General features: G+C 36.0%; 2 protein-coding genes across 2 annotated transcripts in view; one reads left to right on the top strand and one right to left on the bottom strand.

Annotated features, from left to right (window-relative positions):
- Positions 1-36,655: 36,655 nt before the first annotated feature.
- On the top strand, positions 36,656-85,916 carry LOC117342752 (orcokinin peptides type A-like). Its single transcript, XM_033904990.1, has 2 exons — positions 36,656-36,786; positions 84,667-85,916. The coding sequence occupies exons 1-2, from the start codon at positions 36,722-36,724 to the stop codon at positions 85,565-85,567; spliced, it is 966 nt and encodes a 321-aa protein (XP_033760881.1). The 5' UTR covers positions 36,656-36,721; the 3' UTR covers positions 85,568-85,916.
- Positions 85,917-129,304: 43,388 nt separating this feature from the next.
- LOC117342763 (sodium/hydrogen exchanger 1-like) overlaps positions 129,305-144,179 on the bottom strand; it is a 41,279-nt gene continuing 26,404 nt past the window's right edge. Inside the window, exons 17-22 of the mRNA XM_033905005.1 lie at positions 144,060-144,125; positions 140,935-141,047; positions 140,512-140,574; positions 139,253-139,359; positions 131,685-131,785; positions 129,305-130,701 (exon numbers count right to left, since the gene is read on the bottom strand). Coding sequence (XP_033760896.1) covers positions 130,174-130,701; positions 131,685-131,785; positions 139,253-139,359; positions 140,512-140,574; positions 140,935-141,047; positions 144,060-144,125 — 978 coding nt within the window. The 3' untranslated portion in view covers positions 129,305-130,173. The remainder of the gene's footprint in view (positions 130,702-131,684; positions 131,786-139,252; positions 139,360-140,511; positions 140,575-140,934; positions 141,048-144,059; positions 144,126-144,179) is intronic.

Raw genomic sequence — 144,179 nt, forward strand, 5'->3', positions numbered from 1 at the left:
TTCCCCAAATCACCTGCTGTTTGATTTCTCTGAAGTTTTTCTTAACATTGGTATCGGACTGAGCTTTATACCATGCAATAAGTAGATCCAAATAAAAATCTGTAATTCCATGGTGTTTTGGCAGAAGTTTTATAGTACCAGTGTTCATTTTGAATAAAAGATAATCATCTCCAAACTTTTCAAAGTATAAACTTGGAATTAGTTTCCAATTAGCTTCCTGTTTGTCTAACAGACGTTTTATCCATGATATGCGTAATACATTAACATGGCAATCAATGTCCCTAACGTTTAGCCCACCTTTTGCATAATCGCCAATCATTATACTCCGCTTTATCTTGTCGGGTTTTCCATCCCATATAAATTGGTATGTCATCTTTTCTAAAACTGCTATAGTCTTGCTATCAATTCCGATGGTGTTTACAAGAAATGTTATCATTGGTATGATCAGACTTTGTATTATAATAGACTTTCCGAGTAAAGTAAGTTTTCTTTTCTTCCAGTTCTTTAGTAGAAGGTCTATGCTTGTTATTTTTTTTTTCTAACAAAGGTTTGAGCATGTTTTACTGTTTCAGCCAAAGTAAACCCCAAGCGATTTAACCATAGTGACCCATTTGATACCTGCATGACTTTCATCTTTATTTTTATTTCTTCCGACAAAAATCCCTTCTGTTTTATCCTTGTTCAACTTTAAGCCAGATACTTCACCAAACTCCTCCACTAACTTCAACGCCATTTCAATGTCATTATATTTCATGAACAACGTCGTATCATCAGCTAGTTGAGATAACTTTATAACTTTTTTTTCGTACTTTGACGCCATGTAACTCTCTTTCATTACGCAATGTACAAGCTAAAAGTTCTGCTGCTATTACAAACAATAAACAAGACAAAGGACAGCCTTGCCTTATACCACGTGATATCTTATAACTTGTTACAATATACGATGGTAAAAATGTTCAATTACAAAGCATTTATGTTGGGTTTTTTTGGGGGTTTTTTTTGTTTTTTTTATAGGAACTAGTGTTAAAAAGTATGGTTCCATTTTCAATGGTACCACATGTACAGGAGCAATCACCCATAGGATCAATAAGGTTATCACAAACTAAATCACTGGTGTTATTTCGTAGCGGACAAAAAAATATTTCTAGGACTACCTCGATAGATGAGAGTTAGTTTTAGTTTCGTAGAGATATTGAAAATCATTTCTACGAGTAGTTAGATTGTTTTTTGTTGTTGTTTTTTTGTTTTTTGTTTTTTGTTTTTTTTTATACATATCACCACCATAATGTGTTAGTTTACCTTATCTGTAAATATTTGAATGAAAGTTAATTTGTAATCAGTGTTAGTAATTTCAAGATTCAGATGAGTTTCCTGTAATACATATATTATATCATATTCACAGAGTTCAGAGGAGATAGTGACCATTTTGTTCCTAAATTATCTAATATTCAAATTAAGTATACACACAAATCCTCAAAATAGTTTCTGTTGTTGATTTCTGCTGATGATGGGTCTGGTGAGTAGCTGTCTTATAGGAGTTTAAGTATCAATTGGTCCTTAAGTAAATTCTAGTAAGGAATTTACATCGATATTCAAACACACTATCAACCGATTCAGACTTTGGAGACTCTTTAACTTGGTGGAATAAAAATCACAGAAAATATCGTGGTGATGTAAGAAAAAGTGTCAATTAAATCAAAGTTATTGTACATAATTGAGTATAATCGAGTTCAGCATTTTACTATGTGGTTTGACATGCTGTAGATATAGTATTATCTGAAATGAGGTGGTGGATATAATCAAGTCAACTGGTCTGATTCGCTTTGTACATTTTCCGAAGTAACCATGGTAATCTATTGTGTTGGGTAACGAAAGTTCATCTCTTATTGTGTTGTGTAACGATAGTGAATATCTTATTGTGTTGGGTAACGATAGTGAATATCTTATTGTGTTGGGTAACGATAGTGAATATCTTATTGTGTTGGGTAACGATAGTGAATATCTGATTGTGTTGGGAAACGATAGTGAATATCTAAATGTGTTGGGTAACGATAGTGGATATCTTATTGTGTTGGGTAACGATAGTAAATATTTTATTGTGTTGTGTAACGATAGTAAATATCTTATTGTGTTGGGTAACGATAGTGAAACTCTTATTGTGTTGGGTAACGATAGTGAATCTCTTATTGTGTTGGGTAACGATAGTGGATCTCTCATTGTGTTGGGTAACGATAGTGAATATCTTATTGTGTTGGGTAACGATAGTGGATATCTTATTGTGTTGGGTAACGATAGTGAATATCTCATTGTGATGGGTAACGATAGTGAATATCTTATTGTGTTGGGTAACGATAGTGGATCTCTTATTGTGTTGGGTAACGATAGTGAATATCTTATTGTGTTGGGTAACGATAGTGAAACTCTTATTGTGTTGGGTAACGATAGTGAATCTCTCATTGTGCTGGTAACGATAGTGAATCTCTTATTGTGTTTGGTAACGATAGTAAATATCTTATTGTGTTGGGTAACGATAGTGAATCTCTTATTGTGTTGGGTAACGATAGTGAATATCTCATTGTGTTGGGTAACGATAGTGAATATCCTATTGTGTTGGGTAACTATAGTGAATATCTCATTGTGTTGGGTAACGATAGTGAATATCTTATTGTGTTGGGTAACGATAGTGGATTTCTTGTGTTGGGTAACGATAGTGGATATCTTATTGTGTTGGGTAACGATAGTGAAACTCTTATTGTGTTGGGTAACGATAGTGAATATCTTATTGTGTTGGGTAACGATAGTGAATATCTCATTGTGTTGGGTAACGATAGTGAATATCTTATTGTGTTGGGTAACGATAGTGAATCTCTTGTGTTGGGTAACGATAGTGGATCTCTTGTGTTGGGTAACGATAGTGAATCTCTCATTGTGTTTGGTAACGATAGTGGATATCTCATTGTGTTGGGTAACGATAGTGAATCTCTCATTGTGTTTGGTAACGATAGTGAGACTCCTGTTGTGTTTGGTAACGATAGTGAATATCTTATTGTGTTGGGTAACGATAGTGAATCTCTCATTGTGTTTGGTAACGATAGTGAGACTCCTGTTGTGTTTGGTAACGATAGTGAATATCTTATTGTGTTGGGTAACGATAGTGAATCTCTCATTGTGTTGGGTAACGATAGTGAAACTCCTATTGTGTTTGGTAACGATAGTGAATATCTTATTGTGTTGGGTAACGATAGTGGATATCTTAGTGTGTTGGGTAACGATAGTGAATCTCTCATTGTGTTTGGTAACGATAGTGAGACTCCTGTTGTGTTTGGTAACGATAGTGAATATCTTATTGTGTTGGGTAACGATAGTGAATCTCTCATTGTGTTGGGTAACGATAGTGAAACTCCTATTGTGTTTGGTAACGATAGTGGATATCTCATTGTGTTGGGTAACGATAGTGAATCTCTCATTGTGTTTGGTAACGATAGTGAGACTCCTGTTGTGTTTGGTAACGATAGTGAATATCTTATTGTGTTGGGTAACGATAGTGAATCTCTCATTGTGTTGGGTAACGATAGTGAAACTCCTATTGTGTTTGGTAACGATAGTGAATATCTTATTGTGTTGGGTAACGATAGTGGATATCTTAGTGTGTTGGGTAACGATAGTGAATCTCTCATTGTGTTTGGTAACGATAGTGAGACTCCTGTTGTGTTTGGTAACGATAGTGAATATCTTATTGTGTTGGGTAACGATAGTGAATCTCTCATTGTGTTGGGTAACGATAGTGAAACTCCTATTGTGTTGGGTAACGATCGTGAATATCTTATTGTGTTGGGTAACGATAGTGAATATCTTATTGTGTTGGGTAACGATAGTGAATATCTTATTGTGTAGGGTAATAATAATGGATCAGCTATTGTGTAGGGTAAATGTAGTGAATCTCCTTTTATGACGGGAAACGATATTGAATCTCCCAGTGTGCTGGGTACCAATAGTGGATCTCGTATTGTGTTTGTATCGGCGAGTGACGTCTTTGAAACTGAAGACGCTTAATCTTCTGGACCACTTGGTCGTAACCTTCCTATTCTTTTGAGTTTTCTCAATGTAAATGTAAACTATGTTCATTCCTTTTATCTCGTTTTTAGATTTTGCGTTTGAATTATAGTTTCGTTTTTGTAGGCATTCTTTATTAATTGTTTCTGGTTCTGGATATATACCTTTACTATTTAGTTTCATTCTATTCATGTTTTAAATCGTTAAAATACAGTCTGCTCTTACTCAATCTATAATTTGATTAATCCTTGGCTAAGGGTTTTCTTTCCTTTCTTTATGTATTCCCATACATTATGGTATCAATGACGAGTTCTGCAAGGGAAAAAGAAACAATTCTGTGATACAACTCGGCAGTAACGGTATATTTTGCTAAACTGATATTTATAACCGTTACCTCTGTACCATCCTTTACTTCATATTAAGCCATCACTGAATTTCGACACACTTAAACTACGTGAAAGATGAATAAAATCTAGTATAACCAGCTAAACGAGATATATCGGTAAATATGTATTAACATATATTTACCGTTTGATAAATACAACGCTCTTCGTTTGATTTACTTTACCTGCTGACATATCCCACCTGATGACAGGTTCAACGAACAAACAAGCGATTAGAGAAGAATGTGGCTTTGTTTCATTCAGACTGCAAACCAGAGTCGTTTATCATGATTTAAACTAAAATCACTCTCAATAAACCACATAGCAAATATAAAGACTGAAGCCTCTGAAGAAGTGGTGTTTTTGAGAATGTGTTCAGCTAGTCACTCATTGCAACTAGATTAGTGACATTGTTTCTAAAATCGACGTTGATTTGTTACAGCTAACTCAAATAGTTTGAAATTGATATCGCGTCCCCGTCCGAAATGAAATATTGCTGTGCTGATTGTACGCAGCAAATTAGATATAGCGGAGAGGCATTAGTATATATTTCCATTATCGAAACACGTTGAGGTCATATAAGCCGATGGATACTGTTTTATTGTCTGGTAATACCGTACAGCAAGTTGATGCAATACACCTTTTCAATGAGAAATTCGTCTTCGCCGACTGAACAATCCCAAGAGAACACTGCTATTCTTATCAAGTCTTATCAATATAGAAATAAATTTCTCTGCTATTGTTAATTGTTTTGATGTGAACTTCCTCCTCCACTATAGCCATTGCGTTAGCGCCTTTCGAGTATGCCCTGTACTAGGTCATCAAATGAAGCAAGATGTATGCTCGTTCAAGTACCTATATACAGCGGTGTGTATATTTCACATATGTTAATCCTTCTTAATCAATAAAATTCACCAATTATCCTTTCAGATATCAGAAGAATCACTGCAATGTGTCCGAGACTTGAACAAAATGAGTGCATATTTTATAAGTTCATGTTTCGAAGTAGGTTTAATAATAAGCCATTTTGAACTAATTTGATTCGGCTTCTTTATATAATATACTGGAATCAATCGCTTTCTCTTACAAAATGAATACCAAACGGAAGTATTTCGTTTAAATCAATGTTATGATATTGCTAACAACATGCACAAGATACTATATCAGCACCTTTCAATAAAAGATACAAAATAGCTAAGATGAATTACGTCATACAATTGGTTCGGTCTCCCTTATCTGTAAACACTTTATTTCAGCTTCTGATGAGAACAATGCTTGTTTTTTAAATGTAGGACACATTTCTATGAAATCAATGAAATTATTCTTCACTTCACAAGGCATCAAAGAAAATCATCATGGCCAGTTTCTAATGCCTAGCGTGGCTAGTCCCTCTTTCGTGGTCACCGCCCTATTCTCAGTTTGAGAGAGTAACGTTATCTGGACTTGATTTGTATGGCGGGAGCAGCCGATAAGGGGTATTACACTTGTACATCAGGTACAGTTCTTCTTTTTATCCATATATCTTCTGATGATATCTGTGCCAATATATATTTTTGATATTTTGTCCATGTCTTCAGTCATCAGTCAGATATATAGTGTCGTTTTTCATTATTGCTCTACTGTCCTAAGCCTGCAATAACGATGACGCATCACATTCTACGTTATTTCCGATCTCAATATGAACAACAGGCATGACTTACCCCTACTTCGTAATCTGCCCGACCACATGGGTTTTCCCTGGGTACTCGGTTTCCTCCCACAGTAAGATCCCCCGTGCCCTGCCATCCGGCCAACAAGATGATTAATGTAAGTTGATATAACCTGTTACGCAATTGTTGTACAATAAGTAAATTTACATTTTTTACTTACATTTACTGTGTAATAAGCCTGTGGTGATCCTATCTGCCGGTGAATAGACTGTACGTCTAACTATTTTGGCAAGGTTTTACAGTTGGCTTCGGTTTACACCATTCAGTAGGTGTGCTCAGCAAAATGTGAGATTTATTTGTCTATTTTTTTCTCTATACACCGTAAGCGGAGGCGCCGAGTCGATTAGGAAAACTCTGGAGAGATCACCAATGAAGGCGCGCGCTTACCCTAAATATTAGAAGGTATCGAAACACTAAAATTGCAGTAACGTTTTGATTTACTGTGATCTTAAACCTCGATCCATGCTAAATTTTGTATTTTTTTACAGTCAGATGTAAATTAATTCCTGTAAAATTAGCGATATTCGCTATATTTGCGGTCATGAATATAGCGCGGAAATATGTGCACAGCAAATATCTATATACACACGCAAGGTTGAAATGTTTAGTACATAATGTTTACGAGGTTTGTTCCGCGAAATTTAATAACCGCGAACATGGTCTGACATGGACAACCAAAATATTAACCCTGTAAAATTAAACAAATATTTATAAACAACCACTTTCCGACCAACCCGGAGATCTTTTAATGTCATGTTTGATTATATTATATGTGCGTTCTGGAAAGGGTGTAGATGCCAAACTTTACACCTAAAAAATACAGCATTTAGAATCAAGATTTAGCTGATGGTAAGTAAGTAGCTGTTGTTCTAATATTTAAGTTAATTCAATTACCAATACATTATCAATAACGTTCCTCTACATCGGAAAAAATATAGAACATAGATTATAGCTAAATAAGTTGTTTGAGAAACCAGTTTCATTCCTACAGAATTTCTTATTATAATTATTTAAATGTGTTGTTTTCGCCCGACGCCTTCTCAGACTAGTTTTGAAGAAATAATTAACTGTTGCCGGCGATGTTATTTCCTCTGGCAAATTGATTCATATTTTGCCTCCACATAGCAAAAAAAAAAAGTTTTTTCCAGGATGTCCAGCTTACTATGCGGTGAAAACAGTTTTTTTGAATGGTCCCTTGTCCTTGTTTTAGGGAATTGATGCTCCACAGATTCAGAAAACCCATAGCCTAACCAGAAAATTGTTTTAAATTATGAAGGCCTCAATCATGTCACCTATGATATAAGTTATTTAAGCTTGATTGCATAGTAAATGTCTTTAATCCGGGCAATTGCTTGGTGCCATCCACTGTGTAGCCTCGATCATATCAATATGACTAATTTTGTACTGATGCTATACAGGATTCGCGTACTCGAGATGTACTCTAACTAGCGTTTTTACAGTAACGAAAAGTTGATTCTATTGAGGAAATGAAAAGTTCGCCGTATTGGTACAAACTTAGACTTTTGCCTTTTTAACTTGAGTACTTATGTATTCATCAAAAGCTAGAGACTGAACTAAACAACTGACAGTATTGGATCTCTCTAAAGCATTTAGTTGTTTACCTAATGAAATTATTCTAGAATTTTTAGAAATACCAGGCTTTAGTGTTTTGGAAATTTTAGTCAAATTAGAAGATAATAATATCGCCAACAGCACACAACTTATATCTAAAATTCAAAACATTTTAAGCAGCTGGAACAATATCATAAAAGACGTACCCTAATGGCCAATGCTCGACCCACTTCTGTTCAACATATGAATAACTGACTCTTTCTTCGCTATAACTTTAACTTTATAATTAGGCCGACGAGATTACTCTGTCATACTCAGCAACAAAGCATAGAACACTTAACATACCCACTAGAACCAGACACTTAGTATCCTATACACTGGTTTAACACAAATAGAATCACAAAAAAATTTCAACCATTTCCTTCTATCTCAGTTATCATCACGGAATTGAACCGTTTTTAGATGGGCTTTTTATATATGTACGCTACCTTGAAACTATTACCTACACATACTTGTACTTGTTTTACTGATATATACACTAGTTTTTAAGTTTTATCTGAAGTATTTAATGTGTAAAATGTTTGTATCGTTGTACTTTAAATACCATATAATGTATGTGTATGACATTAACTTAGCTGTGTCCGTCAAAAGCTCTCTAGACCTTATCGTTTTAGTTTTTGCCCACCGACTTTGAATCAATGATATATTGGGATATAGACATGATATACAATGTACATGTATATGCTCAAGAAATATGAATTCATCACACGATCTAGATTCGAATTAGTCCCATTTGGAATACAACATGATTTTCAACTTTAACTAAAATTTCGAGCATATGGCAGCGCAGGACAAAATTGAACGGAAGAGGTCGCAATCTGTAAGATAATCCTCAAAGATTGGGGTATCTGTGCAAAACCGCTATCTGGTCAACACAATCGAAAAGCTTCTTCAACGCTGGTCAATACAGTCGAAAAACTGCTCCAAGCTTGGTCAATACAGTCAAAAAACCGCTTTTATGTCAGGACAAAACTGTCACACAGTCAGTCCGAGCTTGATCAATAGGATGTTTATAAACAACTAGCACGTTAGAAACAGTTTACCTGTTTATTACATGCGTAGGTATCCATGGAAATGAATTGGAAGAAAGTAAGATACTCTTAAGCGATTCAAGAGTAGGATAGGGAAGACTCTGGAGCGATTCAAGAGAGGAAATGACTCTTAAGCGATTTAAGAGTAGGCTGCCGAGAGATGTTGACTCTTAGGCGATGAAAGCGTATGCTAAAAGAGACTCTTGAGCGATCCAGGAGACATTAATTGATGATGACAACAAAACTCTTTGGCGATTCTGGAAGGAAAGATAGTAATTATTTCACATACTACAGACTATATTCTAACCATATTGACAAAATATTTATACAACTAAAGTATTTCGGGTAAAATTCGCAAAGGACTAAGCCCAAATTTGAGTGAGGAATGATTACTGTAAGTGTAATGACTTAATTACTGTGAGAGGGAGCCCTGAATACTTATTTTAAGTAAAATTATAAGGCCGACATAATATATGCAAAAAGATGAGGAGCTTAAGTAGGTACATGCAAACAGGAACAAGAAGGCATATAATTTTGAGGACGGGAAATAGCAGCCGAGGTTACAGTCCCAATGCGAAAGGAATGTCCATTAAAGGCTTCGCTATCAAAACCTATGCATGTGTCTTTAAGATAGGAAGCAAGGTATGGTTCATCAAAGGTGTTACGCAGTAGCCCCTTGTGAATAACGAATGTACAAATACTCGTGTATAGTCGACACTGGAGTTAGAATATTGTTTTTTTTTTTGTTTTTTTTTTTTTAAATGACTTCTCTCCCGAATGGGTCTGTTATTGAAGAACGTAAGCTCAGATGGATACTAAAATGGTCTGGTGATATAATAACGTGTTCGACACGAATCTAGTTGGTTTCACCTACAGTTTTACAGTGAACTCACCGCATCGCAATAACCATAGAAAGAAGTTTTGAACACACACTGGAGCACGACGTCAGTAAAAGGGGTAAACATACAACGGTTGCCTTTCAAAGCGACACACATTTTGTAAAACACGTCAACAATAATAGGAAGGCGTTTTGATGAAAGAAACACATGATATTTCTTTATAGCACGCAAAATATGAGACAATCGCAAAGTACCAACTAAGGGATCTCCAAATTGTGTCGAATGTAGTGAAAGCGTACACCAGAAAGGTATAAATCAATAGTATCGATTTTCATACTAACTCTTTTTTATAATACGTAACATGGTGGTGTATTCTCGCACAGTGGTAGACAATGAGATTAAATGGTTTGACATATTGACTTACTAAGTTCATGTGACCCAGTAAAGAGTTCTTTTTTGTATACGACTTCCGGTTTAAAAAAAATATCCAAAATCTGAGAAATCCGCTCAATTTTCTCTAAAAGTAACCGAGCTTTACGATAAGAAAAGTCTAAGTACACCCCTAAATATTCCAGCATAAAACAAGGCCCAACATCTTTTATGGGCTATAAAGGAACGCGGAGATTGGCGAAAGAAAACGTTCCATTGTAGCCATAGGATTGACTTCAGCTGGTTATATAACTAAAAAGTCAATTAGAAGGTGTAAACTAATAGAGATGTTGTAGTTTGTCCTTGCAATACAGCAGGCAGCTCGTGGTAGGTTATCAAATAATTATAATTGTGGACTTAACGATATCCAAAAATAAGTCTGGTGAAAAAGTTAATTTATTATCCCGCTGAATGGCATGCTATGACATAATACTGGTTTGATGGGCAATAACTAAACATCATCGGTTATGTCTGTTTTCATTAACCATGCATCCTTTCGACATAGTGTGATCAGATGGAAAACATCGTCAATAGTAACATACTTCAAGGAGCAGGTGACTTGTCAATGAGACTGTTTAGGCTAGGATTTGAAGCATCTTGGTAAAGAGCGCATGAGTCAACAATCACACGGTTCTTCTTGGCATTCTTGTGCTCAGCTAAGGCGATAGGGTATGGAGTCAAACGGAACAGGCAGATAGCAAGATAGCCTTTCTGTAATTCTTACGAAAATTAAATCAGTCACACAACCTGGGTCATCATTAGCAGACTTAAGTTTTTACAAATGTTAGAGGTGACAGGCAAGTCATGAAGACCTGTGCCGAAGCCGTATTTTAATCCATCAAGTCAAAATTTAACGAAATCACGGTCAGGATGATTTCGAAATTCAAGTTGAAGAGCTTCAACGTTGATAGGTGTAATACGTGTAGCTGTATGTGGCTGGTTGGAAGTTGAGACTACCTCTTCTTCGCAGGAGGCTTTGTTCTAAATGGCATGCCGATTTAGGGTGACCTCTCTAGAACAAGAAGGCAGGCTGTATCCGTTAAAACCATTGAAAAAATAAAAATTTCACGACCCTCCTGAAAGATTATCAGGCGAACTTTCGATGTACGCGGGGCTCCCGCCTTGTTGATATTTTGGGTATATTCCAAGCTAATTGTCGTCTACCGCGCACAGATTGGCAAAATCCTGTTGTATGCATAGTGCTCTCCCAAGATAGAGGCTTGTGATTGGAGAAAATGTTACAAAACAGTATATTGTTACATACAAACCAGTCAATGGGTATGTTGTTGTACCGCCGATTAGCTACTTACATGTATGATGGTAGACATAAAATCCTGTCCAATAACGGAAACCAACATCAACTTAGTCACGCTCGTATAAGTTTATCTTAATCCTTCTAGAAGGGTATGCTGAACACATAACCTGCTTGTAGACACCGAAAGCTAGAATACATTCGCTCAAAGTCAGATTTCTGTGAAGTCGAGTATCAGGCTTCTCCGACTGGCGCTTTGGCCATTGGAATATAGTATTTAAAGAGCCGCCAGGTTGACGTCCCTACCAGAAATGATTTGATGCCGTAATGCTGGTGATACAGTCTCCACTATAGCGGCATAGATTCAGAGGAGAACCCAAAACGAGTGCGTTAAAAAAAAAACAACTTAAAACCTATTTCGTCACTGAACCTCCTATATGCAGTCTCCAAAGTAAAGTCTTTTTCTGGTAGTAAAGATAGTGTCGTAGACGAGAAATGTGATATGCTATCAATAATTGTTTGAGATAACAGCTGACTCTCACTTTCAGCAGCTGCCGAAGGTGTGTTACGACAAGAATATGACTTATCGCGCAGTGCATCGGACTCAAAGTTCTTTGAGGGTCAAGAAGTGAATTACATGCTTCAGTTACACTAGGGGTCACTATATGCTGCTCCAAATGCAAATAGCTTTCTTATAAGGTTGACAAGCTTTCCGTTAGGATAGATACTAATTCCACTAGGCGATCAGTATCATCAACTACATAGGCACCGCCATCTTGTTCCGGGGAATCGTTTGATCGCACACCGGTTTTGTGTACACGACCCTCAAAATTTCTAGGTCTAGATAAAATGTCTTGCAATTTCTTTTTCTTAAAAAATCCTTGTCACTAGATGTGAACGAAGCTCCCAAAGTCGTAAGTTCCTCGCGCAGACGATTAATAGTCCAGTTTTCTACTAGTTCCGGGTTTAGGCCAAATGCTAATAAATGAACTTGAGTCCGAGGTAGGGAGAAGCACAATGCATACAAATGTCAACAAAACATGTTCCACATGAATGAATTCAGCTGTGTACGCATGTACTAGAAGTGAGTCAGAAACGTAGAAGTACGTACGAGGTTTGATAACAAATACATGATGAAGAACAACGTTGTAACCATATCCTCCTGGCTATGAGCAATTACGCACGTGAGCGTCGCAATAGTATCGCATGCAGAACAGTAACATGATGATTGTACACACAAAGCAGTCCATGGAATAACTTCAAAGGCTAGGACACGGATCAATCCTGTTACCTAAGTTAATGTTACGTAAATGAAATATATTCCTCAGCAGTTTTTAGTTTGAAAAGCAAAATAAATACTGTGCTCACTTAAGATTTAGAAAGAATGATGTGAAAACAAAGTGCACATACACCCGTATGAAATCGCAGAATGGAGGGGCCATAGATAATAGATATACCCCTCTAGGGGGAATTGCTGAACTACAAAATAAAATGTCTTTTAAAATCTTGAACAAACTTGAAATTAAATTGCAAATCTAATCAATTGCAAAATTAACACATGTTAAAAGAAGATGAATTTGTTGTATATAAACTATAATTTAACACTAAAATGTCAAATTATCATGTAAAGCTATTCCATGCAAATGTAAAGTAGTTTCAAGTCTAGTTAGTACTGTCGTAAACCACTTCAACCAATGCCAAAAGAGCCGTAAAACCACTTCAAGCCTTCTTAATGCAGTAAAAATGACGCTTTAAGCATTCAAAAGTTTTGAGAAAAAGTATATTTTTGATAAAGAACTTAATCTTGTGTTGACTTATCGCAATTATTATAGATCATTAATTTGTTTATAGAGGAATATTTTATGTAACCTTTCTATTGACGTGAAGTCACCATATATGTAAAGACTGATTAATTTGTCTATACAGGAAATGTTAAAACACATCAAATAACATCCCCTTCAACCTTTAGCAATTATTTCCGAAACACAAATAGAATTCGTGAAACACAATAAATTGAGCCATCATTTGATTTTATGGCTATTTTAAACCTGCCAGTAAGACTAGGTCGGACATTGAACTTCCTTTTCCCCGATAACACATGTTCCAGAAATCACTGCACTCAAACCTTCAACATGAAATACGGCATGTCCGTATTAACAGACAACGTGACTATATATTGAACATTACCGTAAACCAAAATGCAGTCAGTCTTCTTACACTGACGTAAAAGAAACGTTTCATCAAAAATGTATATACAGCAGCGATACTATTTGCCTCCCAAGAGCAGGTCAGGTTGAATGGAATGAGCTAAAATTGGACTTGTATCATCAGGTTGTGGTCAGGATGATGTCCAATCACGGTTTGATGTATTCTGGGGCCTAGGATACGGCCCGATGTGATGTCTATTTCATCAGAATACTATGGCATGTAAGAGTGTTAAATCCATTCAAAATGAAAGTACTGATACAGTTTTCCCCTGGGATGAGTACAGATCAGGCGAGGCCAACTGTGAGATGAAATATTTAAGAAAAACTCGAGGCTTAACGAGCGCTTTAGCGATATTTCGTCTCCAGGATTTTCATTTGTGATCGATTCTGGAGAATACCGGCAATTGGACATCATCGGGCCTTTAACAATTATCCGAGGAGTTTCGAATTGATAGGAAAACGCCTACGTCATAATCGTAACATTTTGGACTGTTGCACGTACAAAAGTGATTATGCCAATATTACGTAAAGATATTGTTTCAAAGGTGCGCTTAAGGCTATTCAAACGTTAGGTACCTCGTCCAGCGCGATATGCCATAAAATATTTTTTAAACCTCTGAAATGCTTATACAAGCTAAATCCTATGCCTAGCTTTCTTTAATATGTAAACAAAAGTTTAAATTTGACACTTTCGGTGTCATTCCAGCCAAGTTCAACGAAGTGATAATCCAACATTTTTACGCCATCAAAGTAACACGAGTACATAAGCAAATCCTTCATACTCATATCGTACAAATGAAAATTGACATTTAAAAAAAAATAAAATCATGATATGACAGCAAAACAAGATTCCAACTACGAAAATGATGACTTCTCGACCATTCTCTCCAGAAAACACCTTACAATGCAATGTAGCGTAACTTTGGGAGTATCCAGTTAGATATATAATAAAAGGCAAGGTATCTCGTCTATATCAAAACAACAAACACGTGGTTTTAACTAGTCTGCCTAATGGCGTCCATCGACTTCATCATGTGTGTAACAAAAATGCCATATACAAATGTACAAATTACAGATATGAAGGATGGTTTAACGTAATATAAACAATATTACATCGTATGTAACAAGATGTCACAAACAAATTACAGATATGATAAATGATGTGATGTAATATAAACAATATTACATCGTATGTAACAAGATGTCACAAACAAATTACAGATATGATAAATGATGTGATGTAATATAAACAATATTACATCGTATGTAATAAGATGTCACAAACAAATTACAGATATGATAAATGATGTGATGTAGTATAAACAATATTACATCGTATGTAATAAGATGTCACAAACAAATTACAGATATGATAAATGATGTGATGTAATATAAACAATATTACATCGTATGTAATAAGATGTCACAAACAAATTACAGATATGATAAATGATGTGATGTAGTATAAACAATATTACATCGTATGTAATAAGATGTCACAAACAAATTACAGATATGATAAATGATGTGATGTAGTATAAACAATATTACATCGTATGTAATAAGATGTCACAAACAAATTACAGATATGATAAATGATGTGATGTAATATAAACAATATTGCATCGTATGTAACGATATGTCACATACTAATCACAGATATGATACATGGCCTAACAGGACGAGCGATAGCTATCGTCCCAGCTGTTTCTACAGACAATTTCATAGTCGTGAAACGGATTTACACATCTTTATGATAAGTATTTAGATAGATTGAATATTTTTTGTTCAAACAACATTCAGAGCTCGTTATCTCGAACTGTGGTAGCTTGAAAATCCTGTTTAACTCGAAGTCAAAATTCAGTTTAGACTTTGTTATTTTATGTAAAATAAACTTGGTTACCGCCATTGCTTTGGATATGTCGAAGCTTGATGCCGACAGAACACTTACTATAGTTGGTGAGACGAAACCTAGTCATGCAGACGGTCAAACAATAACTTTGTAACAAATCTCGATAAAGGAATTCCAGATCTCATTTAACCAAGCTGTTTATATAGATCCTTTTGTCTTGTCTTCACAAATCGCCTTAATCCTTTGATAATAAACAGAAATCTTGGTAAATCTAGTGAGATTCAAATCTTTTATTTTCATAAACAAAAATATATACAGTACTGAATAATGGTAAATAACATTGCAGGGTTGTTATAGCAGTGACGTCACATTGTAACGCATGTAGTTAGTTTGCTTATTGTCTCAGAATCATCTCTGACCCTTTCTGGTAAAACTGTTATATTTTATTGTGAAAATTGAATAAAAAAAACAGAAACGGAAAAAAACATACTTACGTATTTATCCTGAAAAAACTCGTACATTTATATCCATTGATTACAAAAACTGACTTCTATTGGAGTCATTTCTTAACATGATGACGTCTTGTTCAATTCCGCGGAACGATCTGTCGTGTTTTTACCACGATGTATTATGTACATGTATTATAAGATATATCTATGATGCATATTTATTCATCTTATTCAATAATACTTTAAAAGATATAATGTGTTCTTTATGCAATAAGTGTCTTTTAATCATTAGGTATATGGCAGTACGATATATATATATATTATTGTAACAGTTCCTTTTTAGAATATCAACATTTCATATGTTATCATGGTTAAGATGATTTGTCCCCGATATTGTTTTATAATTTGTAACTATATACTTGTGCAATGCAATTGTGATATATTACACTTAAATAAACAAAATTGATTGATTGATAGATATATTGATTGATTGCAATATTATGTTCATCATAGCTATGTCAAGCGGGTATTGAATACATGACCTAGATATGAGAATGACAAACATATTCCTATCTTAAGTATTGTATATAGCAGTGGTTTTTTTTAAGATTCGCAATCATTTTTAAAGCAAAATGCACTATATATCTGTCTAGCTGACATGAAGATGACCCGAGGGGTTGGAAACCAGCCAGTGTTAGCATCGCCTCCTTCGTCAGCTGTCGTCATTAGAGTCGTATTGTAAAAACCGTAAACAACAAATAACACAGCAACCACTCTTGTTTGCTATCAAACTCGGCAAATGGAGTAAAGAGGCACAGATTTGTTCGTCAGGGTTTCGTTGCCTTAAGTCAGCGATGCGAACGAAAACCATCGCTAGAACAAAACAAGTTAAATGACGGAAAATATTGATAGTGCATGTGACGTGAAAATGTGTCAATATTTTTTCTTAATTGCTATTGGAGTTTATTAATGATACTGGATCGTGACCTTAACAAAACCTTCATTTTGAGAAAATATTCCATCGGCATAAAAACCTAAGGCGAATCTTAACGATGGTCTATTACAGGTATCTGGATTCAAAGTCTGGTCATATCAATCATGGCCAGCGACTTTTTATATCTATCAAATGTCTGTGCTATATTCATCATTATGTACGTCAATCGAGATGTTCCAATCTAGTTACAGGAGGACATATCTGTACTGGAACGCTTCCTTATACAAACTACTCCTTACAATTATCCGTCCTGTTTCCATCCTTTGTTCTGATGTAGTTTAACAACTAAAGCGTCTAAAAGTTCATATTGAGGGCCAATCACACAATTAATGTATGTAGATCTCGATATGCAATTAACATACATAATGTACTTAATTGCAACTTTGAGTGGTCTTTTATACATGTTAGAATCCTATCCTCATTAAATGTTATAATCGGTGGCGAACTTGCAAAACTGTTATATTACTATGTTCTTGATAACCGGAAGTCTAATAGTGTAATAGCATTATTTCGAAACTAACACCTCTACATGCTAGATGCCAACAGCGATATCTCATCTTTGTTAACAATATATAACTACGGATTTAATCCAGCACATTGCAGACCAAATATGTCGTTGCATTGTACAATGAAATAAATTAAACAAATTTTGAATCCGTTTTCCTCTTTTACCATAACTGAGATAGTTTACCATCAGCCACATACATGCCCCTGTATCTTTTTAACACACACACACACAAAACAAAAACAACGACATGTTCCTATATCTTTTTACAGGAACATGTCGATTGTTGATTGTATTCGAAAGATCCGGAATACGTCGTTGGTTGATTGTGTTATAAAAAGATAAAGCAACGCGTCGTTGGTTGATTGTGTTATAAAAAGATTAAGCAACACGTCGTTGGTTGATTGTGTTCAAAAGATATAGGGACATGTAGTTGGTTGATTGTGCTATAAAATATATAGGGACATAGTGTTTGTTGATTGTGTTCAAAAGATCAGAAACACGTCCTTGGTTTATTGTGTTCAACATATTTAGGAACACGTCGTTAGTTGATTGTGTTATAAAAGATATAGGGACAAGTCGTTAGTTGGTTGTGTTATAAAAGATATAGGGAGATGTCATTGGTTGATTGTGTTCAAAAGATCAGGAACACATCGTTGGTCGATTGTGTTCAGAATATTTAGGAACACATCGTTGGTCGATTGTGTTCAGAATATTTAGGAACACATCGTTGGTCGATTGTGTTCATAATATTTAGGAACACATCGTTGGTTGATTGTGTTCAGAATATTTAGGAACACATCGTTGGTTGATTGTGTTCAGAATATTTAGGAACACATCGTTGGTTGATTGTGTTCAGAATATTTAGGGACACGTCGTTATTCGTACTTAGTATTAATGTAGTGTCAGATTACGCCATTTTCGTGCTAGATTAATATTGCATACGGGTTGAAAATTAGCCTCAGGACGAAACTATACACATGTTATGAATGTATGCATTTATACTTCAGATCATGCTGATTTGATGTAGGTGGTGTTATTGTGTTTGCTGTTAAATTGTTTTCCATGCTCAAATTCTAAATCATTCATCATCATTATGTATTTAATCAAGCATTATTAAGTCACCCATCCAGACATTTTATATAAGCCTGCCTGTTATAAATCTATTTGACTGTAACATCTTCGAATGGCAATAAAACTTGTTGAAATTTGATTTTCAAGGCCTTGCAAAAGTGATGACACTTATTAGTTTTAGCTGCCAGGAATATTTGATGTGCGTTGGCTATATGTTTGAACATCAGACAAAGTCTGTTCGGTACTTTTGATATGAAGAAAATTTTGTCTTCTTTAAATAAGATAGGGGTCGGGTGCCACAGTAGTAACACACTTGCCTTTCACCTCCGCGGCCGGGGTTCGATTCCCCGATCGGACGTAAGGTGGTATTGGGAAACTTCGCTGTGACATTTCACCAATCACTCAGTAACGATATACAGATTCAAGAATAGACTACCACCTAGCAGCGAAATAACGTTCAAACATTCATCATTTTCTTCTTTATTTCATCGATTTCTGTGGTTTGACCTAGAGGCGTGTGTCGCCAATGTGGTCACATATACTCTCTGAAACACTCGGTGTTATTGTTGTGTTATATGGCTGATACCATACAATAATCTCTAGTCTTTTTAAAATGGTGTTTCCTACTAGCTTTGATATGTGTTGTAGTCAGTGATTGGTTTAATCAATGTGGAGCGTGGTCAATTGTGCATTTTTTTCAGATGAGGGGAAATACATGCAGATGATATGACCAACACAGAAGCTGAGCCCTTTGTCACAATTGACCAGGCTACCAGGAAGTTAGATATTATTACGAGATACTTTTTATATCTTTATTTTTGGAACTATGTGTATTACTTAATTATTATACATGCTTAATTATTTTACAATTGTAATGTTCTTGTATATAATGTACATTTTTATATAACTTGATCATTATTATATATTAGTGTTTCTTTTTAACTGTGTAATGTATGAGGAACTTCGTTATTCTTTTTACTTTCCAGTGATATGCCTAAATATCATAATATTATGTTTGTCGCAATAATTGTTCTTTGTTTATATGTATGCGACGTTTTATGCGAAGTTTCTTGCATCTTGTATTATCTTTGTATTTTTTAAAGGGTCTCTAATCTAGAATTTTTGTTCAAATACTTTGCCCACGTTTTATAGATTTTGAACCAGATTTCGGTTTTGATATCATGTTTTTTTCTCACCTTTTGTATACATGTAAGTACCAATTACAAATTATTTTTAATCCTAATTTTAGCTTAAATTACAGAATTTGCTTGAAATATAATGATAATGATTAATTTGGAATATTTGTGACGAGTAACCCTACCTTGTCAATGTGAGTGGTTTAATCCTTCAATCCCAGATGAAGACGTCTGATAAACCAGACATGAACAGAAAATGCCTAGGGAGGAAGACGGCTACTGACAGTCACGTATCCAACTGTTATCTCCTTGACAAACACATCTACACGTAACAGTACTAGCAATTTGAAAAAATAGCTGAGCCAATTCCTTTGTTACTTGTTACACACTTTTATACAGTCTTGATTTAAGTCATTCCGTAACACAAACAATGTGCGTATTCAATACTTAATCAAATTTATTTACTGTAGTAATAAACACGGTATATTTGTTGACTGCCGTGTAATTCCGGAACCAGTTTGTGTATCCTAACCCCTGTGTCCATATACATGCTCGTACTGACGAATCATTTTAACATTCGATAATTTGGTATTATATAAAATGTGGATCAGTCAACAGCGTGTATAATGTTAACATGGACAAGTTAAGCTGTTATGAGATTCAATCTCTGCTGCTTCATAAAAATTAACAAAAACCAACTTGTCCTCGTCCTTAAATAAGAGGAACGTATCTGGTACACATTAAGCAAGGATCTGTACCTATTGTAAGATTACATTTGTCTACAATAGTGTAGAATACAATAGAGCATACATAACGGTCTATCTAGGTAATTCCACATGATATCTCTATGAAAATATAATGAATCAGCAATATGTTTATGAGGCTTGTTAAATATTCGTATTCTCCTTATACTTTTCCAATGGTCGCCATCTAATATAGATTTTGAGTTAGAATACCGGGTTCGATAACATGGTGGTATTCTCTGTTATTTCAGCGACTTCACCTTTAATCTATATTGAATTTATCGATTACATCTCGTCCTTGAAAAAGAATTGTAAGAACTGCTCCATTACGATTCCAGTAACCTTACTACTGCTCTTCAATTAATTTAAACGCCACCCAAATTCTAAACTCTGACATTTGACCAGATAGTGTATTTACCTCAATATTGGTTGCAATACCACCAATACCAATTGGGGACCTCTACCACCTCATCCAACCCTCGTAATGATATAACACTCCCCACAGTTACATATTCATTCTTTCGTACTTCCTATTCCGACTTATAACCTTTGAACATGTTTCTTCTTCATTAACTGTTTTTATACAACAGAAGCCTCATTCCATCCTCAAAAATGTTGCCCACTGAAACATTCACGTTTTTATCACACATTAAAATACATTTGATTTTACATATAATCATACCTACATTTCCGCCTGGTATCAACAGGGGACCACCGTACAGTTATCAGGCTTAATAGAAAACGAGCAATGACTACATCACATTACTCATAACATTTGGGTCGTTCATAGGTGATATGTTGTTTGTTTATGTTGTCAACAGATATTTTAAATAGAACAATTAAACACCTTCCTTGACCCCTCCCTTGAGCTTTAGACGAGTGTCTGTTTGGAAGGTTTCTATCCCAAGGCTGTTGTACAATGTACTGATCTCGATGTGTCTGTTTTGTGTTCGTGGCAGAAACGAATATATGAGGAAATGTAAGTGGCCCTTTATGGTGTAAAGTTAATTATCGAAGACTTTTTGTGAAAAAATAACTATCCCTAAAAGGGGAAATAAATATAAAATGGTACAAATGTTCGTCACTCAAAAAACCCGCAGGGAAATTATTTTTGCCTCCCATACAGCTTATTTTTATGGGTTTTCCTCAACCTTGAAGTCTCGAAAGCTAAGGTATTTAAGTGAGAAACACTTGTAAGGTTATCTTAGAAAGATGACAACATGCTTGTTGCCTATGGTATCATATTTGCGCGAAATGGTCCTAATAGAATCAATTAGCAATGTTCAAGGCGTTTTCCCTCCATCAAATACACTAACATAATGACAGAGTTTGTAAGACTTTGAACTGGGCAGATGCTAGCATCAGATACATTGTTTATGGTACAGTAGAGAGGGACATTCACCTGTGGCTTCGTTGATTTTACCTTGTAACATTTCCTTTCATGTCTTCGTGAGCCTTACGTATTACCAACACTGTTGATAATTGAAATTGTACAAAAATGTAATAAACTGCAATGAAGTGCGAAAAGCGAGATGAATTGGTCACAGCCCCTGTTGTAACATCCCTTCCCTCTAACAATACTAGTAAATACTGATTAGCGTAAACATTATCCCTGTTGTGGTTATATAGGATATGTTCGTTACTTAAATCATTTTTTTTTTAAATAATGTCATTAATCCTATTTTAATATTGTATTTTGTTTATAGGTTCTGCAGCTTAGTTAGGAATGCATATAATACTGTTTTAATACAGTAGACTGTTATTCGAATATACCAAAACTATCAGATACTTTTTTTTAACTTAACCAGGTTGAGGTTGTATATTTAAACTACATGTAACATATAAGAATTGGCTTGAAAAAAAAACCATGATAAAATTGTGTCATCAGGTACATAAAAGAGCTATGGTATTCATCGAAACAAGTCAATGTGAACCGTTCAAAGTTACCATGACAACTATATAGTTTCCATATAGTTTTATGCACAATTTAATAACATGATAATCATTTGAGAGCCTCTTATACAAAGGTGCTGTAATACCCTCAACCCCACTGTAAGCTGCTGGGGTTTTCAGAGTCGGCCACTTATATGACAGTATGGAGACGAGAGATTGACATAAAATATTGATGCTTTGGCTCTCAAAGCTACTGATGCAGTACGGCTGTACAAGGAATAGTTACTCATAGGCTTCCCAGTGACCTGGGGCAAGTCTTCAGAGACATCTCATGGGACTCTAAGTGAAAACGAGTTATTATTTTTAAATGAGACCATTGGATTGCCAAATACAATGCGTTCGTTTTATAGAGAAAAAGTAGGTTAATAATGGTTTTAATGTAGAATCTGGCGTCGTGCTATTTTCCAGAGTTTTTTTCATTCCATAGCTCTATGTGTATATATACAATTTTATATATGTGCTTGCGAAAACAAATTGTTACCTCGAATCGCCATTGTCTTCTAAAAGTTTCACAATGTTGGTTAGACCAGAATGGACAATAACTATCTTTGTTACCTTTCGGAATAATATGAATATAATAATATTTCATGGAAATGACGTTTGGTGTCAATACTTTTGTATATTAAAACACGTTTATTCATATTATTCTTCCTAACGTCTCCCTTGATACCGTCTCACTTTTGGACTCTAGTTTAGCGTTCGCCCCTGTGTGGAAAGTTTTGGGCATGTTCCGTCGTTAGGACATATCATAGTCTCTAAAAATGGTAGATCTGTTAAACTCTCGGCTTTTTGGGAATGGGACGATTAATTCACCTGTTGTCAGTATAATGTGACAGGATGGGTTGCCCTGTTGGATGTCTTCAGCAGTACACTTCAGCGAGGTACTCGTATTACTCTAAAGTTGTCATCAGTTCCACGCTAACACAAGAAGATATTACAGCCTCCCAATACAAAAATTCGCCACACGCATACAGGTCAGACACATGATAGACAGTTCTAAAGTAACCGTAGCTGCTAATAGGGCATTAAACAATGCAAAACAAAACCATTTTTATTAAAAATTATGTCAAACAGCGCGATAAGCCTGTTTACCTTGTAAGTCAATGATGTTGCATTTTATTGGTGCATGAATTCACGTCATTTGAATTCACTACTTATGGTATGTCCAACCAAACCAAGTTAGTACAAACCTTAGTGATGTTCCCACTGTCCATTTCTAAAGAGTGTAACCTCATTACTTCATTCACCAACGACTGCTTCCGAGTATCACAATTTCTGTTTTGGATATGGACTGCTGACCGACATACTTGATGAAGGTTAATTAGAGCTATTGAAATACCTCATGGTTTCAATTATCTTATTGAATAAAATAATCCCTTACGCGACATGAAGTTCGACTCTGTTTATTGATAACCATCAGCGTACCATTTGGCCTCGTTTTCAGTACTCAGGTTATCACATTTGAGGACGTCAAACTAATTTAATTTGCCTTAGATGAATTCAATAGTTCTACATATATATTTGAACCAAACACAAACGGTACAATTCTATCAGTGAATGCATTAAATAATGCATATTTATACATGACCACTTCGTGACACAATTTGACGCAATTTTAAATTGCAACCAGTGTTTCGTGTAAAAAAAGGTCAATGTCTGTACAGGATCAGGCTTTAGACTTCGCCTCATGGTCATCTCTGCCATCATAACTGTTTACTTTATCGGCTTAGCAAATGTCCACATTGGTTAACACTACAAAGCATGACAAGCATAATCATCTCAGTTTTTACAACAAGAAAACCCCAGTTTGCTCTTTTGTTTCTTGTGGATGCTCTAATGGAAGCTCAGTGCATGACTCAGTCAACGAATTAAAAATTAAACAATATAATACAATACAAAAACGTTTTTTTTTTTTTTTATTATTTACATTTTGTATATAGATGTCACCACTGAAAATGTTAGAGGACAAAGAAAGAGAAAAACAATGTCGCGATTCCGGAAAAAAAAAAAATCACTTTCGACAGTAATTCCGAGGGGTACTATTTTATATTAGATGTTAGGCGTTATCCGTGCTCATTCCAAACAATTTGTCTATCTGTATGCCTACATATACAGGAATGATATGTAGCCGGAAGCCATATGTCACAAGTAGCGACGGTTACGTACACATGTATAGCTGACGAGGTATTTTAACACTTCATTAAATCAAGAATTCTGAAACATTTTCCTTCAACCACAGGAAGAGACAGTAGAAAACGACAAATTAATGTCATAATGTATTAAATGTAAACAAAAAAAACAGACACAAATCATCTATTCCACGGGGGACTCACATTTGGTCATCTCTTACGACAGTCAGATCGGGATGTACTCAATCATTCCCTACTCTCAGTTACTTTCGTGTTAAGAAGGATGATGATAGCAATGGTGCATATGAACTGCAGTTATTGTTGATAAAAAGCAAAAATGATATTTTTATTCTCCATTATAGCAGTGTTAGAATCAATATATACTGCACAATGTTATAGCAGGTTTTTATTCGACATACCTGATATTTGGGATTGTCATTTAAAACCAGACCCATCTTGTCCAGTACCTGGTATAAATGTTCATTTACGTAAATTTGTATACCTGAAAACTAATTACTATCTAAGTAAGTATTTTGTGAGCATGCCTAGTTAGCCTTGTGAAGTGTTAAGTGTGATAGAACAAGATCGTGTAATCATATACTCAAGACCTTACAGGGGTACAATTTGAAGTGGGCTTAAGTTTCCAGGCGTCAAGAACCAAACGATTACAGTAGTTAGAATGTAACATCCGACAGCATAGCGTGTGAGACGGAAGGGGTCAGGGTAGGAACGTCAGTCTTGACACTTCGGAGAAGCTATAGCGGAGAGAAGATTCGCCGTCAAATGCCTGTTCCTAATCGAAGGAGAGGGAGAGAGCATCGCCCTCCTGATAGGATGACCAAGTGAGATAGTATGCAATGTCACAGCATCATCAACTGAATCAAAGACCGTCAGGACAAAAATCTCAGTAACAACGACGTCATTCTCTGATTATATATATATAAGTCGGAGGGTAATTTAACAGAGGTTCCTGCTTTGTTTATTATTTAGGCGCCATTGTAACAGAGTCGGTACGTGGCTTATATGGCTTTATTTAACAAGAAACTGCAACACAAAGCTATGGAATACATCTAAAGTAAGCTGAGTAATCAATTTCATGGAAAATATCAACAAAATCCTCGCTTATATCGGCTATACACGAATTAACTGTTTTAGATAGCTTAAACCACTGATGAATTTCGTATCCAACCTACAGATGTTCTACCAATATCTCATGCAATTACAAGGGATACTATTATCACATGGCGTACAGTCAGTCAGGAGATATCTTGGATACAGAGCAGTGGTAATGTTAGTCCTCACAACACTCAAGTCGTTCTGTATTTGGACTTCCGTATAGTAGAAACGTAAAGTATAATTTACCCGTGTACATAGCTTGCATATGATGTTTCACGAACATAGTAAAACATCGTAGATTATTTATCAAGCAAACATTTACTATTCTGACCTTGACGCACATATTTAGTAAGAACAATAATCCTTGTAATACCGTTTTTACAACTCAGTGTAAACTATAACACAAAACTGAACTGTCGACGAAAACTCTCATGTTACGCTGGGCAATGTAAGCTGTTTTGATTTGGTTCGGTGTTTATATATGACTTGACAACGTTAATGTTTTTGTGTGTTCATTAATGGTAAAATTTCACCATTAATGAACACACAAAACATTAACATGAAGCAGCATGGGAATCGTCACAAGGATTTGCAGGAAGAAGCAATAGAGACGTGCTTTAGTTGACAGATAGTGTCACTTCGTCGGTAATTAATGTATATAATTTACGCTGTGAAAGAGCACCAACATGCTACAGGACGTCTGATCCTAGCTCTAGGTGTCTAGTATGACCAGACAGCATAATCAATGGTGTTTATAGAAAAGTCGACAGTCTGTCAAGTATTAAGCATCAACCTAAATTATTTTATTGCAGTTTCGATAAGGTTTAAAAAGGAAGCGTTTTACTTGTAGCAAAGATCAGGAACAGCAGTCGAGAGTTCATGTCCCCATAGCTATCACTACAGGTACATTATTGTATGTGTTCTCTGATGGCTTTTTATATATCCTTATACTATATATAGTGCACAATTTTGCTGACCATTTGAACATGAGTACATAGCAATTGGAAAATCAACATTGTTGTATCTTTGGAATGTGGAGTTTCCTGTAGTCCTTGTTTCCTACTTTCTCATCAAAGATGAAAGTCGCTCAACTCTTGTTGGGTGATGTGTTATGTTCCGAGCCAGACGACCATGGTATTTCTTTAAACAACTCTTCACACTGTAGTCATTTAGATTTCCGCCGGAGTCCGTCAACTGTGTGTGTGATGATATTGCTACAATAATGGCTTGTGGCTACAGTCAGAACAACCTTCATTCTTCTCCATAAACCCAAGGCCGTTTTCTTACGGTTTGATTGGACGAAGCACACATTTGATATTAAATCCGAAGTGATGTGACTGTCCTTTTGCCATAGTGTTCCCAAAAAATATCTTTTGGAAATCATCATACTATGATTATTTAAGATGAAACCTTTTGATCCAGGAACTCACTTTCCATGATAAGCCTAGTTTTCACGCCATCATTATAAACTATTCCACCCAATTACGTCATGTCCACGTTTCCACGTTTCACATAAATACGCGTTCCCATGAAAACATTTAACTGAAAACTTGCAAAAAAAAAAAAAAAAAATGGAAAAAGGCTACATCACAATTGTAAATACCGATAGTGCATCAAGTGTCATGAAACCTATGATTGACGAAAAAACCGAGTACCTGTCATTCCTTTAAATAGTGCAATGCTGATTGACAAGATGAGTGTGACCAGCCGAATCGTTCCGCGGTCGCTTATTTAACTATTTGCAGAAGTGCAGCTATACCTTGTGTGTTTTTGGTTACATACATGTTCATTAACGGGTTAACGTTTCCTAGCCCGCGCTAGTTAGAGATCATTATCTGTTCTACTATCTAGATCTATACAGAAGGTTCGCTATATCGCTTTAACAGGAAATTCGTCCATCGCTCTAGTAAATGACCTACGACTTTCCCATCACGCAATTAGGCAATTGTTTAGAGAGTGAAATCCTTAGAGACTGCAGGTGGCAGACATGGGATGTTTGTTTGCCGTAATATTGTACTTAACGTTCATTTGAAATACAATATTGAAAGCTTTACAATTATATCAATTAAGGGTCTTTTGCACTTCCGCATGTAAAGTTTGATAATATTTTTGTTCCTCCCCATTAAAGCTGGTCAACGCTGAAGCAAATTACAATTTTCTTATTAAATTGAACAAAGTACAAATTAAAGATCCGTTATTAGATTTCGAATAACGCTGGGTCCGAGAAGTATATAATTACATGCATATAGATGGACATCTCTGGCCCCTAACTTAATCGAAGAGAGGATGTGATAACAGCAGATAAGGCCACAATATAAGGCCACAATACCAGGCCCCACAATACAGATATTCTGATGTTAACAAAAATGGTTGAACGAAAACAGTAACAAAGTCGGCCACAAAAAATAGAAACAACGAATTTGACACAAATTGTATCCCTTTGGAAGGAAATGTAGATTATAGGAACGTCATCAAACAAGAATCGGAGAAGCCTCAATCATATTTGATAGCGTACATTGTTAGTAAGTGTGGGAGAAAGTCTTATATGATTTTTTTTATCTCAATAACGGCTAAATCAAAGAAATAAAACTTTCTACAAAACATGACTTAAGCATTCAAATTACAGTACTGTAGTTCTTGTCGAAATGAAAATAAAGTACACAGTCCGGGTACTGGAAATCAAATCATGCCCGATACCGACGTATCCTTCTCAAAAATACAGCTGCTACTTGGGCTATTTAAAGGAAATGTTTACTTTGTAAAGCTGGACTCTGGACACTCCAATGAAGGCAATACAAGATGAAATGGACAACTGGAGGGAAAATGGTATTTATGTATGAAAGTCGATCTTTTCCCGATACAAATCATTACATAATTGAATGGGTCTACCGGGGAAATGTTTTAGATTCTGCTGGTTATAGTTTGTATGCCTGACCAGTTCTTTTCACATAGCATTGTTTGGTCCGTGTAGTTTTATCTATTTTCAGGAATGAACACCTGTCATTTGTAGTGAAAGGTAATTCACTGTCTGTATGTCCGTTCATTACTGTCTGTATTGTGTAGGTATGTGACCGGTCGTCTGTCTGTATGTCTGTACGTTACTGTGTGTATTGTGTATGTATATGACCGGTCGTCTGTCTGTATGTCCGTTCATTACTGTGTGTATTGTGTATGTATGTGACCAGTCGTCTGTCTGTATGTCCGTACCTTACTGTGTGTATTGTGTATGTATGTGACCGGTCGTCTGTCTGACTGTACGTACCTTACTGTGTGTATTGTGTATGTATGTGACCGGTCGCCTGTCTGTATGTCCGTACCTTACTGTGTGTATAGTGTATGTATGTGACCGGTCGCCTGTCTGACTGTCTGTACCTTACTGTGTGTATTGTGTATATATGTCACCGGTCGTCTGTCTATATGTCCGTACCTTTCTGTGTATTGTATTGTTGTTGTTGTTGTTGTTGTTGTTGTTGTTGTTGGTGTTGTTGTTGACTAATAAATCGCTCTCAACATATAATCTAGTTACAGTATACACAACTTTCCATGGTATATTCAAAATTCAAGTTCGAACTTCATTAGCTCTATTATAATTTCTAGTGTAATCTGGTGGTTAGATAGGAACAACAAGGACATGGCAAGAAAATGTATACATAACACTGAATCAAACTGGAGGCAGGTCTGTCTTCTTCGGATCTAATGACTATTAAATAAATAAATAGGTCTGAAGTATGATCTTGATATTGGATGGAATGACGATTGTAAAATTTGTGTGATCACAATTTGTGTTAAAAATGTTCGCAATCTAGAGTTAGAGGTTGGAGCATACCAAATGGTTAACGGGGCAATGAAAAAAAGAAATACAGTTCATCATAGAGTGAATTACGGGATGTACATAGACTTGACCTTATGGAATATGTTTTAATGTACCTTAATCTATGTTTCAAGGTCATGTTCACATAATCTAAACTTAGTGAGGAGTAGTTTTATGATTACAATCAGGGAGATTAAGGTCAGCTTATCTTTTGTAGTCTTCTTAAGTAGGAATGTATTAAATTAGTGTATTACTCTCCTCTAGGAAACTTAGCTTGTCGGCAAGTAATTGGATATGTTTATTCCTGCCTTCATCTTTTATATTTCATTTTAACGCATTACATTTAGAAATAGAGGACTATTTAATTCTTAATCCTGCATGTTTCCGACGCATTGCTTACAAAGGTATAAAGTAAACACCATTGTTATGTGAATCCTTGTTCACAGCATGTATCCTTTATATCCAGCGAACTTACACATGTATCATTAATCGTAATTATAGTTAGTGTTAGAAATTGCAAGTTATTTCTATGTTGATATCTTTCTATCCATACATTGATTCATCATCTTACTGTGATACAAATATCAATGACTTCAAAGTTCGAGAATTCGTGAAGGTAAATGGAAATACACTGGTTGCATGTGATTGCAGGTGGTCGACACTGCTGACGGTGTTTTGTCTCCGAAGTTGATCGTAACATGTTTCAATAATGACAGTGTTCAGACTTAACAATTAAATTTAAGGTCCTTTTGAAATCCAATATTTGAAGTATATTTTCGAGATTTCTTTTCAGATTTTGACATAGTTTTACCTATTTCGAGTTATTTGTATCGCCTCCTTTGATTACCTGAGGTCCTTTTCATCACTGACGAGTCTTTAAAATGTGTTTGCTTTGACTCTACAGTATCCAATCGAATCCTTTATACAAACCCTTAAACAGTCCCTTATAAAATCCCTTATTCAGTCAAATGAATAATCCCTTATACCATCCCTTATACAATCCCTTGTACAATCCCATGAACGATTCCTCGTACAGTCCGTGTACAATCCTTTGTACAAACCCTTTTACAATCCCTTGTACAATCACTTATACAATACCCAATACAATCCCTGATACAATCACTTACAATTTCCTTATACAATATTTTGTGAAATCCCTTAAACGATTCCTTGCACAATCCCTTGTAAGGTCCGTTGATAATATTGATTTAGTTGTTCCCATGTGATTATGTTAATATCGAAGCAGAAATTAACATTACTGAGTAATGAACACTAAACAGGGCAAGGTAAGCTATTTGAAGGCTCTAAGTCATCAACTAGGCGTTGGGTAACTCGGTAAAGCAAAAGGTAGCCTTCCATGATGTTATTTATTCGGCCAAGGCACAAGGAAACTCCTAGACGTGGTACATTGGTCCATATGGCATGCTGTCCTTGTCGAAGCATTGGCTACACTGGTATAATTTACTCTGGTTCCATCGACGCTTGTCATTCTCTGTGTATCCGAGTCAGTGCAGCTGGTTGAATTACTACTACGATAATACTCGAAGCCACCAAGGTCTATTTAGGAACATTATCATTATTTAGGCTTCTTTATCGCCCACTTCAGATCGCTGTCATAATATCATAACAACAATATCCCCAGGCTCTCTTTTTGTCTCTATTCAGACTTCCTCTCAACCTCCCACCGTTCCACTTAATTCCGCTTATCAAATAGCCACACATTAACGAATTCAAATTAATTTTATCTTTAATGCTAATGTCTTCATAGATACATGCATATATAAGAATAATTTGGAGTGACGAGTGGGAGAAAGAATTTCCAAATTAATTTTCCAGCTAATTATGAAATTAATATGTAACAATTAATCATTGAATTGTGGTAAAGGAACAGGTGATCTGAATTTTATTGTATAAGTAGATAACAATTTAGCGCATTCATCAACAAATGAATATGTGTGGCAAATGGCAGAGAACATGTTTTATCTTCCAAAAGGTCCATCTAGCTGTTAATATCACTAGAGCTAAAACAATAGTGCATTGACCAAAATTAACGACGATAAAATGCATAGTAATGATAACACTTGGATCTTTGCACAACCAGCCAATTACCAACTTGACTGTCCAGATTTACTACAGACCTATTTATATGTTTATATGTGACAACTACAATCAAGCATTCAACATTACATATGCAAACATAATCATTTGACGGAAATACTTAACAAGTCGTCACCCAATTGGTGACCCAAACACGCCGCTACGACCCGAATACTCAAACAATTTTCACTCCATTATTGACCAAACATGTCACACAAGTTTGTGATCCATATTCAATTTGACATATGTTAATAAATGAAAAACATAACATTGATAAATAGCAATACCCTATAGACGCCAAAGGTGCTGTAGGTCAGGCCTTGAGAACAATATGAAAAGGAACATTTCGTTCCCTTACTAACTCAAATGGGTAATATACGGAAACAATTCATGATACCACTTGAATATCTCGGGGTATTCAACGATAATACCCTGCAAACTGTCCGTTGACGCGTTACCCCCCTTGTAACCCTCCTACGCACCAATTCAAATGCCTTATGATTTCTCTCTCCAGAAATTTCTGGGGAAATGTTTGACCATACTATCTGAGTATAAAGTCAAATCTCATGAAGTTTCTGTAAATCCCGAATATTTGTATTAAGCAAACACCTGCAGAGCCGGAACCATTATCATTCTCGCCACAGTGCATTACCAGGACGTTTGGGCGACCCTCCATGGTTATCAGATGACACATTTTGGGCTTTACTCTCTTCCAAGTCGTGCAACTGTAGCCCTGCCGCCATACTGTTATGCCGAATCGTCTCAAATCCAAATCTGACTCATCTTGAAAATCACTTCCTCGTGTATATAGTAACATCACTTGACGAGGATGCTATTACCCACAATTCGCTAGATGAACCTGAAAACTTCAGGCTTACTTATCCCTATATTACACCATAAAATGAACAAAACAATAGATCGCCATAAACATGATATTAACTCCAATACTCCTATTGGAAACAGAATACACATACGGAATGCGTTTAATGTTCAACGACCATAAGGATTGAGCTCTACATCTGTAGCTGAATTCCTATAATCTATGGTGGCTCCCCCAACTCTGAAGGAATGGGAGTTGTACAGCAGAATCTATACCTGTGTAAGATATAGCTTATGCACAACTGGTACCTGGTAAGAGACTTTCCATCTGGTATAATAAATACCACTGCACTCTAGGTCTTTTGTAATTAAATTGATCATAACACCTAACAGGACAGGTTCTCCTTTGATCATAACACCTAACAGGACAGGTTCTCCTTTGATCATAACACCTAACAGGACAGGTTCTCCTTTGATCATAACACCTAACAGGACAGGTTCTCCTTTGATCATAACACCTAACAGGACAGGTTCTCCTTTGATCATAACACCTAATCGGACAGGTTCTCCTTAACCTAACGGACAGGTTCTCCTTTGATCATAAACACCTAACAGGACAGGGTTCTCCTTTGATCATAACACCTAACAGGACAGGTTCTCCTTTGATCATAACACCTAACAGGACAGGTTCTCCTTTGATCATAACACCTAACAGGACAGGTTCTCCTTTGATCATAACACCTAACAGGACAGGTTCTCCTTTGATCATAACACCTAACAGGACAGGTTCTCCTTTGATCATAACACCTAACAGGACAGGTTCTCCTTTGATCATAACACCTAACAGGACAGGTTCTCCTTTGATCATAACACCTAACAGGACAGGTTCTCCTTTGATCATAACACCTAACAGGACAGGTTCTCCTTTGATCATAACACCTAACAGGACAGGTTCTCCTTTGATCATAACACCTAACAGGACAGGTTCTCCTTTGATCATAACACCTAACAGGACAGGTTCTCCTTTGATCATAACACCTAACAGGACAGGTTCTCCTTTGATCATAACACCTAACAGGACAGGTTCTCCTTTGATCATAACACCTAACAGGACAGGTTCTCCTTTCAGTAGCTTTCACAGTAACACCTACCCCAGTCACATTCCGATGAGTTTTAGATGACCCCAGACCAAACGAAAGTGTTTTGCCTAAAGCTGTAATCAATAATTGCACATTGCAATCTGTGTTCTAAAGGAGTTGACGATAATTCTCCAACTCTAAAAGAACATCAAGGGCCGTTTAAATAAGTATGTCTCATAATAGTTTTACATAACACTGTCAAATTTGCAATTACCTTACTCAAAATGCGAGAAGTAATGGGTAACCGAACATCAACGGAACACTTCGAACAATTGAGACCTTGTTATTACTGCCTTACCTTAGAATTAATGTGTTGGATCAAGAACACATACAATCTTGTATTTATAGACAGCCTCAGACACCTATGCACGAAACAAACAGCAAAGCCACGAACATATATGACACAGAAATTACCACATCAGACATCTCTGGTGGCCCACCTGTCCAACACCTTATCCTACCTAGACAGACTTAAACATCTGCACCCCAGTATCACACAACTTCCTTGTGCTAGCTGACAGAACACTGTCAAGCAGTATCAAACTTTCATTTCGCAAATCAACCTCTGAAATGGCTCTGGGACCTGGGTGGATTGTCGTCTGCTCCTGGCCCCAACTGACGAAAACGGACCTTATGTTGACGAGAAACACTGTTTGCTGTACCATTCTCTACATCCACTGTGGTTGCCTTTAATCTTATATTGTTCAGCACTGCATACAAAACCAAAGGGCGCACTAAATTAATGATTCTGTGTGACTTTAGTTATTACAACCTGCAACTAATTCATATAAAACAATTCGTTTATCCCTCAACAGCCCTGTCCCTGTCCATAGATAAATGGCCGAACTAGGGGTGCCAACTCTATGAATGTAGTATCCCTCATTATATCTGAGTCTAACAAGGCAAGGTCAGGTTCTGAGTTACATTGGGTTGGCCCACCTGGCCTGATTTAACAGAATGTGGTCACTGTTGCCCGGATTTACAACTCGATTAGCTCCTGGACCTCCGAACCTAAAATAAGAATTGTAGCACCAGATTTTAAGAGTACTTAAACATGCAATGTAGATATGAACAAATGTATTGTTGTATTCAAAACATTTAGAAATTTAAAGAAGTACATGTAGTCTTATTTGAATTAACCCCTGTGATCTTACCCTTACTATCATACATGTATATAATGACAACAACTACTCGCCCTTTACACCTCAATCTACATTTTAATTCAATGCCTTCTATAATCTAAACTACATGTAATGGTCTTACCATAAATTCACGTGCCGGTCTGCGCTGCAGGAGTATATACCATAGAAAGGGTTGATCCTCTTCAGTATTCCTTTGATTGGAAACCCTAACTCTCACACGGCCTCCGATTCTCCTTGCTTAGGCATGGTTGGGGCTCCAAGGATAAAACTTTCGAATATCTTTTAGAAACAAAAACCTGCCGCCTAAGGATGTTCTTGAAAAAGTAAGTTCTTTTACATCTTCACATCAATTACTCGGAAGCTATTATCTGACTGTAATATCCGGATCAGCACTAAAAACAAATACTCATATTTATTCTTGGCATTGTGATAGATTGTTTGGAAATGCAACTTTAAACTTTTCAAATATGTACGTACCTAATCATCAGTATCACAACACTCATTTAAGATGTGTCGATAGCAAAAGGTTAAAAAAAAACGTTTTGAGCGGCAGCTATTAGTTTCATTTAGACGTTGCATGAGGGAATATATATACATATATATTAATAGTTTTACTGTGGCCTCAGTGTCATTGACATATCCATTCAACATTTTCTTTTGTTAATGTTTAGCTTTGATTTTTGTGTAAGTGCTCTTCCACCTGTATTTGTTTATGCACCGAAAAATAGATAAAATCAATGAACATGTACTATGATATATCACAGGGAAGAGGCTTTGAGTGGGAGTAACAATACATCACATTATAAACTTGTCCGGAAAAAATGTCTCTATACATGCATATTTACATCATATTTTGTTTATGTGTAAATCGAAATAGATTATTCGTTTCCCTTTCAGGAGACTTGTGCAATTGGTCAATAACATTTTAATTTGATATTGAAAATGTTGTATAGATTCGCTTCAATGACAAACTGTTTAATACGTCTTACATGAAACATTGGAATAGTGAATTATGTACGATTAATTCAAACCAATATATATTGGGCTATGAATTTTGAATACATTTGAATATAAAATATATATATGTGAGAATTTTTCAGATGTTATTCCAAACTACATTCAATATTTTAATGTATTGCAAATAACTAAAGTCAGTGGTATTTACGGGAAGAATGCTTGTTCCACTGGTGTGATTACCATTGGTTAGAGATTATTGATAAAGACCATGCACCAGTGATGAATTGTGTTAGATATGTTAGCCAGAATTTGAGGAATTGGTAGGTTCTTTACAATGTGTCAAGGACTACCTGAGTTCAAAGGTCAAGGGTTCGAATACCAGCAGTTGGTGCCAGATTATTCCAGGGCGAACGATACATTGCAATAAAAAAAATCAGAAACTTATTGTAGTGATTATCATAGTGGTATATAATGGGATGTTTAAACCTGCACCTGTTTTTAACTCAACACCCCATCAGGTCATTGAATGTGGCTATGACATTATGCTCTGTTTGCTGTGTTGAATTAAGGTAGACTTGGACTGAGTTGATTTCTACCAAATAACTCTAAGTGATACCCCAGAAGGTGAAATAAAGATGTAAGTATTCTTAGCGACAGAGCGACTAATTTCTATCACATATCCTTTCGATTTCGGCATAGCCCCGTATCCGACCGAGTACAATTGTGCTATATATGTGACAACAATAGAACATATACTCTACCACAGAGCCTCTCCCATTGACAACACTATCACTGATAGCCATCAAACACATTTGAACCAGAATAATAACTGGTATAGAATAATGTTGTCTAAGGATGTAAACATGATTAAATCCTAATGTTTTCTTTCCCAGACCACATATTTACTTCCCTTGTAGGTACTTATATTTAATAATCCATTCCGGTTATGAGTATTAGGATTTAAGTTGCTGTACCATACCGGAGTATAAGGTAGGATTCCCAGTTCGATCATTAAGCAGCACTTGTAATTACCACACAGAGTCTAGCAGCACTTACGTACCTAGCAGTGTATAAAATCCGCCCACAGCAGCTTTGGCCGGTCAGTCTTATTTCTTGAAAGGCGTGGCTTCCATGGTCACATGACGCTAATTGGCCGTGATTGACAAATGATGCTGACAAGGATTGAGCGGGTATATTAAGGTGATGGTTCCCTTTTCCAGTATTGTGGAACTTTCGAGGTAGCGAGTGACATTTTATTCGCGCGCTCAACATGAAACAACTAGCTAGTATTATTGTGATGTTAGCAGCAGTTCGTCTGGCATGGTGCCAACACAGGTAAGAGTTTTGTATATACATAAACAATTTCGTTTTATTGTAGTTGGCTTTTTATACATAATTTAAACATTAATACTTTCTTCTGTAAATATCCACTTTAAAAGTAAACAGTTATCGCTTTACGAATTCGTATGACCAATACTAATCGGTACAATGGCATTAGGAAATATATAGTTCAAGTATTGAGTGCAATTTGTCAAGACGACTAAGAGTGTTATTTGTCCTGTTGAGTTGGTGGCGACAGCCAAGGTTTGTCGCAGTACAATGTTTGTGGTATTTTACGTTGGGGAATGATGGTCCCGTGACTTACGTTTCCCGATTATAAAGTTCCTGATCTACGTTTGCCTCGATGCAGTCTAATCCCCGAGTAAGATGACCGAACTTTCAGTACAATATTTCAAGAATCGCACATTTCGTTGAATATAAATTTCTTGTAGCTTACAGTCATTTAAAATTCGTGAACGTTTTTTCTGAGAACAAAGTTTATTAAGGTCACGCAACTTTATGTTATGTCTCAGCACCATGTTCCTGGAAGCATTGAAGACCATGTTTGGGTATACCCCTCTAGGGAACACACTTTATATTAATACTTAATATTTTTTGAAAAGATAGTTTGTATCTGTTTATGCAAGTACAACAGTACCAATAACCAACGTTAGTCTCAGTCGAAAGGTACATTTTTCGTGTTTTCCTCATGATATAGTATTGTATATTATGAGTATATGATCACCCATATCAGTGTATACTAATATAGTAATGATCACCCAAATAATAGTGTATAATAATATAGCAATGATCACCAAAATAATATTATATTATGATAGAGTATATCATCACCCCAATGATAGTATATTATAATATAGTATTGTTCACCCCAATAATAGTATATTATAATATAGTAATGATCACCCCAATAATAGTATATTATAATATAGTAATGATCACCCCAATAATAGTATATTATAATATAGTAATGATCACCCCAATAATAGTATATTATAATATAGTATTGTTCACCCCAATAATAGTATATTATAATATAGTATTGTTCACCCCAATAATAGTATATTATAATATAGTATTGTTCACCCCAATAATAGTATATTATAATATAGTATATGCTCACCGCAATGATAGTATATTATGATATATAATATCATCACCCAATGATAGTGTTTTCGATGAAATAACCAAATTGTCTTTTTAACATACAGTATAAGATATTGGTAGCAAGATAAATATAGTTAATATCTTAGATCTTATCTACCTTTATTGTAAGAGGACAAAGAAAAATGAAATGCTCAAATTTTCTTATTTCCTTTGAAGAGTTTTATGGTCGACGTAATGATTTCATTTACAAATATTATATTTCCTTATGTGATATGATGTCAGACATGCTCGATGCTTGTTGATGTATCTAAGGGTTCCTTTGTCACCACCCTAGATCTCATTTGGCGAATGTGAGTTAATCGTGATTTAATCTAGATTTATATGACGGGCGTTGTAGAAGGAGAAGACGCCTATTCTGTTGGAGCACCTGGTCGTTATCCCCTTATATTTTGTCTATGGCCTCTATCCAAATCTAAAAAAAATTTCTAGGTTTTGCCGCCATCTGCGTAATGTCTAACACGGAACTTATTTCCATGGACACATCAATCTCGTTTAAGAAATGTAATGTTGAATTCTAATCTATTTTGTTTAATATACTTATCGCTAAATAAGTATCCATATCAGCCTAAGAAAATGATGTGGAAACAACACATGGTAAAGTCTAGCATTAATCAGTGGCTGTAAGCTCGGGGACGGATTTCTGTGATAAGAATCTTTGTAATGGACAGTTATCTGCTTACACAAGCTAACACTGAGTATTTATATTGTATTGTGGTTCTTTCAAAAATGTCGATTTCCAAGTATAAGTGGTTTATAGCTGGCTTAATCGTTTTCTAGTACTCCATGTAGATAGTTGATGGTAGTAAGCTTGTTAACGTCTAACGACATATTACAGAATCTGAGAGACCAGACCCTATATTGTCACCTATACAAACTGATATGATAGGGGTCAGATGAACTTTATAGATCATACGGCAGCTGCCGAACAACATTGACAGCTATTGTAATAACGAAGCATGAATGTGTTTGCCTAAAATCCCGAAAATTATACATATGAGGATATAATTTCCGGAATATATTATAAAGCAGACCGAACGGATGACAAAATATCTAATGTAAATAAAGAGTCATTTATGCTAAACCTAAGAATATGTTGCCTATTTAACTTCCGCTTCCGCGATAGTTCAGTCGGTTAATGCGCCGGCCACGTAACCTCAGGTGAAGATCAGAGGTGTATAGTTCGACGCTCCATAGCCGTGGCGGTTTGTGTTTCTGGATAGCATGCGAAGAGCCTCTCGTATATTGCTCAGTGTGGTAGTTACCAACTGTTACAAGGATCCTCTGGCTGTTCACGGGGCGATAAAACCTTATCCAGCGAACAAACCTTCTGCTTAGAAATCTGAAATCACCATTACTAAACGAACCTTAAAGGGTCGTTTGCTATTTCGATCTTACATTGTCATACCTTTACCAAATCATTGCGATGGTTGGTCATTGACTGAGGTTAGCTGCCTACCTTTAGTGTCACAGTGTAGTTTTAGGCTAATATAATCTCTATGACCCATTTAAAAGCGACAGTTGTGCCGTGTCAAAAAGAATTTCGATATATAAGAGAGTAATTAGGCACCTCGTAATCAGATAGATTAATTTATCGGTATGACCTTAACTGAAAGCTGCAACACAACTTTATGAATAATCATATATAAGGGAGGGGGGGGGGGGGGGGGGGGGGTACTATAACGGCGTTTTTCAAGGCTTACGCATTTTGCCAAGTGAAAAAAGTTCAAATTCAAATACGAAAATTTGTTTATGTTTATGTTTTCAAGACAGCCATCAAAAACCTATACAAAACACTGAACGTTATGACAACTGAACGTAATTAGTTTTCAACACTGTGTACAGTAAAGCAGGGAAATTAAATAACGAAAAATAAAGTTTAGGGAAATGTTTTATCACTAAAATGTTGATATTAATGTATACTTTTGTTTTTGTTTTTTATATAAAAGGCTTCCGAGGCACTGATTATTAGCATAGGATATTTATCAAGAATGACAGAAACCGATTAGGAAATCTTACACCGATATTATTGTATAAGTATATTGAACTGAAGGTAGCATATAGATATCTCAATACTGTCACCAGTACATATTTTTTAAATAATGATGTAGTATTTGAATCGAGAATACTACTTTTTTCTAGGCTTACTACCTGTATTTTCAGCATCATACAACTTTAAGCAGAAAAGTGCTGATTTGGCGTGAACTTGCATTAGGTAATCTGTCCATGATTAAACTCATTCCGTAGGACCATCAAACGTGTCGATTACAATTTAATTATAGATATCCATTGTTAAGTCCGGAAACAATTGTGTAGCTAAAACAGGAGATTAACATTTCTGGTTGCGACAACTTGTAAATGACTACAACCTTTTTGTGTTATGTCGAAGTGACTCATTGATACAGCTCTGTGGAGACGACTGTTATGTCGAAGTGACTCATTGATACAGCTCTGTGGAGACGACTGTTATGTCGAAGTGACTCATTGATACAGCTCTGTGGAGACGACTGTTATGTCGAAGTGACTCATTGATACAGCTCTGTGGAGACGACTGTTATGTCGAAGTGACTCATTGATACAGCTCTGTGGAGACGACTGTTATGTCGAAGTGACTCATTGATACAGCTCTGTGGAGACGACTGTTATGTCGAAGTGACTCATTGATACAGCTCTGTGGAGACGACTGTTATGTCGAAGTGACTCATTGATACAGCTCTGTGGAGACGACTGTTATGTCGAAGTGACTCATTGATACAGCTCTGTGGAGACGACTGTTATGTCGAAGTGACTCATTGATACAGCTCTGTGGAGACGACTGTTATGTCGAAGTGACTCATTGATACAGCTCTGTGGAGACGACTGTTATGTCGAAGTGACTCATTGATACAGCTCTGTGGAGACGACTGTTATGTCGAAGTGACTCATTGATACAGCTCTGTGGAGACGACTGTTATGTCGAAGTGACTCATTGATACAGCTCTGTGGAGACGACTGTTATGTCGAAGTGACTCATTGATACAGCTCTGTGGAGACGACTGTTATGTCGAAGTGACTCATTGATACAGCTCTGTGGAGACGACTGTTATGTCGAAGTGACTCATTGATACAGCTCTGTGGAGACGACTGTTATGTCGAAGTGACTCATTGATACAGCTCTGTGGAGACGACTGTTATGTCGAAGTGACTCATTGATACAGCTCTGTGGAGACGACTGTTATGTCGAAGTGACTCATTGATACAGCTCTGTGGAGACGACTGTTATGTCGAAGTGACTCATTGATACAGCTCTGTGGAGACGACTGTTATGTCGAAGTGACTCATTGATACAGCTCTGTGGAGACGACTGTTATGTCGAAGTGACTCATTGATACAGCTCTGTGGAGACGACTGTTATGTCGAAGTGACTCATTGATACAGCTCTGTGGAGACGACTGTTATGTCGAAGTGACTCATTGATACAGCTCTGTGGAGACGACTGTTATGTCGAAGTGACTCATTGATACAGCTCTGTGGAGACGACTGTTATGTCGAAGTGACTCATTGATACAGCTCTGTGGAGACGACTGTTATGTCGAAGTGACTCATTGATACAGCTCTGTGGAGACGACTGTTATGTCGAAGTGACTCATTGATACAGCTCTGTGGAGACGACTGTTATGTCGAAGTGACTCATTGATACAGCTCTGTGGAGACGACTGTTATGTCGAAGTGACTCATTGATACAGCTCTGTGGAGACGACTGTTATGTCGAAGTGACTCATTGATACAGCTCTGTGGAGACGACTGTTATGTCGAAGTGACTCATTGATACAGCTCTGTGGAGACGACTGTTATGTCGAAGTGACTCATTGATACAGCTCTGTGGAGACGACTGTTATGTCGAAGTGACTCATTGATACAGCTCTGTGGAGACGACTGTTATGTCGAAGTGACTCATTGATACAGCTCTGTGGAGACGACTGTTATGTCGAAGTGACTCATTGATACAGCTCTGTGGTGGAGACGACTGTTGTTAATGTAGAAGAATGGCATGTAAGATATTTTTCAAATTAACGAAAATCGGGGAAAAAATGATGTCAATGCTTACATCTTCGATATATGTTTATGATTGGTTTGGTTTTTGCATTGTTTAACGTCCTATCGTGGTCATTTATTGACGGTCTCCCGTGTGTGCGAGATGCGTGTGTAATTTGGCAGGCTGCGCGCGCTACACGAAGTTTGTCGCCTTGTGATAGCGTGGATATGATACCGAAGTTATAGTGCTATCTCAATGAATCATACTGCCGGACACACCAAGCTTGTTTGTTTGTTTTTGTTTAACGTCCTATTAACAGCCAGGGTCATTTAAGGACACACCAAGCAAGCAGCCCAGGCGGTCAGGTCATACAGCGAATCAACAGAATGAGTGAGAACTCCAATAGCATTGATATTAATTTTATAACTATACATATCATGTAGATGCTTGAAATTGCCAAGTATATAGTCTGTCTGTCGGAAATAAATCTACTACTTCAATGTTATAAGTATTCTAGATATTGCATTGCATGACATTTAGATATTACTTAAGGTTTTTAATCATTTTAGGTTCATTTAGTTTTAGATATAAAAATCTAACATTTTCCGTTCAATGTGTCACAATCCTTACGTATGTTATAGTATATTATCGTTTTACACAATAGATAATGTCCTTTTTTAGTCAGTAGAAATTATAATTGTTTAAGCTAATGAACATATGACAGCTTGTAATTAATATGTGTCACCATAACACTATGATAGTAGTAATAACGGTAAATCTACTGATAGTACTGAGTCATAACACTGTTAATCTGCTGATGGTGCTGAGCTACAACACTATTATAGTGACACATCGCTAGATCTACTGATGGTGCTGAACCATAACACTAATATAGTGACACATCGCTAGATCTGCTGATGGTCCTGAGCAGTAACACTATTATAGTGACACATCGCTAGATCTGCTGATGGTGCTGAGCTACAACACTATTATAGTGACACATCGCTAGATCTGCTGATGGTGCTGAGCTACAACACTATCATAGTGACACATTGCTAGTTCTGCTGATGGTGCTGAGCTACAACACTATTAAAGTGACACATCGCTAGATCAGCTGATGGTGCTGAACCATAACACTAATATAGTGACACATCGCTAGATCTGCTGATGGTCCTGAGCAGTAACACTATTATAGTGACACATCGCTAGATCTGCTGATGGTGCTGAACCATAACACTATTATAGTGACACATCGCTAGATCTGCTGATGGTCCTGAGCAGTAACACTATTAAAGTGACACATCGCTAGATCTGCTGATGGTGCTGAGCTACAACACTATTATAGTGACACATCGCTAGATCTGCTGATGGTGCTGAGCTACAACACTATCATAGTGACACATCGCTAGTTCTGCTGATGGTGCTGAGCTACAACACTATCATAGTGACACATCGCTAGATCTGCTGATGGTGCTGAGCTACAACACTATCATAGTGACACATCGCTAGTTCTGCTGATGGTGCTGAGCTACAACACTATTAAAGTGACACATCGCTAGATCTGCTGATGGTGCTGAACCATAACACTAATATAGTGACACATCGCTAGATCTGCTGATGGTCCTGAGCAGTAACACTATTATAGTGACACATCGCTAGATCTGCTGATGGTGCTGAGCTACAACACTATTATAGTGACACATCGCTAGATCTGCTGATGGTGCTGAGCTACAACACTATCATAGTGACACATCGCTAGTTCTGCTGATGGTGCTGAGCTACAACACTATTATAGTGACACATCGCTAGATCTGCTGATGGTGCTGAGCTATAACACTATTTCAGTGACACATCGCTAGATCTGCTGATGGTGCTGAGCTACAACACTATTATAGTGACACATCGCTAGAGTTTCTGATGGTGCTGAGCTATAACACTATTAAAGTGACACATCGCTAGATCTACTGATGGTGCTGAGCTTTAACACTATTATAGTGACACATCGCTAGATCTGCTGATGGTGCTGAGCTATAACACTATTACAGTGTCACATCGCTAGATCTGCTGATGGTGTTGAACCATAACACTATTATAGTGACACATCGCTAGATCTGCTGATGGTGCTGAGCTATAACACTATTACAGTGACACATCGCTAGATCTGCTGATGGTACTGAGCTACAACCCTATTACAGTGACACATCGCTAGATCTGCTGATGGTGCTGAGCTATAACACTATTACAGTGACACATCGCTAGATCTGCTGATGGTGCTGAGCTATAACACTATTACAGTGACACATCGCTAGATCTGCTGATGGTGCTGAGCTACAACACTATTATAGTGACACATCGCTAGATCTGCTGATGGTGCTGAGCTATAACACTATTATAGTGACACATCGCTAGATCTGCTGATGGTGCTGAACCATAACACTATTGTAGTGACACATCGCTAGATCTGCTGATGGTGCTGAGCTATAATACAATTATAGTGACACATCGCTAGATCTGCTGATGGTGCTGAGCCATAACACTATTACAGTGACACATCGCTAGATCTGCTGATGGTGCTGATATGTTTTAGTCCAATACGGAGACTCTCTATGCTATGGTGTAGAATTAAATGATTCATTAGCCATATCAGCATGTTACAAAACCAACAACATACTCGCCATGTTTGCTATTGGTTAATTAGCGGTAATACCACATACATTCTTCTATACCGCGTGGATCACCTCCCGTTTGATAGATTGTCAAGTGCTGATGACCTTGAATATTCTGATTGACGTTATGAAAGCGCGCTAGAGATGTCCTTGTCGTGGTTTCATAACCAAATATTTATTTGTGCTTATTTGGGTATTAGATGTTAGATTTTTGATATTTACCGCTATTTTACCAATATTTACTACTACATGTATTCTATCTATATTTACTACTATTTTAACAATATTCACCAATATTCTATCTATATTTACTACTATTTTACCAATATTTACCGCTATTTTACCAATATTTACTGCTATTTTACCAATATTTACGCTATTTTACCAATATTCACCACTATTCTATCTATATTTACTACTATTTTACCAATATTCACCACTATTCTATCTATATTTACTACTATTTTATCAATATTTACTATTATTTAAATCTAATTTTAATCTGAGATATGTCACTATGATGTGTAATAGTGGAATCATCGTCCGTTATATGGAATTTCTTAACTTGTACGAACGTCTCGCATTGTTCTCGGAGATACATGTACACAGTGACATATCCGGTCAATCACGTGCTTTCTCTACTTCAGAAAATGGGAACAACATTTGCCTGTCCATTGTTACTGCGTATTTCTTAATTTTTATGTTACTTTTATTCTTAAAAGTAGTTACCTTGGTTGTCCTCCATTACGCACTAACAGTGGCCGTCCCACAATCGATACGTTACATACATTGTACTCATGTTACCTCATTAACGTGTAGACCATCTCTTAGCTCGCGGAACATATCCCTATTGATACTGTATATACAGTATTCGTTTTTATCCTCCATATACACGAGCAGGTTGACATTCGTATAATAGGTCACGATCAGGCGAACGAAGGCTATTGGACCTAGTTCTGATTAGATAAGAACTTTGAATACCATTGATAGTCGTATATGAAGCGAGACGTGGGAGTAAAAAGATGGATGTTTTATCCGTTCGGATCTAACTCAGTATATATAATATTATAGATGATATAACACAACAGTTAGATAATTACCCATTAAATCAGTATGGCCTTGATGTGAATTCCATACAGGCTTAATATATATGTACCACACACATTGGTTTCCATTCCTATTAATCCTCTCCTTCCACGTTCTCTGTACAAATTAATATATATGTTTATAGATATACTTAGCGCAATTATCTGCTGCATTTCATGATAAAATGGATATGAGACAAATTTTCGATTGAAATCTAAAAACACCATAACGATAGCGATGTTCTTCCATTTACTTTGAGTAGACGTACACAGGTACGGTTTTGACAGAGACATAGGGTTTATCGCAGTCACCAGGATTCCAATGGTGATTGAAATCTAACTTAAAGACATACTTGGTCAATTATCTATTGTTTAAACTACATTTAATCTACACAGCAATACACATAATAAACATGAGGTATGAATGAAAACGCGATATTTTTGGTCGTCTTAAATTCCTTTTGCAATCATAAGACGACAATGGCTTACGTTATAAATTAATATACAAGACATTTCAAAAATAACGTAGTATATTGAGTATATCTATATCATCATTATAATATATACATCAGAGGTGAAATTTATCAAATAGGACTATAAATATAATCAAAACGAAACAAAAAAAACTAAATCAAAACTGAAAAAAAATGGTCTGCCTCTTAATTTCCTCTTGTTGGTATTTTGACCTTGAATTTTTAGATGTCCTCCTGAATATCCCTAATATCACTGACGCGTAACAGAATAAATACTATGTACAGTATCTAATGCTATTTAACATTTAAAGGGGATCTTAGTGTGTCTTTGTGGAATGCTTTGCTTGATGAAAAACTTTGATTGTGGGTCGTTTCGAAATATGCCGTTGCAATAGTGACACCGGTTCAGAATCACCACAGGTATGTCTGTCTTTAATAAGCTGTAAACGTTCCTCATTCGTCGGGCTTAAATATTGTCACATTTCCAAATTTTAAAAGATCAGCGCATTGAAACAGGAACATGGAAACAGTTCATAGAATGAGTCATTCAAAAACCGCTAAGATTTGTTTGCCTCTAAAATATGTAACTTTACAGTATGACATTCTAACATGTCTAGGTTCACTTGGATTTCGACGGCAAAAGGGTATGGGGGTCATCTGCCTGACCCCGAGGTGTTTCTAGGAACTGCCCCAGTAAGACCAGTCGCAAGCTTTCACCCGGGCAAAGAAGTGTGATTAATTTAAGTTGATAGAACATGTTACGCATTTTTTGTAAAATGAACAAAGTAACCAAAAAAAGCAATTAAATTCGGATTGTCTGATTACCTTCAAAATTCCTAACTTTAGGCTGTTAGCATAGCTCAGGGGTCCAATGATGACGGAGAGTTGTATTGGGCAGTTCTACATTCCTTACCTATAATGTAACTGCTTGATTACAACATTCATTTTAATTGGTAGCAAAAGTTTTCAGCCGTGTTGTCTACCATTCTTTATCTAAACTGTATCAAACATCTTTAGTTCGTTCATTTAGCGTAATACTCATGTTATTTAAGATAAAGATATTCTATACAACATATCCTGACCGTTAACCAGTATGTAGCAGAGGAGACAGAGTTACTTTAGATACTGCTATGTCATGATTTGTATAATTGACCTTAGGTTCCATTTCCTACCAAAATCATGTAAATGAAGAAAAACAAAAAGGGTGACGACATTGAGCGCAAAACTGAGATAATTTTGTTGATATTGGTGAAAATAGTATCATATCGATTTGAAAACTAAAATAACAATATTCTCTTTTCATACCCTTTTCTCTCCTAAACTCATCAAACGAAAGATATCAAAAGGCGATAACGTGATAATTAAGACAATGAAACCCGAAGACAAATCACTAGTCTGCTCGGTGATAATCAGACTGGTACTGGTGACAGGGTGTCTTTTTGTTTGTTGTATAAATACATAGATTTTGGAAATCAAACCATTAAAATAATAAAACTCACAACATTTGCACTATTAACAGGTTATAAATACATAGCGATATCCTAAAAAGTTTTGTATCGTCCGACAGACGTTGTTCATTGGAATGATCCTCAATAATTTAACATTGCAGTTAAATAACTGATTTTATGGTAAACTCGTCATAAAGTTAACATTTTAAAGATATCTCAAATAGTATTGCATATTATTTATTACATTTATGCTTTAAGAACTTCTTTAAAATGCTGTTATTATCTGTCATGTTCAAATAATGCCGTGTACATGTAAGTAAAAGGTTCATTAAGTAGAAGAGCTCAACTTTTAGTTTTTACAAGACCTCAGCCCCTTTAGAAGCGACACATACATGTCCATTTGTTTAAATACATTAAAGTTGTATGTTAAGGGGTATCTAAACAGCAAATCCAGTCAAAACAATGATATTTTACAGGCCTATAAATCCATATTATGGTGCAATGTCACAGAAGTAACATGATGAACTTTTAGTATGTATCATGGCGAACCCTGGGACTTGCTGTTGACATGTTATTTGTTAAGCTGTTTGTAAATTTCAACAAAACGTAAGAAAAATGCATGTTTCAGGGGGACATTATTAACTCATTTGTATCCGATATATTACACAAACTTTCCATGTCGTTTTGCTCACAAGTGTCTAAAGCACAAAATAGGAGCATTGGTTTGACCAGCTTTGACGTTATTATATGTATAAACGCTGTTTTTATTTTGACCTTGAATTGCAAATGGCGGTCGTGAATGATATCACACAAATACGGCATATAAGGAGGTATTTAAAACATCAAAAATGCTCTTATTAGACAATATAAAGTATTCTTGAAGTGGCAAGAAGACTACTTTTATGAAAAAATGTTCAACCGTTGAGTTTGGGGTAAAATATGCCTATTTCTGAAAAAAGGCTGCAAACTCACCAGATTAACAAATTGACTTTAAAATTTTCTTCTTACTATGATGAGATGTTTTAAATGTATGATATAGGAGTATTGTTATTAACTGAAATGCCCCCCTTTAAGCCATATTTGAGTAAAATTATTCACAGCCGCCATTTGCATTCCAAGGTCAAAACAAAATAAGTGTTTATACGTACATACAGTAAAATCCGGTCAAACAAATGCTCCTACCCTGTGCTTTAGACACTTGTGAACATAACAGCATGGCTATTTTTCAGGTTTGGTCATTTGCGTGACTTAGAATTATTCCATGCTACATCTTACCACAAAGTTACTATAGAAGAAACTGGTAGCATCTATAGCATATTATTGGTGATTGTAAGAAGCTACATGTACAAACAAACATTTTGGTATATTTACATTCTGTGTTGCATTTGCCTATATGTCGTTTGTAAACCAAATTGTATTCATCAGAGTGTATGCTACAATTTACAGTGATTCGGTCAGAGTAGGGATACAGCCCCAGGTGTTGCTGGTCAAAACAATGGTCCCCAGTTACATTCGGCCAGGAGAGATTTCGAATGCTAGCATTTATCTACGTAAACAACCACAAAAAAGCAACGCAAGTTATAAGAGTAAAATTTAATAATAGAAAAAAATGAAGTCGACCGACTCGACACAAAATTAGTATAAGCTCTATTCCTGATCTATAGGAAGTAATCAAATTGTCACTGTCGTCACACAGGGGCTCGTTGTCGAATTGTCAGAAATGCTAGACACGACAACATTTAAAGTCCAGCATTTAAAAAAAAAAAATCTTGCGAAACATCGGCAGTATCGACATGGTTTCTGGTTGTGTATGCATACTGAATTATAGTTATGTGGTTATTCACTGATGTCTAAGGCCTACCTTACTCCAAAATCGAGCCCCTGTGAAGTTGAACATCGTCTGCTAAGTTAGCGACACTGATGTGACCGGTTAGACTGGATTCTGTTTCTAATGGAATATCCTTGGAATCGTTTTAACCTACTGTCAAGACGACGTTCATTTAGAATTTAAGAAGTGATATTCCTCTGAAAATAACGTAAATCCAGTCGATAGAAACATAAGTGTTTCCGAGGAATCGAGTCTGTCCTGTGCAGTACCCATTCAAAGCCGCATCACTTCTAAATGTTAACCGTATATCATGCGCCGAAAAACGGCTTTATTTTTAAACAATCAGAAATTATGCAATTGTGAACAATTTGAAGATATCTACAAACTTTTATAAAATATAATATAAAGCCAAATTGTGCAAAAAACATTTCATGTGATTGCTATTGTTAACGACATGAGGGACTATATTATTCCTTTTGGAAATTTCGGCTGTTCCGGTTTTTGAACTTGATGACGTCAGTGATAGGAGAAGCGGCAAATTTAAACGCGTCTTCAGCTACAGTAAATAAAATAAAATTATGAATGTAAATATAAGCATTGAACTGTTACCAAATGGTAGTATACAGTCGATATGAATACAATTTGGGTGACAGATAAATATTTAATGTCGCCCTAACGGGCGACATTCTATTTATCTGTCACCCAAATTGTATTCATATCGACTGTATACTACCATTTGGTAACAGTTCAATGCTTAAATATTACATGACATTTTTTGTGCAAATCTTTAGGTATTTATTCGTGTTAGAAATTCAACATTATTCTGCTATATAGATGACCCTTAACCTGTTTTTAGTCCTAACTTGGCGTAAACCCAGAACAGTGTTCAGAGGATAGTAATATTCGCCTTTTTCGTACCGTAAACATTACTTTGACAAAGTGTGCTGTTATGCAGTCTATCAGGACGTTTTTTCTACGTTATGAAATACGTTGAAGCATGCTTTTAGGCATGTTTAACAGACTGCTACTCATGTTGGGTAGGGATAGGGTAATGGTGTCTTTATACAAGGGTAATTTACAAGATGACGACGTTACCATGCACAGAAATGCTGTACAATACCAAGCCCAACAAATTATTTCCATAAAGGAACCGTAAAGTAGATATATAACTATTATTCTTTCATAATCTAGAGGTTCTTATCTCCTGTGAGGAAGGCGTTGCTTTCTGTCACCTGGTCGAGACTTGCCAAAGTCTATACAATTGGAAGCTCGGTATTATGGAAGTCGAACTACTGGTTCACTCATTATCCGAATAACATTACTGGGTGGGGATGTCCTGATATTTGTCTTCGGCAGTGTGCTTCAGCTAGGTATCGCTCACGAACAGCAATCTCACGGAACACACAAACAGACACGCCCTCACTTACAACATGCATGAATCGAGCATCTTAGGGGATACCCGATGATAGCCCGTTACACAATACCTAAACCAAACTATTAAAAGTATGTAACCAAAAACAGCAAGTGTCATGAAGCAGTAACCAAATTGTTGGCCGTTACTAGTACATATACGTGGACGTGCAGACAAAGCATCCTATTATTTTACGCCTTTAGCATTGTCACCTCTCGGCTAGAAATGAAACAATGATAATTACATTTTATAAAATTAAACAGCTCGAGTTTTCTTTATATTTTTACGTTGATTCAGCCATATATGTTGTGGGTGTTAATTAATAATATATGTACTGATACAGCAATTACAGTTGGCTGGTTACCACTGAAATTTGAAATTTGAGAAATGGTTTTTACAGAAAACGCTTGCTTTTGTTTTTAATAAAACCAATCCATCAATGCGTCTCCAACTGAATTGTCGATGTATATGAATCGTAATCAAGTTACATATATACGGAACAAAAACCCCAGGGTATGGTTGGGGGAAAGTGTTATCAAAATCTAATTAGGATCATATTGCAAAAGTAGAAGTAAGACGGCACTGTTCATTTTAATAGTGCCATGTATACAAGGAAGTTATTGGGAGGTATATATTACATTTATTTAGAAGGTTTCCGGATCTCATTGTGTTGATTGGTGTATCAGATGAGTTTTAGCATGCACGCATTTTATTCGTTTGTATTATGCTTCCCCATCTAAAATGACACATTTGATTGAATGCAATATCCACGACTTTTTGCATATCAGTTGAGCCCAAAAGGCGTCGCTTAGAAAAGGGGAGTCACTTACTATACACACACCAAATATAAGCCGCCATTTACTGTCAACACACCAAACAGAAGGCGCCCTTTACTGTCAACACACCAAACAGAAGGCGCCATTTACTGTCAACACACCAAAAAGAAGGCGCCCTTTACTGTCAACACACCAAAAAGAAGGCGCCCTTTACTGTCAACACACCAAACAGAAGGCGTCATTTACTGTCAACACACCAAACAGAAGGCGCCATTTACTGTCAACACACCAAACAGAAGGCGCCATTTACTGTCAACACACCAAATATAAGCCGCCATTTACTGTCAACACACCAAACAGAAGGCGCCCTTTACTGTCAACACACCAAACAGAAGGCGCCATTTACGGTCAGCACACCAAACAGAAGGCGCCATTTACTGTCAACACACCAAACAGAAGGCGCCATTTACTGTCAACACACCAAACAGAAGGCGCCATTTACTGTCAACAAACCAAACAGAAGGCGCCATTTACTGTCAACACACCAAACAGAAGGCGCAATTAACTGTCAACACACCAAACAGAAAGCGTCATTTACTGTCAACACACCAAAAAGAAGGCGCCATTTACGGTCAACACACCAAACAGAAGGCGCCATTTACTGTCAACACACCAAACAGAAGGCGCCATTTACGGTCAACACACCAAACAGAAGGCGCCATTTACTGTCAACACACCAAACAGAAGGCGCCATTTACTGTCAACACACCAAACAGAAGGCGCCATTTACGGTCAACACACCAAACAGAAGGCGCCATTTACTGTCAACACACCAAAAAGAAGGCGCCATTTACTGTCAACACACCAAACAGAAGGTGCCATTTACGGTCAACACACCAAACAGAAGGCGCCATTTACTGTCAACACACCAAACAGAAGGCGCCATTTACTGTCAACACACCAAACAGAAGGCGCCATTTACGGTCAACACACCAAACAGAAGGCGCCATTTACTGTCAACACACCAAACAGAAGGCGCCATTTACTGTCAACACACATAACAGGAGGCGCCATTTACTGTCAACACGCCAAACAGGAGGCGCCATTACTGTCAACACACCAAACAGGAGGCGCCAATTACTGTCAACACACCAAACAGGAGGCGCCATTTACTGTCAACACACCAAACAGAAGGCGCCATTTACTGTCAACACACATAACAGGAGACGCCATTTACTGTCCACACCCAAAACAGGAGGCGCCATTTACTGTCTACAAACCAAACAGGAGGCGCCATTTACTGTCAACACACCAAACAGGAGGCGCCATTTACTGTCCATACAACATACAGGAGGCGCCATTTACTGTCCACAACCAAACAGGAGGCGCCATTTACTTTCTACAAACAAAACATGAGGCTCAATTTACTGTCAACACACCAATCAAGAGGCGCCCTTTACTGTCAATACACTAAACAGGGGCGTCATTAAATGTCATCACACCAACAGGAGGCGCCATTTACTGTCAACACACCAAACAGGAGGCGCCATTTACTGCCCATACACCAAACACCAAACAGGAGGCGCCATTTACTGCCCATACACCAAACACCAAACAGGAGGCGCCATTTACTCTCCACTACACAGTTAGATTTGCATGGGGATCTTGAAAGTGTAATAGTAGAATACAATCATGTGTTTCGGAAAAGCAGGCCTCTTCTGTTTCATCGACGGCATTTTCGCCTTGCAGATCTGAGTAAAATCTGTCTCACATTCATAAAATGGAGCACCGGGTGTATTTCAATTTCAATTTCAACATATTTTATTGACATAAGATGTAATTTTGTCAATAGGATTAGACATCGGGCATTGCCTATTTTAGTCCTATCCTTATATAATAGGTGGCAAACAAACATAAACATATATACACACATGAATTAAGATTAACAATGGTGCAACACAAGGGGAGGCAACTCCTCAATGTGAAGAAAAAAGGTTTATTATACAAAAATGAGGTGAAACTCTAAAATGATTTTGGATGTTATTTTTTGATTGCTGAGTGCATCTATTTGGTCAAATTGAATTTATTCTCCCAACAGATACAGGCCTTAAAGTCCATTTGTGTAACACAATAGCCATCCACTGTTAGGGATCAAAACCCAAATTCACCAAATAGATACATATTTTTAGGGTGGGTTACACCAACTTGATCTGATAGATTAATATTTATGAGAACTTTACTAATAGGAGTTGCCTCTATTTGATATATAAATATAATAATACATACATAACATAATTGTAAGTGAATTGATGTAATTAAGATTTAGTACGGCTGCCCATAGCCTGCTGTATCATGGTGGTCATCTTAGGGTTAAGATATTATTTCATACTGAAGAATAACTAGTTCAAAGTATATGTGAATTTCATGTAAAAAAAAAAAAAAAAAAAAAAAAGATTTAGAGTCTCTTTGACTGTACTATAAAGTTTGATACATGTACAAGTATATCTTTATTCTGGTTGTCATTGCAGCTGACACAACCATTTGTAAGGACTTCAACACACATGTGGTTGTGATATTGATGTATTAATTGTTGTTCAAGAGATTGGCGGAGATTCTGATAATTATTACATTCAGTAAAATAATGAGTTACAGTTTCAAAAGACTGGTTGCAATCACACATTGGGGATTCGATTAGATGATCTTTATAACGATCATAATTGAGATTACTTGCCTTATTTCGTATTCTACCATGTTTGCTATGCAACGCCTGTTTTCATTGGTTTAAAATCATGTATTATTTTCCAATAATACACGCTCGTGCCAATAATACTCGCTCGTGAGTCACGGCTGTTACAATTTTATATATCTAAAATTCACCCGCTTTATAAAAGGCTACTGTAGCCGAGTGGGCTAATGGGTTAGTCTTTCAATAAATTTTTATCACGACGCGAATTCGAATCCTACGGAGGCCCCCCCTTTTTTTTTTCTTTTTCTTTTTAATTTTCAAAATCAGTGCCATATGATAGATGCTTTTGATCGTAGTACTGTATTGCCTGTATATTTCATCAACAAATAATGCAATGCTCAAGAAATAAATTGCAAGGTTTTCTGGGGGTTTCTTTGCTGTTTTTTCTATTAGAAAGAGGTCGATCTCAGAAATAAACAGTACATGGTAGAATAGAAATAATCAACTTTGACTCGTGTATTGTTGCAGGATATACAACTCGGACTCGGATATTTTGCAATTTTAATTAATAACTCAGGCCTGCGGCCTTCGTTATTAATTTAATTGCAAAATATCCTCGTCCTCGTTGTATATCTTGCAACAATACACGAATCATCATTAATTATTTCTTAAATTGACAAAGAACAATATTTATGTAACGACTACCGAGATATTTAAATACATCAGTTGTATCAGATTTGTTATGCACGTTTGTGTTTAATGATATTTTGAACTGTGCTGTAGAGTTGATATTTATGAGTTGAGGGGCTAGACTATTCATTTCGTTTAACATAGATGGAAAAAAACTTTCAAAATAAGTCACTGTTCGGCACAAGGGGGGGGGGGGGGGGGGGGGGGTCAAAATCTGTTTGTACGAAGAGCATAACGATCCAGAGTTTTATCATGAATATATGGTTCTATAATTTCTCTTAAATAATCTGGGGTTTTATTATTCATTATCTTGTACATTGAAATAAGTTTATGTTTATTTCTTCTATTACTCAATGTTTCCCATCCTAGTTCATTATAAAGTTTATCATGTGAAGTACCTTTTCGTAGGCCTGTAATTAATCGTCCTGCATCCAGTTGGATTGATTCTAATAGAGTTTTTTGGGCTTTTGAACAGTTATCCCAAACAACATCTGCAAACTTAATGTTGGTTTTATATAGGCAGTATAAATAGTATTTAAAGATTTCCTATCTATTTTATTTTTCAGTAGTCTTAATATGTTAATCCTTTTAAATGCTTTATCATAAACATTAGATATATGCTGGTTCCATTTGGCATCATCATTCAGAGTTAGACCTAGATGTGTATGTGCTTTATTTTCAGTAATTGGTTCATCATAGAAATTTATAATAGGATGGTTTCTATCATTTTTTCTAGAGAAAATTACTTATTGTGCTTTAGCAGGATTAAATTTAATATCACATCAGATAAGTTTTGAGCTAATTCCATGGGGTTGTTATCACTTATACCATAAAGAGAAGTGTCATCGGCAAATAGCTTAATTTTGTTAGTAACACAATCAACAATATAATTAATATAAATTAAAAACATTAATGGTCTGAGGACCGAACCTTGAGGAACTCCTGCCAGGACTGGATCAAATGTAGATGCATGACCTTCAGTTAATATTCTCTGCTTTCTGTCGGATAAAATTTCTTTGAACCAGTTTAAGAGATTCCCTTTAATACCATATGATTCTAATTTATAAAGTAGACCTTCATGCCAAACCCTGTCAAAAGCCTTACTTATGTCACAGAAAATGAATCTGATTTCTTTATTTTGATCCAGGCAGTTAACAATGGTATGGTAAATAGACAATAATTGATTAACAGTAGAATCTTTTGGTGTAAATCCAGATTGATGTTTAGTAATAATTCTATAAGTAGTCAGGTAATTGTATAGGTATTTGAATATATTTTTTTCTAACAATTTACTAAAACATGACGTAACCGAGATAGGTCTGTAATTTGACACTTCATTGATTAAGCCTTTTCCTTTATATATGGCATTGCTATTAGCCATTTTCCAGTTAATTCGAATTGAACCTGTTTCAAGTGTTTTATTAAATAAAAGAGTGACAGGAAGGAGTATAGAGGGGTGAAGGTTTTTGATTATTTTGGGGATCATATCATCAGGCCCTGATGGTTTGTTTCCATTCAAAAGGAATAACTGATCTTTTACATCCTGCTCAGTTATTATGATATTGTTTATGGAATGCTGGAGATTGTTGGAAACTTCAGGTACTGGTCCAGTGTCAGGTGAGGTAGTTGATATAGAAACAAAATATTTATTAAGACACTCAGCTTTGTCAAATGGATGTTGGGTAAGATTGTTATTGTGTACTAGTGGGGGGGATAGAGGTGGATTTGTTATTTATATTTAGAACATTCCGTGCAATTTTCCACCATTTATTGGGAGGTATAGTTTTGTCATTCAGTGATTTTTGTAAATTTTCAATATATGTTTTCTTTGCTTCCCGTATCTTACTTATGGTTTCATTTCTTTTGTTTCTATAATTCTCCCAATGTATAATTGAATTAGTGGTTTTTGCTTTCCTATGTGCTCTATTCCTTTGCCTTATATGTAGTCGGGTGTATTAACATGTATCAAACACACAAGGAAATATATGGTTTCGCAAAAAGATCATGACCCTGCTTTGCCTGTTTTGCCTTCAGTAATCGACATTTGTCACAAATCGAGATGATGTGAATATCAGCATACATACCGTAAATAGTTGACACAGTGAGGTTGCTATCTGGAAATAGAAAGATAACACTTGCGATATTGAAATGATCATATTTATCATACAGCCTAGGTGTAAGCTGTATGACCTGAGTTTATTGTAAATGATTATTGAAGTAAAAGATATCTGATGTCGAAGAGCATGTTGTGTCCTTGATTACAAGCTTGGCAGAGTTTATCCGAACGACATGGTCAAGAAAGTTTTTTATTTAAAGACAGCACAACATCGATATTTCTTAATGTAAAATTGAGGGGACTTGTAAGGCTGCTGTTAAGTGATCTTATAAGTTCTTTAATATAATCAGTTTCGTACAAAAACAAACAAAAAACAAGTTGTCCAACAGAGGAACACTTTTTATTTCCATGCCTGTATTCTAGTGGAAGTGTCTAAGATATGGTTCAGAGCCACAATGAGTTACACAACGCCATTTCCTAAACAGTGTAAAGCCAAGGTAACTGACAGCAATTTACACGTATATTTAAACATTTATGAATTTCATCAAACAGGGAATCCGCCCTAACATTTACAGATCAGTGTAATCTGATTAGGGTATGGTACACAGCAATTGGATGTGCTCAAAAAGGAATTGCACAAGTCGATGTTCGCGCGGTTGATGGTTTGTGGGCTTAAAACAAATACAGACTAGGAAAATAACACAAAAATAACAAATATTACATATTTATATTTAAAGACTGCAATATTGCTGCCAACACCACAAATAATCCATGTTAATAGCAAGGAAAACTGAAGCCACACGTTCTGCGAGAATAGTTACAACTGGGCATACAGAATAATATATTTGAAAATTATGTATGCGCTTCAAAGGGGCAATATTCTCTATAGGGTGCTTACATTCACAGAATTACGATTTAATTCGTTTCTTCTTCTATTATTATATATTAAATGTATAAATCCATCTGGAGGTATCCAAAACAGGTTTGTTGTTTGTTAGGTTGTGTTGACTGGTAATTACCACGGTTAGAATGAGATTGTAACGACTGTAACCCTCTACTTTGTACATCAGTTAAAGTCTACATTACAAACTCCACTCCAAGATCACGCACGTCCTAATACATACCTAGTGGTCTGTTTATGTCCGAGTTTACAGATGAGAAATAACGGCTATAAACAGCCGAATACCGGAACATGTTCTTACTCGTGATTGTCTTAATTAGTAGTAAAACAGAACAGCGGCACAATCAACAAGACGACGTACAGTAAGTCATTTTTATCGAAAATCAATTGTTTGCAAACCTGTAATCATGATTTTTATGATAAGGGTATGTACTTTTTATTTTGTGGCCAGTATCAACATTCAAATACATTTAATGAATGCACACTATGAATAACAATAATGAATGAACACTATGAATGATCACTTTGAAGAATGAACACTATGAATGATTAACACGAATGACCATTATGAATGAACACTATTAATGAACACTTTGAAGAATGAACACTATTAATGATTAACACGAATGATCATTATGAATGAACACTATTAATGAACACTTTGAAGAATGAACACTATGAATGATTAACACGAATGACCATTATGACTAAACACTATTAATGAACACTTTGAAGAATGAACACTATGAATGATTAACACGAATGACCATTATGACTGAACGCTATTTATGATCACAATGAATGAACGCAAAAACTGATCACAGTGAATGAACTCTATGAATGATCAATGTGAATGAATAGTTTGAATGAATATTTTGAATGAATATTTTGAATGAACAACTTGAATGAACAATTTGAATGAACACTATGAATGAACCATATAATTGTCTCAAGAGCAACTCAGTTCATCACCCTACGAAATCGACCAAAGGGAATTCAATCATTAAATTATATAATTCTTCATGTAGATTGATTCAAGTTAAAATTAGATTAGTATCTTCTTGTTCGGTGTTAATTAATATGGTGATTCAGTTTTCACTCTGTCGGTGTCATGTTTTACTCCCCGTAATGTACTGACCCGGGTAAAAGTTCAATGATGATGAACATTTTAAAGGCCAACAGCTCACATTTCCAGAACGTGTCATTGCCTTGATAGCGGGTATTTCTGACTAAGTAGACCACCTTTCCGGAATGCATTACCTTATCCTCACTTCTTCGTATCAATTTGTTCATATTTACCCGTTAATTGTAGTTAGAATTACAATGTCGCTCTCACGGTGATATGACGGTGTTTGCCGAGTTACAATAAGATACATGCTATTCCATTTAATTACGTATTCCAGCCTTTCCCAGCGCCATACCGATGTGGTTTATACCAGTACCACTACGGCCATTGGCATGCTAATGTATTTCACTGATTAATGCTTGATTATTTTGGGGGATTTTCTATACAGGTTACAAAACTAACATGCATGTTATTTTCACTCAGTCATACACTACATTGTACATAGCATTTGTAAAAATATAAAAAAAAAAATCTCAATATGAATGAACTTAAAGATGTATCATTTGCCGAATAGCATTGCTGTTAGCAATGAAAACCATGAAATTAGCAAGTTTCAATACCATCGATGTTAAATACATGTAAAGCGAAACCACAAATAAATTAAACTGGATCATACAACTGCATGGTCCTTCTATGACTCGTCAGTGATGTAAGGGACATCGTACAGATGTTTGGTCCTTCTATGACTCGTCAGTGATGTAAGGGACATCGTACAGATGTCTGGTCCTTCTAGGACTCGTAGGTTAATGTAAAGGACATCATACAGCTGTTTGGTCCTTCTAGGATTTTTGGTGATGTAATGGACATCATACAATTGTTTGGTCCTTGTAGGACTCGTCAGTGATGTTAGGGACATCATACATGTGTTCTGTCCTCCTAGAACTCGTCAGTGATGTTAAGGACATAATACATGTGTTCTGTCCTCCTAGAACTCGTCAGTGATGTTAGGGACATCATACAGCTGTTTCATCCTTCTAGGACTCGTCAGTGATGTTAGGGATATCATACAGCTGATTCGTCCTTCTATGACTCGTCAGTGAATGTAAGGGACATCATACAGATGTTTGGTCCTTCTAGGACTCTTAAGTTAATGTACGGGACCTCATACAGCTGCTTGGTCCTTCAAAGACTCGTTAGTGATGTTAGATATATCATACAGCTGATTCGTCCTTCTTCGTCAGTACATGCTAAGGGCCAAAGTGTTCGTCACAGGAGGCTACTGACGAAATTCAAACCAGGTGGACAAAATGTCAAAATCTGAATTGATGACGAAAAGCCACCATAATTCAATAAACTGCAAAAATGTTTAGCTTTGGATTTCACGGAAACTTTAATTACATATTCAAATGAGTTAAAAAAATGTTACGAATATACTACAATCCTAACGTAATACTCTCGGGATGTCTTTTGTTACGAGGTTTATGTGTGTACGGGGAAAGTACCGTAAGTCTACTCCAGTGTGTTTACAACCGGACAATACGGAACCTTCAAGTTTTTAGTACACGTCAATTACGGCCCGATGTCTGTATAGTGCCTCCCTAGTCGGGCAGTTGAAGTGACATAGCTTACTAGTTGTTTAAAGCTAAAATAGCTCAGTATGTCTTTCCCATATTCACAATTTATTCAAAATCACCTTTCCAAGAACCACAAATTTACGTCAGGATCCTGTATTACAGTTAGATTTTATCACTATCTGAATTTTCTATGATTTCTTTGTCTTGAGTATGACTCTAGTTTTTATGTAATAAATTTAAAATTTCACCGTTTTGTTGGCCATTTTTATTCAAATCTGTTGTCCGGGATTTTTTGTTATGAGTACAGATCATAAAGTATTGATACATTATCGTCTTCATATTTCGTTACCCATGCCTCCAAAAGACGATCACTGCATACATACATTTATTGTTGCAAAAAAATAAAAAAGCTTGCCAATGGTTGATTAACCATTTCCAGATTTCACGTATTAGTCTACATCACTGTGTCGTAGCCGGTCTGTATTATAGTACAGTCTTATAGACGGTTCCACATGATATGAAAACACGATACAGTAAATGCTGGATTTGGTTGGCATCCAAACGATTGTAGTTTTATCTGGTGAACTTGTCTGTAGCGCTAATGGCGTTCTTTCTAACCCATCATGCAAGTGTCGCCACAATGAAACCTTTAATGTAGTGGTACAAACATGATACAACAATTGAATTACCTGCTATCCCAACTTATGCCTAAATCATTCCATGAAAACTTGTAATGTTTTGTTCAGCGGAAATGCTTCAGAAAGGATACACTGTCGTTGTCACTAGTCATGATGCATATCAGAAACCATCTGCCAAAACATACGATTGTAAAAGTACGATGCTATCTAATAAGAAATATCTGTGTGAACTTTTGTGATTTGGAGCTTTCAAATTATTTCGTGGGTATAATGTTCCCTGGTTAGCACATGCAACAGTAATATAAAAATAATACATTTACCAATATTCGTTGTACAATCGTGGTTCCACTACAACCACAAAAGCAGCGAAAGTTTATAAAACGCCTTATGTAATACACTACAGTATTGTAAATAATACCAGTAAAATGTAAATGGCAGAGATGTCAACAAACCCATCGCGCTTTATTGTACCACAGATATCGTCAGCAAGATGTGTTTTGAATAACCTTAAAGAAACCAGTTGCTAATGGAAAGAAGGCATTTTAGTGTATCATACCTCCAAATAATCAATGATATTTGAACATTCAGGAAGGATATTTTACTTAAAAAAAGAAGGAATACATAGAATTTCAAAAAATATATTTAATTATTACAGAAACAAAATTAAATTGTTAAATACAGGCGACATTCCCCTGATTTCGCGTATCTCAGATACAGTTGGCGTAATAATTACCTCTATCACCTCCCGCGGATCGTAACATTAGAAAACAGCTCGGGTGTTTTCGTCAAAATGCAAAAGTAAGCGTGTTTTGATTGCATTTCTGACAACAATTGTAGTCAAGAACAACACGACTCATCTCTCGAAAGTTTATAAGTGTTTAAATATCATTCCCAAAAAATGTAAATCGATTCATACTGACAGTCAATATGATGCCAGAACAGGAGTAATCATAGACCAGTCTCGATCTACTGATGATCACATCACTACACAGGTAAGAAAAAAAACAGTCTATGTCTGAACTAATAAGGCGAACTTTTTAATTTGTCAATGAATATAACTTTTAGTAAGATTAAATCTTGAGTGCGCACAGACTGTATGGCATCCGTGAGAAATCAAATGTAACAGAGGACAACTAAACCGTCACCTTGATCTGAGGCTGTGTCATACTCAAATAGAGTGAAAAGGCTTGATTACCACCAATTTACTTCAGAGGAGACAGGTGCATATGATACAGGTAACTCAAATAATAAGGATTATCCGCAATAGAACGACAGCGGATTCTTCAAGGTAGCTAAGCCCAACATAGTACACTGTATATCTAGAAAAACTGTTTTGCGTTATGTGTGAATTTGGAAAAATTTGGCAGGACAAGTAATATTGGCACCAATATTTTCCTTCAAAGATAAATGATTACAGATTATTCTCTGAGGTATCATTCTCTTATTTTAAGTTTTATGTAGGAAATTGGACGAATCCCCTAATTGATTGGTTTAATAACAATGTAAAGACCTCTTGCTCTATGAAAATAGTTTGTTTCTTTTTTAACTGTGTCTTAAGATGATTGGTGAAAATTTGGCCGATTGGACATGTTTGGCTCCGATTCACAGAGCACTTTGGTGGTCAATAAAATATCCTGCAAGGTCGGATCATCACAATGAGACTTTGTCTCATTCTACTCCTGATTGGCGAAAATCGTTCCTGCATAGATTGCCTCTGCTAAGCTATTCATCTCTTTCTTTATTGTATATCTAGATGTTTATGTCTTCCCTGTCCAGTGTGTCATCGATATATTGATAGTATGTCTACGATGCCTTTGACCTTCTATTGCTTAGAGACTCCAAAATTTTCTTAACACTCTCCTATAATAACGAAATTTCTCTTTCATAACAAAACAATTAGTATCGCGGAATTCCTAAGGGCATGACGCAATTTCCGGATTAGACCTATCAGACAATGACCCTTGAGGACGCCGCTGATTTACTTCGTCGATTGCGGACTAATCCTTTGGTTGTGTATAGTCGTATTAAGAAGTAATCTTGTAAAAAAAATATGTCTCGCACCCACGGATCGGTTGTTATGATGAGGATTTTATGATTATGATGGTGATTTTTCTTTAGAAAATCACTCATATCTGGCCTCTTTACAGCCGATAATCGAGATGATTTATCGTGGCATCATCTGCAGTCATCTAGGACGACCTTTCGTGTCATCATCTGTGGTAATCTACGACGACCTCTCGTCTCATCATCTGCGGTTATCTAAGACGACCTCTGGTGTCACCATCTGTGGTTATCTAGGACGACCTGTGGTGTCACCATCTGCGGTTATCTAGGACGACCTCTGGTGTCACCATCTGCGGTTATCTAGGACGACCTGTGGTGTCACCATCTGCGGTTATCTAGGACGACCTGTGGTGTCACCATCTGCGGTTATCTAGGATGACCTTTCTTATCCCCATCTGCGGTTATCTAGGACGACCTCTGGTGTCACCATCTGTGGTTATCTAGGACGACCTCTGGTGTCACCATCTGCGGTTATCTAGGACGACCTGTGGTGTCACCATCTGCGGTTATCTAGGACGACCTGTGGTGTCACCATCTGCGGTTATCTAAGACGACCTCTGGTGTCACCATCTGCGGTTATTTAGGACGACCTCTGGTGTCACCATCTGCGGTTATCTAGGACGACCTCTGATGTCACCATCTGCGGTTATCTAGGACGACCTGTGGTGTCACCATCTGCGGTTATCTAGGACGACCTCTGGTGTCACCATCTGTGGTTATCTAGGACGACCTTTCTTATCTCCATCTGCGGTTATCTAGGACGACCTCTGGTGTCATCATCTGTGGTTATCTAGGACGACCTCTGGTGTCATCATCTGTGGTTATCTAGGACGACCTGTGGTGTCACCATCTGCGGTTATCTAGGACGGCCTGTGGTGTCACCATCTGTGATTATCTAGGACGACCTCTGGTGTCACCATCTGTGGTTATCTAGGACGACCTCTGGTGTCACCATCTGCGGTTATCTAGGACGACCTCTGGTGTCACCATCTGCGGTTATCTAGGACGGCCTTTCTTGTCATCATCTGCGGTCACCATGTATCCGTCCTCCTGCGTCTAATTTTCAAAACGATTGTTTTCAATTATACTTTGCAGAATATATGTATTGCATTCTCAAAATAAAGTAGGATCGGTCGTCAAACATCGGATAATTCATATTACAAACTCTAACATACTATCAGTGTAGAGGAAACTGTCCTAAAACGTATGGTATCGATAGTATATAGAATTCCAATCAATGTCAATCTTGGTAGTCTAACTACAAACACAGGCGTCCGTTAGGCTAGCCTACTCTGACATTGGCATTGCTATGGATTTAGTTTGCACGTGTTACATTAAAGCATCGCCATTTATTTCTAAGATCCGCTCACCGCATCATTCGTTTAAAAGCGTTGTCGTGGTAAATAATGGAAACGGTATTAAAATCAGGAGATTTTATTAGTGTAATGCAAAGGCTTATAGTTAAGAAACTATTTCAAGACATAATATTCTTCTGTAATCCCTCTGCGATTTTCCCTCGGGATATGATATAATCAAACGAGGACTTTTTCTATGATTATAGGTTCAAGTAATTAAAGCCTATATTTAATCTTGTGAACGAATCACCGCTGATATAATTGAAAACGTTTGCAGTACATGACGCGGAAAATATATCAGCATTACGTGCTGATTCGAAAATACATGTTCTGATACAATCAGGACGAACTAGTTTGAAAACGAAATTGAAAAGTTGGTCAATGCCCTTTAATGTCAACAAACTCCATGTAAAAGAGATTACCCATGAGCTTGTATCAAAAACGTAAACTACAGATTGCATGATATCATCTCACCCATAGTGACCGCCATAACTGGTATTAATGTGATATGGACGCATTGCTCAATAGCTTTTACGTAAGCAATAGAAAACTTCAGGCAGAGCATCTGACCTATAGCTGTTAAACCTAACAGTGTTTTGACAGCGTCATTTGCCGATAAGGAATGGAGAATTGTATTATGGTAAAGAGTTTAAAATGTAAGAGTTGAAAGTTGACATTAAATGCAGATGGGATCCACCATCTCAGGAAGACAATGACTATTTCCACTTACTGTTTTTTATACGATTCAACATTAAGACAATAAGAAATGATTTACTTGTTTGCTAACACTGCAGTTTTAAATTATGATATAATTGTAGCTTATAATAAGAAATGAAAAGAGTTAACAAACGTAAAAGGAAAATAATTATCCGACAAGATAAGACAAGGATTAGACCAAAGGCAATGCCCTGTCATAGTCCATACCTAGATAGCAATTAAAATACAAAACAGATAAATAACTTTCCCATAGCCTTCATTTACTTGCAACTCTGTGTCTGTTAATATGTCAGCTGCTGGTCTCGGATATTTAAACAAAGTTAAATCTTGGAGTTTAATGAAGCGGGAATGCAGCTATTCAGAAATGGTAAATATACGATAAAGAAATTAAAACCATCATGCTTATCATACAGTTAATCAATCGACTGTCACTGACGGTTACTCTGGAGGTAAAGACTGATGTAACCGACTGGTGTGGAAGTGTCTATATTGTTTGTGGTGATTCCAGGCTTTTAGGGCATATCCGATCGACAGGGTAATGAATCACTTGTTTTCCTCCTTTTTATAGTGATACACTCCTTATATGTTCTAACGAACAGATGTCATGCCATCTTTGTTGTTGATGGCATGGCGAAATGGAGATGTTTTCTTTCGGTTTTGTATCTTCGGTAGTTACGCTAATGAAATTATATACTAAATATTACCTGAAATTGCTAACGATCTCACGTCCTACTCGTAAACCCTGAATAAAATAATTGAAAACGAAATTGAATTCTACGTGTGAATGTATTGGAATGTTCCTATGAGTACAGTCACCATGCAATTCTCAAGAAGCAAGCTTAATTTGCTATGGCGCAAACTTTGGTAATATATACTACTTAAAATATTTTATATTGTGGACCCGAATATAAAAAATACCTGTACCCATTTTTATTCAAATTTTTACCTGAAATATAAAAGCTGGCAGCTGATGAATTAGTTTGTATAAGAGCACGTGCATGTCTCTCGAGATATACCCTATATTGGATATCAGCTATAATTACCGTATCAGCGTCGAAATGATCATACATTTCATTTTTCTATTGTGTACATGTAGCACAGTGACGTCAGTAATATAACTCTAGACGTTATATTTCAATTTAACCATATATAATCAAATAGTTCGTACCAAAAACGTGAATTGGTTTTCATCGACGTATAATTACACAACGAACTATAATGAGTGATATTCAGGAAAGATGCAAAAGAATCATGTATAAGCTTGAAAAGACGAAAAACGAAATAATAACAACAATTTAATAAATATACCACAGTCACCAAAACAGAATCTCCTCCCCTCAGTAATAGCTTAGCAGACTCTTCTGCTTTCTGTATGTAAGGAGCACGTGTCACATGCCAAAGTGTTTCCTACAAAAATATGTAGTGAATGTAAATATATTATCAGTAATGGTAGATAATCTGGATTGTTTGATAGAAGTTAATATTGTCGTTCCGTTAATGGAGATCGTTCCAGCATAAAACTAAACTTATAGAGAGTATGGCGAAAGCCTCTTTAGTAAAAATGAAAAGCTGACATCTACTCCAGATCATTGCTGTTTCCATAGCAAGGTGTAATCCTGACATAAAACTATTAATGACCTCTAAAATGGTTAATGGTTAAATGATAGACTCAATGTCACGCAAACCACACATAAACAGTGCGAGACTCGAGCTACCTCTAGAGGTCTGTTTGTGTCTGCCAGTTTTGAATTCAAAACCTTTTTCAGGTGAACGACCCCTGTAATTGGTTCCCCTGTCGTCTACTAAAGACGAGATATTGTGATGTTAATGCAGTCAAATATGGTATTTTTGTTATATGAACCGCTGTGTCCTATTCTATGTCCTGTTTATTTCATTTGCATCCACGTGATATTTTGAAGTGAAAAATATTTATGTCATCTGACTGAATACGCACTTAAAATATACTCATCTTTAATGAATTAATTGTTTGTGTGTGTTTTGTAATTCTAAATGTAGGGAAATTAGTACGCTGTGTACGAAATGTCATTTGCAGTTAAGGCGTCTTTCGCTTATATCAACATCAATTACTAAATTTAGAACAAGAAGCTGCTATGATTTAATATTTCCTAAATAAAGCTATATTGTAACGACACAATAAGCACTGGTATATAGGGCAGCAGAAATATTCACTCCGTTGGTCCATTGATTGGAGTCAGTCTGCGCTTAAAGCAGAAAATACAATGAGAAGTTTAGGAATCCGAATCATCAATCTAGGCTTACAACGACATATATTTGATACGAAACTACCTGAAACATTTCACTCTATTCTAAAAATAGCACTATCTTTCCGGGGGTTCATTCCAGAGAATATCATGATAGCCAATAGGATTATTATATTGGCGGGGTTTCATATTACCATGATTTGAATCCTTTGAAGATATAAAAAAAAAGTTCGAAACTAAGAATAGTATCCGCTTTCGGTGGGATATATTTGCCAGATAGCTTTCGGATCCCCTTGCATTATAAGGAATGAGTTGGTACTTGGTTCCGTGTATGTTTGGAACAGAACAGGACAGCACGAGATAAGTTGTGTAGACCTATTGATCCATGTTTGATGGAGAGGGTCGATCTGACCGTGTGGGGTGGACATTCAGGTGTTTAAGGGTTAGGTGAGACGAATTTCCTAGACATGGTGTGATGAGGTCAAAACAATCTGACCGATCCAGAATTTCAGCGGAGCTGACGAAATGAAGCAAGCAGCAAGACATACCACATTTAGGCTCACCAGTGGCTCGACGTCACATACATGATACATACAAATATGTTACGGCACGGAATGACTTTTTAACCTGAGATAGAAGGAGACAATGATTATTACTGTGCAGAAATGAGATACAATTATTGCCTTTTGATGATACATGGTTTTATTAACCCGAGAATAAATGTTAACTGAGGACGAAGTCCGAAGTTTATAATTATTCAGGTCAATAAAACAATGTATGGACCAAAATCAAGGGGATATAACAATTTTATTGTAAACTGATAATCACAACATTTTAGGGCATGCAATTAAATGTTTACTGAAAGAGAATACAAATGAAAAATATACACTTCAGACATACACACTCCAAACATTATAAACAATCCATCAAAAGTAAATTCAATATATTAACTTTATAGATAAGCTAATAACAATTATTTATATATCATTATGTATTCGTTCCAAAAGTTTCAGAGACATAACGTGTCTGAAGTTGTCACTGTTGTGCAAGACATTCGACATTATCGGACAATGCCAAGGGTATAGATAATTTATACCCTGTAATCTATTTTTGGAAACACCAAGTCATTTCACTTTTTATTTAACTTCTTAGAACGAAAGGTCAATATTGTTTTTAATGCGGGTCACGTGACCCTATTTAAACCAACAGAATTCGTGAAAAATCTATTAAGATTTATTCTGTCATCAGAAGCATAGGAAAAAATCTGCATAGTAATTACCCGTAAGTTATATTATTTTGATAGAAACACTGCTGAGAACACGATTTAATTATCATTAATCAGTTAAGATAATGAAATATTACGGTAATACCCCAAACCATCAAGATATACGGAAATCGTCAGTGAAATCACCATATCTCCAGAAATGCATGTGATTCAATATCTTACAAATGTGTGAGCCGAAGAAAAAAATAGGTCATACGTTTACTATCCACTAATATATGCGATCTACGGAAAGTACATTCTATTATTAACTTTATAACGTGTACCTAATGACACGTGATCTTCTGCTTTACATCTCGAAATACCATATTAAGTTTTACATACCTATTTACACAAGATCGAGCGGCAAGACATACTCGGTGTTATTTTGTAAGTTACACTGTAGGAATAACATGATGATTTAGTACGAATAATTTAAATGCTTATTTCTAATATTCCATATCCGAAAACCTTCCCTTAAACTGTATCAAACTAACCATACACAGAGCCTTAGTTGCAGTGTTTTCTGATGTATACAAAGGTAATCTCTTCTGTGTTGGTAGGTCACTAAACATAGCTTGCATACTCCCTGTGGGGCATTTCTAGAAATTCTCATCATACAGGGGGCTTACCTCTTGGAACATTCTTGACAAGACGGGATGACAGCCGGCCTCGTGGGCAGATAATCAATATAGGATAAGGGATCGCCCAATTACACTACATTAAGGGAGTTTGGCCATGTGACATAGAGAGGTGAAGTCATTACTCACAATTAATAACCATTAACAATGCTGGTTTTTAGTGCATGATGGCCAGACAGACCAATGCTTTGATGACCGTTACAGTTCATTGGTAACCATATTCTACTAGTTGTATTATCAACTCACTCTGTGAACACTTCTTTCTTTTCATAGAAATGTCTGTGGTTTGTGAAATTATTACCTAGTTCTACTAGCTAAATAATAGTAGCAAAGCAATGCTTTGTCTTAATTATATATGATAAAACATTTTCATTAGCCTATTGAAACGTTTACGCCGACTAAAGCCACTGAATAATGGATATTTTGTTTAATAGTTTCCATAGCATTGCTTGAATTAACTTAAAAAGAATAATTCCATTATCTATGTTATTCAATTGTAGTTTGTAGTAAGTGATACTATCATATATTGAACTAGACTGGCTATGGGATTTTGTACAAATACATTGCTCTCGTTTCTTCAACTAAGAAATTTAAGCGCAATGCTTACTGTAAATGAGAAAAATTTTGCGATGGTAAAGTCGTTGAGTCCTTTTAATTGCGAAAATTTCCTCAGACGTATAATTTGGCTATCAATTTACGTAATAACGAAATACAATGTTGGATAGATCGCAAAAATCGCCCCCACGCGTATAGTATACATATCGAAATCGCGAAATTAACCCCGTGAAAATTACCACGTTTACAGTAAGTAAATGTCTCTCGGATTATAAGGATCTTTTGTAGCGTCGGAACTGCTGTAGATGAGGTTAACATATATGTACTCTGTCAAATCACTTCTATCAATGACAGGCTGGAAACCTCACGGGTCCCAGTAATGTCCAGGTTTAGTAACCATATTTAAATTCAAAGATTCATTCGGGAATATGTATATCTATCAATTTAAATCAAAACATTTTCAAAGCTCCTTATTGTCAGGTTTAGCCAGATTACCCCGAAGTCCTGTACCAGGTTCAAATCCCGTGGTGATAAAAGATTAACTGCCTACGTAGTAGAAGTCTGACTTTTAGTTGAGAGGAAATAGAAGAAACAGCCGCATGGTCGGTGGAAGTTTTTATAAAAGTTTGGCAATAAAAATGTGATGATACACCGATATCTATTTAGGAGTCAGCGGCAAACCACTTTACAATATCGATGTATTAATTATTATACATCGAAAGTGCTTCCTCAATCAATATTCTCTGGTGCGCATAGCTGACGACTACTGCCCTGCAAATCCCTGTCAAATATAATGTAATGTCATGCCCTCGAAAAGGGGGGTCGATAAACAAATGTACATGTACACGTGTTATACTTACTTAATACGTGGATGTTCATTAAATGTCCCATATTCCTGATCAATTCTTTAACAGATAAGTTTGTCCTGGTGACAGCTATACCATTGTTCGATATATATAAAAATAAAGGCCCTCAAAGCTGCCACTGTCAGTTAAAAGAGTTTTAAATTGTATTTGAAAAAAATATGCAAAGTTTTCAAAATCGTTCAGAAAACAACCAAGCGCTAGTAGCGGAACTCGAATTAGCGATTCTTTGCCTCGGTCAAGTAGCCCTGTGCTTTATCGCTAGACTACTGTACCTCGCAATATAGGTTGTGTTCAGCATGATTATCTTAAAACTACAGTAAACTTAGTATGCAGCAATTATATCAAATTATCAGCATTGCTGTTGTCGGTCTGGAGGACTAATGCGGAATCCAAATACGGGAGTGTACCTAAGGGAAAGTCACATGGAAGAGCAGGTAAAACCATACATTATAATGTCCGAATGGGGAATCAAACCTGTGTCCACCTGTTGTCAACCTGGGCCACTGCTGTTCAGAGATGAAGAACACGTTAAAGAGAGGGTGCAGCTTATGTCATCTGAATTCAACATTAACATAACCTTTGTATACAGTCAAACACCTTGGAAGCATTAGACTCAGGGTAAATGCTTTGTGTGTTTGCTGGACTGCCTGCTATATTACAGACGACAAAACCGTAGCACCCTTGTTGTCATGCGAGTCAACTGTATCTGTCCTCAACAGTCAAGTTTCAAGGCTAAATAGGATCATGAACACATTAACAGAGATCTGAAGGAAAAGACAATATGATTGGCACACAATGGCCACATAATGATAACTTTGTTGCAACGATACCATCTTAAAACATTCTATTTCATCCGAAATGAGATGGTGAATAGACTTAATGGAGTAATTAAACAAAAATGTGTATATAAAAACAATAGCAATAAGCTAAACGGAATAAATTGTGGAAATGTTTCCAAAGACGTGAAGGAAAACAGACTGATCATTATACAGTGACAGAAAGTTCTCCAATGGAGAATCAGATAGCAGATTGTTTAGAGACTCCATGGAAACATGCCTTGGTCCTTGTTTGGTGACGTGTGAGGTGTTTATTTCAGCATTTACTGGATACGTCTTAATGTCTTTACAACATTGATGTTTAAGCTTAGAGGCTTTCGTTTTTAGGGACTCTTCCTATGCCCGACCTTACAGCCGACACGAGTTTGTTCGTAGAACTACCGGACTGAAGTACTTTAGATGAAAATACATCACGTTATTGCAATGACGCCAACAGATAAAAGATTCCAAACTGATACCAACTGATTATAACGATAAAATACGCCAGATTTATAATACCACGAGGACAATAACCTCACCGTGGCGAATTATCAATGACACAGGCATTCCATGGAACCGTTTTATGGATTCAGATCAAACAGGATTATGTACGTTAAGTACAATATAAGTACCGAATTCGGGCTCCAGGATAGCTTTACCTGATGAGAATAAACATCTTCTAGTTATAAGGAAGACACTACATACATGTATACATCAATTAATTGTAAGATAATATGCATGCATTATATTTCCTTACATACTTCACTTGACAATTCAATTTTGACGCACATTCCAAGGAGCATTGCAGATGGCGCGATGAAAAACTTTTAAAAAAAAGCTTACATTTGCTGAAAGTATGTGAGAAAAATAATCAAACATGGGTATATTCCGCGAAAAGAGTATCTCAACCCTCGTGTAAGAGTTTGGCTGGCCAGCACTCGGCAAGCCTCGTGGCCAAACTCTTACACTCGGGTTGAGATATCCCTGTCCATGGAACAGACCCATGTTCGATTATATTGATCTTCATCTAGCCATATCAGCAAGACAGTCCCGCCAGTATCAGTTTGGTGGACCCGATTAAAGCGACATCGTCCCTACATTTGATTTATATGCAAACCGCATACTATATCAAAATAGCTTTGTTAGTTGCGCAGTCAATTTATAGAATCATAAATTGACCCGCCTGATAGAAGAGTCTGGAAATCAAGACATATTCTACTTATATTACTAAGCAAACCTTAAACTGATGAGAAGTCTAGAATGGGTGACAGCTGATCTACTGATAGACATTGTCCATGTTGGTAGGACAGGTATGCAATGGTGACAGCTAATGGACAGTGTCCACGTTTGTCGGACATGTCTGGCATTGTGAAAGCTGACCTGCTGATAGACATTGTCCATGCCAGTAGGAAAGGTCTGATATGGGTGACAGCTTATCTGCTTATAGACAGTTTTCATGTTGGTAGGAATGGTCTAGAATGCGTGACAGCTCCTCTGTGGATAGACTGTCGATATCGTTAGGACAGGTATGGAATGGTTGACAGCTGCTCTGTCGATAGACTGTGTCGATATCGTTAGGAGAGGTCTGGAGTAGTTGACAGCTGCTCTGTCGATAGACAGTGTAGATATCGTTAGGACTGGTATGGCATGGTTGACAGCTGATCTGCCGGTAGACAGTGTAGATATCGTTAGGACTGGTATGGCATGGTTGACAGCTGCTCTGTCCGATAGACAGTGTAGATATCGTTAGGAGAGGTATGGAATGGTTGACAGCTGATCTGCGAAGATGTACATACACTGTATTTACATATTGAAGTTTGGAAACTTTTTGTTTGTTTGAGATCGTACATATATCGTTATTTCTGTTCTTGAATTAAACAATCTACAAAGTAGCTATTTAAGAATAGCATCATATATATGTAAAGAATGCATAACATGGTGTATATATCGATTCTAAACTGTACACCAAATTAATCCGGTAGTAGAATTCTAGGAAATAAACCAACATTGAAAATTGCTTTATAGTTGGTGTATCATTATCCTGTAGTAATTGAACTTTGCAGCGTTTCAAGAGCATATACACTAAAGATCCGAATAGGTTCGGTAAAATAGACAGGACAATTTCACAAGGAAACTAGTTTTAGATACAAAAGCCTGTTTTGTCTTTCCAATTTTCTTTTAAAGCATCAAACGTGTACATTGGCTCATTTTCTATCAACAAAGAGCGGTGTTTAGGAGAGGGCTGGCTCTATAACCTCGATAATCTAGGAGCGGAACGGAGGAACGATGGATCCGGAAACATTCCCGCACCCTAGGGGAAGCAGTAATTCTTTAATGACGTTGTAAACTTGGCTGATTTTATTCAGTTTTTGTAAATTAAAGGAGTTAAGTGAGATTTCATCGGATCTGATTCACTTGTTACACGCGAATTCAAAACAATTCGTCGACATTTAAAAAATCATCATGTACAAACATGAATACAAAATTAATGTTTTCAAGAGAGAACTGTACCGGAAATGACAACACGTCACTAAGATTATATAAAATGTAGTCGAGGGTATTAAAAAATCGTAAAATAAGACCTCTGAGGAGGACTACTTGATTATTTACGTATCAAACAATTAATGAACACTGCATATATATACCAAATAATGAATGAACACTGTATATACATACCAAATAATGAATGAACACTGTATATACATACCAAATAATGAAGGAACACTTTATATATATACATAATAATGAATGAACACTGTATATACATACCAAATAATGAATGAACACTGTATATACATACCAAATAATGAATGAACAATGTATATATATATACCAAATAATGAATGAACACTGTATATACATACCAAATTATGAATGAACAATGTATATATATATACCAAATAATGAATGAACACTTTATAAACTTGTATATACCAAACAATGAATGGACAATGTATATATATATACCAAATAATGGATGAACACTATATATATATACCAAATAATGAATGAACACTGTATATACATACCAAATAATGAATGAACACTTTATATATTTGTATATACCAAACAATGAATGGACAATGTATATATATATACCAAATAATGAATGAACACTGTATATATATACCAAATAATGAATGAACACTTTATATACATACCAAATAATGAATGAACACTATATATACATACCAAATAATGAATGAACACTTTATATATATACCACACAATGAATGGACAATGTATATACATATACCAAATAATGAATGAACACTGTATATGCATACCAAATAATGAATTAACACTTTATATATATGCCAAACAATGAGTGGACAATGTATATATATATACCAAATAATGAATGAACACTGTATATGCATACCAAATAATGAATGAAAACTATATTACACATGTAGTAAACGTCAGTGATGGTTGTGGCAAAATATTATGAAATTATCAAATGAAACCCCAATAAACCTTAACAAGTGTGTTAAAATGTTGAAGGAAGTAAAGAAGCTCTTTCTGTCTAATCACTATAATATGGACCCCAGATCTCATTAAAAGGCACGAGAAAAGTTATTGTTTTGAAAAAAAGAATCATCCAAACTGATTCATGAGGACATTCCCCTTATTAGGATTAGGTAGCTTGATGTGATTAGTAATGACTAATTGATCTGAGGACAACTCCAGTAAACACAGTTGTAAATGTGAATGTGTAACTATACAAAAAAATCAAAACATATTTTATGCTTAGGAATACATGAAATATTATTAAATTCATGTTTTGTCAATCTTAATTACGTTTCATATAAATATACATTCCTATCAATCTGATTTTCCCATTGAAGAAGTCGACCGTAGGTCTGAAACATGTTTACCTATGTTTGTGTGTACATCAATTTCGTCCTATGACGCGAGATGGAACTGGAATGTATCGCCTAACGTGTCTCTACTGCCATTACAGGAACACAAAATATGATACATGTAAGTAGTTTTGGCAATATAAGATGGAATTCATGGGAGTAGTGCTGTCAAAGCTGTGATAAATATCCATTGGTGTTGAAACGTAAATAAAATTACTCTATGGTCACGTGTTCATTCTCATAAGCGACACACACAAGCACGTGCATTATTTATCCTAACTACTATTTTATTGGTTAAGTGTAACATTCTGTTACGTCACTAGCGTTCACACTGTGTCTATAAGAATGATAGTACACTGTATTTGTGACAGTACAGTCCGCTATAAAGCATGCTGTAAAATCTGGTATGAAACTCTATATTAATATTTAATTACTGCTGTGCAACTGTCCATTCTCCAACTCATAACACAGAAAATTAGACAACTCTTGTTTGTGCCCTAGCTGCACTTGACGGGTTATCTCCCACGAAGCGATAAAATCTACCCTCCGGACCACTTGATCTCATATCCTTGTATTTGTTCAGTTGTCTCTACAAATATCATTGGATTTTCATTTTCAAGTTTTTATTTCATGTTCGCATTGCAATGTTATATACATTTTTGTATCCTCGTATTATGATGATGTGTTTCGATCCTGTGTCACTTTCAAAAGAGTGATTGTGTGTGGATGGTACGTTATTTTGTCCTCGTTAAAACATTCAGTGATTGTGTGTGGATGGTACATAGTTTTGTCCTCGTTAAAACATTCAGTGATGGTGTGGCATATACGTAACTTTGTCCTCGTTTAAACATTCAGTGACTGTGTGTGGATGGTACGTTATTTTGTCCTCGTTAAACATTCAGTGACTGTGTGTGGATGATACCTAGTTTTGTCCTCGTTAAAACATTCAGTGATGGTGTGGCATATACGTAACTTTGTCCTCGTTTAAACATTCAGTGATTGTGTGTGATTGATACGTCGCAAATGATCTGTATATTTTTCTCATTTTTACAGTAGATATTATGTTCACCTTTTCCGAGTCTTTGTTTTGGCGTTTCGGTCGATACTGGTTCATACCATTTTTCCTACTCCTAGGTTGTCTTTTCCACAGCAATTCGTACCTACATATTGATAATGAATTAAAGACATCGTATGATGATTTGTCTGACAACATTTACTAACTAGTGAATAACTAACTTAACACAGCATAGAAGAACCATTTAATGTTCATATATTGTTGTGATTAAAGAAAGTCGCTTGTTCATAACACTTTTTATATGTAAATCAAATATATGTTAGTTACCTACCTGCTAACTGGTATATAACTAAAAACACGTTCAAAAGCGTGTACAAGTCTATCCAGTTTCAGGGTTCAACCCATGAAGAATGTATCTTGACTTGATCTGAACTCATTAGCTAAATATAGACGTGCTACATGGCATCCTCACACGGCCCCTCTGATGTTATCATTTATCAAAAATGAGTCTTATGTCAGTATTTCTGTATAATCAAAATATTTACCTAACAAGGCACGTCAATTAATGAGAACAAGCTTTAGAATAGCAGCTGTGGTCCTATCGATAAAATATATCTTACGTGATTCCCACTACTGTCCTTAATATGGTACATATTTAAAAGCACTCTCGCTGATGTAATTAACGTGGACATGCATGCACGCTGGAGTTTTACTTCTCCCTCGAGATGCGGATGCATTAGTATCACTCAGAGAGAGGCAGTCATCTCCGCGACAATGTGATTGTCACTTTAGCGCAAACTATATCAGAATATCTTCATCATATTAAGCCGTTCGTTGTCACACTGTACCCTAAACTTCTAATTAACAAAACACAGCATATAATGACATATGTTAAGTAAAGTTCCAAAATAGCAAACATTCAACAAAATGATAATTGAAACAGTTAGTTATTCATTAGTTTTGATAACCCAAGAACCGTTTGTCATTTCAGGAAATTTTGGAATTGTTTAATACTTCTAATGATAATTAAATCAGGTGTAGAGATATATACTTTTGTATAATTTGATTATACTCAGAGTTTGTAAGTGTATAATTATAGAAAGTACGCGTCTAAATGATATATAAACCTATTAAAACTCTATTAAAGATAATTAAAACAGAACCTTTAGGACTGTATCGGGATAACATTAGGTTAATTCGTCCAATCACACGGAGCCGTTTAGTTCTTATGGTTTACATAGAGTAGGAGTTATACAATAAACCAATGCAGTCTCCTCTTAATTATAAAAGCACTTGAATCTATCGCATTAATGTAATATAAGTTCGTGTACTTAAAGAATATTTGCGGTTTATAAAATCTTTGCCATTTTTTCCTATTCTATTTTGTGTGTTTGTATAGCTTCATAAACAGATACAACATTAAATCATATTAAAATTGTTATATATCGACAACAGAAATGCAGTTATCAGACACGCGAAGAAAACTAAATGTAAAAAGAAACTAAAAGCCACCAAAACTACAAATGCCTATTGATGTAAATTGTCTGATGAAAACATATTTCGATACCTTTTATTTAATCAATTTGTATATAGGTTTATTTTTATTGTTGTAAGAAATGATATTGATGACAGTAACATATAATTTCCAAACGATCCTAGCAAGCAACTATTTCTTTCCCTTTAAAACTAAGAATTCCCTCATATTAACTCATATTCTTACAGGTTGGACATATATTTGGGATTTGTTCCCATTGCATGATTTGTACGAGGCGACATTTTTATTTATTTATCTTTTATGTATACATAAATATATGATTTTTTCTTCCTCTTTATGTTTTGTACTGCTTTCCTTGATGCTGCTTCAATTGTTCCTTCTGTAAGTTTTTTCCGTTGACCCAACACAACAAAAACTATACAAGCTGTCCCCTACTTAATGCTCATATTGGATTGAATACATAAGGAAAGATAACTAGTCCATTCACTTAACAATAAAAATAGCCCCTAAGTTGGGAAAGAACATTACACAATACGAAGTAGAGATCGACACAACCCCTGCCAAATGTTTACACATTGTTGAACTCTTTAATTGCTTTTATGGTTTTCACACACATACGTATACTCTTTGTGTTTATCTATAATTATACACGAGTAATATTACAGTAGTATAACCACTCCAGTTGATCTTGATTAAATGAGATTACTAAGATATATAAATATTGTGATGCTTTATTCACTGTCAACACTCTACTGAAACATACACCAGCAAAAGACAAAAGGTACATTCAAGCTGTAAATTATAAATTCGGTCATAGTTGTTTAGAATATTTCCTGAATAAAGAATACAAAACTGCATCCTTCATCTTTAGTATCTTCCTACTCCTTGTTCTGTTTTTTTATGCAGTGTTCTCTGCTCATTTAAGCAGGTATTGATTGTTATGTCATTAGTTTGGATGAGAAAATGAAAAGGACATAATTTTCTCAAAAATCCATGACGTTTTTTCACAAACAAATGATGTAACAATCAAAACCTGCTCACAAGAGCAGATAAATCTGCGTTATGAAAAGACAGGCTCTCTGCTTAACATGGTGAATAAAATGCCTTTCGAAATTACCTACCTGGAATATGATTTAATTGATTTAATTGTACAGTATGCAATATGCTGTAATCGTACTGGTTTTACCGCACTCCAATTGGGGGCATTGTCAAATGTAAACAGGTTGGTACAATGGTGTATTATCGCTCCAATATAATCTGCTTTAGAAAAAGTATAAACATGATGTAATTAGCGCTTCAAGCTCGAAAAGAGACAAAATGTGATAAAATCTGATAACATTTTAAAAGCAATATTTTATTAATGTATTGTTGGGATACATGTACTTTATTCGGAAAATGTCCCCGACTATCTAGTCCGGAATTCCTTTAGGTCAAATCTGTAGAAAACATAATATGGGTGTGTCGACATGTTGGAGAGACGTCTTTTTTCATCTAGAATCGTCTTATCTTCTCGAGACTGGTCCTAATCATCACCTAGTGACGTAGTTGATACACTCTGACATCATACCGTTCAGCCATCATGAAGTCAATATAGATGGCCATAGGTAATATTATAGTCTGTATATCAAAAGTAACGTTTGGTTAACATGAATAGGTACATACTTGGGAATAAGTATACTTGGTTAAACTTCAGGTTAGAATTACCAGGGACAAGCTATGAAACCATAACATTGTTTGTGGACCAGCCTTAGAATTGAAATTGTTAGATACAAACTTTAATTACTTTATCTAATAATTGTTTGCATGTGCCAACTGTCGTTTATAATTTCTTGTTACTGACTACATTTGCTAACACTTGTTTGCATTGACCAGCTTAAGAATAAATAAAGAGCTTGATTCAAACTATTATTGCTTACAATTGTTTGAATGTAATAAGATTGAGAATAAAATTGCATGGGTACGAACTATGTCTGCTTAAAAGTGTTTGCATGGACTAACTTAAAATAGAGGTGCCTGGTAGAAAATATTTTTGTTTACTATTGTTTGCACTGACCAGCTTAAAATAGACTAGCTTGGTACCAACTATTTTCTTGACAATTGCTTGCGTGGACCAGCTTTAGAGAAAAGAGTACTACTGCACCTGATACATTCCAATGTTAATGCCAAACAGATAACCTTATATCTGGTTAACATGCTAGATATATAATGGTAGCTTAATACAATATCACCAATACTGTATATATCGATATCATAACTAAAATGATAGTTTTGTTATATAACATATAACCTAGATCTTTAATTAGAAATGCTAAGGACGAGTCTAACTAGGGTATCAGATTTTGATTATAAAGCACACATACCAATGACAGAAATGTAGACTAGTTGGTTCGTCAAGTTAACCAATATGTGATCGACTTTGGTCTGCTTCCCTAAGTTCAGCTACGTCATCTGCCACTTGACGTTACGATCGCCAAAGTAAATATATCAATAGCTTAGCAACAATCCGCCACATCCTGACGTGTAGACGAGAGGAGTGTCTTGTTGACGAGTGCCTGTGTTCTCTGACCTGACAACATAGGGGAATCACGTTGTTTTAACAGCGGTTTAAGACACATGCGAGCAAGGAGTGATATGTTGAGATTTACGACAGACAAAAAAACTGAATAGTTCCACTGTACATAATATGGATTAAAACGGTGTTTAAATCACTGTAAAATGTCACACTTTGACCACAGAGTAGAATCGGGTACTTCGTTTCTGACCTCTGCTAGGGGGACAATTAAGCTGCTGCCCCTTTGACATCGGAACTTATCTAATACCATTTCTTTCCTGTCTGTTCAGCCCATTTCTTTGTTTTCGTTGGTAGGTGTTTCGTTGACATCTATTCTCATAGAATCCGATGTTTGAATTAACTTTTGCCAAATATTTGTTACTCTCTCCGCTAACGATGGCAAGAAGGAAATAGCCATAAGTAAATCACCTAAACTATTAATTATTGTTAGCGAGTCAAATAAAACGCAAAGCAGTGCAACAAAAGGTTGCCAAAGACAAACACCTTTCTATCACCCTTAAATATGCTGAGAGCTGATTATAGAACTTGATCCTACAACTGTTTTGTCCTTCTGATCCGTAATGCTAGTGACCAAGGAAGACTAGTTAGACAAATAAACGCTCACTATCATTTGTCATTGACGTTATAAGGTTTCGATTGTCAATTGTAAGGCATCTCACATCTCAGTTCGGGAATCAACCAATGGTCGAGGGCATTCTTATCAATTTCGTAGAGCTCCGTATCTGTAGGATTAATCTACTGAACGATTTGTATGAGGTACGTATGATCAATGTCAAGTTAACATAGATTTTATTTTTTACAAATCCTTAACAAGTTATAAGGCTACCAATGCGGATTAATGATATCATATCATGGTGATCTATGTGTCTGTCTAATCAATTATTGATGTTGTAATGACAAGTTGATTCACAATAATGCTGGAGAGCACTGAAGGCATGATTGTCACCATAGACTTTAGGTATCTTACATAAGAATTCGCTGTGTGTTCAATGCTATGCACCTAACAGTATATAATGGTATTAAGCAAATTATGCGTTAGAAATATAAATAGCTGTTTTGCACTCAAACCAATGCATTTAAATTATGAAGTATTTGACAGAATGTTTTGTAAAGAAAAGGAAAAATATACAGTTTGCAGACATTCCCTGTCTCCTACTTATTGCTAATGTAGTTCACAGACAAATTAACATCGGCCCTTTTGTTATCATAACAACTTCCATCACATTATTAAACATTTATTCACTTTAAATGGGATGTACTTTGCTTCCTCAATATCGTTGGTATGGATTTATCACAAAACCATTACACTATTTCTCTTGCATAAAATGTAGGTAATTCAGTACGTTACATGAACTACTGGTAAACAGGACATGCCTCCTAGAGACGGCGTCTGTCTTGTGTACTCTAAATCTCTTAGATTTCGCGAATAGTTTATTTTGAGATGTTGTCTTTTCAGATATATTCGCGAATGCATTATTTTACGAACGATGATCTAGCAATTACTTTAAATTCGCGGTTTATGATATTTTAGAGTCACGGATTCATCCAGGTGTTATCGGAATTCCCATTTGACTCCTCTTGCTTATTAACACGAAAATAAGTCCAACGCGAAATATAAGTAATTTACAGTGAATGATTATTTCCTCCTTAATTACTGAAGCCAAACCCAAAATTCTTGCTGATATACATACAATGAATATGTATCATCTTGATAAATTTCTATAATCGAGTTATTGATCAACACCTCGAATGGTTTACGTTTATATCATAAAAATAAATAAATAAAAAGAATACTACACTTATATTTGAAAATATTTATAAATACGTATACGTTTTTATGTAAAGGACATGTTTTGATATTAGTACTACATATGTAGAACCTAGATACATATGTTTGTCATGTGTTTTGTAATGAATGTGTCTCACATCTTTTAACGCTTGTATCACACTTACATTATATCTGAACTAATCAAACTATTTATACCGTCAGTCAATGCACATCTCACAGTAAATATGTTATGCGTAAAAGTATACATAACACTCGACAATTTGATCAATAATGATAATGTAAATGTCAATGTTAAAATGCAACAAATGTTATATACAAAATGTATGACGTCATTGAGTGTTAATTACGTATCTATAGCGAACTCCGAGTAACAAGGCGATGAATTGGTGATATTGGCGGTACGTTGTACTACAGAGTGGCCGGGGACAATTGGTGATATTGGCGGTACGTTGTACTACAGAGTGACTGGGTACAATTGTGGGATTGATACCGGAGTAATCCATTGTCATGACATCCTTTCAGACCAATGGATGACATCGTTGTTTGTTGTAGCTTGTATAACACCCTTTGAAAACTCCGACAAACGACATGCTGCTTCCCCTATTGCCTCCGCCGTATCGCTAACCTGGTGGCCTTAATAGTTTATCAAATCACTGAACATTTACAAGCCAATGAATATAAGTTCTGTCACAGACGTTTGCGGTATGGCTTCGTTCGCAATGTTTCCCCGGGTCCTGTTACAGTAGTCCCCGACCAAATTGTACCCAGAGGATGATACCGACATTGTCATACCAGTGTCGATATAGCAGTACTTAAATCGATCAAAGTGTCGATAACAAAGTTCTGAATATATTGTGACTATATTTGAAGATATTATGTAACATTTGTGTCCTAACTGCAAACAATTTTAAAACTGTTCACATGTTACAATAAAGGATCGATCTGCGTTTTTATTCCAATACTGTACATTTAGAATTGTACACATGGGACATATTACCACAAAGTTATGGGATTAGCTAAATGATTTTGACTTTTCTTATGTGAATTTTGTTTCCCCGTATATTTTCAGCCATGCCTTTCCTCCTATCTGCAAGTTACTTTTGAACGCATAGGCAAGGTCAATTTGTTAGGTAGATTTCAAATTCCTCATAAAAAATTTTGAGGAAATTATTGGCTAGTGTTATGCTTCCATTCATACTATCACTGTCTTTTTCGTGTGTGATATTAAGGTCGAGGATTTTGATGGCCGTTGATTGAGACTGCATATCACTGCGGTTCTCATTATTATGGTGGGTGTCACTGGTAACGCTTAAGGACTAAATCAGCCAATCCGCTGCTGTATCACCTCAACAAGTCCCTAACGAAAATGTGTTTCTGATATTTGTAGTTATTTTCAGGTAATTGACATTTGTAATGGGTACTTCCTATATACGAAAGTAAAGTAGTGTCTGAAGATTTGAAAACAAAAATATACATTTCTACATAAAATAAAATGACGTAGGACGACATGTGAAAAAGGACGGGAATTCCCCAGGTGGGGGCTACTCCGTTCACTGTTAATGTCAAGGTTACTGTCTTTCGAGTACTGATGTGCTCATTTGTACCATTAAACATATACAATAACAAAATCAGGTCGCGGAGACTTGTAGCTTTTATTTGATATCATTCACATCATTTGAACTTCGAATGAGTGATTGAGGAGATGGGGTCACATGAAATAATATGTAGTAACCTAGTAAGTTATGCGAGTCCTTATGATGCTCTCTACGTCTTCTGTTACTTTTTGAATGGTTTCCTTTATGAATAGGCTGTATTCATTTAATAATGTTTTGGCTTTGTTCATTGATTCACTGACACAGTTTTCGTCGTATTGAAAAAGATGAAACAGGTGATGTATTTGCCATACATAACTTTAGTCTATGTGTTATAGCCCAGTATTAAATACAATTCGATAAAAGTAATGTATGAATGCTAGATTTAAACATGTATTGCTGAATAAGGATAATGCTACTTATAATACTTTCAGTTATGTTATACAGTTTTATTGTAGGTGTACATGTAATTGTAAGTTGTATAACAGAAAAATCGGGAATAAATAACTCTGTATTAACGTTGAGAGAGTTTTGTTACGTCATTCATAATTGTGATTTTTTTTCACTTTTCTTTTCAGTTTCACCGATATAGAGGACGATGGTGTTGGTAGAGGGAAACGCGGTATAGACAGAGTCGGCAGCGGTCTGATAAAGCGGACGTTTGGTGACGACACCAAGCGTGCAGTGGACAGCCTAGGAAGTGGGTTGTTTAAACGCGGGGATAGTGTCATAGACAAGCTGCGCCCAACAGTCGAGTTTCTCATTTTACAGTCTCTAATGGAACAAAATGGACACCAGCAACAGGAAAAACGGATGTTGGATAAAGTCGGGATGGGATTGATAAAGAAACGTCTTCTTGATCGAGTAGGAATGGGTCTGATTAAACGGCCTTTAGACCATTTGGGTACGGGTCTTATTAAGCGACAACTAGATCGAGTAGGAATGGGATTAATCAAACGAATTCCAGATTACATAAACCCTATAAAAGTGATTGGAACTCCAAAACGAAGCATAGATCGACTTGGTGCCGGATTGATAAAACGCTTCGACGACGAAAGTGCACCAGAAAAGAGAATGCTTGACAGAATGGGATCAGGCTTAATCAAGCGTGCTGATGACATGGACGATGGACATATTGACGATAAACGTCTCATAGATAATTTGGGATCAGGTTTGATCAAACGTCTGAGTGAAGACGAAAATAGAAACAACAAGCGAATGTTGGACAGAATGGGATCTGGATTGATCAAACGTCTTACTGACGATGACTCAAAGGAAGAGAAGCGAATGCTCGATAGAATGGGCTCAGGTCTAATCAAGCGTTTCAATAACAACGAAAACAATGAAATGGACAAACGTTACCTAGATAGAATGGGATCCGGATTAATAAAGCGCATGAATGACGATGACGTAGGAATGAATAAGCGTTATATCGATAGGATGGGATCTGGTCTAATCAAACGATCTGATACCAAATGAACGGGTAGACAAAATGATGTTGGACAAAATCGTTACTGGCCCTGCACGATGAGGTCTTGTACATTTTATAAAAATGATATCTTCTATTGCGGTTATCATCAACACGCTTTATAATTGTTGTTATTTTCCTACGAAATTCCATGTAATGTCATTTATCATGAGATATATGTTAACTTGGTCGCTTCATTGAGACGAAATATTCATTTAATTCTATTGTTTTTGTACATAAAATGATATTTTATATAATGTACCTGTGTATATATGAGATGACTAATGATCTTCTTAATGAATTACATGTATACTGTTTTCTTCTACTGCATCACAAGAATAAAGTATTTATTACAAATAACGACATGTTTCCTCACTGTAAGCAAGCAAATGTGAAAGAGTCCAGGGTCTTTATATATAGTCGATTCTAGATCAAAGTAATTCTATTAATCAACTTGTAAACATTTTAAAAACAAGTATTTTGCCACATGGGTTATATAAGTATATTTATATATCATGTCCTATGCTTACATAACAATGATTGGCTAATAAATTATGGTGAAGTATGTACTAATATTTCCTTTACAAAATGAAACTAAGGTATAAGGAAACATACTTTATGTTTTGAAACATTTGAGTTTTGTTTGGTATTCGTCTTCTTTTGCTCGTTTTTGTGAAGAAGGTAAGATTAAGTCTTTGGTGTCAGGAATAAATAATTTGCCTTTGAAAAAACATTTGTAAAACCTAATCGAAATACATTACATAAAGAACATGCTCACTTCTAAGTGCAATTAACTACTAGTACATGCCAAATTGAAAACACGGGATACGTTCTCAGAACAAAAATTAATTAGATATATAGTCTAATTAAGTTTTTGAATTACTCGATTCGTGCTCAATAATGTATGGTTTGCATATACACATAAAAAAATATCAACCAATCATTGATCTGTAAGCATAAGGCATGATCTATAAATATACTGACATGTACAAAATGACGACATCAACCAATCATTGATATGTAAGCATAGGGCATGATCTATAAATATACTGACATGTACAACACGAGGATATCAACCAATCATTGATCTGTAAGCATAGGGCATGATCTATAAATATACTGACACGTACTGTGTAAAACGACGACATCAACCTATCATTGATATGTAAGCATAGGGCATGATCTATATATATATACTGACACTTATAAAACAAAAACATTGCCCAGTCAGTGATCTGTTTATCTGCACTGACGTACGAACAATATTCGGGCATTCTGACGATTTTCCAATAACACCCTACTGAGCGTTTCTTGTCATCGAAATATACAGAAACCCTATATATGGCACAGAAACCCTATATATGGCACAGACACCCCATCTATGGCACAGAAACCCTATATATGGCACAGAAACCCTACATATGACACAGAAACCCCATATATGGCACATAAACCCTTTATATGGCACACACACTCCATATATGGCACATACACCCTATATATGGCACAGACACCCTATATATTGCACATACACCCTATATATGGCACAGAAACCCTATATATGGCACAGACACCCCATATATGGCACAGACACCCTATATATTGCACATGCACCCTATATATGGCACAGAACCCCTATATATGGCACATAAACCCTATATATGGCACATAAACCCTTTATATGGCACAGAAACCCCATATATGGCACATAAACCCTTTATATGGCACACACACTCCATATATGGCACATACACCCTATATATGGCACACACACTCCATATATGGCACATAAACCCTATATATGGCACATACACCCTATATATGGCACAGAACCCCTATATATGGCACAGACACTCTATATATGGCACAGACACTCTATATATGGCACAGAAACCCCATATATGGCACATAAACCCTTTATATGGCACACACACTCCATATATGGCACATACACCCTATATATGGCACAGACACCCTATATATTGCACATACACCCTATATATGGCACAGAAACCCTATATATGGCACATAAACCCTTTATATGGCACATAAACCCTTTATATGGCACAAACACTCCATATATGGCACATACACCCTATATATGGCACAGACACCCTATATATTGCACATACACCCTATATATGGCACAGAAACCCTATATATGGCACATAAACCCTTTATATGGCACAGACACCCCATATATGGCACAGAAACCCTATATATGGCACATAAACCCTTTATATGGCACAGACACCCCATATATGGCACAGAAACCCTATATATGGCACATAAACCCTTTATATGGCACATACACCCTATATATGGCACAGACACCCTATATATTGCACATACACCCTATATATGGCACATACACCCTATATATGGCACAGACACTCTATATATGGCACAGACACCCCATCTATGGCACATACACCCTATATATGGCACATACACTCTATATATGGCACAGACACCCCATCTATGGCACATACACCCTATATATGGCACATACACCCTATATATGGCACATACACCATATATATGGCACATACACCCTATATATGGCACAAACACCCCATATATGGCACATACACCCTATATATGGCACATAAACCCTTTATATGGCACAGACACCCTATATATTGCACATACACCCTATATATGGCACAGAACCCCTATATATGGCACAGAAACCCTATATATGGCACAGAAACCCTATATATGGCACAGAAACCCTATATATGGCACAGAAACCCCATATATGGCACAGACACCCTATATATGGCACAGACACTCTATATATATATTGATTTTATAAGTTCAAAAACAGTCGTAACAATCAATCATAATTTAGAATATCATATTATTTGTGAAACTAAACTCACTCACATAGGGAACAAAATAACAGTGCAATCAGTAAGGATCTAAGGTCGTTTGATATCAGTTGATATAGATCTAGATATTTTATCAAGGAAGCATGATCCAATATATGTTTACTTTCTTCAGACCTCGGTAAGATATCTTATCTCTTTTGATTTTTCTATTCAATAATGATATAAAGGTAAAGATTATTATAGACCTTGTGCCTTTTAGGGGCAAAACCTTTTATTTCAATAGATTGAGCAATTTTATGATAGTTTCTAAATATGTGTGATGATCACATTTGCTTATATTTTCATATTACTATTTTATAGCATGCTAAACCCGGAAGATAAAGATTCATAATATCAAAACAATGGAAAACCACTAAAACAAGAAGTATGATTGCATGTACTGCAAAATCCATATGGCCCGGAAGTTAAACGCATCTATATATGCTATGCTATGAAAACAATTGTGCTTGTGCTACAATGGAAAATATACAAAAACTGAGCCGAACATTGTCTTTGGACTCCAAATAAAAAGATCACCCTAATCACAATTAACAGTAGAGAATTACTCTCGTTTTGAAAAATCATGTACCCCAGAATTATTTAATACTTACCTTACTTAATGTTGAAATAAGGTTGAGGTCAGACAACTAGTGTTTTAAATATAGTTTTGAATTGAAGATAGCTTTACAGGAAGTCCACGTACTACACCTAGATAGCAACTGTCCTGCTTAACCTACCTATGGAATTTACAGATCCCAAAGGATTCGCCATTCAAGGAATTCTTCCCATTTTTGCGATTACCGTTACAAATATCGGCTACTGTCGGAAAGTTTTCGCGAGATGCAGGTTGATGAATGTCATTGGAAAGTATTCCGTTCGATATCATGATCTAATTCGTCAACATTCTATTTAATATATTGTCAAGTTGCGATATGAAGTCAAGTGCGTTGACACTTGTTGAAATGCCTAGTGTTTCTGTTGTCACCATCCTTACTCTCATTGAGACAGTAACTTAGTCTAGATTTGGTTTCGCCGTTTTGTTGATATTCTTTGTTGATTTTGATTTAGAATTATGATTTTGTTGTTATGTCGATATTCTTTGTTGATTTGGAGTTAGAATTGTGGTTTCGTTGTTATGACGGTATTCTTTTTTTTTTATTTGGAGTTAGAATGAAGGTTTCGCCGTTTTGTTCATATTCTTTGTTGATTTTGAGTAAGAATGATTGTTTCGACGTTATGTCGATATTCTTTGTAGATTTGGAGTTTGAATTATGATTTCGTTCGTTGATATGTCGATATTCATTGTCGATTGTGGAGTTGGAATTACGGTTCCGTTATTATGTCGGTATTCTTTCTAGATTTCGAGATAGAAATACGGTTTCGTTGTTATGACGATATTCATAGTTGATTTTGAGTTGGCATTATGGTTACGTTGATATTCTTTGTTGTTCCTGTGCTGTATGAAAACAATCCGTAATCGTCATTTCTCAGAAAATAATGTCGTTACGACGTCGCTGCGAAGCTGCCTTGGGTCTTCAGTTACGTTTAAGGATTTATTGGCTATTGTTGACGAGATTGTCTGTCACACCATTGTTATACTGTTATATACTATTTGTCTGTTATTTCCTCACGTGCTTTGTTTTTTCTGTCGATGACTCCTTGACTGCTGTACTCAGTTGACCCTGGCTATTATCAGGACTTTAAACTCCGTAAAACAAACCAATTAGCAGTGTGGTAATGAAGAGAGGGGACAATCCGTAGTAATTACCTCTTGGTCATCAAACTGATGAACGGACATTGTCTTAACAGATCGGCTCAAACTATGGTCATCAAGACTCTCATGACTTGCCTTACATTGTACTTAGGATTAGGACCAACGGAATGGGTTCAGTATGGACAAACTGCTAACAATGAGCTTCATCACTACTATGAGTACTGTTTTACGGCATGTATTACGTACTGGTGTCATCAACTCGGTTACCATAAAATTACTTATTTCCTTCCCATCGCTCTACTGGGAACATTTCCCATGTCGTAAACACTTTCTATCTTAATGACTGATCTCGCTAATGATCATTTAGCTTGATAAAAACAAAAGTGCACTGATCCTGACAAATATATGATTACCAATTGACCGATATATGACCTTTTCTTATTGTGGAGATCTTCGTGATGTAGGTATATTTTGTAGAAATGTTGAGCTCAAATTTCAGCTATATTTAAACCAGTACTTGTGTGAAACCAGCGAATAATGATCATACCGACAAACACACTCAAAGGGAAACATAACAGTAAAACAGACAGCGTGGCAGTGCCAGGCAAAATTGCAAATTAAAAATGATATATGTAGTTAGGAGGATAGAATATAGAAAGAATAAAAAGAAGTGTACAGAAAATCAAGAACAATGAGCATTTCCATGTACATTTCCGCATTTGAGCCAAGAACACAATGGACGACATATGCTATTATGTGGCTACAAAACAATCACGCTTTAAGAAGACGGGAAACAGGTTCAACACTTTCTGTGGATATGGTTTTGTATTAACCTCTTCAACAATTACCTATTGATACTATGGTTTAATCAATATTTTGTCAGAAAATGTAATCTACGTGATTCATACGATCAAAATCATTTTGAAATTTAAAAACGGGAGCGTTGGTTGACGGAATTAGTAATGGGCCTGACAAATATAGGAAATACACATCCTATGTTTTTTTGATACGGCGAAATGAAAACCTCTCCGACTGTTGGACTATATTAACGACTTAAGGTTATAACATACACTGTCTGTCAAAGGAAGTAAAGTAATGGGAAGCACACGACATCTACAAATTACCAGAAACAGGGCAGCAAGTCAAATTCAAGTTCCTGTCTAAGAGCAATGTGCCAACGGGGAGTCATATCAAATAGTTTTTCATCTCTAACTGGAACCGATTCTGGCGTAAGTATGCCAGGGAGGCATTTGACAAGTATTTGGATATCTATGTTGACAGTGATGACAAGAAAATCAGCCAGTACACTGCTACGATGAAGCGACAACTGTGAGAAATGCTGTTAGAGCTGTAACGATGTGATAGTTTGGATGAGTTTATAATCGAAATGTTGTGTAACAAGACCGTTTCACGACCAAAGAAGACAGTGACAATACCTGAAGGTGGACATTAAAACAAAACCGGTTATAAGAATATATTTACCAAAATGTCTATAAAACGCATATTATAAAAGCGCATATGAATAGAAGTTTATACAATATATACGTAGAAAGGACAAAGATATACATTTAGAAAAAGGCAGACTGTCAATATCGTTACGAAGACATGTGCAGCATGTGCTTAGAATATACCGTTGTCAAATTTGTATTTGGTTCTAGACAATATATAGTAAGATCAGACGGAAGAAGAATATCTGCACCTCCCCATCCAGATATTGACATTTCTTAATTTGAAGTTTTGGTCGCCTACTTCCATTAACACTTTGGGCCCTTAGCATCAATGATGAGTCCTAGAAGGACGACACAGCTGTGTGATGTCATCAATATCACTGACGAGTCCCAGTAGGACGAAATAGCTATATGATGTCCCTAACATCACTGACGAGTCCCAGTAGGACGACACAGCTGTATAATATCCCTAGTCCTAGAAGGACGACACAGCTGTATAATATCCCTAGTCCCAGTAGGACGACACAGCTGTATAATATCCCTAGTCCCAGTAGGACGACACAGCTGTATAATATCCCTAGTCCTAGTAGGACGACACAGCTGTATAATATCCCTAGTCCTAGAAGGACAAAACAGTTGTTAATGAAACCTTATGAATAAATTGCAACCGGAAAATACAGCGGAGAATATGGACAGGTAAACAAAACTGACGAATACTCGACACCAGATACATTTGTATGGAGACTCTTGATATCTATATTGACAGCGATGAAATGTACCATAACAAGACCAGGTGTTCCGGAAGGGTAAGTGTCTTCTGCTTCATCTTCAACATCCTCCGTGAGCATCTAGGTCAAATCCGGTTTCATTCACATTCTCAAAACGATAACTACGGTGGTGTCAACGAAACTACCCGTTATCGAATCCAAAACCACCAGGCACATCCACATCGCACAAGGGACTAGAATATTCCCAAATACGATATTGATGTCGATTTTAAATCATTCCCGTGGTCATCTTCAACCTGATTTTCCCGAAAGCAGGTGTTGTTATTTTGTTCTATTTGAATATCGCATCAATACAAATGCCGTGGTTGGGGGAATCATGGATGATACTATCAAGAAATAAATGACAAATTAACAATCAGAAGCATGACGCCTATCGTGAAACTGAGGTGTGCACTCTTATTGATGGTAACGTTGCCAGATAGAATATCAGTTATTGATAGATGCTGTATCTGGTTATTCGTGATTTCTACACATTACGATATGGTCAATAAAGTAAGAGAACAAACTGTCAATATATATACTGGTAAAGTTCAGGGGGTCTTTAAGGTCGTCGGTACCTGTTCTGATAATCTCGTTTGTACAATCATCCTGAAAACATAAAACAAGTCGGCCTAGCGTGGGGTACAGTTTGATTCTACGGGTATGACAATACTATAGTATTCATAGGAGCTGTTGCCTTCAATAGTACACAGGAGCTGTTGCAAGATAACTCTCCTCAACCTATAAAAGAATATGTGTGTTTAATAAAAAGGAAATGTTGCTTACACTGAATATCAAACAAATCAATAATTTCTATACCGGAACAATGAGTGGTAAAACGTGAAGTTTGCCCAATACACTCATGTATAGCCATTAGGTAAGGATTCATTTTAGACTAATACAAACGATTTGCAGGTAAAAACTGAGCACTTTCACTTGGATAATTAAATTAAACACTCTGAAACAAACAGCTACCGATATTGACAAAAAAGGGGCGAAGCCTAATCTTCCCTTCATAATTTATTGACAGAGTTTCCACCTGAAGAAGGGCTTTCCTCGACTCACTTATCTTTACAGTGTACCACTTTCTTGTCACCAGTTAAGAGTCATGCAGTAAAGAGTGGTGAAAATATAGCTTTGGGCACATTCAAAAATTTGATTACAACATGAGGTGTTCATTTCAAAAGTGGTCCTTGTAGACTTGTACTATTGTAAAATGATTAGTGAACAAATAGTTTTCACCAAAGGAAACAGAAAACGTTATCTTTTATTTAATTATGAATATTATAAATGTCCTCATTTCTAAGAAGACGTGATATTATTGTGTTGTCACAAACCCATGTCCTCATTTCTAAGAAGACGTGATATCATTGTGTTGTCACAAACCCATGTCCTCATTTCTAAGAAGACGTGACATTATTGTGTTGTCACAAACCTATGTCCTCATTTCTGAAGGAGACATGTTATTCTGTTTATATTGCAAATGTTCTCGTTTCCAAGAGATGATTCAATCTCTCTTTGCTATTTTAATTTACTCGGGTTGGAGCTCGTGTTACATGGTGGGTATATTCTAGGTTATTAGGTTTGGTTTGGTTTATTTTGTTTAACGTCCTATTAACATCTAAGGTCATTTAAGGACGGCCTCCCGTGCGTGCGACATGCATGCGTGTGGTGAGTGCGTATGTGTGTTTTGGGAGTCTGCGGTATGTTGTATTAAGTCTCCTTGTGATAGGCCGGAACTTATGCCGATTTATAGTTCTACCTCACTGAAGCTTACTGCAAAAAACCTCCAGCCGCACACCCCACCCGGTCACATTATACTGACAACGGGCGAACCAGTCGTCCCACTCCAAGCATGCTGAGCGCTAAGCAGGAGTAGCAACTACCATTTTTAATGACTCTGGTATGTCTCGGCTAGGGGACAGAACCTAAAGCGGCGAACGCTCAACTAAAGGCCAAAAGTGAGGCATTGTCAAGGGAGATATTAGGAAGGAGAAAGTTGTTCAGAAAGAAGAGAAAAGATAAGATCCCAAATTTAGTCGCCTCCTACGATCATGAACGAAATTAAGCGGAGAGCAGAAAACCTATGGCAGTCGATTCAGGCTAATGACAATGAAGAAACACACGCGTGCCTTTACTGACAGTTCAGTTATCAAGGTAAATATTTTGTTTACATGTTTACCGTATTAGTCCTCTAACGGTGAAACAAGGGAAGACTATATGTTTCCTTTCCATCTATTTTTTACGCAACACAAAACTTTACATAATGATAAATGACCAAAATATCTCCGACACGTGTCAGTTTGAGGGTTGTTTGCTCTTAGTATCCTATCAACCTGTTTGTCTATGTATCCATATTACTGCAAATTGTGTATTACACGTATTACTTACACCGTATATTCACAAATTACAAAAAAAAAAAAAAAAAAAAACTTCATTTAGTCTAGTATAAGTCATAACTAATGGGTACTGACCTCATAAATAATTCAGTCTCAATAAAGTTTGTTGCCAATGACCTAAATTAAAAAGCGTCTGTCGTGGATGAAACAGAAAAAAAACTCTCAAACTTACTGAAGACCTGGGTATCGTTTCACAAAGCTTCGTAACTTACGAAATTTGCGTAAGTCACATAATTTACGAATTACTAAGCGTTTCACAAAAACTTCGTAACTTACGAACGTTCGTAAGTTACGCAAAAACCTTGCGTAACTTTACGCCATATCAACCCTGTCGTAACTTACGAAAACAATTTAAAATCGTGCGCAACATGACCTTTTGAACAGAAAATGACGTCGTACTCATTTACAAATTAGCATAAGACAACGACTATGCCTTGTGAGCGATTGTTTCTAGGTGGAAACCGGGCTTTGAATGTCGAGGAGGGATGCCGGCAAAATACACATTGTCATGAAACTAATCGTACGCATATTCGCAGACTGTGCCAACATATGGTCTATTTTAAGAACAATATGTATGTCTATGGGCATTGAGCAAAATCTGTGAAAATTGCGTTGTTACTGTTTGTTTTACCTCATGATAAACAATAAGAATGGGAATTTTATAGAAAAATTGATCTTCTATCAATAATATGATTGTTTTGATAGAACAAAATAAAGTTCATAGTCTGTGTACGTGACCCGGGCATAGGACCGGCGTACAATTTTCACCCCAGAAGTGTCGTCCTTTTTTACCTCCAAGTTAGAGAGTGGTAGTATTTTTACCGGGAGAACGTACGATTTTGACGTAAGATACGAAAAAGTTACGAACACCTTTGTGAAACGCACTTACGAACTTCGTAAGTTTTGCGTAACTTTTTCGTAAATATTTACGATGGTTCGTAAGTTACGAAGCTTTGTGAAACGATGCCCTGGTTATAATCATATAATGTACCATCCTTGTTCCATTTTAATGATTTCGGCGGATTTTTCGTCTGTTTCATATTTTGCTCTTCTTTTGTTGATTCCGAGCTAGAATTGGTTGCTTTCTTTATACAATGTATGTTCCTAGTTGTGTAAACATATTGTTACACGGCGACACATTGTTCTAACATATTGTTATACGTGACACATTGTTCTAACATATTGTTATACGTGACACATTGTTCTAACATATTGTTATACATCGACACATTGTTATAACATATTGTTACACGTGACACATTGTTCTAACATATTGTTACACGTGACACATTGTTCTAACATATTGTTACACGGCGACACATTGTTCTAACATATTGTTATACGTGACACATTGTTCTAACATATTGTTACACGTGACACATTGTTCTAACATATTGTTATACGTGACACATTGTTCTAACATATTGTTATACGTGACACATTGTTCTAACATATTGTTATACGTGACACATTGTTCTAACATATTGTTACACGGCGACACATTGTTCTAACATATTGTTATACGTGACACATTGTTCTAACATATTGTTACACGGCGACACATTGTTCTAAAGTATTGTTACACGGCGACACATTGTTCTAACATATTGTTATACGGCGACACATTGTTCTAACATATTGTTATACGTGACATATTGTTCTAACATATTGTTATACGTGACACATTGTTCTAACATATTGTTACACGGCGACACATTGTTCTAACATATTGTTACACGGAGACACATTGTTCTAACACATTGTTATACGGCGACACATTGTTCTAACATATTGTTATACGTGACATATTGTTCTAACATATTGTTACACGGCGACACATTGTTCTAACATATTGTTATACGGAGACACATTGTTCTAACATATTGTTATAGTGACACATTGTTCTAACATATTGTTATACATCGACACATTGTTCTAACATATTGTTATACGTGACACATTGTTCTAACATATTGTTATACGTGACACATTGTTCTAACATATTGTTACACGGCGACACATTGTTCTAACACATTGTTACACGGCGACACGTTGTTCTAACATATTGTTATACGTGACACGTTGTTATAACATATTGTTATACGTGACACATTGTTCTAACATATTGTTATACGTGACACATTGTTATAACATATTGTTATACGTGACACATTGTTCTAACATATTGTTATACGTGACACATTGTTCTAACATATTGTTATACGTGACACATTGTTCTAACATATTGTTATACGTGACACATTGTTCTAACATATTGTTATACGTGACACATTGTTCTAACATATTGTTACACGTGACACATTGTTCTAACATATTGTTATACGTGACACATTGTTCTAACATATTGTTACACGTGACACATTGTTCTAACATATTGTTATACGGCGACACATTGTTCTAACATATTGTTATACGGCGACACGTTGTTCTAACATATTGTTATACGTGACACGTTGTTATAACATATTGTTATACGTGACACATTGTTCTAACATATTGTTATACGGCGACACATTGTTCTAACACATTGTTACACGGCGACACATTGTTCTAACATATTGTTACACGGAGACACATTGTTCTAACATATTGTTACACGGCGACACATTGTTCTAACATATTGTTATACGTGACACATTGTTATAACATATTGTTATACGTGACACATTGTTATAACATATTGTTATACGTGACACATTGTTCTAACATATTGTTATACAGCGACACATTGTTCTAACATATTGTTACACGGCGACACATTGTTCTAATATATTGTTATACGGCGACACATTGTTCTAATATATTGTTATACGGCGACACATTATTCCTAATGTTACCATTTGTATTTCAGACCAGTGTAAAGAGGTGGCGAGTAAAATCAATATGACTATTTTCATTCATTTTGTTTCTTGTAATGTCCTCAGGAAACAAATCAGCTATTAATTAACACAATTCGCATGTTCGTTCTGACATTAGATGTGTACTTGTGACTTTAATAAAGCCGTTAGGCCTCTAGTCGTGATTAGAAATCATTATCACGTCTTCATAAAACATGCACTCAAAAGGCATGAGGAAAGAAAAAAATCTGCAATCGTCAAACTGCAAATTAAAACACAACAACAAATTCTAAAGGAATTTTTAACACAGGCTATATTACAGTTCCTAAACAGGCGATATGTTTCAATTTGATCTTTAGAAATGTTATGACTGACGTTTATTATGTTGACATGAAGGTTAGAGGCATGGTCCTAACAACTTAATGTCATGTTAGTTGTTATACGGCCTAGTTATCCCTGGTTTAATTTTTTTATATTTTTTCTTGTTGTTATTGTTTAGTCTCTCTCTCTCCTCTCTCTCTCTCTCTCTCTCTCTCTCTCTCTGAAAAAAACTGACAACGACCTAAGGAGTGACACGAATTTATATGATATGGAAACTGTTTAGTGACATCCACTCAACATTGACGTGACAAACTCTTTAATTGTCACCGAAATAGTTTTAGAGAAATATTTGAAACACTAAGAACCAAAAAAACATTATTATACATTTATACTCTATTGCCCTGTTTTGTGTTTATTTCTTCATTTTAAATCTAGTTTAAAATTAAACACGTACTGTCAGCTTTAAACGAGACAATACAGACGAGTACGAAACGGCTGTTTCCCTGAACGCCTACATTTTGAAATAACACCCTACTGACTATGTTTGTACAGTAATTATAGTCTATTCTAGTGAAGTCACCTAAATCACCTGTGTTTTACCTGTGTATGTTACCTGTAAATTTTATTATATTTCTCATCAAAATCAAAGGTCAATATTCAATGAATATATACTGCACAAAAATATATAATATATTAAAATTAATTATGCACATAATTGTTAATACCTATCTAAATGAATTGAATTTATCAAATTAATATTTTCTATAAAATTAATGATTTTATAAAATCAATAATCATATCAAATACTTTGCTTTATTCTTAATTACAAGTTATAATCAAAAGTTTCTTTTTTTCTCATTTGAACACTGTTCACCTCTCTGACACCAAAATACCAAAGATAATGGTGTTGATAATTAAAAATAGAAGTAAGTGTTCACTTTGCTGAGATCATTAAAACTGATGAGCTGTGTTAATATAACCCAAGCTACAGATGGCATGACACTTGGAGATGAATACCCAAGCTACATGTATATATCTACATAAACTTCAAAATTAGCATCAGGGCTATCATTCTACAGTTTTTACTCATACTGTTCTTACCAACTATGGCTAATGCTCAAGTTTGTTAGGAATAGGTTAGGTGGCAATAACTTAGCATATAATGGTACACTTGTACAGGATAAAATCATCCCGTTGAGAGAGAACCTACTGGAGATGCACCACTACCAACTTCCTAGCTACTGTCAATACCCGCAACAACATCATAGTCATAGAGTTGGACGACATCTCCACACTCACGCAGGAGACCACGCCAACATCGTCGCCAAAGAGATAATGAGCTGTTTCACTGACCGCTGCCAGAGAGAAATCCGACCAATCCCAACTATTTACAACGAGGAACTCACCATACTTCGGGACGATGAATGGGATGATGAGACTAGAGCTGTGGTGGAGAAGATACCGACCTTCAATTCCTCAAAATCACAACTATACCGAGCCAGACGAAAGTTGACACCAAAGCTACCAACCACTACTCATGAGATAGAACTCGAGGGAAGATGGACAGAGACCACAACTGGAGAGCGATTCCTACATATTGATGATGGTGATCTATTCAGGATACTGGTATTTGCAACATCAGAGGACTTGCGACTGCTGATCGCATCTACTGCGATGGCACCTTCTACACCTGCCCCACACCATTCCATAGGATATACACCATCCACATCGAGATAGAAGGGCCCATATATCCAGTTGTCTACGCCCTACTACCCGGGAAAAGTCAGCTCATCTATAACAGATTCTTCTCATTACTAAGGACGTTCATGACAGACAACAACCTGCCCATGATGCCAACAACAGTATTCGTCGACTTTGAAGTAGCTGTCCACAACGCACTCCGCACCGTCTTCCCAGAGACCAACATCAAGGGATGCTTTTTCCATTTCACGCAATGCATTTGGCGAAAGGCACAGATGACTGGACTGCAACATCCCTACCGAGACAACGATGAGACTAGGAGACTGGTTCGCCGCGCAGCTGTACTGCCACTCGTACCACTACACCAAGTAGAAGATGCGTGGTTCCAAGCATTAGAAGACATCGAGGATGCTGACCTACCTGTTGACGTAACGCCATTCACGGACTACGTTGTTGACCAGTGGATAGAAGGAGACAGGACCGTTTGGAACCACTATGACAACGACGGACCAAGGACGACCAACCACTTAGAGGCCTGGCATGGGAAACTTAAGAAGATCGTTCACCACGCACATCCCAACATCTTTACCATCATACAGACATTCAAGGACATACAGGCTACTAATGAGATCACTAGACTTCAACGTCGCGCTGGAGGAACCAAACGACCCCGACCCAGGAAATATAGAAACATCGACACTCGCTTTGCCCTTCTGAAACAGAGACTGGAGAACCACACAATGGATATCATATCCTACGCCGACGCAGCCTCCGAACTTCTTCACTTAGGTTAATTGTGTGTACTGATGTAACATGAACAGTGCTTTGTCGTGTGTGCCAAAGACGTAAACAATATCAACGTTCATACATTGTATATATCTTAAATGTATTGTATTACACTGTGATAATATATTTGTTTTGTTCCAACTGTGTATATGTATATTTGCATGCCTGTTTCAGTTTCTGTGTATATTTGTTTATATCAATGTTTTGTCCGTTTTGTTACATTATGTAAATATTCATAAAGATCCTAATGGTGCTATTTCTATCAAAATATGTAATATCAAATTGACATGTAACATTCTAAGATCATAATAGTGATATCATAATATATTCCAAAATGTGTGACTTTGTATTAGCATACATGTACATGTTTGGTCCTCTATATATGATTGAGATACTAATTGTGCTATTCCTATCAAAATGTGTAAATCTACATTAACCTGTATGTATGTAATTGTAGTGCTCAATATATAATCAAAATTATAATAGTGTTATTATTGTCAAAATATGAAAAGTATATGAAAGAATTCTTATGTTCAATAACTTATCTAATGTGATTAATACTATAAATTTCAATTGTAAATAAAGATGTTGAAATTCATATGCTAATGTCTTGGTTTTCTTTAGTTGTCAAATGCTTTCTACAGGTAAAATACAGGTAAAATATCTCAGGGAAATACAGAGCATGTATGAAACAGACTATAATTACCCTTCCTTTGATGTCTCTGCCTATTGTTCTAAATATGTAGGCGTTCAGGGAACACACCTACGAAACCGTCATTCTAACTTAACGAAAGGAAACTGCGAACAAACAAACTATACACGGAACGTAGTGAATGTTCAGGGAGGGTAAGCCTTTTGTCTTATCGACAATTCTCACCCTTTAAATATAGGTCAGAACACGTCATGTTCACACAATACTCACCATGTAAATATAGGTCAGAACCACGTCATGTTCACACAATACTCACCCTGTAAATATAGGTCAGAACCACGCAAGGTTCACACAATACTCACCCTGTAAATATAGGTCAGAACCACGTCATGTTCACACAATACTCACCATGTAAATATAGGTCAGAACCACGCAAGGTTCACACAATACTCACCCTGGAAATATAGGTCAGAACCACGTCATGTTCACATAATACTTACCCTCTAAATGTAGGTCAGAACACGTCATGTTCACACAATACTCACCATGTAAATATAGGTCAGAACCACGTCATGTTCACACAATACTCACCCTGTAAATATAGGTCAGAACCACGTCATGTTTACACAATACTCACCCTGTAAATATAGGTCAGAACCACGTCATGTTCACACAATACTAACCCTGTAAATATAGGTCAGAACCACGTCATGTTCAAACAATACTCGTCCTGTAAATATAGGTCAGAACCATGTCATGTTCCCGAATATAGAAATGTTATGACTGACGTTTATTATGTTGACATAGGAGGATGTCAACATTAATTCAGATATATAGTACTTTATTACTGAACTACATTACTAGTGACATCCACTCAACATTGACGTGACAAACTCTTTAATTGTCACCGAAATAGTTTTAGAGAAATATTTGAAACACTAAGAACCAAAAAAACATTATTATACATTTATACTCTATTGCCCTGTTTTGTGTTTATTTCTTCATTTTAAATCTAGTTTAAAATTAAACACGTACTGTCAGCTTTAAACGAGACAATACAGACGAGTACGAAACGGCTGTTTCCCTGAACGCCTACATTTTGAAATAACACCCTACTGACTATGTTTGTACAGTAATTATAGTCTATTCTAGTGAAGTCACCTAAATCACCTGTGTTTTACCTGTGTATGTTACCTGTAAATTTTATTATATTTCTCATCAAAATCAAAGGTCAATATTCAATGAATATATACTGCACAAAAATATATAATATATTAAAATTAATTATGCACATAATTGTTAATACCTATCTAAATGAATTGAATTTATCAAATTAATATTTTCTATAAAATTAATGATTTTATAAAATCAATAATCATATCAAATACTTTGCTTTATTCTTAATTACAAGTTATAATCAAAAGTTTCTTTTTTTCTCATTTGAACACTGTTCACCTCTCTGACACCAAAATACCAAACATAATGGTGTTGATAATTAAAAATATAAGTAAGTGTTCACTTTGCTGAGATCATTAAAACTGATGAGCTGTGTTAATATAACCCAAGCTACAGATGGCATGACACTTGGAGATGAATACCCAAGCTACATGTATATATCTACATAAACTTCAAAATTAGCATCAGGGCTATCATTCTACAGTTTTTACTCATACTGTTCTTACCAACTATGGCTAATGCTCAAGTTTGTTAGGAATAGGTTAGGTGGCAATAACTTAGCATATAATGGTCACTTGTACAGGATAAAATCATCCCGTTGAGAGAGAACCTACTGGAGATGCACCACTACCAACTTCCTAGCTACTGTCAATACCCGCAACAACATCATAGTCATAGAGTTGGACGACATCTCCACACTCACGCAGGAGACCACGCCAACATCGTCGCCAAAGAGATAATGAGCTGTTTCACTGACCGCTGCCAGAGAGAAATCCGACCAATCCCAACTATTTACAACGAGGAACTCACCATACTTCGGGACGATGAATGGGATGATGAGACTAGAGCTGTGGTGGAGAAGATACCGACCTTCAATTCCTCAAAATCACAACTATACCGAGCCAGACGAAAGTTGACACCAAAGCTACCAACCACTACTCATGAGATAGAACTCGAGGGAAGATGGACAGAGACCACAACTGGAGAGCGATTCCTACATATTGATGATGGTGATCTATTCAGGATACTGGTATTTGCAACATCAGAGGACTTGCGACTGCTGATCGCATCTACTGCGATGGCACCTTCTACACCTGCCCCACACCATTCCATAGGATATACACCATCCACATCGAGATAGAAGGGCCCATATATCCAGTTGTCTACGCCCTACTACCCGGGAAAAGTCAGCTCATCTATAACAGATTCTTCTCATTACTAAGGACGTTCATGACAGACAACAACCTGCCCATGATGCCAACAACAGTATTCGTCGACTTTGAAGTAGCTGTCCACAACGCACTCCGCACCGTCTTCCCAGAGACCAACATCAAGGGATGCTTTTTCCATTTCACGCAATGCATTTGGCGAAAGGCACAGATGACTGGACTGCAACATCCCTACCGAGACAACGATGAGACTAGGAGACTGGTTCGCCGCGCAGCTGTACTGCCACTCGTACCACTACACCAAGTAGAAGATGCGTGGTTCCAAGCATTAGAAGACATCGAGGATGCTGACCTACCTGTTGACGTAACGCCATTCACGGACTACGTTGTTGACCAGTGGATAGAAGGAGACAGGACCGTTTGGAACCACTATGACAACGACGGACCAAGGACGACCAACCACTTAGAGGCCTGGCATGGGAAACTTAAGAAGATCGTTCACCACGCACATCCCAACATCTTTACCATCATACAGACATTCAAGGACATACAGGCTACTAATGAGATCACTAGACTTCAACGTCGCGCTGGAGGAACCAAACGACCCCGACCCAGGAAATATAGAAACATCGACACTCGCTTTGCCCTTCTGAAACAGAGACTGGAGAACCACACAATGGATATCATATCCTACGCCGACGCAGCCTCCGAACTTCTTCACTTAGGTTAATTGTGTGTACTGATGTAACATGAACAGTGCTTTGTCGTGTGTGCCAAAGACGTAAACAATATCAACGTTCATACATTGTATATATCTTAATGTATTGTATTACACTGTGATAATATATTTGTAAATTTGTTCCAACTGTGTATATGTAGTTTCAGTTTCTGTGTATATTTGTTTATATCAATTTTGTCCGTTTTGTTACATTATATAAACATTCTTAAAGATTATAATAGTGCTATTCCTATCAAAATATGTAATATCAAATTGACATGTAACATTCATAATAGTGATATCATAATATATTCCAAAATGTGTAACTTTGAATTAGCATACATGTACATGTCTAGTGCTCTATATATGATTGAGATACTAATGGTGCTATTCCTATCAAAATGTGTAAATCTACATTAACGTGTATGTATGTAATTGTAGTGCTCAATATATAATCAAAATTATAATAGTATTATTATTGTCAAAATATGAAAAGTATATAAAAGAATTCTTATGTTCAATAACTTATCTAATGTGATTAATACTATAAATTTCAATTGTAAATAAAGATGTTGAAATTCATATGCTAATGTCTTGGTTTTCTTTAGTTGTCAAATGCTTTCTACAGGTAAAATACAGGTAAAATATCTCAGGGAAATACAGAGCATGTATGAAACAGACTATAATTACCCTTCCTTTGATGTCTCTGCCTATTGTTCTAAATATGTAGGCGTTCAGGGAACACACCTACGAAACCGTCATTCTAACTTAACGAAAGGAAACTGCGAACAAACAAACTATACACGGAACGTAGTGAATGTTCAGGGAGGGTAAGCCTTTTGTCTTATCGACAATTCTCACCCTTTAAATATAGGTCAGAACACGTCATGTTCACACAATACTCACCATGTAAATATAGGTCAGAACCACATCATGTTCACACAATACTCACCCTGTAAATATAGGTCAGAACCACGCAAGGTTCACACAATACTCACCCTGTAAATATAGGTCAGAACCACGTCATGTTCACACAATACTCACCATGTAAATATAGGTCAGAACCACGCAAGGTTCACACAATACTCACCCTGGAAATATAGGTCAGAACCACGTCATGTTCACATAATACTTACCCTCTAAATGTAGGTCAGAACACGTCATGTTCACACAATACTCACCATGTAAATATAGGTCAGAACCACGTCATGTTCACACAATACTCACCCTGTAAATATAGGTCAGAACCACGTCATGTTTACACAATACTCACCCTGTAAATATAGGTCAGAACCACGTCATGTTCACACAATACTAACCCTGTAAATATAGGTCAGAACCACGTCATGTTCAAACAATACTCGTCCTGTAAATATAGGTCAGAACCATGTCATGTTCACATAATACTCACCCTGTAAATATAGAAAAGAATCACGCAAGATTCATACAATACTCACCCTGTAAATATAGGTCAGAACCACGTCATGTTCACACAATATTCACCCTGTAAATATAGGTCAGAACCACCTAAGGTTCACACAATACTCACCTTGTAAATATAGGTCAGAACCACGTCATGTTTACACAATACTCACCCTGTAAATATAGGTCAGAACAACGTCATGTTCACACAATACTCACCCTGTAAATATAGGTCAGAACCACGTCATGTTCACACAATACTCATCAGGTAAATATAGGTCAGAACCACGCAAGGTTCACACAATACTCAACATGTAAATATAGGTCAGAACCACGTCATGTTCACACAATACTCGTCCTGTAAATATAGGTCAGAACCACGTCATGTTCACACAATACTCATCAGGTTAATATAGATCAGAACCACGTCATGTTCACACAATACTCACTCTGTAAATATAGGCCAGAAACACGTCATGTTCAAACAATACTCGTCCTGTCAATATAGGTCAGAACCACGTCATGTTCACACAATACTCACCCTGTAAATATAGGTCAGAACCACGTCATGTTCACACAATACTCGGCCTGTAAATATAGGTCAGAACCACGTCATGTTTACACAATACTCGGCCTGTAAATATAGGTCAGAACCACGTCATGATCACACAATACTCACCCTGTAAATATAGGTCAGAACCATGTCATGTTCACACAATACTCACCCTGTAAATATAGGTCAGAACCACGTCATGTTCAAACAATACTCGTCCTGTAAATATAGGTCAGAACCACGTCATGTTCACACAATACTCACCCTGTAAATATAGGTCAGAACCACGTCGTCTTCACACAAGTGCGTCCAAGCGGAACAACAATGCATACTTAAGCTAAAACATCGTGCGCATGAAAAAATGTCTGCATCTGGATACAAAAGGACACCCTTTAAATGATATATTTGAATAGAGTTGGATACAGTAGAGCCAAACATGAACTGGGAAGTTTTATAGTCGACACAAATATCTCGCCTGTAAATATTCTTTAATCTTATTCAATATGAAGTCACATGTGTTTGTTGTTTGTTGATAGGCATAGTGGTATCGTTGTTTACTATATACAGGGAAAAGACTCGTACAGATCCATGGCTATGAGGTTTACTATATACAGGGAGGGGACTCGTACAGATCTATGGCTATAATGTTTACTATATACAGGGAGAGGACTCGTACAGATCTATGGCTATCAGGTTTACTATATACAGGGAGGGGACTCGTACAGATCCATGGTTATAAGGTTTACTATATATAGGGAGAGGACTCGTACAGATCCATGGTTATAAGGTTTACTATATACAGGGAGAAGACTCGTACAGATCTATGGCTATAAGGTTTACTATATACAGGGAGGGGACTCGTACAGACCCATGGTTATAAGGTTTACTATATATAGGGAGGGGACTCGTACAGATCCATGGCTATCAGGTTTACTATATACAGGGAGAGGACTCGTACAGATCTATGGTTATAAGGTTCACTATATACAGGGAGAGGACTCGTACAGATCCATGGCTATAAGGTTTACTATATACAGGGAGAGGACTCGTACAGATCCATGGTTATAAGGTTTACTATATACAGGGAGAGGACTCGTACAGATCCATGACTATAATGTTTACTATATACAGGGAGAGGACTCGTACAGATCCATGACTATAAGGTTTACTATATACAGGGAAATACTCGTACCGATCTATGACTATTACATTTACTATATACAGGGAGAGGACTCGTACAGATCCATGACTATAAGGTTTACTATATACAGGGAGAGGACTCGTACAGATCTATGGCTATAAGGTTTACTATATACAGAGAGAGGACTCGTACAGATCTATGGCTATAAGGTTTACTATATACAGGGAGAGGACTCGTACAGATCTATGGTTATAAGGTTTACTATATACAGGGAGGGGACTCGTACAGATCCATGGCTATAAGGTTTACTATATACAGGGAGAGGACTCGTACAGATCCATGGCTATAAGGTTTACTATATACAGGGAGAGGACTCGTACAGATACATGGCTATACGGTTTACTATATACAGGGAGAGGACTCGTACAGATCTATGGTTATAAGGTTTACTATATACAGGGAGGGGACTCGTACAGATCCATGGTTATAAGGTTTACTATATACAGGGAGAGGACTCGTACAGATCCATGACTATAAGGTTTACTATATACAGGGAGAGGACTCGTACAGATCCATGGCTATAAGGTTTACTATATACAGGGAGAGGACTCGTACAGATCCATGACTATAAGGTTTACTATATACAGGGAGTGGACTCGTACAGATCCATGGCTATAAGGTTTACTATATACAGGGAGAGGACTCGTACAGATCTATGGCTATAAGGTTTACTATATACAGGGAAAAGACTCGTACAGATCCATGGCTATAAGGTTACTATATACAGGGAGATGACTCGTACAGATCCATGGTTATGAGGTTTACTATATACAGGGAGGGGACTCGCACAGATCCATGACTATAAGGTTTACTATATACAGGGAGAGGACTCGTACAGATCCATGACTATAAGGTTTACTATATACAGGGAGAGGACTCGTACAGATCCATGGTTATAAGGTTTACTATATACAGGGAGAGGACTCGTACAGATCCATGACTATAAGGTTTACTATAAACAGGGAGAGGACTCGTATAGATCAATGACTATAAGGTTTACTATATACAGGTAGAGGACTCGTACAGATCCATGGCTATAAGGTTTACTATATACAGGGAGAGGACTCGTACAGATCTATGACTATAAGGTTTACTATATACAGGGAGAGGACTCGTACAGATACATGGCTATAAGGTTTACTATATACAGGGAGAGGACTCGTACAGATCCATGGTTATAAGGTTTACTATATACAGGGAGAGGGCTCGTACAGATCCATGACTATAAGGTTTAAGGTTTACTATATATAGGGAGGGGACTCGTACAGATACATGGCTATAAGGTTTACTATATACAGGGAGAGGACTCGTACAGATCTATGGTTATAAGGTTTACTATATATAGGGAGGGGACTCGTACAGATCCATGGTTATAAGGTTTACTATATACAGGGAGGGGACTCGTACATATCCATAGTTATAAGGTTTACTATATACAGGGAGTGGACTCGTACAGATCCATGGTTATAAGGTTTACTATATACAGGGAGAGGACTCGACAGATCCATGACTATAAGGTTTACTATATACAGGGAGTGGACTCGTACAGATCCATGGTTATAAGGTTTACTATATACAGGGAGTGGACTCGTACAGATCCATGGTTATAAGGTTTACTATATACAGGGAGGGGACTCGTACAGATCCATGACTATAAGGTTTACTATATACAGGGAGGGGACTCGTACAGATCCATGACTATAAGGTTTACTATATACAGGGAGGGGACTCGTACAGATCGATGGCTATAAGGTTTACTATATACAGGGAGAGGACTCGTACAGATCCATGGTTATAAGGTTTACTATATACAGGGAGGGGACTCGTACATATCCATGGCTATAAGGTTTACTATATACAGGGAGAGGACTCGTACAGATCCATGGTTATAAGGTTTACTATATACAGGGAGAGGATTCGTACAGATACATGGTTATAAGGTTTACTATATACAGGGAGAGGACTCGTACAGATCCATGACGATAAGGTTTACTATATACAGGGAGGGGACTCGTACAGATCCATGGTTATAAGGTTTACTATATATAGGGAGGGGACTCGTACAGACCCATGGCTATAAGGTTTACTATATACAGGGAGAGGACTCGTACAGATCTATGGTTATAAGGTTTACTATATACAGGGAGAGGACTCGTACAGATCCATGACTATAAGGTTTACTATATACAGGGAGAGGACTCGTACAGATCCATAGTTATAAGGTTTACTATATACAGGGAGAGGACTCGTACAGATCCATGACTATAATGTTTACTATATACAGGGAGAGGACTCGTACAGATCCATGACTATAAGGTTTACTATATACAGGGAAATACTCGTACCGATCTATGACTATTACATTTACTATATACAGGGAGAGGACTCGTACAGATCCATGACTATAAGGTTTACTATATACAGGGAGAGGACTCGTACAGATCTATGGCTATAAGGTTTACTATATACAGGGAGAGGACTCGTACAGATCTATGGCTATAAGGTTTACTATATACAGGGAAAAGACTCGTACAGATCCATGGCTATAAGGTTTACTATATACAGGGAGATGACTCGTACAGATCCATGGTTATGAGGTTTACTATATACAGGGAGGGGACTCGTACAGATCCATGACTATAAGGTTTACTATATACAGGGAGAGGACTCGTACAGATCCATGACTATAAGGTTTACTATATACAGGGAGAGGACTCGTACAGATCCATGGTTATAAGGTTTACTATATACAGGGAGAGGACTCGTACAGATCCATGGCTATAAGGTTTACTATATACAGGGAGTGGACTCGTACAGATCCATGACTATAAGGTTTACTATATACAGGGAGAGGACTCGTACAGATCTATGACTATAAGGTTTACTATATACAGGGAGAGGACTCGTACAGATACATGGCTATAAGGTTTACTATATACAGGGAGAGGACTCGTACAGATCTATGGTTATAAGGTTTACTATATATAGGGAGGGGACTCGTACAGATACATGGCTATAAGGTTTACTATATACAGGGAGTGGTCTCGTACAGATCCATGGTTATAAGGTTTACTATATACAGGGAGAGGACTCGACAGATCCATGACTATAAGGTTTACTATATACAGGGAGTGGACTCGTACAGATCCATGGTTATAAGGTTTACTATATACAGGGAGTGGACTCGTACAGATCCATGGTTATAAGGTTTACTATATACAGGGAGTGGACTCGTACAGATCCATGGTTATAAGGTTTACTATATACAGGGAGAGGACTCGTACAGATCCATGACTATAAGGTTTACTATATACAGGGAGAGGACTCGTAGAGATCCATGACTATAAGGTTTACTATATACAGGGAGAGGACTCGTACAGATCCATGACTATAAGGTTTACTATATACAGGGAGAGGACCCGTACAGATCCATGGTTATAAGGTTTACTATATACAGGGAGGGGACCCGTACAGATCCATGACTATAAGGTTTACTATATACAGGGAGAGGACTCGTACAGATCCATGACTATAAGGTTTACTATATACAGGGAGAGGACTCGTACAGATCCATGACTGTAAGGTTTACTATATACAGGGAGAGGCCTCCTGCAGATCCATGACTATAAGGTTTACTATATACAGGGAGATGGCTCGTACAGATCCATGACTATAAGGTTTAAGGTTTACTATATACAGGGAGAGGACCCGTACAGATCCATGACTATAAGGTTTACTATATACAGGGAGAGGACCCGTACAGATCCATGACTATAAGGTTTACTATATATAGGGAGAGGACTCGTACAGATCCATGGTTATAAGGTTTACTATATACAGGGAGGGGACTCGTACAGATCCATGACTATAAGGTTTACTATATACAGGGAGAAGACTCGTACAATTCTATGGCTGAATCCACCATTTCTTACTCTCATTATACTAACAACTTACGTATCACTATATGATATAAAAGTTGGCACAGGGTAGATGTGGAATGCTGTTCACATGTCTGACAGATAATTGATTAGTAAAGGGTATTTACAGTAACCAAACAACATAAAGATAACAAAGATATGAACAGTCATACAGAATAGAAGACTGAATAAAAAAAAACGAATAAAGGGCCGTAACAACCACACGCGCATTATTTGGAAACTGAATAATGAATACAAAAACATAAAAAAAACACCTAAAATATTTAATAAATACTTTAACTACGTATTGTATTATCTTTATTATAATATTACGGGCTAACCGGTAATAAGTATTTATATATTAAAGTATTTAAAGTGTTGCCGTATCCATCCTCGTAAAGAATATATAAAAACAAATATTGTGTGACAAGTAGCATTGGGTATTAATTCTTTTTCCTCTAGGGAAAGCATGGTCTTTCATTGATACAGTATGTGCAGTATTGTTCTATCTATATTTACATTATCTTTAACATTTGTCTTTCAAATCTTAAGCTTCATGTAGTATTCCAAGCAACTGGATTTCATTTGACAGAAATAGTAACATTGGCCTTTGACATCCGAGTCTGAAAGAGTACTTAAGCCATTGTGCAGCACTTAAGACATTGTGCAGCAAACAAACAAGAGGCCATATGGGCCTGCAATAATCACCTTCTCTTGACCTCTTTTTGATATTGAGAAAAAAAGGGTTTAAACATTTAAACATATTTGACAATATTTTAACCACTAGGACACTTGAAACTGAAAGAAATGAGAAGAAACTTTTGAAGATGTTTAACAGAAAGAAATGTAAAGACTCATGTGAGGGACTATAACCACAGAGATATTATCAAAAGAAGGAAATAAATTTTAAGTATACAAATAAGCAAGTGTAAACCTTGCTATATAGGAGTTATATATCTGAGTGATTTATATGAATATGTCATCCGCCCCCAACACTGGAAAGTAAAACAACCATAACAATAAAATGTTAAAATCTTACCTACATGAAAACTAAAATGGATTTGTAATATAAAGTTTCAGCTCTTTTGTAACTGCCAGATTTCTTGAACTGGATGAATTGGAGAAATGAAGTCAATGTGACTCAATAAAATAACCTATTACATTGTTCGTCCACTTTCAAATATCATCAGATGTATATAATGAGATGTAGAACAATTTGAAACAAATATGAATGGCAAACTGCTAGAATAAGATGTATAGGAAAGAAAACAAAGGGGCACAACTCTTCAAGTTAGTGAAAATCCAACCCTTAACTTAGCAAATGATCATCTGTCTGTCATTTGAGAATGTGTTCCTTAACTAAAGTCAACAACTGCATGAGAGCTTGTCAGTGTCTAACTTCCGGTGGTGGGACAAGAGGACACTCTGAATATCCATTAATAAGTCTCATCAAAGGTCTTAGACCTGTTAGAAGGTAAGGTTGCCAGATCTATTGATTAATAAAATCTGACATTCTGTGTATTGAAATCAGACCAAAAGTATCGCAGTATCATGTCAACAAGTAAATATGAATGTTTAAAAAAAAGTTTTCTTATTACTACAAACACGTAAGTTCTTCAATTATTTCAATTACAGATTTGGGAAATGAACGGAAATATTTCTATGTTCGAGTGGATCCAAGATATATATACTACAGTATTCTAATAAAGAAATGTATTAATTGTCACAGAAACATGTCAACTAACAATATGATGTGGAGCACAATGGATGTGAAAGCTTAATACTTACTCTGAAGTCAAGTTGTCAAGAATCATATTCTTTTATATATTTACATGACTTAAAAAGTTGTTGCAAGGATTTATAAAATAAAAACATAACTAAAAACAAAAATAACAAAAACAAATTTATACAGTTAACTTAATTTAAAAAGATAGACAATAAAAGCTGGTAATTGTGTAAAATGAACTTTACATGTTTACACAGTCCATCAGAACTGACTGAGAAAAACCCATTCCATGCATGCTTAAAGCTTCTTTTTGTTGTTGACATTTCTCTGATCTTCAATAACCAAAGTTTTTGTTTTTTAATATTTCATTTTCATGACTTAGGCTTAATAGGCCAAATAAAGTAAAAATGTCTCTACTAACCCGACTGACCGTTACCAAAATCTTGCATGCTTCCCCCCCCCCCCCCCCCCCCCCCCAAACCCGCCAAAAAAAATCAGTGTTTTTTCCTGTAATGCAACTATTTGTTAAGAATGGGTAGTCCATTCCCGTTTAAACATCAATCCTGGTCAGTAATACAAGGTATGACAAAATGTGTATAAAGCGATTACACTTAATATTTTGGGAAATATTCTCTGTTTTTATATCAAATGAAAGAGATTAAATTGATAAATATCTTCTTAATTCAAATGAAAACCAAGGAGAATGACATAGTAGGTTGCCAGTGCCGGAACAATCTTAAAAAATTAAAAAGTTTTCCACGTTATAAGGAGACAAACATTAACATACCACAGACTCCTGAAACATGTATTAATGCACACATTCACCACACACAAGTATGTCACAATCGGGGAAGGCCGTCCATAACTATAAATGATCCCCTTTGAGAAGTTGCATGTTAAACAATACATAACCAAACATTTATTTTGATATCGAGTACATGTGTGTTGGTTGAGCTGAGTAGCTATCCAGAGTTCCCAGGTTCGATCCGTATTGGAGGCATAGATTGAAATAAATTTGATCATCCTCTAAACTAATTTGGGATTATTTCATTAAAATGAATGAATCATCGATCGGCGACCAGGTAGCTCAGTGCACAGGGGCTCAGTGGTAGTGTACGTCGGGTTCAAACCCCGGTCTGGCTACCATCTTTCTCCTGTTACATATTTTGTGAGCTTGCAAATCCTTGTATTATTATTTATTATCAACATGTAAACTGTACAAATGCCTGTGTTCCACCTTAATCTAGGGAGTAAAACGTACCATCAACGTGACGGAGACGATACAGAGGATTCGTATGTAATGGGTCAAGGTATAGCTACAAGTGCCAAGGCCAGCTCACATCAAACTAATGTGTGGATTCAGGAAATGAGATGAGAAGCCATCTTATCAAACGATATAAGAACTTAGCGGGGAATCAGCAGTGGATAATTAGGTTCGGTTTAGTCTCGAGTCATTGTCAATTTGTTCAGCACCATTCATACAGATTCTTACGACTTCTCTTCTTGATCTCTCTACGTTTTTACCCATCACTGACGAGTCCTAGGAGGACAGAACAGCTGTATGATGTCCCTAACATCACTGACGAGTCCTAGGAGGACAGAACAGCTGTATGATGTCCCTAACATCACTGATGAGTCCTAGGAGGACAGAACAGCTGTATGATTGATGCAAATTTATATGGATTTATATCTCGACATATATAGCTACTAAAACTAAACTCAGTCTTTTGTCATTTTTTTTTAATTCTTTACTGAAATTATTTCTTCCGAATCAGCTTTCAGTGATCAAAGCAACGTGGCAAGGGTCACATATACCACACCTCCTCATCAATAACATAAATCTGTCTAGGGTCACATGTACCACACCTCCTCATCAATAACATAAATCTGTCCAGGGTCACATATACCACACCTCCTCATCAATAACATCAATCTGTCCAGGGTCACATATACCACACCTCCTCATCAATAACATAAATCTGTCCAGGGTCACATATACCACACCTCCTCATCAATAACATAAATCTGTCCAGGGTCACATATACCACACCTCCTCATCAATAACATCAATCTGTCCAGGGTCACATATACCACACCTCCTCATCAATAACATAAATCTGTCCAGGGTCACATATACCACACCTCCTCATCAATAACATAAATCTGTCCAGGGTCACATATACCACACCTCATCAATAACATAAATCTGTCCAGAGTCACATATACCACACCACCTCATCAATAACATAAATCTGTCCAGGGTCACATATACCACACCTCCTCATCAATAACATAGATCTGTCCAGGGTCACATGTACCACACCTCATCATCAATAACATAAATCTGTCCAGGGTCACATATACCACACCTCCTCATCAATAACATCAATCTGTCCAGGGTCACATATACCACACCTCCTCATCAATAACATAAATCTGTCCAGGGTCACATATACCACACCTCATCAATAACATAAATCTGTCCAGGGTCACATATACCACACCTCCTCATTAATAACATAAATCTGTCCAGGGTCACATATACCACACCTCCTCATTAATAACATAAATCTGTCCAGGGTCACATATACCACACCTCCTCATTAATAACATAAATCTGTCCAGGGTCACATATACCACACCTCCTCATCAATAACATTAATCTGTCCAGGGTCACATATACCACACCTCCTCATCAATAACATTAATCTGTCCAGGGTCACATATACCACACCTCCTCATTAATAACATAAATCTGTCCAGGGTCACATATACCACACCTCCTCATTAATAACATCAATCTGTCCAGGGTCACATATACCACACCTCATCAATAACATAAATCTGTCCAGGGTCACATATACCACACCTCCTCATCAATAACATAAATCTGTCCAGGGTCACATGTACCACACCTCCTCATCAATAACATCAATCTGTCCAGGGTCACATATACCACACCTCCTCATCAATAACATCAATCTGTCCAGGGTCACATATACCACACCTCCTCATCAATAACATCAATCTGTCCAGGGTCACATATACCACACCTCCTCATTAATAACATAAATCTGTCCAGGGTCACATATACCAGACCTCCTCATCAATAACATAAATCTGACCAGGGTCATGCACATATACCACCACCCTGTCATCAATAACAAAAGGGGTTGATGAGACATCTGGTATATCAGCGTTTTAACACAAATTTACACAAAACATAACAACATTATGATATATTTATAGGAATATATTATTTTTTATTTAACAAAACACATCAATATCATAGAAATACAACTAATATTGTGGCATTATATTTGGATTAATTGAAAAGGAAACAAGATATGTTACACGTATAATCATTTAAAACAAACTTAACACGTCTGTAAATTTGATAGAATTATTCTAGGAAAAGTTGTAACACTTTATTTGGTATTTTCAAATAAATTTGATGGAGAGAAAAATAATGTTAACATATGATGAGCTTTTGTACTTCAACTGCTGAAAGTAAAGCCACCATACAAATGTTATCAACAATGTCATATTCATAAAAACCATACTCATGCTCAAATATACAGTTTCTGTTCAAGCTCAAATAATTTTCGTGATAAGTCTGATATTTGAATTTTTTTTTTATTATTACTATTATTTATTGGAAGAGATTTGAGAAAAGTCATGTGAGATATCATTTTTGATGTTGAGGTTTTTCTCTTAAACCATTACTTCATTATTTAAGTGGGATTAAAGGAAGTCCAGTTGAGCACAGATTTCTTAATATATATCAACAACAACATACATATAATCAGCGATAACAATGGGTGATAACAATGGGCGATAACAAAAGGCAAAAACAAGTCATTGTGAATTGAACACGTCTTACCTTAAAGATTTAACCCTAGAGCTGTTATAACGGTTTAACAATAAGAAATGTAGCGTCATTCTCTTTATAAATAATTTCTCAACAAATACATATCGTACTAGTACAGTGTATATTAAAACGCACTTTAATTATATCCACACAGCGTGTTTTAATTTCGGCTATGTTTTAAAAGTGAAGAGCGTGTTAACATAACATGTTTTATTATGACTTATTATACGGGACTGTCAACACTTCATACAGCTCGTATAGTGTTACGCTGACATTGAACTCTGTAATAGATAACTAATCTATTGATGTGTTTTTTCTAATTATTTTTCCGATTACATATCAATCATTAGTAAAGAGAGCGAGGGGAAATATGCATGTTATGCGATAAGTTATTTCCATTTTGAAATATTGTCAAGTCAAGACGATCTGAGGACAGACATAAAAACATATCGCATGTGGAACTCGTTAGTTCGTAATTCGGTTTTCTGGTTATAAACTGATAATTCACGTGCCGTTAATCAAATGACTTAGATCACTGAGGTATTTCATTTTACTCGTCAGCAGGTGTTACCATGTTTAAATGTTGACGCAAGTCAAAACATAATTCTATCAATTCCATCAAACCTTCCGATTTAGTTAGAACCCATCAGATATACACAAAATGTGAATAGAATATCAAAACATCTCAATATATTAGTAATCTCCGAGTACTTTATCATAAATGGTATTCCGGACTAAATAATGATTTATTAACTAAGCAGTTAACGGATTATAACTACACTAAACCTAGTTTGTACCACGGGTACTCGGGTATAAAATCAGTAATTACATTGTGTTGTAGGTACTATGGCATTTATTTAGTAAAAACGGCAGTACCAATTACTAAAATGGACCAGATTTCCTTCTGAGACATGACAATCGATTTGTAACAATTTTATAGATACATAATAAAAATAAGATTGTTTATGAATTTCCTTTTTTTTCAATATTTCGGCAAAAAAAGGTACAATGTAAAACAGCCAATGTCATAATGAGGTATTGGTATAATCCAGTGAAGATAGCATGTCCAGTCCGCGCTTACACGAACGTTCTTAACTTTGTTCTCAATGCTTAACTTTGGGTATATGCTTAGCTTTGACCATATGCTTAAGAAATTGCTTTCTCAAAAATTCTTTGTTTTCAATTTCCAGATTTCTGTATCTGATCTAGATATTACTACAGGTGAGAATGTATCAATGTTAATGGCACATCACAAAATTGTATGTTTGCTGCGAAAAGTGTCTTCACCTGTACAATCCAGCAAACTGTATTCAATACCAACATGGCCTAGGATGTAGTATCTGAAATCTTGTTTAAGTTTTAAGCTGAGGGGAAAATCCTCAAGTGTTCGGTAATATGACTAAAACAAGAGATACATATATACCAACCTATACAAGCTATTGTACAAACTATTGAACTACGTATAACAGGGACATGGAGTCATCTACAATATACACCAATTCAACTCCAAGGAAAACTATTATTTCAAAAATATTTCTAAAAAAATATACCTATTTAAAAACTATTTCATATGGCATACAAGAAATGGTATTAATACAAGATATACAATGTACGCCTATGAATACATGAATGAAAAGTAAGCAAATTTGATAAAGGACAGGTATGTACAGTATATTTTTCCATAGAACATAACAGACGTATATACTACTTGTAGGCGTTTTAAATGTGTGCGTAGACAAGCAAATTTTGATCTGACATTGATAGGCCAGTGTACATGTATGTAAGGAAGACATAACCTTTAAATAAATTATAATCTATTGTATAGTTAACAAACATTCATCAGTAATACATGTAATATATATGGCAGTGTCTCCATTAATAACAAATACATGTCACAAAAGTTTATCAAATCATTTTTAAATTCTCCGAGAACTAAAAAAAGAATTCAAAATCAAATTAAAACCCCTAACAATGACGTGGTCTCATATTAGTCCTTTTTGTACAGATTTCACTTTGCGTTTCTGTAAAAGTATTATTTTTTACTTTGCAGAAAATATGTTATTTCACATCAGTGAACAAATTCTACTTTTTGTGTTATTTTCTGTATTTATTGATAAAATTTACCTGTCATTATCAATTGGAAATATTGAAATTCCGAAGGAGGACGATTCTGAGATTGATTATTCGGGATATTACGACTGTGTCGGCATAGCTAATATCTTAAATGTTCAATATACACTAATGTATTTCATACAACTTGTATCAATGGATACAACTAATCAAAATGTGATTGATAATAATGATTATCGGGCTGTTGATCACTACTACAAGAATATCTCCTTTATTGGGGAGGCCACCGCAGACTAATGGTGCGAGATGTAAGTAATGTTTCCATATCACAAATCAGTGTGGCTGAGTCAGGGCAGATAATTAATTTGTATAGCATTTATCAGACTAGCAGACCTGACATTAATATTGAAGACAGTATTATAACTTAGATATCAGGATTGGTATTAACATACATGACAAGATATTATACCTCACATAGAAACACAGCTACGCCACTTCACACACAATTAATATATGTACCATTGTATTGAATAGCATGTGATAACTATCTGATATTAGAATTATTATGCACTGCACCTAATAATATGTATTACTTCCATACCTTATCTATAAATGTGTACCAAAATATATTCAACTTAAAGGAAATTCCTCCAATTAATATTTTCATATGAACCTTTGTCCTAATTTTCTCTATTTCTCCACCAATATCTCCATGTAAGTTTTCTCTTACTTTTCATCCATATCCGTCTTTTATTTTCTCTATTTCTCCACCCATAGCTGTCTTCTTTTTTCTCTATTTCTCCACCCATAGCTGTCTTCTATTTTCTCTATTCCTCCACCCATATCTGTCTTTAACTTATCTTTGAGTATTTTTGTTAGTATTAAACACTTGTATCTAACAATACACAATGATTATAATTTATTTATTTGTCTGGTTGCCATTTGTCATGTCACAACACATATACACTAATTACCATATTATACAAACCAGTGTCTCGTCAAACCTGTCTATTAAGGTCAGTAAGGGAACATAAAGTGGGTCCCTTAACATTGATCTGTGTGAGATGAAGACCCAAAATGTGGCCTTTATAGGCAGGTTTTTATAATATAAGTAGACTTTACGGCATTTAAATATATCTGAATGTTATTGACCTTTATCATTTAACAAATAGCATTTCTCAATGTTATGATTTACATACCTTACCACACCGACCAAATTATATTACATCCGTTTCAACATAGGTAAATGTGTAAACAAATAGCAGATAAACCTGAATCCAAATAAAAAATGTCCCAAATGATATATAGAAAACTTAAAATATATGACCGGTGATATATCTGTACGAGGGCTGATTGAATGTTTTGAGCCTCGTATTGAAGGAGGTACTCAAGGATGTCCTTTTTACGTCCTACCCGATCATTCTCTGACTATATAAGGCTGTGTACCCAATGACTGGTCTGATTTGGTTAGTTTATATCGACGAGGTAGCACTCTAAAGTAAACAAGACAAGCGGCTTTTGAAACATAGACAAAATCGGTGAAAGAGCAGTGATTCAATATTTGCATAAAAAAGGTTTAACACCTAAGGATATCCATAATGATATGGTAACAACACAAGGGAAAGATTCCCCTTCATATGATACTGTGAAAACGTTGAGGATGACCCCCGTCCTGAAATTTCTGTCAATGTTGCAACCCCAGAAATGGTCAATAAAGTTCATTATATTGTTATGACTGACAGACGAGTCACAGAAAGATATATAGCCAGTAGAGTTGGCATTTCACAAGAAAGAGTACATTCCATTCTGACAGAGGATCTTCAATGAGAACGCTTTCGGCCCGATGGGTACCAAGACTTCGGACAGTTGATCAGAAGCACACCAGGCGCACATTATCACATGCTAATATTAACAAATATGAGGAAGATCCAGCCAACTTTCTTCATGGATGAAACAATGGGTCCATCATTTTACCTTAGAGGCCAAACAACAATCAGAACAATGAAAGAACCATGGCTCTCCCCCACCAAAGAAGGCAAAGACTGTTCAATCAGCTGGGAAGGTTACAATAATAATTAATATGGCCTCAGTTTTCTGGGTTGTAGATGGTGTTCTGCTGATAGATCATCTCTAAAGGGACAAACAATCAATGGCAAATACTATGCTTCTCGTCTGATGCAGCTACGGGAAAATATTAAACTTAAGTGCTGCGGAAAGCTCTCTAAAGGTGTGTTATTCTATCAGGACAATACTCCTGTTCACAAGTTCGTCATTGCCATGGCTGCCATTCACGATTGTGGCTTTAAATTGATTCAGCATCAGGCAAAATTTAAATCCTTCAATATGAGGCTCACAACATATCAATCAGCCCTCGTATGTACGTTCCTGATATGACGGATGTGAATTCCTACAATTACAGACTACATTTGTACGTACATTCCAACACATGAAATTATGCTTTGTGCACTTATGTTATTTCAACAGCAAAATCTGTATAAAAATAGCCATCATTTAGCAGCTGCTGTAAAATGTTATCAAAATGAAAACGAATCTAAATAACAAGTATAATGACTTAGAGGTAGCAGAAGGAGAAACATTTGATATTATGATAATTGTGTGGGGTTAAAGCTGATACATCAACATCCTCAACATCTGATCAGGCCACGATTAATTGATTGTCGGTATCTATTGCTATTGTCACAGAATTGAATATACATCTAATTAAGTGTGTGACATTGTCTCGTTAGCTGACACTCGATCAGACCCATTATTCTAACGGACATCTGTGGTACCCTTATCATTTTTGTTTGTTTTCAGCTAAGGCAGAGAAAGGATGTAACCTGGTTATAAGCTTTCTTCTTGATTTCTAACCTCATTATGTAAAATTTTGTCAAAAGTGGTATCCATACAAAACCTACAAGGTAAAAAATAACAGTAATCACAGCATTCCACTGAGGAATAAAATAGGACATTTTCTTGAGTAGACACAATAAATGGTAGAACATACGATTACCAGCATTTACCCCCATACATGTACATAGTACCAGTATATAACTACATGTACCCCATGTACCCTGTACATAGTACCAGTATATAACTACATATACATGTACCCTGTACATAGTACCAGTATATAACTACATGTATATACATGTACCCTGTACATAGTACCGTATATAACTACATGTATATACATGTACCCTGTACATAGTACCAGTATATAACTACATGTATATACATGTACCCTGTACATAATACCAGTATATAACTACATGTATATGCATGTACCCTGTACATAGTACAGTATATAACTACATGTATATACATGTACCCTGTACATAGTACCAGTATATAACTACATGTATATACATGTACCCTGTACATAGTACAGTATATAACTACATGTATATACATGTACCCTGTACATAGTACCAGTATATAACTACATGTATATACATGTACCCTGTACATAATACCAGTATATAACTACATATACATGTACCCTGTACATAGTACAGTATATAACTACATGTATCCCATGTACCCTGTACATAGTACAGTATATACCTACATGTATATACATGTACCCCATGTACCCTGTACATAGTACCAGTATATAACTACATATACATGTACCCTGTACATAGTACCAGTATATAACTACATGTATATACATGTACCCTGTACATAATACCAGTATATAACTACATGTATATACATGTACCCTGTACATAGTACCAGTATATAACTACATATACATGTACCCTGTACATAGTACCAGTATATAACTACATGTACCCCATGTACCCTGTACATAGTACAGTATATACCTACATGTATATACATGTACCCCATGTACCCTGTACATAGTACCAGTATATAACTACATGTATATACATGTACCCCATGTATCCTGTACATAATACCAGTATATAACTACATATACATGTACCCTGTACATAGTACCAGTATATAACTACATATACATGTACCCTGTACATAGTACCAGTATATAACTACATGTATATACATGTACCCTGTACATAATACCAGTATATAACTACATGTATATATACATGTACCCTGTACATAGTACAGTATATAACTACATGTATATACATGTACCCTGTACATAGTACAGTATATAACTACATGTATATACATGTACCCTGTACATAGTACCAGTATATAACTACATGTATATACATGTACCCCATGTACCCTGTACATAGTACCAGTATATAACTACATATACATGTATCCTGTACATAATACCAGTATATAACTACATATACATGTACCCTGTACATAGTACCAGTATATAACTACATGTATATACATGTACCCCATGTACCCTGTACATAGTACCAGTATATAACTACATATACATGTATCCTGTACATAATACCAGTATATAACTACATATACATGTACCCTGTACATAGTACCAGTATATAACTACATGTACCCCATGTACCCTGTACATAGTACCAGTATATAACCTCATAAATATACATTGTTTATCCTTATTTTTTATAAATATGTAGTTATCACCGGAATGTAAAAGTTTAATACTGTAACAAATCAGAAATCACAATTATAGCAATGAGAAATTAGGACAATTACATGTTTAAAACTTAATCTAGAATTGGTCAATATAACCTGTCATATTTCATAGAAATCAACAAATGCGTGCTGCGTACTCACCTGATTTTGTCACCGGTCAACGTGATCGTATCATAGTCTATCATATTCATGAAACAAGAGTTCTGATATACATACTGATAGCTGATATTTTGATGTTTTTTTAAATTAAGAATTCAACACATTTGACCAGTGTGACCTTGAAGGTAGATGTAAGTCAAGGTCATTCAACTAAACACATTTTTCAGTCTGTTATCAAATCAAGCTACACTGTCCCAATATCATGACCCTGGGCCTCTTAGTTACTGAGCAGTTGTTTTTAGATTTTAGCACATCAAGGTCATTGAACATTTGAACACCTTTGGTAGCCCTTCATGCCAGCATGAGATTTGTCAATATTATGGTTATAAAGCCTCTTGGTTATTAACACATCTGACCCATATGACCTTCAAGTAGGTCAAGGTTATGCATTTCAACAAAGTTGGTAGTCCTTCATCCCTGTGACTTTGAAAGTAGGTCAAGGACATTCAGTTGAAATAATTTTGTAACTCTTGTCCCAACATCCTACTGGCTTAGTATCATGGCCCTGGGTCTCTTGGTTTACGATAAGAAGTCATTTAAAGTTTCTAACACATTTGACACCTTCGACCTTGAAGACACCTCAGGTGACCTAAAACTCATTGAAATCCGATACTTTATAATGACCTCCTTGATTTATTTTTCTTATTCCTTGGTAAACATTGAACCACAATGGATATTTTATAATACTAAAAAATCATTTCTGAAAGTTTAAATGTTCAGGAAAACATTTTAACATGGCTAAAAAACACCATCTAAACACATAAATGTGATAATGGTACAAAAAACAAAGATTAAAATGCAATTTCTGTATATTTTGTGTACATATTACCCTCATTTTGATGATTCTTGTGAGAATTATCACTTTTGATTTTAAAGGACCATGGACAGACATTCTACCATTGCAGGTTGGCGACACTGAGTGATGTATTTTTTTCACAGTAAAATTGTCTGAAATGGTCATAAGATGTTTAATGGACAACAGTGCAATGGTACGAAAGAAGGGAAGTAACTCTTATTGAATGACGAGGATGATCAATGATTTGACGAGGAACATTGTATAAAATCTTTTAGATAATAATATACTATCAAATACAAGTAGGCCTATTTAGGCCAGCTAGATCATTAGATAATTATCAAACTGAGAATATTAAGACAATTTTAATGTACCATTCCAGGGTAAAAACCATCCCTGATGGCTTAACTTACCATGACTTTTGGTGACACATGATTTAGGTGTGACTGCTATATACAGCAATGACAAATGAAATATAATGATATAAATTATGCGGATAAATGTAAATATAGACTGAATTAACAACTTATGCCTTTAAATGTGGCAGGAAAACAATGAGCAATATACAATGTATACAACATTACAACAGTATATTGTAGTGTGTCAAATAATCATACATTTTACATGTATATCTTTTACTATGTTACAGGAAAAGAAAAAAAAACAATTTTATATAAAAAGTTCAAAGTACATGTTTGTAGAATTAAACAGTTGATCAAAACTGTGATCAATAAATACTGTATAGATTATAATGTTAAATTATCAATATATACTGAATAGCTAGGTTATAATGTTAAATTATCAATATATACTGAATAGCTAGGTTATAATGTTAAATTATCAATATATACTGAATAGATTATAATGTTAAATTATCAATATATACTGAATAGATTATAATGTTAAATTAACAATAAATACCGTAAAAAAAAATACAACAAACAAAAAAGTAGAGAAATATTACAAATGTAGTATTAAAGTAAATGAATACTTGTCTGGAGAAAACAATGGTTAATATAATCCTTGGGTCTCAAGGACAAAATGTACAATCATGGAATCAGAATCATTTGTCTAAACAATTTTACATTTTGAAACATTTCAATAAACCTGGCTTTGTTCAGACTAACAATACAATCTAACTGTTACAGATTTTAAACAAGAATTACACAAAGTTGATGTGTCACCTGTATAGAAAGTTGGTTGATTGCATGAGTTTGTAAATGGAAACAGATTTCCTATTGATGGTAGCACACATTTTCTATTTTTAGCAAGTGACCTTGACCTTTGACCTTTCGTACATGAAAAGCCTTCCCAAGCAAGCACCTGTGATACGGAAGATCTGCATGTAGTGCGAGCTTGATCTGACTAAGAGAACTTGAGTAACCGCATGGAAACCTCTGTGAGGACTCCGCCGCCGCCGCCGCCGCCACCATCACTGACATAATGATTCCTGTATGTTGCCTGCATTTTGCAGGCCACACAATAAAATCAGTTCAGATTAACAATACAATTTAACTGTTACAGATTTTAAATAAAATCAAAGTGATTTATTACATGATTTAAAATTGTTCTCCGTTAAAATCACCTGCTCTTCTATTTTGATTGTACAAAACAATAATATTATAAAGATGGTGGCGACGAGTAGTCACGTTCAGCTGACCACAATATTTACCATGCAACAGTATATTTTTAATCAAGCAAAAAAGCATTTCTGCCTGTTTGTCAGTGTGTGCAAATTGGATGAGCTATCAAAAAATAATTGAAAATGTTAGTTAGCCTCTATCTATCTGTTGTTTTGCTACTTCATTTCCTTCTAGTGAATTGTCCGTTACAACAATGAACAATCCACACACTATATAGTATATAATGATGATCTGTATCTTAATCTGACTAACAAAACTGTACCCAAAAGGTAACAACTTGGTTGTTGTCAGTAACATTTACAAAATTAATGATGTCATGATTTCACCAGGGACATAGCCAGCATTATGTGATTTCGCCATATATACTGAAATGATTGTCTTCAATATTCTGCCAGAGAAAATAGTTTGATTGATAATTTAGAGATCAAATAAATTTCCTTCTGCATGAGTTTTCCTTTTCAAATTCATACCAAAAATTGACCATTTATTTATTTACAACATCCACAATGGGAATGTAGTTCTAGGAAAAATAAACACAAGACTAGACACAGTGTTCTTATAAATTATAAGAATTTTTTTTTTTAAATGTAAGAGTTCATTTATCTTGTTTATCCGACCATAAATGTAGGTTTAAGGAGATCTACAAATGCAGTCGCACACTGCCTTCTTAATTAATAATTTATCACAGAAAAAGGCGGTTCATAATTTAAACAATGTTACAGTTTAAAACTATAGCTTTAAGTTTACCTCATTTGATTGTCAAAATGTTGTCTTTACTTTTACACAGGCTTAAAATATGAACCTTCTGACAGTCCCACAACATTTTAAGGAAGTTGGCAGACATAGATATCTTTATATCATCACAATTTTGATTTACCGGAGTAGTAGCAGTTTTACCCAGCAGCTGAAATCTTAACTAGTCTGTAGATTTAACATAGATAAGGTGTATTGTAACCATATAAATAATACAAGAGCTGTTCGAGAACAGCATAGCTCGTCTCGCAAATGTTTGTCAATAAATAATCAAAATATATTAATTGGAATGGTTTCGCAAATTGCATTAATAATATTTATATTGTTTACTTGATCAGATTATGCTTTGTGAATTCATGCAATTTTCAAAACCATACCAATTTATTTATATATAAATTATTTATTGACAAACATTCAGGAGACAAGCTATGCTTTGGTAGATTAAATGAATATATTAAATACAAATGTAATTGCTTTTGGACATATTTCTTCAATTTTTTGACAAAATATTATCCTAATGAGAGTTGTCTCCCTTGAAAAATGTGGACCGATATAAATTGTCTATTGTGAGCATTTTCACATTGTTTTATTTTCAGTTTCACCCCAAGAAGGGATAGTGTAACTCCATAGGGACTCTTTTACCAAATATCAGCACCCTAGTACAATCATAAAGTGATGTGTTAAATAGCTTTCAACATTTGCACAAAATTTTTTTTTTTAAATGTGTTTTTTCCCAAAAAAAATATTTCAGTTTAACTCCGGCAAGGGATAGTTTAACCCCCACAGGGAACCTAATACCATGTATTACTATGCCTTTCAACACTCACAATATAAACTTAACACAAAGTCCAAAGATTTAAAAACAAAAACAGAAAAAACACAGATTTAAAAAGAAAAATCCAAGTTTTACTCCAGGAAGGGATTGTCTTACTCCATAGGGACTCTATTGCCAAATATCAGCACCCTAGTACAATTATAAAGTGATGTATTAAAACCTCTTAACACTTGCACCAAACACTTAACGCAAAAATTTTCTAAGTCCAAAAATTTTCAAAAAGCTGTTTTTTTCCCAAAAAATCTTTTAGTTTAACTCCGGGAGGGGATAGTTTGACCCCCACAGGGACCATATTACCATAAATTACTATGCCTTTCAACACTTGCACCAAAAAATTAACATTTGGAAAACCAACGCCGACGCCGGAGTGACGACATAAGCTCTCACTCTTCTTCGAAGAGACGAGCTAATAAAAGTCAGCAGTAACATTCCAAACAACGATAACAACAGGATACAGCCCGGACATGTTAAAGGGAACATTCAGATGCGGATTATTTAACAGTACAGGAATGTTAAAAAAGTGATTTCTTAAATGGAATATTCTATATACAATAGCAAACTTTCTGGACCAATGGAATATTCTATATACAATAGCAAACTTTCTGGACCAAAAATGTTAGCACAAATAAGATTTTCAAGGCGTACAAAATGAATGAAGCCCAACAATTACTATATTATACCAATGTGATCTATAGAGGAGATTCAGAAGTTCCCCATTGAATATCATATACATGTCATCAATATGGTAAAATGTTGACAGTTTTCATGAGTGTAAAATGTACGTAACTTCGTGAGAGTCTGTGTTTTTGAAGGCTCATGTTCGTATGCTTTGATCATCTCTTGAAAATAATACACCAGGACTTAGTCATTCAGATCCCTCGCCCAGGAAGCCCAGTCACAGGTATGATATCACATTGAGATCCCTCGCCCAGGAAGCCCAGTCACAGGTATGATATCACATTGAGATTATGGTTAAGATATTTGGAGGCAAACATCAATACGATGGAACAGCAATGGTGATGAAATTCTAATCTAACACAGTTGAGCTATAGTGGACAGTGGAGGAATTGAGAGTATCCGAAATAAATCATCGCTCTACAGTAAGTAACTGGTAACCAATCAGTCGGTGTATCTATATAGTACAGTTTAACGACTCCACAAGTTTGTTTTTTTTTAATTAATGGTTTTGAAGAAAGCACTAAAATCAGTGAATTGAATAATTGTTTCCATGGTAACAAAATCAAAAATTAAAACTGCTCCATAGCAAAAAGGCACTAAGTACTAAACCACTTGATTTATGGGTGTAGACAGTTTAAGGAAGTTATTTTGAACAGTTTTGGAGATATACTCCAAAAGACCCTCTGAACACAAGAATGGCACCTGTTGGTAGATGTCCTGCCAAACTTATTGGGCGATGAATACTAACAGAAACAGTTATAACACACAACCTAGGCTACTCCATACTCCACTTAGACAGTGGTGAGTACCAGGGTAGAGTGTCTTATCCTCAGTATCACACCTCATTAGATACTCAGACCCTGCAAGTCAATAGGTCAGTCAACCACACTTAACTGTCCCAAACATCCAACAATATATTATACACATACACATACCTTAGCACATGTAAATAAAAAAATGTAAAATATGGTATATGGGAATGAAAGGATTTCTTTTTTACTTGAAAATATTCTTAACATATCTAATGCTTGGAAAATATACAGTTCAAACATGATGTTGATATAAAAATACTTAATAAAAACTGTCTGTTAGAGAAAAATTAATCACAAAAAACTTCATGCTGGCATAACCATAACAGACTAGGTCTCAAGTTTGACTTTGAACTTGTCGATTATAACATTATTCTTCTTTAATTATTGAACACAGGTTATAAAATCAAACCATTACCGGGTAGTATTAAATATAAACATGGTGAAATGGCGAGAACAAAGCTATCTATATTATAAACACTTAAACTTTAGATTGAATTTCATCATTTGAGTTTTAGTTTAGGGTTGTACCAAAATTATCCTTGTGGTAGGGGTGGGAGGTCCCCACCACCCATCAAATATTAGAACATAAAGATTATAAGGAATACTAGAAAAATGGGGCTTTATCCCCATCACCCATCAAATTTAAATACAAGTGCCTCTCACCCCTCCCACAAAGATAATTTTGGAATGTGTCTCCAACCCCTCCCACAAAGATAATTTTGGAATGTGTCTCCAACCCCTCCCACAAAGATAATTTTGGAATGTGTCTCCAACCCCTCCCACAAAGATAATTTTGGAATGTGTCTCCAACCCCTCCCACACAGATCATTTTGGAATGTGCCTCCAACCCCTCCCACACAGATCATTTTGGAATAGCCCTCATCAGTTTATACAGTCAGAAGGAAGGAATATATCCAATGCTACATATCTGAACTTTTAAGTTATCTAAAATCCAGCCAAGCTCCCATCATATCAGTTGATATATAATCACATTTCCCAGAATCAGATAAACCTGGACAAAAATTCCCTCAGTCGTTCAGTCTAAGGAATGATGTCGCTGGAGGTCACCAACAGGCTTTAGAGGTATGTCTTCTACAGCCACAGCTCCCTGCCTTGTAAGTTGTCCATGCCGATCAATAGAATCACCTTTTGGAACAGAACCTGAGTCGTCCCCCTTAGTATTGTTCTTACCACTGTTGTCCTTATCGTCCATAAGTGGTTCATCTTCTGTACCCTCAAATACGGCATTTTCATCTATTTCAATCACGGTATTCTTAGGCTCATTGAACATGTGATTGGTCGGAATAGATGACCCGTCATTATTCATCGTCATGGCACGTTGTCGAGGTTTGTGATGCTCTCGCATATGTGCCCCCTCCGCATCCTCCTCAGACCATGAAATAGCTCGTTCTGGCATTTTCCGGATTGTCCTCATGCGCTGAAGCTGTAAGTTATTGCTGCGTTTGTTACTCCACTGCTCTCGAATTGAGTTCATCCCTGTGATTTGCCGGTTCTTTGTGATTCGATCATGAGCTTGCAGTCCAGTGGAGAAACCATACACATTCTGTCAATCAAAAATCAGTAAGGATGTATTATCTCATTTCTACTGATCTAAGTCTACCTAACATTGCTACAGGTAACAAGAATGTAAGTGTTATCAGGATAACTGTCCCAATCCATCCCACGTCTCCTGACCAAACTACTTAATATGATTGAGAGGTGTATTGTCTATCTCGTCTTTTTAATGTTCAATGATAACCCAGATATAGCCTCCTGATGTCAATGTATAAATATCGCAAATATATATTGTGAGACTTGTACATGGACTTTTTAATTTGGACAGATAGCCAAGTAGATAACCATACAGATTAAGTGATTAATAGAACATTTCCCTGCCTTGGGGGTGTGACAGAGAAATCTCCACCCGAGGGGGAATTCATGAACGTCCAGCCCGAGACTTGCAGAGGGTTAGACATTCATAAATTACCCCGAGGGTTGAGATTTCTTTGTCACACTCCCTAGGTAGGGAACGATTATTTTTCTCCCACAACTTTAAATAAATACATATCCCATCGGTGATGAATGTCCGTTTGTAAACATCCTCATTGGAAGAAGTACCCCTCACAGTCCCAAACAAATACAGACCAATATCATTACACAAGAAAGCATAGGTCTAGAAATAATTCACAATATCTATCAAAACAGAACACTAAAATAAGGTATCCGTGAAACCATTCTGATTTTAACAATAGTATAGTTTGTCATTTCATAAAACTGTGTGTCTCTTATGCATATTTAACATTAAATAGCAATGTGGGAACCATAGTGACGTCACTCAAAAAGTAGTTCTAGAAGTACTTCCGGTTCAGAAGGTTAGCGCGTGCAATCTATCATACCCTAGGGGCTGACAGAGAAATTCTCTCACATCTAAAACAGGAGATAAATCAGTGAACTGTGGGATAATACTTATACCCGCCTACTAGGTTAGGGGACGCATAGAACTAGTAATCTTTACATCAGAACACTGACAGATATTTTGATACTAACCATATGGCTAACTGGCCTCTGAATATGTTTATCAAAAAAGTGCTTCGCTTCATTGGGTGTATTTGGAGTTTCTTCCAAAGTGAATGTCACTCTTGACACATCTGAAATAAGAAAGTAATATTAAGACCATACAATTTATATAATCTACAAAAGGTGACTGAGTTAAAGTGTGTCTCTATGTAAATTATCTAAATGTAGGTTTAAGGTCCCAGATCTTATCTACAATATCTGTCCCTAATGTCACCCTATAATAACCAGTACATAGACAGTAGGTTTAAGGTCCCAGATCTTATCTACAATATCTGTCCCTAATGTCACCCTATAATAACCAGTACATAGACAGTAGGTTTAAGGTCCCAGATCTTATCTACAATATCTGTCCCTAATGTCTCCCTATAATAACCAGTACATAGACAGTAGGTTTAAGGTCCCAGATCTACAATATCTGTCCCTAATGTCACCCTATAATAACCAGTACATAGACAGTAGGTTTAAGGTCCCAGATCTACAATATCTGTCCCTATAATGTCACCCTATAATAACCAGTACATAGACAGTAGGTTTAAGGTCCCAGATCTTATCTACAATATCTGTCCCCAATGTCACCCTATAAATAAGCAAAACCACCCATATGTGTTGATCTGTCGAGTCGGATCGCCCTCGTTTCTTGCGCGGAGGAAAATATCACGAGTGTGCGGAGCACACGAGTGATATTTTTCCTCCGCGCAAGAAACGAGGGCGATCCGACTCGACAGATCAACACATATGGGTGGTTTTGCTTTTATCACATACCTTTATTAATTGCAACTTTCCTTAATTATGGAATCCATTTGCGGTTTCAAGTGGCGTCACATCACTATGTATTATTTTCGTTTTCAATGAAGAAAAAAAATCGTCATCTCGTCATCATGAGTTCGTCAACTGATTAAAAGTGTAGGCCAAGCTAGTTGACAGATCTAGGCAGTTTACACTTGATCAATATTTTTGTACTGATTAACTCCCTTCTGTTTTCAAACTGAAAATGTAAAGGAAAATCACAGCACTAATTGATGTCAAATCTTTTATTTTCAATCAGATATATGTTAATAAATTCTCCCAACTGTCAGTGAAAGTGTTCGGCATTTAATTATGATTTAAAATACAACATCGTTTACTTCAAGCAGCAAACTTTACAAATACTGTTTAATTTAATTTGATTTAGCATTAGTTAAGCATTGATATAGTAAAAAAATCAAATTAAACCTATATATCGATGGCATCAAACACATATTCTCCATACCTAGACATCGTTGAGCGACTACGTCACAGCGCGTGCAATTCATTCACAAAAACAAGTGACATGTCACACCGAGTCATCGTCATCGTCAGTGATTCGTAGGATTCTACGATATTTCCTAGGAGGAGATATAACTTGAGAGGAAGATTGGGAAGATATTTGAAATGAAATGTTAAATGTGCCGCCAGTAATATTTGCCCCAGAAAACATTCCCGTGGCAAGATTTTGACAATCTTCAGATGACCTTGGCATTGGATTTTTAACTGGTTCGACCGCGTTTTCATTTCTGGATATTTCTCTTTGCCACTTCACTACGAGAAATTGTCGATCGGACAGACTTTGCTGACAAAGATGTTTCGGGGACATTTTGTAGAAGTTCGCACATTTCTCGTTGCTGCTGCATGGATGCCACTGCATAATATTATTCACACTGTTGACATTTTTATGACCACTCAACTGCATGATTGTTGTCGGTGCTACGCCAGAATGCAAAAGTTTTGTGCACAGAGTTTTACGGAGGGATTGGTTGGTCTTTTTTCCAACAAGGCCGGCATTGTTTGCCATGGTTTTCATCATATCAGAAAGCTTATTTTTCCCCACTGGCTGATTTTTAAACCACCGTTTACCGTTCTCGTTGTGATTGACAGCAAGATAAAAGGGAGATTCTGCAGTGTTCATTTCGTGTGGCCTGTGTTTCGCGTAAAGTTTAAATGATTTGATTGGACATCTGGATGAATTCTCGGGATTTACAAAAAGTTTTGGATTAAATGACCTCTGACAGGCATAACTTGGAGAGGAGACGCAGGTAATGAGGGGTTAGATGTTTGTACGGGCTGCTGTGAAGGAACAATGTGATTTTCTCCGTCATTTACAAACCCTTCCTCGTTATCCCCTCATCAAATATAATATCATGAAGAATTTCAAAGTTAACGTCCGAAAGTTCCATGTTATGATGATAGACTATGAGCTCTCAAACAGACTCTAGCAGACGACAGAAATGTCGGGAGGACAATATTCATTTAAGAGAAATAAACGTACATTTAAAATATTCAAGTAATTGATTTTTATTTGTAATTAAATGCATTTATTTAAAAAAAAATGTTTTTATAATTTTTAATCAATGTTGTAAGATACAGCTTCACTTTATTTCTTCCAATGAACTTTCTATTTTTAGTTTCATGGAAAAGGGAATTCCCCTTAAAAGTAGTTCCGGCTAGTATGGTGATACAACATCTTGTATCACACATGTGTGATACAAACCGACAGAAAACATCCACCGACATTTGTTGTATCACTATTGTAAGATTACATAGGTATGTGATAATAACCAGTACATAGACAGTAGGTTTAAGGTCCCAGATCTTATCTACAATATCTGTCCCTAATGTCACCCTATAATAACCAGTACATAGACAGTAGGTTTAAGGTCCCAGATCTACAATATCTGTCTCTAATGTCACCCTATAATAACCAGTACATAGACAGTAGGTTTAAGGTCCCAGATCTTATCTACAATATCTGTCCCTAATGTCACCCTATAATAACCAGTACATAGACAGTAGGTTTAAGACCCCAGATCTACAATATCTGTCTCTAATGTCACCCTATAATAACCAGTACATAGACAGTAGGTTTAAGGTCCCAGATCTTATCTACAATATCTGTCCCTAATGTCACCCTATAATAACCAGTACATAGACAGTAGGTTTAAGGTCCCAGATCTACAATATCTGTCCCTAATGTCACCCTATAATAACCAGTACATAGACAGTAGGTTTAAGGTCCCATATCTTATCTATGATATCTGTCCCTAATGTCACCCTATAATAACCAGTACATAGACAGTAGGTTTAAGGTCCCACATCTTATCTACAATATCTGTCCCTAATGCCACCCTATAATAACTAGTACCTAGACAGTAGGTTTAAGGTCCCAGATCTTATCTACAATATCTGTCCCTAATGTCACCCTATAATAACCAGTACATAGACAGTAGGTTTAAGGTCCCAGATCTTATCTACAATATCTGTCCCTAATGTCACCCTATAATAACCAGTACCTAGACAGTAGGTTTAAGGTCCCAGATCTTATCTACAATATCTGTCCCTAATGTCACCCTATAATAACCAGTACATAGACAGTAGGTTTAAGGCCCCAGATCTACAATATCTGTCCCTAATGTCACCCTATAATAACCAGTACATAGACAGTAGGTTTAAGGTCCCAGATCTTATCTATAATATCTGTCCCTAATGTCACCCTATAATAACCAGTACATAGGCAGTAGGTTTAAGGTCCCAGATCTTATCTACAATATCTGTCCCTAATGTCACCGTATAATAACCAGAACATAGACAGCAGGTTTAAGGTCCCAGATCTACAATATCTGTCCCTCATGTCACCCTATAATAACCAGTACATAGACAGTAGGTTTAAGGTCCCAGATCTTATCTACAATATCTGTCCCTAATGTCACCCTATAATAACCAGTACATAGACAGTAGGTTTAAGGTCCCAGATCTACAATATCTGTCCCTCATGTCACCCTATAATAACCAGTACATAGACAGTAGGTTTAAGGTCCCAGATCTTACCTACAATATCTGTCCCTAATTATGTCACCCTATAATAACCAGTACATAGACAGTAGGTTTAAGGTCCCAGATCTTATCTACAATATCTGTCCCTAATGTCTCCCTATAATAACCAGTACATAGACAGTAGGTTTAAGGTCCCAGATCTTATCTACAATATCTGTCCCTAATGTCACCCTATAATAACCAGTACATAGACAGTAGGTTTAAGGTCCCAGATCTTATCTACAATATCTGTCTCTAATGTCACCCTATAATAACCAGTACATAGACAGTAGGTTTAAGGCCCCAGATCTACAATATCTGTCCCTAATGTCACCCTATAATAACCAGTACATAGACAGTAGGTGTAAGGTCCCAGATCTTATGTACAATATCTGTCCCTAATTATGTCACCCTATAATAACCAGTACATAGACAGTAGGTTTAAGGTCCCAGATCTTATCTACAATATCTGTCCCTAATGTCTCCCTATAATAACCAGTACATAGACAGTAGGTTTTAGGTCCCAGATCTTATCTACAATATCTGTCCCTAATGTCACCCTATAATAACCAGTACATAGACAGTAGGTTTTAGGTCCCAGATCTTATCTACAATATCTGTCCCTAATGTCTCCCTATAATAACCAGTACATAGACAGTAGGTTTTAGGTCCCAGATCTTATCTACAATATCTGTCCCTAATGTCTCCCTATAATAACCAGTACATAGACAGTAGGTTTAAGGTCCCAGATCTTATCTACAATATCTGTCCCTAATGTCACCTTATAATAACCAGTACATAGACAGTAGGTTTAAGGTCCCAGATCTTATCTACAATATCTGTCTCTAATGTCACCCTATAATAACCAGTACATAGACAGTAGGTTTAAGGCCCCAGATCTACAATATCTGTCCCTAATTATATAATGTCACCCTATAATAACCAGTACATAGACAGTAGGTGTAAGGTCCCAGATCTTATGTACAATATCTGTCCCTAATGTCACCCTATAATAACCAGTACATAGACAGTAGGTTTAAGGTCCCAGATCTTATCTACAATATCTGTCCCTAATGTCACCCTATAACAACCAGTACATAGACAGTAGGTTTAAGGTCCCAGATCTACAATATCTGTCCCTAATGTCTCCCTATAATAACCAGTACATAGACAGTAAGTTTAAGGTCCCATATCTTATCTATGATATCTGTCCCTAATGTCACCCTATAATAACCAGTACATAGACAGTAGGTTTAAGGTCCCAGATCTTATCTACAATATCTGTCCCTAATGTCTCCCTATAATAACCAGTACATAGACAGTAGGTTTTAGGTCCCAGATCTTATCTACAATATCTGTCCCTAATGTCACCCTATATAACCAGTACATAGACAGTAGGTTTAAGGCCCCAGATCTTATCTACAATATCTGTCCCTAATGTCACCCTATAATAACCAGTACATAGACAGTAGGTTTAAGGTCCCAGATCTTATCTACAATATCTGTCCCTAATGTCATCCTATAATAACCAGTACATAGACAGTAGGTTTAAGGTCCCAGATCTTATCTACAATATCTGTCCCTCATGTCACCCTATAATAACCAGTACATAGACAGTAGGTTTAAGGTCCCAGATCTTACCTACAATATCTGTCCCTAATGTAACCCTATAATAACCAGTACATAGACAGTAGGTTTAAGGTCCCAGATCTTATCTACAATATCTGTCCCTAATGTCACCCTATAATAACCAGTACATAGACAGTAGGTTTAAGGTCCCAGATCTTATCTACAATATCTGTCCCTAATGTCACCCTATAATAACCAGTACATAGACAGTAGGTTTAAGGCCCCAGATCTACAATATCTGTCCCTAATGTCACCCTATAATAACCAGTACATAGACAGTAGGTTTAAGGTCCCAGATCTACAATATCTGTCCCTAATGTCACCCTATAATAACCAGTACATAGACAGTAGGTTTAAGGTCCCAGATCTACAATATCTGTCTCTAATGTCACCCTATAATAACCAGTACATAGACAGTAGGTTTAAGGTCCCAGATCTTATCTACAATATCTGTCTCTAATGTCACCCTATAATAACCAGTACATAGACAGTAGGTTTAAGGTCCCAGATCTTATGTACAATATCTGTCCCTAATGCCACCCTATAATAACCAGTACATAGACAGTAGGTTTAAGGTCCCAGATCTTATCTACAATATCTGTCCCTAATGTCACCCTATAATAACCAGTACATAGACAGTAGGTTTTAGGTCCCAGATCTTATCTATGATATCTGTCCCTAATGTCACCCTATAATAACCAGTACATAGACAGTAGGTTTTAGGTCCCAGATCTTATGTACAATATCTGTCTCTAATGTCACCCTATAAAAACCAGTACATAGACAGTAGGTTTTAGGTCCCAGATCTTATCTACAATATCTGTCCCTAATGTCACCCTATAATAACCAGTACCTAGACAGTAGGTTTAAGGTCCCAGATCTTATCTACAATATCTGTCCCTAATGTCACCCTATAATAACCAGTACATAGATAGTAGGTTTAAGGTCACAGATCTACAATATCTGTCCCTAATGTCACCCTATAATAACCAGTACATAGACAGTAGGTTTAAGGTCCCAGATCTACAATATCTGTCCCTAATGTCACCCTATAATAACCAGTACATAGACAGTAGGTTTAAGGTCCCAGATCTTATCTACAATATCTGTCCCTAATGTCTCCCTATAATAACCAGTACATAGACAGTAGGTTTAAGGTCCCGGATCTTATCTACAATATCTGTCTCTAATGTCACCCTATAATAACCAGTACATAGACAGTAGGTTTAAGGCCCCAGATCTTATCTACAATATCTGTCCCTAATGTCACCCTATAATAACCAGTACATAGACAGTAGGTTTAAGGTCCCAGATCTTATCTACAATATCTGTCCCTAATGTCACCCTATAATAACCAGTACATAGACAGTAGGTTTAAGGTCCCAGATCTACAATATCTGTCCCTAATGTCACCCTATAATAACCAGTACATAGACAGTAGGTTTAAGGTCCCAGATCTTATCTACAATATCTGTCCCTATAATGTCACCCTATAATAACCAGTACATAGACAGTAGGTTTAAGGTCCCAGATCTACAATATCTGTCCCTAATGTCACCCTATAATAACCAGTACATAGACAGTAGGTTTAAGGCCCCAGATCTTATCTACAATATCTGTCAATAATGTCATCCTGATTACAACCAGTACATAATAACATTTTCCTATTCAGCTTTCTTTAAAAAAGATGTGTTTGACCCCTTTGAACTTGAAAGTAGGTCAAGGTCTGTATCAATGATGTAGGACAGACTTGACCACTGACCATAGGATACAAAGAGACAAAACAATACAGAGAAAAGACAAACACAAAACATATACAGATCGATCCAGACTAGTAAATTAATACAAATGTGTAGGGAGTTTGGTAGGAAATAGCCCAAGTTAAACCACAAGATGCTAATTACATAGTGTATAGTTTGAGTATATCTGTTGTATAGTGTATAGCTTTAGTACATCTGTTGTATGTCAAAGATAAAACTTAGCCATGCTATTGAAAGGTGAATCAATCTTGCTAAAAATGACAAATCATATTTAATATTCCACATTATCAGACATATTTTCAACATGAGGGTTATAAAGTGTACCTGCTGGGGAGTCACCATCCTCATGTTCCGGTTCATCAAAGTCTTTATCTTTCCCCGATGTACTGTTCTTTATTTGCTGGATCAGGGCATGGCTATCTATATTTCTCCTGAAGTATATCAGACAAACAGTTGTCATGGTTACAGTGAACATGGCAATAATCAATTAGTCATTTATTGGAAAATATATTACTGTAATAGATCATGGATTTTTACTGAAACTCAACATAAACCATTATACAAACAGCTGCTGCTGCAACACAACCCGACAATCAAATCTGGACATGTTTTGTTAGAATTGATGACATCACACGAAATACACTGACAATAACATCTACTAGTTATATAGACAGGCAAATTCATGGAATTCACATCAACCACTTTCCTGACATTTTGTATGTAAACATTTCTGAGGTTATGAGTAAACATGTCTTTATGTTGAACCCTAATGTATTGAAGAAAAAGGGAAGGCCTTATAAAGAAGTTAAATGTTTTATCAAACATGTATCAAACATGCATTAAGGGATAAAGTAAACTGATTTTGAAAGAATTCTCTTCTCATCTGCCATTAACAAACCCTATCACGAATTTGGTTGAGACCTTACTACATTAAGACCTGTTCCCAATGTGAATAGTACTTTCCGAAAATATTTGAGAGAGTTATTTAAAGGCAAATATACAATGTTTTTCCCATTAAATCAAGGGGCGATAACTCTATTACCGAGTTTGATGATAAAGGGATATTTGCAGGAGTTATTGCATGGAAACAGCTGAGAATTTTTTTTTGTTACTTAAGAGGCCATAACTTTGTCAAATAAAGTCTGACAAAAGTGGCAATCAACGTTGGCCGAGCCCTTAAGGTATTTAACCTTGTTATCAAGCTTGAAGAAAAATCTATTACAACTTTTCAAGTTAAACTCTTTCATGGAAACAGACAAAGTCAGGTAATTAAAAGCGGCAATTAACCTTGGTTTAGCCATGAAGTCTTTAAAACTGGTTACCACATTTGAAGAAAATCTGTTAACATCAGTTAGAACTGTTGGGTGACAAATAGACAGACAGACAAATAGACAAACCCAAATTTCAAATCTTTTTTGGCAAAGCGGGGGACAATAGACATATTATCAATTGGAAGTGTTAGAATTCGGGACACTGAAGTTAACATCTGAAACAAGTTAAATTGACCCAATTCACCAGTTTGGGGTAAATTACCCAAAGATATGGTGTTCTATATTTTCTGTGTGACCTGCTCTAATACTTACATTTTACAAGCATCTGCTGGCAGTTTGCTAGCTCCACAAAGGTGAAGGTTCTTGTAATGCTCCCTGAAAGTTAGAATCACACGTCAAGTCTTACAACATAACTAGGCCTCAACTACAGGATACTGCTACTTATAGAAATATTACATTCGGAGAAGTACAAATGTATGCCATCATACGCTCATATGATCATATTCCATACTAATGTACTTAAATACATGATATTTCATGCTAACATTCATTGAAAATAGAACATTTGTGACTATGTGCTGAAATGATATTTCATACAAAATTTTATTACAGTCAGTCTTCACCATTAGGGACCTACATGGTACATTATTTTACACATATATCATCAGAATAAACCAACTCTGGATTTTAACAACATACACATGCAGATCTCACTGCGTGGCTGAAAACACCTACTTCATCATGAGTTTTTCGTAACATTGAAGAATCTCGTACTGCTCCTCGTTAAGGTTGTGGTCACGTAACAGAAATCTGCGGATATACTTCTCATCCATATGATAGAACCACTCCTGTATGGGGAAATAGATCTATAGTAATTATCTTTATACAACTCCTGTATGGGGAAATAGATATACATGTATAGTAATTATCTTTATATAACTCCTGTATGGGGAAATAGGTACATAGTAATTATCTTTATACAACTCCTGTATGGGGAAATAGATAGTAATTATCTTTATACAACTTCTGTATGGGGAAATAGGTATATAGTAATTATCTTTATACAACTCCTGTATGGGGAAATAGATAGTAATTATCTTTATACCACTCCTGTATGGGGAAATAGGTACATAGTAATTATCTTTATACCACTCCTGTATGGGGAAATAGATACATAGTAATTATCTGTATACCAATCCTGTATGGGGAAATAGATATATAGTAATTATCTTTATACCACTCCTGTATGGGGAAATAGATATATAGTAATTATCTTTATACAACTCCTGTATGGGGAAATAGGTATATAGTAATTATCTTTATATAACTCCTGTATGGGGAAATAGGTATATAGTAATTATCTTTATACCACTCCTGTATGGGGAAATAGGTACATAGTAATTATCTTTATACCACTCCTGTATGGGGAAATAGATATATAGTAATTATCTTTATACAACTCCTGTATGGGGAAATAGGTATATAGTAATTATCTTTATATAACTCCTGTATGGGGAAATAGGTACATAGTAATTATCTTTATACAACTCCTGTATGGGGAAATAGGTATATAGTAATTATCTTTATATAACTCCTGTATGGGGAAATAGATACATAGTAATTATCTTTATATCACTACTGTATGGGGAAATAGGTACATAGTAATTATCTTTATATCACTACTGTATGGGGAAATAGGTATATAGTAATTATCTTTATACAACTCCTGTATGGGGAAATAGATATATAGTAATTATCTTTATACAACTCCTGTATGGGGAAATAGGTACATAGTAATTATCTTTATACCACTCCTGTATGGGGAAATAGGTATATAGTAATTATCTTAATACCACTCCTGTATGGGGAAATAGGTACATAGTAATTATCTTTATACCACTCCTGTATGGGGAAATAGGTATATAGTAATTATCTTAATACCACTCCTGTATGGGGAAATAGGTACATAGTAATTATCTTTATATAACTCCTGTATGGGGAAATAGGTATATAGTAATTATCTTTATATAACTCCTGTATGGGGAAATAGATATATAGTAATTATCTTTATACCACTTCTGTATGGGAAAATAGATATATAGTAATTATCTTTATATAACTCCTGTATGGAGAAATATATATATAGTAATTATCTTTATACAACTCCTGTATGGGGAAATAGATAGTAATTATCTTTATATAACTCCTGTATGGGGAAATAGGTATATAGTAATTATCTTTATACAACTCCTGTATGGGGAAATAGATATATAGTAATTATCTTTATACAACTCCTGTATGGGGAAATAGGTACATAGTAATTATCTTTATACAACTCCTGTATGGGGAAATAGATATATAGTAATTATCTTTATACCACTCCTGTATGGAGAAATAGGTACATAGTAATTATCTTTATACAACTCCTGTATGGGGAAATAGATAGTAATTATCTTTATACAACTCCTGTATGGGGAAATAGATATATAGTAATTATCTTTATACAACTCCTGTATGGGGAAATAGGTACATAGTAATTATCTTTATACAACTCCTGTATGGGGAAATAGGTATATAGTAATTATCTTTATATAACTCCTGTATGGGGAAATAGGTATATAGTAATTATCTTTATACAACTCCTGTATGGGGAAATAGATACATAGTAATTATCTTTATACAACTCCTGTATGGGGAAATAGGTATATAGTAATTATCTTTATATAACTCCTGTATGGGGAAATAGGTATATAGTAATTATCTTTATACAACTCCTGTATGGGGAAATAGATACATAGTAATTATCTTTATACAACTCCTGTATGGGGGAATAGATAGATAGTAATTATCTTTATATAACTCCTGTATGGGGAAATAGATATATAGTAATTATCTTTATATAACTCCTGTATGGGGAAATAGATATATAGTAATTATCTTTATACAACTCCTGTATGGGGAAATAGATATATAGTAATTATCTTTATACAACTCCTGTATGGGGAAATAGATAGTAATTATCTTTATACAACTCCTGTATGGGGAAATAGATATATAGTAATTATCTTTATACAACTCCTGTATGGGGAAATAGATATATAGTAATTATCTTTTACAACTCCTGTATGGGGAAATAGATATATAGTAATTATCTTTATACAACTCCTGTATGGGGAAATAGATATATAGTAATTATCTTTATACAACTCCTGTATGGGGAAATAGATATATAGTAATTATCTTTATACAACTCCTGTATGGGGAAATAGATATATAGTAATTATCTTTATACAACTCCTGTATGGGGAAATAGATATATAGTAATTATCTTTATACAACTCCTGTATGGGGAAATAGATATATAGTAATTATCTTTATACAATGTTTTAACTAATATGACATGAACATGTGATTCCTCATAAAAAAAATCCACAGATAATGAAAATGGATTATAACCAGAAAAGTTGTAGATGACTTTGTCCGTCTATTCAATCAGGAATGGTTACTGTTGGAGAGTAGATCTAGAATTAATCAATAAATGATATCTATCCACCTATTACAGGCAATTAAACCAAACACACTATGACGAGAACTGTTACCGAAATCCTAACCTACAATGGTTATGGTTTTAATACCCTACTATATAAATAACAATAATTATTATACATTGGTTAAAGGGGCATAACTCCCAGGTTTATTATGGAAATAACAAAGAATAATGATCCAATTACACAGCTTTAGGTACTGGTCCTGGACAACATCTTTCATGAAAACTTGTCTGAGATAGTAAGGAGTATTACTTCAGACAAACTTCCATATACAGACACCCTGATTCCAGTGTATCCCTCGGGAGGACTTACCCTCATGGAATTCTTCCCCTCCTTGCCGATCAAGTCTTCCATCCCCGCCATCAAGTGGTCAGTTACCTTCATAATATGATACATACATTTATATTATCTAAATGCATGTCAATTGCAAGA

The sequence above is a fragment of the Pecten maximus genome, chromosome 14 (genome assembly GCF_902652985.1).
Source record: "Pecten maximus chromosome 14, xPecMax1.1, whole genome shotgun sequence".
Taxonomy (NCBI): Eukaryota; Metazoa; Mollusca; class Bivalvia; order Pectinida; family Pectinidae; genus Pecten; species Pecten maximus.

What these genes read in the sequence shown, in the direction of transcription:
- LOC117342752 (XM_033904990.1), top strand. Translation starts at nt 36,722, where the DNA reads ATGAAACAACTAGCTAGTATTATTGTGATGTTAGCAGCAGTTCGTCTG. An exon ending in CTGGCATGGTGCCAACACAG is followed by an intron (nt 36,787 to 84,666) that starts GTAAGAGTTTTG and finishes TTTTCTTTTCAG; the next exon opens with TTTCACCGATATAGAGGACG.